Here is a 144,179-nt window from a genome sequence, read left to right on the forward strand (position 1 = left end):
TAGTTGCTGCTGCTGAACTGTTTCTCACCGGTGGAGTTAGCGACAGATTATCGTGGCGTTTATTGAAGGCATGTTTTTTTGTGGCTCAGCGGAGTAGTCCAGTACGAAAAGGGCCAACGGGCAATTGGAGGCCTTCTTGGAACACATTGCACATTCTTCCCGGTGAATGTGATTAGGATCACCACGGAGAGAGAAGTTTCCCGAGACCCCCCTCTTACCTGTTACCAACACGTCCGCGACGGGAGAAAATGCCGCGAAATTGAACGTTTGGTATGTGCTAACGAAAAATTGTTTAGTCGACTGCCCCTCGTGGAAATTTTTGCACACCATATCTACTTGGGCGATCTGAATCGTATTACCTTTAGGAGGTTCCCCGTACAGGAGTTACTCAAGGTCTGGCTGAATTCTCCGGAGCTGGTTTGTCAGCTGGCCTGGCACCCGAAGAACGCGTATCGGGAAGCTCTCGGGGGAGGAAAGTAACGCCGATGCCTCGTCACGATACTCAACCCTGCTAGTAGCGTGGACGCAATTGAAGGAGGTTCCTTATGTTTATGATTCTTCGATTGTCAGCTGAACTTGGGTTTTTTGGTCTGCAACGCCAAGTTCGTAGGGAGCAACCTTCGGCGGGAGACAAGTTGAGATAAGGAGACAAGCTGAGCTAATTAAGGAGACAATTAAGCTGAGCTGAGGTATGTTTTGAAAGTCGAGAATTGGACAGTGAGAACTGAACTAAACTGAACTGATAAATTGAAACGTCCGTTGAATTTTGGATATTTTTGGATTTTTGTCCTAGATTCTTTAAAGATATTTTAAGTAAATTGATAAAGAAAAGTGAAGTCCCAAGGCTACTGTTTTGTTAGCCAATACTCCTTGTGAGTGCATTTCGAACTCCTTAAGATAGGAAGGGAGTTGTTTAGGTCATATTGGAGGAAAAGTTTGGTATTTTAATTCTCGTTTGCGATTATAAAGACATTGATTATTCTGTGATAAAGTATAATTGTTTTAAAAATGTTTGCTAACATTCAAATTCATAGAGGCTGGGCGCTTCTTGGGATTATATGTATATATTAAAGATGATTTGTTTATCAATTTGCTAAGTTAGCTGCACCGTTGATTCAGTTCAACTAATTCTCCATTTGTTAAAAAGAAAGAAAAAAAGGGAAAACTATTTAAGCTTGAGTGGATTATTCTAACGAATGATTCATTTAATTTGCTCAAAGAAGTTGATTCAGGCACCAGTTATCCAGATTATTCAAATAATTTGGTTTTTTTAGTAATTGATACAATTCCCTAAAAGGTTTAGGGCCTTGCCTATCACAAGTAGGGGAGGATGGAAGGCCTCATCATTTAACATATGCTAATAGACAATTGCAAAATACAGAAAAAAAAACAGATTTGGGTTCATGTTAATGAGAGTTAAATAAGTGTTAAAATGGACAGTAATGGATAATTTAGAGATCACTTATTTGGAGCCCCGTTTGTTATATTTACTGATAACGATTCGTTAGCTTATTTATAAAATGCTTAACTAGGAGTTAGGATGAATTCAGGGTCGAATGTTTTGGAGAGGGGGTTATCCTCTGATATGATACGATCCTGTCTCATAATGTTGGTATATAGTGGGCATGATATCTGGGTATGATATTTTGCTGAATTCTGCATTATTTCAATGTATCAAAATTTACAAAATGCTAAACTAGCGGTTAGGGTGAATTGAGGGTTGATTGTTTTGGGGAATAGTGGGAATGATATCTGGGTATGATGTTTTGCTGAATTCTGCATTATTTCAATGTATCGAAATTTATTAATGCAAATATTTTGGTGCTTTAACTTGTTATAGGTTTCTTTACACGCATTTTATATTGTAAAGATGGAAGGTGACATCATACGGAGTACGTTGTGGAGGTCTGGGATATCCAGCTCCATTAGTTGTCCTGTATGATGTTTTTCCTGATATTATTCATATATTTGCGAGGTACAAAATTATTGTTATAACAGGTGATTTAATGTTTTTTTAAAGAAGCCATCCTGTACCAAGTTGGTACTTAATAATGTTTGTTTGGTAACTGTATATAAACAAAAAGATAAAATTAAACAGTTGGAGTCTACATTTAGTAGAAATTAACTAATACATATGTGACAAAATAGATTTGTCTGAGTTTTATAATGTTAGTTAGAAGTAGATTCCATGAGATAATTATAGACCGTTGGTTGTTGCTGAGACTGGGAATGTTGAGATTATTATGATACATAATTATACAGGTTTATGAGAAAGGGTGTTAATTGTATGTATATAATAAGGCATGTTTAGTCTTGCTTCCAGTGAGATGTTTGGTTCTCATGGTGAAGATGTTGATTGCTCAGTTGAAATTTTTCTCTTTCTCATGGGGGTTTTATAAGGAAAGAATGGAATTAAGGAATATATGCATGTAAGTTGTTTGTAATGTGGTTTATTTAACAGGTTGTGTATATTTATTATTACAATTACCAGTTGACTTTGCAGGATGTCATTGTGTTGTCATTTTAGTGGTTATACCCTTCCATGTTTGGGAGCAGTTAAAATCAAGGGATGATGTTTATGCCTGGCTTTGATTTGGGGGTCTAGGGTTATCCAGCTCCAAAGAAGAGGAAGGGCATGACGTCATCCTGACATTATATTCTGTTGGTTGGTTATACATGGTGGGCAGGACATTGCATTCGTGGGTCTTTCTGGTTAATTGGTTGTAAAATAAATAAATTTAGATATTGTTGTATAATGTGATTATGCATGGGTAATGAGTGTTTGACATTACCAGGTGAATGTTAACTGTAATTTGTTAAAGTGTTGGTTAATGAAGCCCAAATATGCTGTGTTGATAGTATATTGACAAAATTATGCTTTAAAGCAACAAAATTATGTATTGCTTGGTTAAATGATTCCCAGTTGGTAATCTAATATTTTATCTTAATTTTGTACGATCTCCAGGTGCAAGATCGTTTTAGTAGGGGAGATTTGTAGTAGTACGCTCATTTGGGCTAAAGGGGGCGCTAGAGCCATATAAGAGCCGAGCTGGGTTGATTAATTGTATTCACCTAAAAGTTAAAGAACATTAATTATGTTTCCAATAGTATGCCGGGAACGGGTAAACAACCCCTGGGTTTGAATTCTTGCATTAGATTAAAGTGTTCATTTCGAAAAACACGTTGGGAATGAATTCCTGCGTCAAGATGTACAGGTGTTCATTTCCAATAACAAGTTAGACAATAGACTGTTTTGCCGGGGACGCGACATTCTCGCGAAGAGATAGACTCCTCCCATTTTTGTCGGTGACTAGATCAGATAACACTCATCTATTATGCTTGTCATTGGTTATAATTAATTAAAGGTATAACTCCTCAATTAATTGGTCGGATGACCTAAAGGGTAATTGGATATATCCCGTTTTGCAATTGGTTGGCTTCGTAAGAGCCCTCCTGGTTGGCTGGCAATATCATGTATTATTACCCGTATCAGACATCTGAGCTGGTCATTTACAAAACCGTATTGCCCTAGTTTTCACTAGCAGTGGGAACGGAGGGGTATATTCTTTGTATTTTCCTTGGTCTCCCTGCGCGTATTGACTTTGCGTGTAGAGACGAGTGAAAATATACCTTGGTATTTTCAACGGTCTCGCATTTTCATTGCGCATCTATTAATATTATGCGTACGAGAACCTGCGCACTTTGCGCGCACTCTATTGTGACGTAATAATCACACCAAATACACACTGTTTGTAGTGTATTGAAAATTTTGTCAAGCACTGGATGCACAGTGTTGGTTTGACAAAGTTTGTTCAGTTCTTGAGATTGTCATGGTGGATGTCTGTATTTGCTCTAGATGTCTGATTTGGATAACAATAAAAATATTGACTGGCTTTACTTTCGGGGGATATCAGAAATATTGACCGCGCTAAGACCATATTGCCCTCGTCTTTCGACTCGGGGCAATATGATCTGAGCTTGGTCAATATTTCTGATATACCCCTCAAGGCCAGTCAATATTATATAAATATCTAAGCCTCATCGGGTGCCGCAGTATTTAAATGCGAGGTGCGGGATTTTGAAGGGAGTTTTTAGTTCATATTATTTGAGAGTAGATATTATTTGAGAGTTTTTATTTCATTCCTTTACCATGTTCAGTAGGATGTGCTGCTAATTTCAATCAATAGGGCCGCCCAGCCTCTGAGAGAAGCAGTTTATTTACCATGTTCAAATAATAATAATACTCGTCGTTTGCAACGATTGAAGCTTCGGCTGATATATATATTTAATAAAGTGGACTTCAACTGTAATTCCGAGCTTCTTGTGTTTCATTTATGTTTGAACTTGTCATCTTCAACTCATTTACTGGCCCACCACAATATTAATGAAAAATTCTTGTCCTTTTGGCCAAAGAAGAAAGCATATATGAACTCCATGCTATTATGGCTCGAATGCCAGTGAGTCTATCCCGAAATCGAGGACGAAGCAAATGACCACCTGCCGTGAGTTACATGGATAACTCTCTTTTATTCAAAAAAATGCTTATTATAAAATCTCACTTTTTTACACTGATTTTTTTCTTCCTTCGATCCACGGGGTCCACGCCCATTATGTGGACATACATTTTTTTGTAAATAATACGTGTATTTTCAGTTCTGTGCGTGTCTAGTCTTTGATTCAGTAAACCTGCAGTCCTCCTCTTCTCTTTCTACGTTAAAACTTTTTTCTTTTTAATTATAAGATATTTCTACTATTTCAGTCAGCCCTTGTCTTATATAGATTTTTATTAAATTTCATTATAGAACTTCTAAAACTGTACTCGTCATGTTGAATAATTCGTTCTCGATCTAAAATAAAGCTGTTTCTATTCGATTCTCGGGTCCCTTGGAAAAAGACTAGCTGACTTGACGGATGAAACAGAAAGAAAGCAATTATCTGTTTGTATTAGTACGAATTACCCATGAACAATGACGACACAGAGGAGTATAGTAAACCTTTCCAATTTCTTCATCTACAATCCAAATATAAAATGCAAAGAAGGGGAGGTAAGTACAGTCAATGCCCTTATCAAGACAAATTTAGGGGTCTAAATTCGAGTGATTTGTAGAACGTACCGGTATAATGTGGTCCCATTTATTGCAAATTGTGTACGGCTTACAAAATACAAGGCCTTTAAGAACCATTAATTCAGGCGCTTGTACACAACTGTGACCACTTGGATCCGTGACTCCGGCGTGGAGATACACAACTATAACACACCAAAAATCATCTATATCTTCCACAATTGTTCAAATAATGGTCATGATTTAAGTTGTTATCTTTCTTGCCTGTTTCGTGTCAATTTTCTGATCTTTTTGGAGTAGGCCTAGGCCTAGAGGAGTCTAGAATCTATTTTTCATAAAAACAAAGACATTAGGCCTATACATTTTTACACAGGTTTCACGGCAAACAGCTGCACAATACAAGTGCATACCGACAGTAGGCCAGGTTGGCGACCAAGTTAGCGACCGTAATGATCATCATCAATTCATAATGTGAATTACTTGCATGTATTTAAATTAATGAGGATCTGAGATTACAGTCGCTAACTTCACACATGCCTGCACGTTCAATTTCTCACCCACAAATATTTACAGGGTTTTCTGTATGCATGACATGGTAAGGAATGGATCAAGCTTTCTTGGCTGAATTTGTGTTTACAAGGAGATTCAACAACAGAAATCTAAAACGTTTACCTATTCAATTATTTAATAGAATTATAGATCTAGATATCATTTCGTCTGTTTATCATTACTTTCTTTAAATGTAGACAGTACATTGGTAAATATTTTATGGGATATTATGGACATGTATGCACATGTAACTTGTGCACCTTTGCCAGAACGCAGCCTCTTCTTTAAGACAACTATAGTGTTGATGGCTTGATACCCTTGTCAGAAAAAGTTTACCCTTACCCTTGGTATTTTAATTCTGAATAAGCACAAAGTATGCTCTGCACTGATGAGAACGCTGGCTATTACATTATTATTTCATGGCAGTGGGTGACCACTAACCCTGTAAGTTGGGGCTCTGATCGGATCGGAAGATCGGAGCGACACCCTTGAACCTTTGATCGGTATCGGATCGGAAGAGCGACAAAAAAAATTGGCTGATTTTTTTTTTTTTTTTTTGGATTTTTTTTTATGACGAAAATGTTCAAGTTTGGGCTATCAAATGCTCAAAAAAAATTCATGGCTGGGATTATTTTGTCATTTGGAGTTGTTGTAGACCATGTTTGTTGATATCTAGTGCCTTTAGTCACCGGAGTGTTGGCTCAGTCAGTAGAGCGTCCGCCTCACAACCGGGAGGTCGTGGGTTCGAACCCCGGCCGCGTCATACCAAAAGACGTTAAAAGATGGGAGTTGTTGCTACCTTGTTTGGCGTTCAACAATAAGGGATAGAGCAACATCGATCTGGCGCTGCTCAGTGGCTGCCGGGCTCACGATCAATTGGGCAAAAAGAATTTCCGTTTCGGTTTAATAAAATTTGGAGTGGACTATTAGGCTATTATTATTATTATTATTATTATTATTTTCATGACTTTGAAATTAATAATATTGGTCTAAGAGCAGAGGCAAAACATGCGGGCCGCCATCTTGGATTATAATGTAGATCTAGATCTAGGTATTTTTTTTTTTGTAATGACGAAAATGTTCAAGTTTTTGGCTATCAAATGCTCAAAAAAAATTCATGGCTGGGATTATTTTGTCATTTGGAGTTGTTGTAGACCATGTTTGTTGATATTTAGTGCCTTTTCATGACTCTGAAATTAATAATATTGGTCTAAGAGCAGAGGCAAAACATGCGGGCCGCCATCTTGGATTATAATGTAGGTATGCACTATAATCCAAGATGGCAGCCCGATCAGGGGTGATCGGATCGGTATCAGCGTCCGATCCGATGATCGTTTACAGGGTTAGTGACCCCTGATATAGTATCTAGTTTAATTGTACAGCATTTTACAAAATAAATCCATAAAGTTATGAGTGGCATTCCAATTTATTACTGAGTATATTAAACATGAAACCAATTAGGATTTTAGTAAGAATTATCCATACAAGTTTTACCATTGAAAAATTCTTGACAAGTTCATCTTAAATGTCATTTATCTTCAGCTGACATTCAAAGTTAAATGTAAATGATCAACTGAATGGTAATGAAATATATTGCTAATGACCACAACTGGTCATCACTATTCACTAGTATACAAGTAATACACAGCAGTGAGGGCATTAGTAAGAATTACCCACACATGGTACCTTCGGAACAGTCTAACACGCCCGAGGCGGTAACCGAGGGCGTTTGGACTGTTTTGAAGGTACCGAGTGTGAGAAATTTAATTTTACCAATTCCCGAACAAAATGATGTGTATTATTTGTTTTATAAGATTATGTTTTATTTGTTTTATAAAATGATGTTATTTAACATAATTTTTTTACTGATGACCGGTCATTATCCAAATTACGCGTTAGGCAAAATAAATGCCTGGTCACGTGTACGCTCTCAACCAATCATTTGATTTGGATAATACCTTCTAATGCCCAGTCAATAAAAGATGTTAATGAACTGTTCACATGCATGGTTGCTGCCCAGGTGGGGTACTCGAGACATACTGTACGGGGGTGTGCTGCTCTAATGGGTCACTTTATCTCAAAAAATCCCTAAACATGGGTCCCATTTTTAACAAAAATTTCCCTAAACATTATTCCATTAGAATCTACATGTATGTGGTCACTTTGTATATAGTTTATTAACAGTCTGTGTTATTCTCTTTTATGATTTCCAGGAGCAAAAGAAGATTATGTTTTATCACCCATCTAACATTCCTGTTGATATGCAAACAAGACATATAGGACTGTGTATGGGAGTCATCATGTTTACAGAGTAAGAAAATAAATTTCATTGTAAAAATTAATTTTGTTTTACCTGGTATTGCAATTCCTTATATTTTGTGTGTGTCTAAAGTCATCATTTAATAACATGCACAGATGGTATGGAGGTGCCAGAAAAACCTATGTAAAGTGGTTGATCTGCATTGCAGAAAATGAATTGGAATAAACATTACAAAAAGTAGCCCTTGAATATCTTAACTATTTAAAGGTAACACAACCTTTGTAATTAGTTTTATTTGTATGAAAGCAGAGAATTAAGGGAAGCGGTATGGTAAAATTTGAAATAAATGACACCAATAATAAGAAATTTATGAAATTTGAAATCACTAAATCTGCCTAAATCTCAAATTTGCAGTTTGGTCATGAATTTAGACCTGTACAACTTTCCTGTTTGTACAGTACAAAAATATCTTTAATTTCTGTGTTTCTCCCGAGCAAATTCTCCCTTAGGGTACTACTCAACATATATTATGGATAGCATATTATAGGTCATCTAGTAATACTGTTGCTTAAAGCACAAGATATGCCAATATGTTTTGGTTGGCTCAAAACCCTTTATACATGTAATAAATCTCTTTTATCGTTTTATTATAGGACCTTTGATCCAGATAAACCATGCCATTCCATGCACACGCAGAAAACCAGACAACTATACCTCCATCCTGAAGAAGACTTCTGGGTTATTTTGGTCAGTATCTATGACAATTAAAGACAATAGAGTACTAGTGGTAAGGTGTAAAATACTTGTATTTAATAGTTTGACTGGATATAATGCATGTTGATATGCCATCCCTAGGTCAATGTTCAAGTTAAAACATAATACAAGTATTGACAGTGATTTCAATGGACGCATAATGGTTTCAGAATAGATACGGTATATCTGTAAACTCTTGAATTGTTCTATTGGTGGTGATGTTTTCTGATGAGGAGGGAGTGTGTTTTAGAGTTTGGAAGCAGTGTAGGGGAAATATATTTCCATGAATTAAAGGTGGGATTTATTTTGTTTTTTAAGGTAAAATTTGAATTGTGGCAATGAAGGGAAATATAATTTCACACATTCAAATCATACTAGTTGTTCCAATGGCATGTCAAACATTGATACAAATAGTTTCAGTTGATGTGATTTCTAGAAGGTTTGTTAACATTTGGCTAATCCACATTTGAATGGGGTCGGACACCCCTTTCTTGATGAGGTAAAAAGCTATACTCTGTCTTCAGACAAAGATTAGTGAATGAACCCTAAGCGAATAAAATGACTTGAACTAATAAAGGCATTGGACAACCCATCTTTGCTAGTGTTATTTAAAGTCTTTCCTTTTTATATCTCCTGCAGACAGTAACCATACCCTTCACAGAGAAGACTAAAGATGGGAAGACATACCATGAATATCATGAAGATGATGTACAAGACAGTGTCTATCTGGCAGTGCTCAAACATGCTTATCAGTTATTCAAGGTAATTGAATGTTTGTGATCTAGAGTATTATGTAGCCATGTTGTATAGTGGCAATGGCTGGTGTGAGAGATCTGTGAGTGTGGGGGACGTGATTTTGTGTTGTTTCATTTTGATCTTATTAAAAATTTTGTACATGAATGTAATTTGCTGGTATGATTGTCATCAACAAAATTTGTCATGTGTTGTTCAAAAGGAATAATTATTGAACAACTGTTGATGAAAAACTGTCCCCTAGACTGTTACCCCCTGGACAGTGAACCAAAGCCACCCCCCCCCTCCCCCGTGACAAATACCCCCTAGGACAATAACCCAAGTGTCCCTGTGTAAGTAACCGACCCCCCCCCCCCCCCCTTGCTAGTTATTGTCTGTTCACCCTTTTTTTGGCAGGTATTGTGATCAAGGTGTAGTAATGGGGGGGGGGGGGGTTATCTTCAGGAATAAGTTATCCTAGGGGGTAGATGTCCTGATTGTAGTTGTCTGGATGTAAGTGTCCTTGAGGTAATTTTTCCAGTGCAATCGTCTGCAGGGTTGTTAAACCTAATACAAAGGACAGTGTAGTTAATAAAATACAAATGTTTTGTTTTTGACAAACACATACTGGTATTGTGTATGTCTCTGTTCCAATTCCACAGGCATTAAACAGCCATCTTTGATAACTCTGCAGTTTTCTTTTAATTTTGCATTAAACATCCAATTAATCCAAAAGAGTGTGTTGTCCCTTTTCATGAATATATTGGGAAGTTCTGGAAATAAAATATTGCGAAGCGTTATGAAATACTCTTTGATGTCAAAGAAAGAATGATTTCACTTCATCTTTTGTTTTCTTCCCATCTTAGTTGTTCATGGGTACCTTCACTGATAACATGAGACTACACGGTGTAGAGGATCTCAAACAGAGACTCAATCACTTCTTCTCAAGAGTAAGTCAAGGTCAAATTCTCTTCTTTATCTCTTATCTGTGTGGGCATACAGTATATGTGTCTTTGTCTGTCTCTGTTTTATATTTTTATTAGCTGTGTCAGCTTACACCTGTACCTGCTCCCCTTTCTTTGCATTCCTCTCTCTCTCTCTCTCTCTCTCTCTCTCTCTCTCTCTCAAACCCTCATTCTCTTTCTGGCTCCTCTTTCTTTGCATTTCTCTCCTCTCTCTCTCTGTCTCCCTCTCTCTCTCTCTGTCTCACTCCCTCACTCATTCTCTTTCTTTCTTGCCCTCTCTCTATTATTTCTTCTCCTGCCCATCTGTCCCTTGCGCTGTATGTCTTTTATGTTGCCCTATCACTATTAGAAGCAGTACCAGTAGAATGCTGTCTTGAGGGGAGGACTCTATTTTGACACTAAAACACTATTTCGTAAAGCCTTTAGCCTTGCCTAACTCTGTCGGTTTCTGGCAGCTAGGACCTATGCAATGCAGTTATGAAGTCTCACTGCTCTGATACTACAACTGACAAATTCCAAAATCAGTGTAGTTTTCAATTCAAAATTTGTGAAAATTGCTAACATTTAGTTAAGTTTAGCTTATTAAAACTGAAGATGATAAAGTACTAGGACTGTATTGCTTACTTTATATTTCTTTATGCTCAGTGTTTCTGTCCTAGGATTAATACCATAATAGTTTACAGCCTTTATATTTGTAGTATATTATTTTTAATAATAATGAAATTATGTAATTTTGCAGTATCTTTTTATATTAAACCTGAGACTATCAAGCGGTGACATCCTAGAGATTCAGAATCGGATTCAGTTTCTACCTGTGTACAACAGCCTGTACATGTATATGCATCCGGTGCTTTTTATTGTACATTGAGACTGTTAGTCTGCATAATTTCATATGTGGTAATTAAACTGAATTCAATTGATTTGATTTGATCTCTCAGTATCTTTCCAACCTGAGGTTATCAACCAGCGACATTCTAGAGGTTCACAACGGAATCCAATTCCTACCGTTAGACAAGAACACCTATCTACGCATCCAGTGCTTTATCAATCTAGTCGAAGCTTCCTTCACACCCATCAAATACACAGCATTCCTCTACAATAACCAATTAGTATGGTAAGCAACATATTCAGTGTTTAGGGATTAGTTCATGTCCACATATCATCTGCAGAACCTACATGTAGGTATTGTTTCATGGAGCGGTCATAAGTACAAGTTTGCCAACATCCCTGAGTGTTTTGAAATTAACATGCGTTTCAATGGGATGTTGGCAAACTTGTATTTATGGTGGTTTGGGGCAATAAAGCATTTTCGCAATGGAATCACATTCAACGCATAAATCTCTGTTGATTGCCATGTTACAAGTTATTTAATTCCCCTGTTACGAATCATTATATCTTCATAGTCAGAATGCGAATTGCCTACATTAATTGTTGCTAGGTAGAACAAATGTTATGGCTTGTCCTATCTAACAACACGTAGAAGCGATTTTATGCCATTTTAAAACAAGATGAAATTTGACTGTTTGAAGACATACTGCCAATTTCAAGATTTGATTTGAATTATATTCATTAAAATTGCCAACAAAATACAAATTTTCATTGAGGCCTACACTGAAGACTGTTGAAGAGAGACAAGTGGTATTTACTGGCAGGTATTAATACAAATGTCTATAAGAAACATTGTTCAATGGGGATTTTAAAATGTAATATTTATAGTTCGGTGGTCTTTGTATAAAGGTGGTTTCTAATTCAGGTTATAATCTCAACATTGCACTCTAATATGTGGTATGCAATGTGAGTCCTAATTCTCATTTTTGTTGTAATCCTTAATTCGTTTTAGGAGTGGTTTAGAGCAAGATGACATGAGAGTGCTTTATAAATACCTCACAAACGGTCACTTTCCGTCCTCCTTAGATACAGAGGTGAGTTATATCAGGCATAGACTATTGTGCCCAATATATTCAGTAGTTGTCACTAAAAGTCACCTAAAGGCAATACACTAGTTTTTGATGATAAAGAGTTAAAATCAACTCAAATGTATCCCAGGACCTTGCAAAGTTAAATTTTTTCTATGCTGAATTTTCCAATTCTCAATGTTCATTACTTTACAAAATGGAATGAGCGTCCTATACAAAGTGTATAAAGTGGGTTCAAGAATGTAGGAAATCTAATTAGTCAAATGATGTAATCATGTAAACATGCATCAGTTTCTCCTACCATGCTTACTGTACAAAGAAGTCCCCATCAAAAAGCGATAACCCACAGCTAAATGCATACATGCCAACTGTTCAGATTAAAGAGGAACATTCCTCTTTTTGGAGAAGATAATTATCATTTTAATGCAGGTGTTCCTCTTCCTTTACAAATTTGTCTGTAGTATTGAATAGGAGAGTTAGGATTGTTCCTCTTTTTTTTTTAAATAGCATAATTTGTACAGATTTCTGATTTTCAAATGTTGGCATGTATGTAAATGTGATGAAGAGATACACGTTGGTATTAAAGATATACTTGGTTTAGTCACAATGATCTGGATAATGAACTCGACAAATCTCATTCAATATCTGGTTGTGACTTAACCTGCAAACAGTGCATATTCACTAATGCACTTGCAAACATTTGCATACTAATTTTTACATTATTTTTTTTCTCTTAAAATTCCGACAGCTGAAGGAAACTCCAAAGTCATCCTCTGCTAATCACTATGGAAAGTAAGCATGCTTCACATTGAATCATTAAGAACCAGTCCCACCTCAATCATAATCATAATCATAATCTGTATCCATGTATCACACACCTATAACGATGACAATAAAAATGGTCCCATCTGAAGATTTTGCTTACTTAAAAATAATTGGTGTTTGGACACTGCTGTTGTGGCTTCTTCTGAACTGATGTTACATGTAAAGCTAAATTATTCATAGCCTTACCAAGTTTTGCATTTTTTTTAAATATGTAAACAATTTATTTGTCCCAATTTATTTTTGTTGAGAATGTGACGTAGTAAAGCTTACATCTAAAAAGTATTCAACAAAGGCCCTAATGCAATCAGTCCACATTTCATTCTTGAGTTACAAAAAAATAAAAAATAAACTTTAAATTTGGTAGGGGTATGAATAATTTAGTTGTTACATCAAAGGAGTGACATTTTTGGCTCACAGATATTATCATTGAGATCTGTCCCAATAAAATTGTTTTGGAGCCATCTCACTGAGAATATAAATCCATCAAATACCTGTAGGTTCATTTAAGGTGGGACCTATAACAACAATTTACAATTGGCTATATTTGTATTCAAATTTAATGCACAAATATTTGTTACATATTATTTCATTCACCTGTTACAAATAAATATATTTAATAGTCAGAATGCAAATTGCATACATACGTATTGTTAGGTGATACAAGCCATAATGTTTGTCCTACCTAGCAACAATGTATGTAAGCAATTTGCATTGTGACTATTGAAATATATTTATTTGTAACAGGTGAATGAAATAATTTGTAACAAATATTTGTGCATCAATTTGATTACATTACGAAAATGGTCCACCCGGTGTTCATGTTCCATGTAAACAGCAGATGAGGGATTTGGGAATGATTTATCATCATCATAGTTGAAGTGGAATGGCCCTTATGTCAATATTTGAATGTGATGATATTATTGGAACCAGGTATATATGGTCCATGACCTTCTGTTTTTAGACCAACTGCAAGGTACCCAAACTATTTAGATCTTTGTAATAATGATTGTTATAGTAAGTCATCATCTTCTGCAACCATTTTGGTACATCTGAAATTTGATTATGTTATAAATTTGCAAATGCTTATACCATTTTGAATAGGATTACAGGTATAAGACAAGCAGAGCAAAATATACATATATCTCTGTTTATACTTTCATGACACTTAGTCTAAAAATTGATCCTACACAATTTATTGCTTTTATAGCATTTGTAGAAAATATCACTCTATACACCTTGGTTTGTCTTTAAGCAATGATAACATCGTATCATGCGATATTTAAATGTATTTCCATGTACATACAAGCATAGAAAAAGTGTAGAATATAATGTGCTGTTTGTTTGCTTACGCCAGGTTTGTAATGGGTCCTCAGAATCTATCAGATCCAACGTCATCAGAGAGCAAGGTTCCTAAACTTCACATTACAAAAGATGACCATATAGAAGAGCTATTCCTTATTGTATATAGGGTAGGTACACCCCCCCCCCTCTCTCTCTCTCTCTCTCTCTCTCTCATGTTCATTCTTCATAGCTTTCAGTGACACTTGATACACTGCAAACAGTATCTCAAGACTAGTATATTGCATACAGTACATGTATGTCGAAAACAAATTGATTATCATAATGTATCAGTAGTAATATCCTTCCGGCATATAAAGATTTTTCTGATCTTGCTGAAGAATTTTCTCTTTATGCTGTCAGTGAAAATTAATGAATAAATGTATATATATATATATGTACATATGAATATGCATAAATACAGCTTAATTACACAACTTTATATTACAATATTATGTATAGTTATTACTTTGTCATCACCAGAACGGAATGTATCCCATGTTTTGTATCCTATTTCTGTTCCATGTAAACTAGATGTGCCTGAGCCTTTTCTTTTCACATGTGAGCGAAACACATATGAATGTTGAGCGTACATTGGACAGATAAATACATTGAATTGAATATGCTTTGTTTGATTTCTTTGTTCTCAGGCAATGAGTGCTACAATATGTCTGATGGTTGAAGGTGAGTACACCAACTGATGCTGTCAAACTTGAGCCTTCATGACATAAAACTTTCACATAATATTAACTCCCTCCTAGCTTTTGTTGACTAATGGAACAACACTCCACTGCCACAGTTGACTTTTGTCATACATACCGAGTATCTGGACAAAATTATTACAATTCTAACAATGTGCCAGTCTCAGGAATCAATCCATATCAAATAGAGAATTAAACATTTAGTGTTGTTTTAATCTTTTTAGGAAAGGAGTTTTTCTAAGGGCTTAATTGAATTTTTTTTTTAAATTCAAATTGGCAGGAAATATTCTTTTTCTCATTTATTGCTACAGTTTTGTAATAAACTAATGTCTCTGAAAAACAAATACATGGGGAGGAACTTAGTTGAAAGTTGAGAAAATGGGCAGTTTTTATCAACAAAATGATTTTGGACCTCTCAACATGTTGCCAATTTAACAGTTTTAATGCTTATTTTCCTCTTTGAAATTCCTAGCATCAAATGCGATACATGCATGCAACAAAAAAGGGTGAAGTCTATGCAGAAAAGTGAAATTTATGTTAACTTGATGGCACCATGAAAGTTAAGTATGAATATTTTGCTTTGTATTTACTGATTAATTCTTGTAGGTTCACAGCTTCCCAGTCATGAATGGTATCAGAATGTAGATAGCTTTCTAGGACCTCAACTCAGCAGTCTAGCATCGGATGTAGGAGAACAGTATGCAAATAGGAGAACAAGGTAATAGTTGTTATGGTGATAGTTTCCACAAGGATGACGATGAAGATGATGATTATGATGATGGTGATGAAGATGGAGATAGTGATAATGATTGCAGTGATGATGACAATGATGATGATGTTGACGTTGATGATGATGATAATTGATGATGATGATGATAATGGTAATTAAGCTGCTTATTATTTTACTTGCTATTAATACATTCCTTATTCTTAGTTATGTTAATGTAAATTACATTCTACTTTTAAAGATGAAGTTGAGTTCTGGTCATGCGATTGCTTTGTGAAAGAAACGGTGTGGAACCGACCAGAAAAGGTTGATCATCTAGCATATAAGAATTTGTGTGTATTGCAAGGTTCTGGAATCATCAAAATGATAAGAAATTTGGCCAAATCTTGGTAAAGTTACAAACACTTGCACAGAAAGATGTATATGGGACTACACGTACACGTGGCGTAAAAAGCCGGCCCCCGATTTTTATGATGTTACATGCATATTTAGAATATGAAGGCATTTGAAGAGCCATGCTTTTCAGGGAACATGTCTTAACTGATGTTCTTCCACACTTGCATAATAAGAATGAGTAATGCTCACAAATTATTTTTCACCTCTTCCCAGAACTCAACCTTCTCTTTAAGTGGAAATGTATTAATTCTCTTGAATGTTGAAATGAAGAAATTTGATTCGAAAAAGGAAGATAATGGTGACTTTTGCGATGTTTTTATATTACATAATTTATAATGAACCATATTTAAGGGTCTTTTCCCCATTCATCTCAAAGAAACCCTTTTTGTTTAATGCTTTCAGTTCCTCAGGTCAAGAGTTCAAATTCGTCTATTTCAATCAGATGAACCTAGCTCAGAAGACGACCGTCCATGATCGCAAGACGCTGGCATCCAACATCAACCCAGAGACTCTAAGGCTAATAGCAGACATCAATGCAGACTTTGAAAAGTAGGTTTAAACTTCTTCCTTATCCTCTCTCTCTTTCTCTCTCTTTCTCTCTTCCTCCTTTCTTACTCTCTCTCTCCCTCTCTCTCTCTCTCTCTCTCTCTCTCTCTCTGACTCTCTAAATACCATCTCTTTCTCTCTATATCCCTTCCCTCCCTTTATCTCTCTCTCTCTCTCTCCCTCTCTCTCTCCCTCTCTCTCTCTCTCTCTAAAGACCACATTCCTTGTTTCTTGATCACATTATTGATTGTAAATTCTAGTTGGCTGTGACAACAGAACCTAATTCATGCTGACCAAGCATGAGAAGGAATTACTTCTTGTTTTTTTGTAGGGTCGTCAGCTATTTGGAACATAGTTCTCAGAAAATTTGCTTACGTACATCATAATAATAAGAAAGGGTTTTTCCCAAATTGGAATGACCTTGTCAACATTGACACAATATGTGAAGTGAACTATGGAATATTGCTCACCACCATCCAATGTCATACATGGACATTGTACTGTACCATAATACATCCTGGTTAAAACAGTCTGAAATGAGAATATTGTTCTAAATTTCAGCATTGAGGATGTGTGAAGTGAACTATGAAGTATTATTATTTACCCACCACTGCCAAATATATCACACATGGACATTGTACTCTCACATATTACATCCTGGTTAGGAGAGTATGAAATCACAAATTCTTCCAAACTTCAAATGTACCAATATCATAAATTGAACTCATACATTCTCTGTTTGGAACCTGAAGGGTGTAAACTTTGAGTTAATATATATATATGAGATAACGCCCTTTTAGCTTCAAAGAGACAACGTTACATCCTGGTCAAAGATATTGTCAACATGAGAGCTGGATTTTTGGGAAACAACAAAATGTTGAAATGTGCTATTATTATAGGGTAACAAGAGATGAAAAATTGCACCTTTTTTGTCAAAATCTGTGTTTACTAAACCATAATGTAAATTATTCTTTAACTTCATCTTGATTTGGAAACTTGAGATGTAATTGGTCATTATAAGCTGATCTTGGTTTTTGGAAACTATTTTTATTCTGTTTCTATAGTACATTAAATATGGCTTGATTACTCTTCCATTCATCAAATTTGATGTGATGACCTGTGACCTATAGCCTTTAAACCAGATCTTGCAAGCAAAATGCTGAAAAGAAAATTCATAACAATTGTGAAGTTAGAATCCTTCTTACCATGTATTCCATTAACTTCCAAATACATGTGATGTTGGAAGCTAGATGTTCATGCAACAGTCATCAACTGCCATGATAATATTTTGACCTTAGACCTTTTGACCTGAGGTCATGATGCAGGCAATATGTATATACTGTATAGATGGAATTGCAAATGATATTGAGTCAGTACCCTTCTCAATATCTCCAATAAGGGACCAAACATTTGTAATAAATATCCATTTGTATCAAATAAGATATAATATGATATTATTTAAACTGATATTTGACCCTAGGTCAGATGATGCAGGTGAGACACTAATGAGGACAATGTCAGACTGTTGGGTTGTGGGTAAGAAGTCAGACCAGAGGGAGTTCTATGTAGTCATCAACCAGAAGAATTCTAACCTTATAGAAATCAATGGTAAGTAAATCTTTTGATGAGCAAAATTCACTAAAATTAATAGACCATTACATCTTAGGGGAAGAGTGTGTTTCCACAGGCTGATTTCATGCAAATGTATTACATGTACGTTATATGGATTAATGATTGTAGAGATTCAAATGATAGGAGGAAATAAGGATATTGACTTTACTTTTTGTCTGTGCATATATATACTCTATTCATTTACAAAATGATAATTATGGTATACTAAACTGCTTTCATTAGAACTTATGGACAGACATCAAGATTGTTTGGGCAAATCTGTTGAGGAATTTTCATTTCAGTTTTCTTTGTGCTAACAGGGCTCTGTTTTACAGTTCTATATTAAATGGATTTTTTTTTTAAAGCCAATTGTATGCACATAAGTTCAGTAGCTTAAAATCATTACATACACTGTGCACTGACAGGTTCCTGTTGACATTATGAATTCACCGAGGTGACAAGCATAGCACTGTCATTGAAGTCAGTGAAGATCCATAATTCACTGGTGCATCAAAATCAGTGCATGGTTTATTTGATTTATATCCCTCATCATAAAATGAAAAACTAAAACTGTAATCTATAAACTATAAAGAAGTGCATGTGCAAATAAATATCAGCTCACACTTTATTTTAACTTATTATGGATAACAGGCTGCATGACACAGGACTAAATGAATATTTTAACATAATTTTTAACGTTTAAATAATATTTGAACGTTCTTGTATAGCTCATAACACATAGGAAATGATGCACTGGTTTCATAGTTGTGAAATTTTACAAAGTGCTAAATAAGTACATTGAGTGATTTCAAGTTGGGTGTTAGTGTTAGTGTTTAGACCAGTCAAGAGCTCTTAAATCAAGCTAAAAATTTGCTGATGTAATTAAGAGCCTGATACCGATATCAATATCGATACCTTAACACTAACACCAAACTGGAAATCAACATTTGCTTATTCCCTAGGGGCTAGTGTTAGTGAATAGGACATTTGTACATAAAATATTAACACCAGCCACAAAGTATTCAGCAGACGACAATTTTGCATTTTTGCAAAATCGATAACACTAGTTACCCGAAGCTGACGATATTCAGAGGTCAAAGCCTTTACATCAGCTGATTTCCATTTCGGTGTTTAGAGCTGGTGTTAGTGTTTATTAAACACTAACACCAGCCCTAAACACCCAACTTGAAATCACTCAATATATGTTTTCACATGTTGATACGCCCTAATCATTTGGTCTTGTTTTGTTTTGCTCTACATTACAGAGGAGGTGAAGAGGTTATGCAGTAGTCATTTCTCAAATATCTTCTTCTTGGACTGAAGATTTCTAGACGACCGTATAAACAAGACAATTAGCTGGAGCTCTATAGGCATGTGTGCAATCACATTTTAAGCCACAGTCAACCTCAGCAATTTTGTTTTAAATGTATGAATGAATACCGATTGGGGAAATAGAAAAAAAGGGAGTTTCATGCAACAAGTGTTTAGAAGGATCCTCACTAATCTCTGTGTTTTAAGACATAGTGCATATTGTGCCCTATCAGTTTACTGCAGCATTATGTGAACAAGACTTTATACGATCATGGTAAGTTGGTTACTGCAAAACATTGACTGTATTTATTATCTACCAACTATGAAAGAATCATACGGAATGATGTACGAAAGGGCAAAGGATGATGATCTATACTGTAGCAGCAAGCTTTATTTTGTTGTGTTGCGCATGGTATACCCCACTTGTTTCCATCATTGAAATGAGGAAGTGCAACTATAAAGATCGTAAAGATCAAAGATCATGCGGAGGTGTTGTGGTCTAGTGGATAAGTCGCCTGACTGCAGATTTCAAGGTACGGGGTTTCGAGTCCCGCCGCGGCACTAATGTCCTATGGAAAGACATTCATCCACATTGGCTACTCTCCACCCAGGTGTTAAATGGGTACCCGGTAGGATGCGAAAGTTAATGAGGTTAGATGAGCAAGTGTGCGCTTGTAAAAATGATGTCTAGCTGGAATGCTCCCCAGGAAGTGGAGAATGTGCATACACTGTGTGCGGGTAAGCCTGAGTCCGAAGACCGGGGCAATAACATGTAAAGCGCACTGATACATTTTTATTGGAAGAGAGTATACAACTTGTAAACGAGCAATTTTCTCTGCAAAAGAAACTTTCACGCATTGCAAAACTGGTTGCAAAATTTGAATGTTTGATTCATGTGAAAGTTACAGTATGATACAAGTTATGTGAGAAATTGCTATGGTGACTGTGGTCTGTTGATATGCTGTGTGGTTAATCATTCAAACTAAGATGATTTAAGGTTTGGGGTTGAAGGTCAGGCAGGATTTTGATTGAAAGTGATATATATTGCCAATAAAAACAAAGCCTCAGCCATCTTACAATAAGAAAAATATACTAAAATAGACCTTGTATTGCACCTAAATATATTTCCTACAAAAGAAGCTGATAAAACCCCTTTTCGCAAATAAATTTTTCAATTTTTTTTTCTCCTTCAGATAAATTTTTCTCAAAACTTGAATTCTGTCACGCTAAATAGCGACACCTTAAAGTTTGGAACAACGATCCACTAATAACAATAGAGGTGTAATGTGGGACAAGAACGATGGTTATTTGAAGTTTTAAACTACAAGCTTGCCATAGTTTTAATGTTTGACTAAACTTTAAAATTTACATAAACCAAAATATGTCTGCACGTAAATGAAGCCTATAGAGTTTTATGTGATATGCAAAACAAGTTGTATGAGTTGGGCTCATTACAATACAAGCTCCAGCAACAATTGGTCCTTACTCAATATCCTACTCTTACCAGATTTTTTATTTCAACTCTAGACCAAGCACTATTCCTAACCCTAACCCTTAAATTAACCTAAAACCAAACTGCAACACTTTATTGCAGCCCAGAGAAGTTGTTACTGGAACATACTGACTCCATAAATGCATTGCAAATGACAGGGCCCATTTCACTGATTGCCATTTTGTGTTCACGCATCGTGCAAAATAGAGGGTTAATGAGCTCACCATCAAATAATTTGATTTTGGAAGAATTTGATTTCTGTCAAAGGAATTGGAGATGAAAAGAAATGATGTAAGATCATGGATACTAAAAGAAAGTCAAATACCTTAATAATGTACAGTGCTGTGAAATAGAATTATGCTGGAGTTAAGGGTCATTCATGTATGGTTCAGACGTTTTTTTAATTTAAAAAAAAAATATTTTTATTTTTATGTGTAAATGAATGGTAAGTGTGGATGGAGAAAAGTCACTGTGTACAACAAAGGTTCTACATAATACTCACTTATCTGTGTGTTGTAAGATAGAGAAAAGTTAAAGTTCACTTCACCTATTTTGCCTTGCCAGCATATATGAACAAGACTTTATGTTCTCTTGTAATACATGTAGGTGTAAGAAAACATAATCAAATCTAAATATTTCTATTGTTGAGGACCAAATTTGGTTTTACCATTCTCCCAATTTGCACAATTTCATTTTGGAGAGCAAAATATGCATATTGTTGATCATCATTGCAGAACGATTTCATTAAAGCATAGAGCTAGTAAATGCACCTACTACTCAGATTAGGCTACGGTACACCAAAATGTCATTCAAATGTGTCAAATTGCACTTTCTTAGTCAGTGATATCACCAATTATATTCCACATACTAAGAATCTTGCTCTACGACCGGTCAAAAGTAAATCGCGTGATGAAAGATAGTTCACCCATCATTGCCATCATTATGCTTGGCTTCGAAGTCCAGATGCATCTTAACATGCCACCCCACTACACTAAGCCCTAGCTCTAACCAGATGGTTCTCTCTCAAATGACTATTTTCCTAATGTAATCAAATTCAAAGCAAAAATCTTTGTTAAGTGCCATGTTACAAATAATTGTATTTCAATAGTCACAATGCAGATTGCATACACTAATTATTGCTAGTTAGGACGTACATTATGGCTTGTCCTACCTAACAACACAGAATATATGCAATTTGCATTCTGACTATTGAAATACAAACGGGTGAATGAAATAATTTGAAATGGAGGCACTTAAAGGTAATGGCTCGAATTCACAAAGGAGGTTTGTCGACAAACCTAGGTTAATGTGCATCATATGACGCGTTTTTACAAACTGGTTTGTAAAAACGTGTCAAAATGCATCATATGACGCACATAAACCTAGGTTTGTTGACAAACTTCCTTTGTGAATTTGGGCCACTATCTGTATGTCCAATTTGCAGGCCATTCGAAAGACAATACTAATTTAGAACTTCTCTCAAATCGAAAGGGCTGGGAAAATAACAACCATTAGTTGTCGAATCAACTTCAGTGATTGCAATCACCTAAGTAATAGTCTGATTTTCACGCCCTTTTACCCAACGATTGTTCGTTTTGTGCTGCACAAAAATTCAATCAGATTAATTTTGGCCATTACAAGTAATGAGTTATTGATGTAGACAAATGCTCATATACCTGTTGCAGCTCATTTTATGTATATATGTTATTACCAAAGAAAAAAAGATGTCGGTCAGTCACTTAATAGTGTCTGACATTGAAGGCTAGAAGGTATATAAACAGGTTTCCTTGCATAATTTGAATACTCTGACACTGCTAATGTTTGAATTTCACAGATAGGACAAATTCATAATTCCTGCAAAGTTCTACAGAATTTGATGCTGGCTGCAAAGGGACAAAGTATCTTTAACAAAGATTTCCGCATTCAATTTGATTTGGGGGGGGGGGATTTTTTTTATTTTTTAGGTCAATTTTTTAAAATAATTTCAACTCCTTTTGTTTCATCTTCAAATCAAATTTGTTGTTATTGTGAATTTAGTTTTAATTCATTTTATAAAAATGAATGTTCTAAATGTCTATGCTGTCTGGCCAATACTCATTTAGACCTTATGTTTATGTATATATAGAATAATGTCTATTATTATATATAGAAATATTGAATTATGTTTGTTTTACAAGATAATAATATGAAAAAGATAATTATTTTGTGTTTCTGTATTTCTTTTTGTTGTTATGTGTGTGTGTGTGCATATTAGTGTTGTTAAAGCTGTGAAATATAATATCCTTTTTTTTCTTTTTTCCTAAATTTTAATATTTTTCTTAAATTGATATTTGCTATTATTCATCATAAAGCCAATTTTTGTTATACTCTTAATTTTCTTCTTTTTTTTTTGCTCCAACTATCATTTTAATTTGTATTTCATGCTATTTGGGGAGGGTGGGGGTATTTCATTGCCGGCTCTGAATAAAATTGTTCTCTCTCTCACACTCTCTCTCTCTCTCTCTCTCTCTCTCTATCTTTCTCTCTCCTCTCTTTCTTAACCTTTATTTTGTCTGCAGTAACCTGTCTACATGTTACTTAAAGCTAATCCATATTAGAGGATGAAAAGGGTCCGTGTTCTTCTATTGAGAGGAAAAAATGGGAATGGAAATACATGAATTCCCCCCCCCCCCCCCCCCCCCCCCCCTCCCTTCAACAGAGAAAATATGGGAGAAGGAAATAAACTCCTGCAATTATATTCTGGAAAAGAATAAAATCATGTAGGAAAAAACTTAACTCCCTTCCCCTTTCTAAACAAGTTTTGCCATTGCACACAGTACCTTATTTATACTTTTCCTCATTTTAAGTGTGACATTATAATATTATTACCTTATGTCAAACTAAATCCAATCCAATCCCGGCCAGAGCTGAATTGCAACAAAAGCCAGAAATATCATTGCACTTACCTGTCACATAAAAGAGGTACAAGTCATAACATGTATGAAGACAAATTCAGCTACTAAAAGTCCGCAAATCTTGGAATGGTTCACGGAAGTTTCCAAAGAAAAAAGCAGTCGGAATTGATTGCGGTCCAAAACATGATGCAATACAAAATCAACTAGACATGGGTTTGTTGTGGTAAGAGGCTTTCAATGCGCACCCATGTCAACCATTGTGACGTCAAAATTGTTAACTTTCAACCAATCGCAGCGCACAGTGTAGTGCTATGAGTGCGCATCCATACTTTCCATTGTGACGTCACCAAGAAACTTGATTTGTCTATGGATGGCAGTTTGAATTTCGAAGTTTATTACAATTCAAGGACCCGCATGTATGGGAGTATAATACAAAACGCAACAGAGTAACACCCCCTCTCTTTCTTATCCCTCTCTTTCTCTCTCTTCTCTCCCTCTCTCTATTTCTCTCTCTCTCTCTCTCTCTCTCTCTCCCATCCCTCTCTTTCTTATCCTTCATTTTGTCTGCAGTAAACCTGTCAACATGTACATGTAATTTAACGCCAATCCACAATAGGGGATGGTAAGGGGCCGCAGTTCTTCTATCGAGGGGAAAATGGGAAAGGAAATACAAGAACCCCCCCCCCCCCCCTCTCCATTCGACAGAGAAAATCTGGGAGGAGAAAAGAAATTCCTGCAATCATATTCTGGAAAAGAATAAAATCATGTCGGAAAAGACCCCCTTCCCGTTTCTAAAAAATCCAGGTTTGCCATTGCACACAGTAACTCATTTATTTTTCCTCTGTTTGAGTGTGACATTAGTATTACCTAACCACACAAAAAACACTGTCAATGCAACGTTACAGCTTAAAAAATTAAACTCTGAATCAGAATGACAGATCAAAACTCCCATGGTGACTTGATAATTAACTAAACCCAGTACGGTACCAGAACTGAATTGATAGAAAAGCCAGGAATATCATTGCACTTACGTGTCAAATAAAAGAGGTAGAAGTCACTACATCGTACATGTATTCAGAATGGTTCACGGAAGTTTCCAAAGAAAATGCAGTTGGATTTGATTGCGTTCCAAAACATGATGAAATACAAAATCAACTACAAGTAGATTGGTCATGGGCTTGTTGTGGTAAGAGGCGTTCAATGCGCATCCATGACTGTTAACCATTGTGACGTCAAAATTGTTAACTTTCAACCAATCGCAGCGCACAGTGCAGTGCTATGGGTGCGCATTCATACTATCCATTGTGACGTCACCAAGAAACTTTGATTTGTCTATGGATGGCAGTTTGAAGTTCTTTATTACAATTCACCGACCTGCTTGGATTGGGAGTATAATATAAAACACTACAAATGTAAATTTATAAACACATGAAGAGATAAATAAAAAACAGTATCTCAAAATAAAACAAATAATGTAAAATGTAAACGTAAAATAATAAATGCAAAGAGTAACAGTAATCTGTATATCTAAAAGGAAAAGGGACGTTATTTTCCACAAAACTTCGAAAGATTTGGCACCGGATTTGACAGTGTCCTATTTTACAGGAATTAAACAAGTCATTGAATTTAGATGTTTTAATTCCAATATTACCTAATAGGAATTCTGAGGGATAATACAATGACTGTATATAAAAAAAAAAAACGTTCACCGACCTATATTTTCTCCTTTGGCTAGTCGCTACTCTCCCTTTTAATAAAAATTTGGACATAATGTTAAGCTCAGTATTATGCTAAGACTGTAGAAACCTGGGCCCCATTTCACAAAACTTGTCATCAGTGACAAAAGCCAGTTTATGTTATAAGCTACTGCAATACTTGCTTCTGATTGGTCATCAGCAGATTTGTCACTGATTTTTGTCATTTGTCATTGACAAAAGACTTTGTGAAACACCCCCTGGTCTACCAAAGGCACAAAAAGCAAGGGGTAGATGTTCCCCGCTATCAGGGGTGAGGGGGGAGGGGATCATTTCACCGTCCCCAAATAATATCTTTCAGCACAAAATGAGGAGGTAATTCATTCCTCCTCGCCCCCACCCTAGCAAAGGAAAAAACCTTGGGGACTTGGGGTATTACTCTAAAATTGCACATTGGAAAATTTTCTCGCTCGGTTGCGGGGATGTGTCCCTCGATCAAGCTCTTTGCAAGACCAAATTTAGCAAATTTTGGAGCAGGCTTGTAACGATCTGTAAAGACAAGAAGGTAAAAAAAAAGTAAAGAAGAGAAAAAAAGATGAGAAGTGAAAAGTAAATATATAAGATATAAGAAATGATATAAGGTCAAACGAAATGAAAGATTGATAATGCAGAAAAGAAAACTAAGAATAGAGACAGACAGACAGACAAGACAAAGAGAGAGAGAGAGAGAGAGAGAGAGAGAGAGATACGCACATTGCGCTATTGTAGAAAAAAGGGAACTCTCTCTCTCTCTCTCTCTCTCTCTCTCTCTTTCTCTCTCTATCTCCCCCCCCCCCCTCTCTCTCTCTCTCTCTCTCTCTCTCCCTCTCTCGCTAATGAATATAAGACTACCACAATAAGAGGCTTTAATATTCACGCTCCATTTATGCATGATGTAAGTTAAATGAAATACTACTCGGGAATTCCCCATTATACCCCCACGCTCGTTGTCATAACCAGACTCGGCTTGCATTGTTCACAACTGTGTTTTATCGTAAAATGACGAATACACAAAACAAAACAAACAAAACAAAGCCTCAATCATTTCCAAACAAAATTTCATTTCTTTGTTGTAGTTATTTTATTTATATAGCCTAGTTAGTTATGTTGTTGTTGTTGTTCCTGTTCTTGTTTCAAGTGTTAATTTCCTGTTTAATCACAGAGTCTACATCACATGCACGCCCCTATTTCTAAAAAATGCATGCATAAGGTTTCGACAATTTTTTTTCTTCCCCGCAAATGATCATTAAAAAATATTTATTTATTTCAGTCGGGGGCCCAGCTATAGCTGATCAAAATCTGATATGAGAGATGTTGTTCATTATAACGTTTATTACTGAATTGGGACAATATGACAAAGGCAAATTTTTGTGCCTGAGGTTTAGGTCATCCACATGACAACCACATAATATATTGTTCAAATTCAATAGAAGTCGAGCCCCATCATATCAACTGTGATTACGGAAAAACCCGGTTAGATTTTTGTGAAACGTTTATATTGTTTTTGAACAATAATACTAAATTTATAGGAATAAAATTAATTTAGACCTAATTGAAGGAGAAATATGAGGTTAAGTGATAGGATTTAGTTCTGTGATGAATATCAAGCAAAATGTTGTAATAAGAAATTAAGAAATATAAATAAAAACGTTCAGTCACGATGTTTCTTGATTAATAAGACTTATATTAGGAAAGTTTGCGGAAGTAGTACGGTACTACCAAAGAGCATAGATTACAAGACATTTCAGTGTCCGTACTTCCGTAGTACCCTCGCCGTGCGCGGATTACTGTGTGAAGAAAAAATGTATCGAACTAATTTTAAACATTGGAAAACAAGGCTCCTCAGAATGGTTATCATTCTCCTAGCCTACTTTTGAAATTGCTTAAAATGTGACTTACATATAATTTGAGGACGCCCCGCATAAATGTGTAAGAATATACCCCCTATTTCCCTTCCTAAGCGCTTTTTCGATTGGCTTTCTTGACAAAACACCGCATGGGCATTCCGTACACAACCATCTGATTTGGGTATGATTATAACATAATTATAGGCCTACACTTAAGATATAGTTTGTACGGTGTTTCTTTCTATTGTTCTCAATATTTCTTTCCTGTATATCATTCATTTCCTCTTTATATTGTATTTCTTGGTACCACCAACTCACTACTACTCACCCCACGCATAGATTTGCATGTAATATCTATATATGTTTTTGTATGTGTTATTGTTTAACCCTAATAGGGCCGGGCTGCGTTATTTTTTTATGCGGCACAGATTGGGGCACGGCGCGTATTAAACCTATGGGAAGTACGTTCTTTCCCTTCTGAATAGTGTCTGCACGTACGTGAGACTATTCATGTTCGCTAGCGCATTAGCGCTGCGAAGAAGTTTGTATATCCATCGCGAACTACGTGTTTAGATAACATTCTTTTTCGTTTAAGTTAGTTAAGTTTTATTGACTAATTATTGTGATGTTCTCCTTATTGACGTGCTGCCTCCTCTTCAGATTTCCAATTTGATTTTAATTGTTGATGTAATGATTTTCCATGCGGTAGTGGATTACATGTAACACTATTAAAAACAGACCTCTACTACTTATACTGTCTAGTACGCACACGACCAGTATTAGTCTGTAAATCAAGACCCCTTTTAAAAAAAAGCCCCAATCTGTGCCGCATAAAAAAATAACGCGGCCGGGCTATTTGAAGTCTTAGTAGGGCCGGGGGGGGGGGGCCATTATGGCCCCCCTTAAGATCTCGGCCGCGAAGCGGCCGATCGCCGCCAAAATTTGCACGCATGTCAAGTGAAGTGTAAAGAATAATATGATAATTTCAATTTTTTGAAAAATTCACACATTTGCATATTTATGGTAATTTATGCAAATAAAGTCATAAAAATCACATTTTTACCCATAAATCATATATTATTCATATTTAAGCATTCTTTTTCACTAGATATATTCATTAGACCATTCTGAATAATAATACGACAAAAAATTTGGAAGAGCCAGCTTATTTCTTATGTTATCCCTTGTTTTGATAATTTCTTATGTATTTCATTGTTTTTTTAACTTATGTATTTCATTGTTTTTGTTGTTTTATTTCATCTTTTACTACAATTCAACTATTTTGACTCCCAAAACAACCACCTAAACTTTAATCAAGACCCAATAACCCATGTTTGATCTGTTTTTAGGAAAAATGACTTTGCCATACGTTTTGTACACAAATCACGAAAATGAGCGATTTTCAGGCTGACATGCCAGGACAAAAGGTCACGTGACCTCGTAACCGTAGGTCCGATTTTCAAAAAAATTATTTTAAAAGTTGCGCAAGGCTTGAAAGAAAAAAGTCAGCGAGCGGCGGGGCGCCATCCATATGCGTTCCCGAGCAATCAGAAAAATTGTGGAGGGGGGGGGCCATAATGGCCCCCCCCCCGGCCTTATTAGGGTTAATTAAAAAAACTATTGTATTTATATATTGTAATTTTAAGCAGGGGATGATCCCCGATAAACCTCTGTGGTTTTTTATCACCCCCTCTGCAGGTTCATCTTTTGTTGTAATGCTTTTATATTTGATTGTAATTTACTCTGTCTTTTATGAATCTGTGGAAATAAATGAAATTGAAATTGACATTAAGTACACAAATAAAATGTGCCCCCGTTCGTCCTACATGGTAACAAGGGCACGAATGGAACATTAAAAATGTTTTGAGGATATAGGCACCCGGCTAAAAATATAATGACCCCCTTCTTTTTCGCCTGGTATTGTCCTTATAGGAGAGAGAGTGTGTGTTTGTATCGCTCAATTAAGACGGCTTTTATGATATTGAATGTTCTGAATTGCTTAAACTCGAGCGTTAATATTAATCACAACTTATTGCGATTGATATAAATCACAACTATGTACATATGAGATCTGGGACTGCAAACTTGCGATTGCTGAGACTAAGAAGCTTTTTTCAACCTGGGTCCCGCGAGAAAAAAATTAAGTATTGGCCTACATCACAAAATATTTAAAATAAGATTGATTGCGTGAAGCATCAAATTTTAGAAAACCGCTAGTGTATTTTATTTCATGAGGATATAGCATTCAATTTAATTTTAAATTCAATTTAATTCAATCTTATTTCTGTTTCCAACAAAACATTACAAATCAATTATAATCATTTACAGATAATACATATTGGAAACAGAGGGGCTCACTAAAAAGCAATGCGGTTGACCCCTCAAATGGTAGGAATAATGAATAATTAAATAACCAAATTCGTAACTACAAAAAGGAACTAGGAATAGGGGAAAGGGATGCTAACAAAGACGAGTGGAGACAAGAGAGTACTTTACATGACATAGGAGAACACGGTCACAATACAAAAAGAAGACAATGTCAAAATAGAAGTGAGAGATCGGAGGTACAGAAAATAATGCAAAACGATGAGCTGCTTGTGGGGTTGAGAAGAAGATGAGGAAGGAGAAATGTGCATTAGAGTGAAAGAGATGATTATGCATGAGAGGGCACAATATAATATATCAAATTCCATTTTGAGTCAGTGAGTAGAAAATGACCTTGTTTCAAAAAAAGTTTTAGAGGAAAAAAAGTTTTAAAAGAAAGAAAAAGAAAGAAAACAGTCATGGGGATGGAAAAAGATTATTATATCGCCCACTTGGGCGATATAATAATCAATAAGTTTCATGAGATTGTAATAAAAACTTTTTTCTTTTCTTTCTTGAATTATAAAAATTGTATTTCTTTCATTCGCTCGCGCTTTGCTCGCTTATATTAGGCTATTTACTGGATGATTTCAGGCACCGAATACCTTAATAAAGTATGGAAATGAGGTTCCCGATTATCATTCTATTCGATAGCGAGATGCCCGAATATCAAGATGAGATATTTAGGGGGCAAATGAGGTTTTTGAGACAGGAAACGTTGTAAAAGTCAGTTGGGTATCATCGAGTTAATGCAGTGCGCCCCCTGCACAATTTCTAGTTCGACTGCCTTGAAATAATACTCTTTTAAAAAAAATTGCTGTCATTATTTGCAGCAGCAAAGAAATTCCACCAAGAAATTGTGCAGGGAGGTGCACTAACACGTTGATACCGAGAAAACCTTTTACAACATCCCATGTCTCAAAACGGACCCCAAAGGGGTTTTCCCCCTAGACAAGACGGGAAGCACGAGAACACGTCTGAACAAAAAAAGTGACACACCCACATATTCCTACACGCGCACGTACCGGTACCGGTACGCGCGTACACCACCGGCACCTACAGGATATTTATGTGCTTTATTCCAGACTAACCACTCTTTGATAATAGAGCTGTTTGACTAAATCATATTCTTTCCACGCAAGTAGCAGCAGGAGTGTGGAAGTCTGCCTAGAATATACTTGGAAAAGTAAGATTTTTGTGAAATTTGGAGAGCTAGAGGAGAGCGTAACATATCAGCCATCATGAATGAAAAGAACAGGAAAAAGCTGCTGGAGATCATGAAACAACCAGGCAACGATGTCTGTGCGGACTGTAATGCTCCGTTGGGTAAGGAACATAAGACGACGCGAGGTAAGCGAGCTGGCCGGACGGCTCCCCGATCAAACCAGGGTTAGCTGGGCTAGTCGGCTGGTGGGTTCTACGCTGAACCTACCAGTTGTTTCTCCACGCTCCTCACGGCAAGCAAAGCCAAAGTCAAGCAAACTAGTGGCGCAGCACAATTTTCAGAAATATAAAGTTTGTAGTGACTATATGTGTTCCTTTTCCTGTTTCTTTATATCTTCTGCTTCACATTCATCGCAATAGATACTAGATAGTAACAGTTACACATGTCTAGACATATAATATAGTTAGTAGATTACCGGTAGTTTTTCAGGGTTGTTGCTACTTAACTTAGTAGTCTAATTACTCTAAATTTCTAACAATAACATGTCTAATTATTTAATATATTTCAGAGGCAAATCATCCTTGATTGCTCCTTTTTCCCTGACAGTAATTTCCAAGGATTACAATGTCAAAAACCCATTCACCTACATGTACCATCTCCACCCGAGAAGGAGGAGAAGAAGAAGGAAAAAGATGAAGCAAAAGAAGGAGAAGGGGGAGGAGAAAGACTCATGATAAGTGGCAAATGCAACTAAACCCCCCAAAATGTCATGTTCTTAGATTTGCTGCTTCTACATGTGTACATGTAGATCTCCTGTTATAACCATCTCCCATGATTTAAAGTGGGATACACATATTTCTAACATTTACGTCATCTGCAAATAAGGTATGGATTCATTAGTAGGAACCTCATATCATGTACTAAACAAACTAAATCTATAGCTTACACAACACTAGTCTGTCCTATCGTAGAATATAGTTCTAGTGTCTGGGACCCATATACAAAAAGAACAGCTACACGAGCCGCCAGACATACTTCAGGAAACTCCTTCATTCAATACTCCCCGCACCAACTGTTTTAAACACTCTTATAATCCATGTACCATCAAGGACAGGAACTCATTACCCCCAACATCCAAAGGACCTCAAACACTGACACCTTCAAACTACAAGCAACCAACTTTTTCCGCAACCAAGACTCGAGCAACAAGGACTACATAAGCAACAGTGCGCACCCCCTCATCCTCCTTATTTGGTTCCTAACGGGATGTTGAGGAGTATACCAAAGAAGAAGAAGAAGAAGGGGGGGGGGGGGGTCACTCGCTTTTGTCACAACAACAACAAATTTTGAGTTTCCATGCTTCTTTTTTCCAATGGGGGGGGGGGGGGCAACAGCCCCCTTGGCCCACTAGATAGTCTACACTCTACACATAAAAGTGCCACGTAAGTCTAATTAGACAGAACTAACCATCTGGTAATCTGGTATGTGGAATTCCAAAATAAAACTAACATTTGTCAACTTTCCCCATAGGCCCATACACTTAACTTTTCTGCTCCTACAACAGGGGGATCAACTACTGATTTTCTCCACAATCCGGCAAAAAAGTTTGTCAAGTTTGACAACATTTTTTTATGTAGAAAACAATCATTCTAAAAAAGGAGATAGATCTATTTTTAATGTACTATAAAAAATATAAACATCAATTAAAACATTGATATATAAGGACTTACTTTCAGCTAATCTTTCTGGTTTCATGAAGTGTCTGCTTTCGATGAGATTTGCGATGTTAGTTTATGCTATACAGCGTGTACAGGAAAAAAACTTCTTGCGTTGCCAATGTGATTATGAGATTAGTTTTAAAAGGTGCGTTTGCAGGGAGTTCAGCAAACTACATTCTTGTGCCTTAGTAATGGTATATATTAAAACAAATTGCTATTATCAAGTATATTTACACTTTATTATTATTATTATTATCAGAGTGAATTTTTTTTCTCAAATCCCTCTTTTTCAAAAATCCATAGCTGACTTAATTACCCTCTAAAAATGCTTGTAATTTATCCTGGTGGCATATCAAGGGCTCACATGAGCATGTCACATTCAATGTAGCCATTAGCCTACATGTAATGAACATATGGGCTTGGAAGTAAAGTGAATTAACCAATCCTAGACAGCAAATTTAAGCACCCAATCTTTGTTTTCAATGTGAGTTGTTATGGTACAGTACATGTATATGCCTTACATGAACAGCAAATGAATCACAAATCTGGTGTAACTGGATTATGACAGAAGAAAATGGAACTTAAGATTCACATCTTGCAGGAAATTTATTCTGTCATTTTTTGCATGAAATCAGACAGACATACATACATGTACATGTAAAGTCGTGTAGTACACAGAGTCATCTTGTTCACTGAAGCATTTCTAGTCCTTTGAACCAGAGTCATTCATTCATGTTCTATAGGGGGGAATTTATGTGAATTCAATACAGCATGCTCTGGAAGCTGCTTTTCAGATATTACACATTCTAAAGGCTCTGTTATAGATGGGACCTATGTTGAATGGTATTTACATGTAGACTAACAGGTACAAAATGTATGATGGTCAGATTTTATTAACACCCCCCTGTTATTTTCAAAGGGATAAGGGGGGGGGGGGGAGGTGCCCTTGAAAATGTTCTTCTATTAATGATAAAAATTACCTATTGAAAGAAGAAGTTATTGACATTGATTTCTGATAGAATTTCTTTATATACCATAACAAGATTTGCTTAAAAGTGGTTGAGATACAAAATGTATCTCATAATATTGGAGAGAGTAATTTTAGTAAAAGAGCATGAAATTGTCAACATCCACTGATGTTGCTGGCTTTCAGAATTATTCAGAATATAACATGGGCCAGTCAAAAGTATGTTTTCCTGTATAAGGCCTATATTACCTACAGTACATGTACATCATTCATGATTTTAGCAGGCCTACAGTACATGTATACTTGATAAGTCTTTGAAATTGACAGCCCTACGAGAGCATTGATCAGACAAACAAATAAGGAAATGACTCTTGCAATGTGGATTATTTACTTTTCTTTATGTTTGGTCTCTTGGTAACCTAATTTATAATGGACCGCAAACTATTAAATATATTGGAGTTGACCCTACATTGTAGTAGGCCAATACTGTAGTCATACTTCAGTGTGGGATCATGATCATACAGTAACTAACAATCAGTGCATGTAGGTATACTGTGGTGTTAGGGGATCGTGGGACTAATGAGTCATGCCCATAATTGAATGAGTCGCAGACTTGTAGGAAATGGTCCGTTTCGGATTTCCAGCAAGATATACTTGTTGTCCTACTTTCTGCAGGTCGTGTGGAAGTAGTGTTTCAATATATATCAAATAGAATCGCTCTACAAGCTTGTATGGTATGGAAGTAGTGAATGGAAATGTAGTGTTTCAATATATCAAATAGAATCGCTCTACAAGCTTGTATGGTATGGAAGTAGTGAATGGAAATGCAGTGTTTCAATATCAAATAGAATCACTGTTCAAGCTTTTATTGTGAAACAAAGTTTTTTAATATTGTACACGTTATTGTAGCTTTCCAGCTAATTAACTTTTCAGTGATTGTATGTCACTGCCTCATTTCAATGTGACTTTGTGTTGACTTAACAATGTACAATGAGGAATGGGGTTTTCTTTAATACACTGTTCAAGTGTGCATTTCCATTTTGTTTCAAGTATGTAAATCAACTAAAAGTAGAGTGATTAGAACTTTTAAACACTAACTTCCCATTTTTGTAATGAAACAAAACAATTAAGGAGCTGAGAACTACATGTAATTATCTCTACAAATTTTAGGTTAATGAATTTGCATCTCTAGTGCAGAATTAGGGCTGTTGTGTTGATATTTATTAATTTTTTATTCACTTTTTTGTAACTTAAAAGAACAATATGAACATATCATGACCTGAAACCAAAAGCAGAATCAGTTATTTGAAATTTTTTAAAGAAAAAAGGGTTGACTAATGTGAAGTAAAACAATACTACACACAGTATAGGCATAGAGTATGTACATTGAACATATAAAAAGTTATGTTCATGTACTGTACATGTTTATGTACACTGTACAGTAAGACTTTTGTGCTGTACATGTATTTAGCATTTATTGCCACATACGATTTGTGCCTTTGTAGGAATTAACCTTCCTTGTGATTTTTTAAGGCAGTCATTTTATTGACATTCTTATGAAGGAGGCTTGATTACAAACAGTGAAAAAATACAAGGGGGCTCGGGCGAATTAGCCCCCAAAATGCTAAAAAGAGCCCCCAAAAGTCATAAAAGAGCCCAAAAAAATTTGCATAGCGTTCAATGCAAAACAAGTAAAAGAGTGTTATTTTCATGTAAACAAGCTTGAAAAGTAGCCCTCGAAATTTTTAAAGTATTTTTTTCCTATAGGCTGTTTATATTGATCAGCTTTAAAGAAAGAGATATTGATATTGCAAGTAAATAAGGTAAAAGCGGATTATGAGTACCGGTACTAGACTACAGGTATGACACCCCTGTAAACTATTTGGGCCTTAAAAGTGTGATTGATTTTTCTCTCCTACACTGTAGATCTATACCCATTGATCATTTGAATATTTGTAGGGGATAATGCACAAATTATAATCCCTTGTGATTTTGCCCTTTTAACGTTTATTCTCCTTTAGCACCTAAATTGGCCAGTAAAGGTCATGTGATTCTGTCACTTTGTGCCAGAACTTTTCTGGATATTACAATATATGCCAGGATCAAGAGCATGCAATTGGAACTTTTTTTTAAAAATTTATATGGAGCATGCAAGTGGAACTTCATGCCCCAGTAGCAATGCTAATGAATTGTAAATTTGTACCATACTCGGAACAATGATCACTGCTACTTTGATAAATATTGCGAGTCCGTTGACTATTCATTGTATACTTTGGTTGTGTGGGAGGTGCAAGTCCATTGTCAAATGTCCTTGTCAAGTTGAAATTGAAGGTTTCTGTAAAAGAATGCAATTGAGTGCTAGAAATAGAATACAATGACTAACTATTGTACAGTATACTTTAGGCTATGTACATGTAGTAATAATAATATATTTCGACAACTAGTCAGGTTTGATAGATATATGGGCCCAAGGTTTATCTTACAGCACTAGCTACATGTACATGTACAAGCTAAATGGAAAGATATAAAGTTTGTATATACTTTGTATGATTATTCAAGTAAAGCTAGCTCATACGTGGACATCGTACTGTACTACTGTACTTGTATTTATTGATGTTCCTGAGAGGTCATCTTAGATTTATGATGTATGTAAACTTCTGTATTCCAATGAAGCAAAGCCTCAATTTTTATTTTCACTTTTGTGAGAAATGTCCAGGGTGGTGATTCATAAAGCTGTTCGTAAAGTTACGCATGTCTTTACGAACGACTTGAATATGAAGTGCCAGAGAGGATGCCCAAAGTTTTTCCTGATGTTTTAACAAAGTGTGGCTATATTTCCAATAACCTCAATTAAATTATGGCAAAAAATTTACTTTGCATTAAAAATGATTGTTATGATAAGAATGTTAATCTACATCTGCACAGTTCAACTTAAGTTGATGCAGTTGAAAATGATTGAGCATCCCATTTGGCTTTTCATATTCAAGTCGTTCATAAAGTCATGCGTAACGTTACAAACAGCTTTATGAAACACCCCCTTGGTACTGTATAAGTCTTTTCTGGCAGGTTATACTTGTAGTTAATCGTAGCCTAATCATACAGCCCTATTTAGATATGGACACAAGGTGGAAGACTTTAAAATCAAAACAAACAATTTTTTTCTTAATATTTAAAGCGTAGTTCTTATACATTTCTGTTCTTCCTACTATTCTTAACAATCATTCACTGGAAATTACATAACTTCTAAACTCTTTAATTTTTTATCTAGTCTGTTACATGCACATACAAATCTAGAAAAAGTGTCCATGGATTCCATATTCTAACATGGACATTGCAAGTGTATGAAATTAGATTAATCCATATTGTTATTATTGGGGAGGGGGAACACAAACAAATATATATTTTTAAATATATTAAGTAAGCTTTATTTACCAAGTATACATGTATTAGGCACAGGGTCGGGCGGTAATTACCGGCGGTAATTACCGGCGGTAAATACCGTCCGGTAAATAAGATGCGCGTCCGGTAAATATGTAAAAAATGGGAAATATGATTTTAATTCTCTATTTATTAATAATTTTACTTGTTTTTAGCCTCATAACTGAAAATATTGTTCTGAAATAATTAGCAGCACAATACTCATAGTAGGAACACACAAACAGATTTATAAAATCCTCACTGCATACAAAATTGTACACACCCAAACAAATGGCATTTTGTTCATATGCTAATTAGTAGGTATTCATGAATATAGTAATTAGCAACTGGGAACCAAAACCTTCATACAAGTTACTTTTATTGTAAAGTTTAAGATATTTGAATAAAATCAGTGAAAATTTGAACAAAACCGGGCAAGGAATAAGGAAGTTAAAGCTTTTTGAAATGACTAGTCACTAGAGGGCGATATTCAATTTGATGACATCATTTGTGGACAACTCTCCATGCCTTTCGTACATCAAATTTCATGTTTTCCTTCTTTCTTGTGATTGAGATAATAGAATGCAAAATGATATTCTACTTCACATGTTATGAAATCCGATCAAGAACACAAATAAATAGGAAAAAAACGAAAGACTTGTGAAATTTGATGTTCAATTTTTGTTCAATTTTTCACTGATTTTATTCAAATATCTTAAACTTTACAAAAAAGTAACTTAGTATGAAGGTTTTGGTTCCCTTTAATGAAGAACATCATATCTAGATTAGGTGTATATTTGGTATCTTTTTCCCGTATTTTTTTCCAGCATTACATAATTACAGACATAGACAAACACACGAACAAACACACACACACACACACACACACACACACACAAATAGTACACACAAGAGCAACCATACTCACCACCATTGTTATTATGTTTAAAATTGGACAATCCGAAGCGGGAAACTTGTGTACATAAAGTACCGTACAGTTGGAGGAAGGATATCCTCCTTTTTGTAGTTTCGGCCAACTTCCTGACTGTTTCCCCTCATCAAGTCATTACCACGTTATCTTTCCGTGTATCTAACTAGCGATGGTGATTGCAAGGTCACGCTATATTGAACTGCAGTTTTACAACTGAATAAAATATTTAGTCATGCTTATGAAGAATTTCACCAGGATGCTTGTAATACTTGTTTGAAAATTCTTAAATCACATTCAAAAGTCCAAATTACATGTAGCAGTTTCTAGAGTTCAGACACCTTAATTCCTCAGACGTGAATTGGCAGACTGAAGTACTGTACAATGTAAGGCGCCAATTTTTCTGATCGCCAGTAGTTGTTGTTTTGGCGATTACTGTGTTGTTCAGTGTATATGTCAGACAGCTGAAAAAGAAAGTTTAGACCTATTGTAAAAAAACTTGCAATAAAATGAAGTCTTACATGTGTATAGTTATTAAATTCTCTTTCCAAAAATATGTGTTTCCAAAAATCCCCACAAAATTTCCCAAACAGCCGTTTTTAACCACTTGACAGTGGACTCATCGCCATAGAAGTTTCTGAAGGTTTATTTTGAAATGTACATGTATGAAGGCAAGGCAGTGAAGGCACATCCTATGCCATACATTGTATGATTTGCAGATAAAGAAATTCATTTTGTACTTTTGTTAAATCAAAACCAAATCTAAGTCTGCAGTCAAATAACAGAAGAAAAAATGTCAAGGTAACTATTGTGTTCATTAATTTGGAGTAGACTATAATAACAACTCCAATGAAAGTTTTAAAACTAAGATCAAGAATTACATGTACATGTTTAATGCAAATAAACCTATTCACAATCACAAGAAATTGTAGTGAGCTTTGCAGACAGATCAGTTACCCAGTAGTAGGCAGAGGGGCCATGTTGCAAGTATACGTATGACCAATCCATTACACGCAAAGTTTTGCTGCACATTGCTGTTTAGGGGGCAGTTTACTGCTACATACATAAGAATGGGCCTTAAAACTTTGTTTTAACATCTGTGTGATATAAAACCTTGCTAACATTTAATTCTCACCTGCATTGCGAAAAATTGACAATCATGCTAAAGCTAATAGTGAATTATTAATCCATGCATGCACAATACATTTAGATCTACTTCACATTAACAGATAGTTTGCCTAATCCTGCTTTTAGTTTTATAGACATTTCTAAGATGCCACATACACTGTTCATGTAAAAGCACCAAAGCTAAAGAAGTTTGCTGTGAATTGTACATTAATTACATGTACATCTTTAGAGGTTCATTGAAATAATTGGCTCTGTATTCATTGAAGGATGATTAAAACTTTGTTATGAATGATTTAAAATGATAATGACCAAAAATCATTTAGGAATGACCAATGATTAATATTTAAACTGCAATTAATAATATAGTTTTTGAATTACAGTTGAAGAATAATTAATTGTCAGTAATGAAATGTGAAAATCAGTATTAAACAATGCTGATATGTCATCTTTTCACCCGATAGGACAATACAGTGTTTCAGATATTTCTAATCTTATTAATAATACTAAACTTATTTGTATCAGAGATTCATAATTCAACCAGTCATGTGATTAATAAAATGCATGTCTCCACAGCATGTATTTGCCATTCTCAACTTTCTCTTTCAATTTAACATTAACACAAGTACTATTCTTTTTACATTTACATGGAACGTATTACCAACCCTTATAAAATCGTCTGTTTGGAGCCAGAGGGGAGATAACTCCTATCATTTTACAAAGCATAAATGCCCCTTGATCTGGCTTTAAGCAGACAATATCTTACAATACCCACGTTATGTCCTACCATCCCTTTGTAATTTCTTACCTCTCCCATTCATGTCTATTCTTTTTATATATTTTTATGTCAATACTTTTAATGTTTTGATGATTCCTTTACTTGCTTGCATCTGTTAGAGGATTCGGACTGGGGAGCTTACAACCTAGGTGTCTTCTTGTGTGTTCACTGTGCCACCGTCCATCGTATGCTGGGCGTCCAGATCAGTAGGACCAAGAGTATTCCGCTTGACCAGTGGACCGACGAACAGGTCGCGGTAAGTACTTGTTTCTTATGTTCGTTCATGAGGAAATTGATATGAAACACATGTGAAAAGAAACGTATAAAGAATCATCATAGAGTGAAAGGGGTATGCTGACTGGTTATTAACAAGTTAAAAAGAATGTTGTATATTAAAAGAAACTAGTGTTAAAGTGGTCAGTTCACACGGCAGCTGGACAGTCATCAGTGTGTGACAGCTATTACCCTTCCCTGTGATACGATTTTCATACTACCGGTATTTAAGCATGACGTCCAAACCAGAATGGTAATCTGACTCTCTTTATTGATTTTTGTTGCGAAAAGATGCATACAAAATATATGCATTACTCTCTACAACGTTTTGTTTTACAATGTTAAGACCGGAAAGAAAGATAATTGCATATTGTGTACATGTATATGATTCTTGTACACAATGCTATACAATAAATTCTGGTAGTCTGAAAGGAGGGTTAAACATGCCTGCATGGGTCTGACCTTCCGCTCACCCTGCCATTGAAAGTCAAGTGAAGATGCACATTGCCTTTAAAATAATAGTACTCGGTGTAGGAACAGTTTCCAGAAGCCATATATTATCCCCTATTCATGGTAAATTTATTTGAACCAAGTCTGGTGTTTGTAGAACGTTCCTTCTTCATCCCCCTCCTTACTTCGCATCTGGCCAGCTGCGATATGCTCCATTGCGTAGTACCGGACTTTTTTCGTTTCTGTTCTCATTCATTTGCTTGGCACCGCAATCGCGGAGTTAGCAGGAGTGCGCACCATAATTGCGGGGTTAGCCCTGCTATTTTGCAGGGCCAGCTAGCCCACTTTGGTAAATATGAAACTGAACAGAAAGTGGAATAAGCTTAACCCCGGACTAAAGGTGGGGCTAAGACCCCCCCCCCCCTTAATCCCACCTATAGTACAGGGTTAAGCAAAATTTTGCCAGTGTGAAAACAGTATAAGAGTCCTCAAAATTGTCTAATTTTGACAATTTTTGGAGATTTAAAAAAAAGTGCAACAGATTTCCCTGCCGATCTAATACAGATATCGGAAGCCACACCAACAATTTGATCATCTGATCATAGCTCTAAACTTACAGAGTTGCATTAAAACCATGTGGATATGAACAACGTCCATTTAAATACATTTACATGTTTTTCTGCTTCAATGACCTTCAGTTTGTGTTAGTACATGTGCACTGTAGGTGCATGTATTTTTCCATTCACACCAGCAACACAATGAACCGACATCCAGGGTGCTAAACTTTTTGAGAGAGTGCTTTCACACTGTATGAATCTTAGACAACTTCCCTTTTTCATGTTGCTCTATGAACCGTATGAACTGTACAGGTCTACAGTGTGTGATGGTTTTATGAAACAAAACCCTTATGTCCAAATCACATTTCAAAATTTTCAATAGGCCATTTTTTGTAACGTTACCAAAATTATGCATATGCCTGTGTGAAGCATATGCATAAACTTGAATTATTATATAAGTAAGGTGAATGAATCATTTCATTCATCTGTTACAAATAAATGTATCTCAATAGTCAGAATTCAAATTGAGACATTAGTTGTTGCTAGGTAGGATAAATTTAGGCTTGCCCTACCTAACAACACACAGTTTGCATTCTGAATACCGGTATTGAAATGCAATTATTTGTTACAAGTGAATGAAATAATTTGTATTGAGGCACTTGTACATGGAAGTATGTATTTTACGAAGATGGCCTATTCCAAGGCCTATTTCAGAAAGATAGTGATCTGAATTTTCACAAGTCTGCATTCTCCTGTCTCTCTTATATGTACATGTATGTTCAGAGTTGCAACTGATATCAATCTTCAGACGAGTTGCAATAAATTTGGATTAATTGCAACGCTTACCGTAATGAGACAGGGCCTGGGTCAGATTTATATGTAATCCTTCTCATGGATGATAATACATGACGACATTAAAGTATGCACACTTTCACTTTTCAATTAATGTACATATCTTTAGCAAGAAATGTATTAAATTCTTGGAAACAGTCTGTTACTGTACTTGAAATGGTTTTCTTCTTAACATGATTAGATTTCTACCATTAAAATGATACACAGAGTTGTCTGTCAAGTAGCAATTATTTTCAGTTTTCACTCTCATACTAGTATTTGATGAGTTCCTTTCTCAGATCTATTTTTCTTGTTTGCATTTGTCTAGATATCAGGATGGACTTTCTCTTTGAATACAATAAATAAAGCTTGTCTTTTTAATTAAAATGGTGGATTTTTTTATAACGTACAGTTTTCTTTTACAAGTATGACTTAGTAGTGACAACCAAGTTTTTAAAATTCAAAATATACAAAGTAAAGCAACAAAACAAACTGGCACAATAGGCATATAAAGAAATTTACTGGAATTCAGCAGTGGTGTGAAAACCCTCTAATAGTTCTGAATTTGCAATATTTTACTCTTTCCTTGTGGGATTGGGAAAACAACAAGTGACGAGGTCTGTGCCTTGCACAGGAAGTCAAGCTAGGAGAGACTTCTGGGATCAATGAGATAAAGTTTGGTTTCAAGCCTGCATGAGATCCACTGCCAAAGAAACATCATGTGCTAACAAAAAATGAAATGAAGAGGAAATATGTGTCATGCTTTTACTGTGGCTTTAAATGTATACAAATTGATGTTATGGAAATAGGGATTAGACATTGTACTTTGCTAGTATGCTAGTACTATAATGTATAGTGGTAATTGCCTCTATGTACTTGAATTGCTTTTCAAAGTCTTTAACTCCTAATAATTTCATTCATGTATATCAAAAACATCTTCAATGAATGTACATTAAAAATGAAGGCTCTTCAATTTGTCAACTTTGTTATGTATGTGCTCACTCTTTTTGTTTCATAATGAAGGTAGACATCCTCTTTAAAGGAAAATCCAACCATGCATGATGGCCAATGACTCTAATAGAAGAAGAAAACTCAGGGAATTAGCAGCTTTGTGAAAATTTTAACAAAATCGGACATGAAATAAGAAACTCATGAAGTTTTTGAGAATTGTAATGATTATACATAGGGAGATTTTTTCAAATTGACTGAATCAGTAATATTAATGTAACAGTGTGCTAGACAGCGTTCCCATTCGTTCCAACGCACACAATGAGTGATTTCAAGTTGGGTGTTAGTGTTAGTGTTTAGAGCAGTCAAGAGTTCTTAAATCGAGCTAAAAATTTGCTGGTGAAATTAAGAGCCCGATACCAATATCAATATCGATAGCTTAACACTAACACCAAACTGGAATTCAACATTTGCTTAGTCCCTAGGGGCAAGTGTTAGTGAATAGGAAATTTATACATAAAATATTAACACCAGCCACAAAGGTCGGTTCAGCAGACGACAATTTTGCAAAATCTATAACACTAGCTACGGGAAGTTAACAATATTGAAAGGTCAAGGCCTTAACACCAGCTGATTTCCATTTCGTGGTTTAGGACTGGTGTTACAGTGTTTATTAAACACTAACACCAGCCCTAAACACCCAACTTGAAATCACTCAATGACTACAATGTTAAATAGTTTTTCAAAAATGTATGGCTCCGGAGGGCCTTTTTCTTGTTTAGAAGCTTTGATATAATATGCTATAAATATATTTTGAGTAATGCCCTAAGGGAGAATGTGTTTAGAACAAAAAAAGAAAATAATGTTAATTTTTGTATAAGACAAATATGAGATTTGTCCTTGCATAATTCATAACTCACAACCCACTGACCAAATTGCCAATTTAAATTTGCATAGATTTATTGATCTGATATTTATTAAACACGCATGACTCTCTATTATTAGTCCAATTCATTTTTCTTCTCTTCTGGAGTAAGTAAAGCTGACCTGGGGAGTGTTTCACAAAGATCCTAAGTAGAACTTAACACTAAGTTGGACTTAAAAAGTATGGACAGCCATTGGAGCCTTAGAATGACATATATTCAAAAGCAAAAATTTGGAGTATTTTAGACTTTTCATCAATTCCACATCAAGAACATGAAATCTCCCATGATAATAGAAAATATGAATGATTTGAATCAACATTTTATGCCTTCTAAAAAAAAAATTACAAAATATTTTCAAGGATGCTAATGGCTTCCCATAAATTTTAAGTCCAACTTAGAGATAAGTTCAACTTAGGATCTTTGTGAAACACCCCCCTGGCCTTTATCTTGAATATTTGCTCAAAGACTGATCAACCCAGTTTTGTTGACTTGTTTACCAAGGTCAAAAATTGTCCTTGTTCATGAACAATGCAAGGATAGTCATAGAAATGTACTTTCTCCTGATATGACCCAATTAAGTATTACAGGTGTATGTTTGCTTTACATCCTCCTTATATGACCCAAGTACGTGTATGTTTGCTTTGTAGAGCAAAGGCCTTCTGGTAATAGTAATTTTATTAATCTGATTTATGTATTATACATGTACATGTATATGGTAGTCTGTTTGAAGCCAGAAGGTCGTTAACTCATATGCTTTAACACAGAGTGAACTCCCTTCTGGCTCTCAACAGAGTTTAGAATTATCAAGTTAAAAGGAAAAAATGCTTCTGTAGGTACATGTACAGTAGTGCAGTCCTCATCTCTAATTAATAATAAACACGTTCATGTACATGTATATGTACACTACCTGTATTGAGGATACACTTTTTTGAATGCATGAAGCTTTTCACCAAGGTCTAAATTGTTTTTCAAGTTGATTCAAGTTTGTTTACAATCCAAATCTTCTAGTAAAGTTGAAGTGCAGATAGTCTTTATACTTGTCTTTCTTCAAAACGTGACCACTTCAGTAACTCTCGATATTGCAAGTAACCTGGGAATACATCATCCAGGAACTGCTATCAAGCTACTCATCTACATGTACATGTATGTACTACGGTACTCAGTTAAATACATTGTGGGCCTACGTTGAGATTTATGTACTGAACTCATCATCATTTGTTGTATACATGTAGAGCAAGAACTTGTACATACTGTATCGTGTTTGTTCTCATCTGTTTATGAGGTAAGGACAATCGTACATGTACATTCAGCTAGCCCCATGCACCTATTGAAAAGGTGGGGAATAGGTGGGCCTGTACATGTATATTTAATGGCCCTCCCCCCCCCCTTTGTTTTTTTTTGGGGGGGAGGAGGGGTCCTTACCTGTGCCTACTCTGTGTTTTACCTAATAATTGTAATGCTATTACTACTACTACTAATAATAATAATAGTACAACTACTTACTGCTTTCCTACTAATGCTACTTATTCTTCTTTCTTTTTTCTTCTTCTCTCCTCCTTCTTCTTCTTCTTTTTCTTTTTCTTTTTCTTCTTCTTCTTCTTCTTACTACTACTACAATGATGACAAAGACTAGTACTTCTACTGGTACTACAAATACTACTGCTGCTACTACTTCTACTACTACTTCTTTTTCTTCTATTTCTGATTACTACTACTTATCTATTACTACTACTACTATTACTACTGCTACTACTACATGTACTTCTAAAACAATGACAACAGCAACAACTACTAGTAGAAGCAGTAGTAGTAGTCATTGTAGTAGTACCGTAACTCCTACATCTGCTGCTGTTCCTACTACCTCTACTACTTCTTCATTATGTTTATATATAAAGCAATTTCATGCATTAGAACTCATTGACAGAAATGGTAGTTGATAGTTGCTCGTTTTAATTCATAATGGGATTATTGAAAAGTTTTTCACTGGTATTAATCTTTGGTTTCCATTCAAACGTTCCATGCACACAAATCATTTCACTACCTTAGTTACACATCCTGAATAAGATTTGTCTTTCAGTTCTTAGGCAAGGAGTGGCTGGCCTGGGGATTTATAGTAATCACATGCTTGCACAATGCAGGAAGCATACATTCAATTCGTCCTTGTTTTCACGAAGTGACGGTAGTGAGGAAAATCGTCACGCAAAGTGAATGCAATTTTTTTTCACTACCGTCACTTCGTGAAAACAGCGACGAATTGTTTCATTTCTTTGATCATTCATTTTGCATGAGGTATAAGAAAATGAAAATAAAAGGAATACGAAAGGGCCTTTGATAGGCAAATGAAAGGGATCTTTTCCCCACAAAAATGTCTATTTAATTAAACACCGTCATGTGCATGGAACTGTTCATGAATTTTATAACAAGTTTAGATTCATTCATGTACATGCTTCATGCTACAAGTTGATAGTTACAACAATGCCTCAATACTTTGCAACTTTGGGAGAGTTTGTTGCTGTGAAAAAAGGCCCTTGGAAAAAATGTCATGACATGAACATTTCAGGATTTATAATGTCATAATAAAATGTATACCTAATGATCATAAATCCTGAAATAAAATTTACAGCTAATACCATATTAGTTATTCATTCTCCTTGTGCATTTGATGATTCAGGGGCTTTTTGTAACCCAAGAATGAAAGGTGGACTGGTTGAATTAGGGTCTTTCTTGAATACCCTTACATGTAGATGTATGCTTTGATAGGTCACAATCTTAAGAAACATACATCAAGACAAATCAATGTTTAACATACTTAAAGGTAAAGACCAGTTATGGCCATGCGATTGCATTGTGAAAGAAACGTTGTGGAATCGATCAGAAAAGGTTGATCATCTAGCATCTAGCATCTACAAGGTTCTGGAATCATCAAAATGATAAGAAATTTGGCCCATTCTTAGTAAAGTTACAAGCACTATACACAGAAAGATGTATATGGGACTACCCTATATCTCTGACAGACCATGAGAGAAACAAATTTACCAAATATATGAATTAGTAGGCGATTTCCTGGCAAATTTTGTATCATCATGTATTAGTTAAAACATATTCTTTCACATGATTGGTAATGAGAGCTTCCATTTCATTTTTTGAAATTGGGGCGTTTCCAATACTGGTCTTTACCTTTAACAAATTTCAAAATTTGTAAGGGTATGAATAATGTAGTTCTTACCTGTATGTGTACCGGGTACTCGATATTCAGACAAGTCTGCACATGTGTACCTGTAGATTATTGCCAGATAAATAAGTGTTTGTTTTATCTTAGTTACGATATCTCTAAGATGGAATGATGTTTGCTGATTGTAAGGGGGGAATATTAGATTTAAAGGGGAAGTTCACCTGAAATTAAGTTGGTTTTCATAGAATCAGAAAAATGAGAGAAAAGGATTAGTGAAAGTTTGAGCAGAATCTGATGAAAAATAAGAAAGTTTTGAACTTTTGATGTTGCTATAAATCAAACAGTTTTTGTTTAAACTTTCACTGACCTGTTCCTTTTTCTGCTTCTATTCAAACCAACTTAATATCGGGTGGACTTCCCCTTTAAATGGCAGAATTGCATTTTGGGTCAAACCTGACTTGGTCATTGTGCTTGTGAAAATCTCCATGTGTTATAATCTAATTTATCAAATATATGTAAAACAAATTTGAAAGAAAAAATATTATTTGATAAATCTATCTTCATATAACTACTGTATGACAGATTTAAAACCAATTTTCCACTACACACGCTCTGATGGACAATACACACACTGTAACATTTTCAAGTGCAGCAGTATCTATAGACATCCATTTGCAAAAGAAAAAAGGAGGAATGATAAAACAATCTTAATCTTGTCTTAATCATTTCTGATGGGTCTATTTCCGCCAAATAGATCAGTGATATTGTTGATATTGTTTATTCACTAGGATCAAACTTCCTTTGAAGGCAAAAACATGTAGTTATCCAAACATACATCCAGCCAATTCAAACAAAGTATACTTGAATAAATACCTACAATTTTTGTAGGTAATGTTACACTTTGTATCAAATTTTTGTATGTTGTATGAAGCAAAAGTAGCATGGATATGACAGTGCTAAAACTATTGAGAGTACCTTATACAGATAACTCGAGACGAGAAATGTTTAGTTCAAGATGAAATATGTTTATTACAAAGAGATGGTGATGTATCATATAAAATGCAGGTTTTGGCAGTCACCTCTCTATTGTCCGCCTCCACTAGGCAGGGCTGTCACTGTTGAATCCACACCTGAAGGTGGTGAGGGAGGGGGGGGGGGGGGGGGGGTGGTGGACGGGGGGTGTCGCTCAAGCCTCGAAACCCCTGTCCATTTTTAAGGGTCATTTTGGCTGATTTTTCTCAAAAATATAGGTCCATTTTTCACAGTTTGGGAGTGTTTATGTTTACCATGCAAAAACACAAAAAAAAATTATAATTTTTGGTAAAACTGACCCATGTTTAGTGATGTTTTTGTAAAAAAAAGGGGGATTTTTTGGTGAAAAAGTGACCCATTAGAGCAGCACACCCCTGTATGTCTTAAGCTGTGAGTACCCCCTCCCTGGATGTGGACCAGAAAAGAACTAAGATTCCTTATTTCGGCAACTACTTAAACTATTTATAGAGTAAAGTTTGGGGTATTTTGCAAAATGAAATGCTCAGTATCATCACATATCGCACACACGCATCACATTCCAAAGTCACACACGAACAGCAGAAGCAATGAAAAAGTATCAATAAATTTTAATTTTGAAAATGCGCATCTTGTTAGTGTTTCCGTAAAGCGACATACCGGTAGTTCAAAAGACTGGGCTGTCTTCAAGAATTTTTTTTGTTTTAGATTAGGATTTTTCGTGAATCACATGCTTAAAAGTGCATTAATTGCAGTCACCAATAGTCCATGTGTGAAACACACACTCGCGAAGGATCCGTATGTATTTTCATGTGTCTGAGTGGTAGGTCAAGTGTTATAATGCAAGTTGTCTGTATGTTTGTGTTCTGAATGAATCACTGATATACACATAATCTAGATTTGTCAACAACTCAACTTATAAAAAACATGCAAACTTATTATGTCATTAAGAGTCCTGTATATAGTATGTACATGTATATTTGTATATTTGTATAAAGAAGTGTCATACAATAGAGAGAGAGAGAGAGAGAGAGAGAGAGAGAGAGAGAGAATAAATTTATTTGTATGTTACGCTTAATAATTATATCGTGTTGTGCTGCTTGTGCGCTATTGGTCCTTTTTTTCTAGGTTTTGTTTTACTATGGTTGACCACATGTTGACAGATAATGCATTAGATCCTGCTTGTCTTCCTTCCTGTTTAGAGTAACACTGCATGCAATTTTTTTTTTTTTTTGGGGGGGGGGGGGGGCAGGATATAAGAATGAAATGAAAATAATGAGACAAGTGCAGATTTGGGAAGGATATAAGGTCAGAGAAGGAATGAGAGAAAAGGAGTGTACATGTAGACTTTTAAAGAGAAATACACAATGAGAGAGAGGAATATATATTTACTCTTTGTATACAATACATACATGTATATGTATATATAGTTTGATAAATCTTCATTGTGGAGAGAGAAAAAACAGTGTACTCATACATATAGACCTAAAACATGCATGAAACTTTCACAAATTGTATTTAAATGGCCCACATTGGCAAAAGTTTCATGCCATAGAAAAAAATTATTGAATTCCACTACAAATTAGTGTCCAACAGACAATATATTATTGTATCACAGTATTGATATCATGTACAGATCCATATTGTATTTTGAAACTAGTGACAAATGGTTATTTCCTGGTACATTTACAAACATGCAACAATGATTTGAACTCCCCCCTAAATCTCTCTCTCTCTCTCTCTCTCTCTCTCTCTCTCTCTCTCTCTCTCTTTCTTTAGGAACCAAAGTTCACTAACAAATGTCCATTCATGAATCATACAATTGTTTTTGCCACCTCAAAGTTTTGGCAATGATTCTGATTTTTGTTAAAAGTATTTGATGTTTTGTACATGTATGTATGTCATATAGTGCATGCTATTGGCTTTTGACAATCCTTTTGTTAAAGGCTGCTGCGTATCTGTGGCAGCAGAATCATTAGGCAGAATATTATTTATTTACTTATCAAAATAATATTTCAAGGTCACACATGTTAAAACTGTTAGATGGAAAATACCAAAGTTGAGTATACTTTTTAAGAATAAATATGTGCTCTGTATGTACATTAATTCAAATACATGTACAGTGTATGTACTTAAATGAGAGTTTTATTTGATATTTCTTCATGTACTATTAACATTATCTTGGAATAGTTTAATATTTAATCTTTTTTATTTGTTCTTTTCCCAGCATCAATGTGACTCTCTTCCAACATTACTATTGTGTTGTTTGCATTGTCTTATTTTTTTTTTTTTGTCTTTGCCCCTAACGAAATCGAAGGAAAAATCCTTTCAAGAGATGGGATTGATTTGACTTCCATTGTCTTCTTGTTTTTTCTTGTTCTTTTTCTTTGCCAGCAAATGACTATTACATAAACACACTTTGGATAGATTAGATTGAATTCACTTTCACTATTATGGCACAGTGTAGCAGATGAACCCACAAAGGGTGCGTTTAATCAACACTTTTTCACCCTAGAATCACTATTTTCAAAGACGTTTAGTTTAAAACGCAATTCGTTCAAGCAATTTTTTTGTCGGTCGTAAGAATAAACGTGTTTGAAAACACAAACATAAAACGCTGAAAAAGATGCGTTTTGTATCATGATTCTGCAAAATCATGGTCGCTAAAATTTGATTGAACGAACGTAGTCTCAATCATGATTCCATGTGGCCTGTTCCGGTTTGGGCAAAAGCCGCGTGCCTGCTTTTCATGCAATTTGCGTTCACTATACCATGCGCTTTATCGTGGCCTGTTCCGTTATGTTATTCTTTGTTTCTTCCTTCTATTCTTATGTTTTTCTTTGTTTTTTCCTTCTATCACCTTCTCTTATGTTATTCTTTGTTTTTATAATTCTAACACTTTCTCTTTTGTTATTCTTTGTTTCTTCCTTCTATTCTTATGTTATTCTTTGTTTTTTCCTTCTATCACTTTCTCTTATGTTATTCTTTGTTTTAATCATTCTATCACTTTCTCTTATGTTATTCTTTGTTTTGATCATTCTATCATTTTCTCTTTCTGTCTTTCCTTATGTTATTCTTTGTTTCTTTCTTCTATTCTTATGTTATTCTTTGTTTTTTCCTTCTATCACCTTTTCTTATGTAATTCTTTGTTTTAAGCATTCTATCACTTTCTCTTATGTTATTCTTTGTTTCCTCCTTCTATCACTTTCTCTTATGTTATTCTTTGTTTTAATCATTCTAACACTTTCTCTTATGTTCTTCTTTGTTTTAATCATTCTATCATTTTCTCTTTCTGTTTTTCCTTTTGTTATTCTTTGTTTCTTCCTTCTATTCTTATGTTATTCTTTGTTTTTTCCTTCTATCACTTTCTCTTATGTTATTCTTTGTTTTAATCATTCTATCACTTTCTCTTATGTTATTCTTTGTTTCTTCCTTCTATTCTTATGTTATTCTTTGTTTCTTCCTTCTATCACTTTCTCTTATGTTATTCTTTGTTTCTTCCTTCTATCACCTTCTCTTATGTTTTTCTTTGTTTTAATCATTCTATCACCTTCTCCTATGTTATTCTTTGTTTTAATCATTCTATCGACTTTCTCTTTCTGTCTTTCCTTATGTTATTCTTTGTTTCTTCCTTCTATCACCTTCTCATTCTTTGTTTTATTATTGCGATCTATGCTCAAAACAGAAGGCGACAGTCGGCCGTAAACAATTCCAGAAAGCGTGCGCCAAGGTTGAACTATACTTCCTGGGTCAAACTTGCGCAGTGGCTGGGCTCGAAATGAGCTAGAATCAGCGTTGATGAAAAATCGCCTGAACGCAAACCGCAGTGACCTTGTTTTTTGTAACAGCGTTTTGATTTGTGATTCATGTTTGTGATTCTAGCTTTGAAAAATCGATTGAACGCACCCACACTGTCCTGTAGTTCTAATGCTTATTTCAAAATGCGCTTGATTTGATATTTGATGCTCATGCTGTGGTGGCAAGTTGTTATTCTTTCAATTTTGGTCTTTATGTTTGTTGTTTTGTCGTGGGTTTTTTTTTAAAATTAATTAATTGAAAGATTGTGTGACACAATCTCTAGGAAGAATTACTCTGCAGACAATGCCCCTCTATTTGAATTTGCTAACTTCAACCCTGAACCCAATACTCAACCCAATTAACCCTAAGCTAAACTAAACCCCATTATAATATAACCCTAATCTTTAAGTAACCTAAAACCAAATTATAACCTCAACCCTACGTGTATATCTGTCACAAAATAAATATGAGAGGAAATGTTGATGAATTGTCAGATCACCAATAAAACTACTTTTCTTTTATAGGAATGTATAATAATCTATATATAACTTCAAAGCAAAGTTAGTAATCACTATGTCATGTATTTGTTTTAGTGGTAGGATATATATTTTTGGTTTGCATATCCTGGTCGTAAAGCTAATTTTAGCTTCAATAAAATCAATTAGAATGATTTGGAGCCTATATAAATATGTTTTAAAAGCATCATTAAGAATCAAACATATCCCTCAAAACCGAATCATATGTACAAGAGGGGAACTTTATATAGAATCTTATAGATATATTCAAATACCTGTATACATGTCTGTTGTACATGTTAGATGCATTTAGTTTAGTTGTGTAGTGATCGAAGTTCAGCTTCGAGTAGGATCTTGTAATTTGTCTGCCAATGTAAGGAAAAACCTTTGAAGAATAATGACTGAAATGTATTGAAAAAGAAGACAATTTAACTAGATAAGAATTCTACAGCAGTTTTACAGAATTACAATAAATAAAATAGTAAAATAAAAGATAAATATAATAAATCGTAAATATCGTCATAATTGGAAGACTTAAATCTTAAAGGAACTGCAGCTCAATCCACTTCCCCAATCCACTTCCCCAATCCACATTTACAACTACATGTATTTAGAGCTGGAGGGTTTTTTACTTTGTATTTAGGGATACAAGTTAATCTCCTTGTGGCTACAAACAGTCTAGTTCACATAACATTTGAACTGATTAATTGTTCTTGTACATAATGTACACATGTCTATGTCCATGTAGGTACATGTATGTACATGTTGTTTAAGTGCAATGCATACTGTGTGCTAGTATGAGAAACTCCCTTTTGTTTAGAAAACAGAAATGGCTGTTCATTCAGATGAGCACATCAATTGGCTTCATTTCAAGGTTGAATATTCTTTTGTGCCAAGTTAAGAAGTCATGAATTTGTCTTTTATTGTCAATTTTTGTCAATTTTTCTCTTTTTCCCACAGTTCATGGAAGCACATGGCAACCTGAAGGCCAAAGAAAAGTATGAGCAATATGTTCCAAAGTTCTACAGAAGACCAACAGAGAAAGATTGCCAGTAAGTCAAATGCTCCTCAAGCAATTTTTAGGTGGTCTGTCATCATCAACAGATCACCTTTGTTCAGAATATTCTTTCTTTATTTTTTTTCTTTTTTTTTTTCTTTTTTTCTTTTTTTCTTTTTTTCTTTTTGTCTTTTTGTCTTTTTGTCTTTTTTTCTATCTTTATAAATTATTTAAAGTCACTTTCTATTCAGTTCTGATTCTAATTTATCATTGTCATAGTCAATGTCATTCCACCCAAGGTCTTTTCAAATAAAAGTGCGCTAATGCCAACGTCCGTGAATCTGTGCCCGCAAAAATTAAAAAATACTCAGAATGAATGATCATCTCAAATTCATATTGCACAAATTTCTGGTCGTTTTAAACATTTAGAGAGCTTAGGCCTTATTTTGTCTTAAAATCTGTAACTGTTTTGTTTTAATAAACGCAAAATTTAAATACGACTAATTTCTATTTACCTAGACTTTAGTAGTATTGATACTTATTGAATTTTGTAGACATTTAGTACTGGTAATCAATGTACACAAAAATGAAAAAGAAGCTGACGATGCTGTATTTAGGTCTGATATTCTTTAATGCAATCTGTACCCCTTCAAGTACAAAGTAAATTACAAAAAGTGTTTTAAGGGAAACATGCTTATATTCTTGTATAGTCTTTCTAGCATAACCTGGGAGAGAAAGATCAAGGGGGCGGTATCCTGACTTAAATGTAAAATTGATGCCTTTAATAATGTTGTATCCCCACGAGCTGAAACTCTTCATATCACCATGGTTACTCTTCTGATGCAGGGTTCTACGAGAGCAGTGGATACGTGCAAAGTATGAGCGCCATGAGTTCATGGACCTGGACAAGCAGACGTATCGGTCGGGCAAGAAGACGGGCTATCTGTGGAAGAAAGGCAGGGATGATAACAGGTTCCAGCATAGACTCTTTGTCCTGTCAGAAGATGATAACACACTCAAGTATTATAACAAAGAAAATGTAAGCTGCTAGACATATTCCTCAATTATTTGATTTTAATTGGCTTAAAGGGGTTGTAAACTGACTAGACTTCCCGTGATCTGACTCGGGCCCAATCGGGTATAATAGGACTACGGACAACAAGACCGCAGCAAGAACGCTGACCATGTAGAGATTTAATCGCTGACTACCGTTAATCAAGTCAATTCGTTTACGTGCAGTTGTCCAAAAGGAGACGTAGATGGCGTTCCCCTGTATTCTTCAGTTTTCACCCCCTTTAATAACTGGCTGCTGCTTGAATAGCACCCATGGAACAGTACAGCTTCGGGCCGGGTAGAGACATAAGAGGACTTGCTTGCATTATTGTTCAATTATTTTCCTGCTTGAAAATCAGTTTGACATGTTTGGACTGTATAAGAAATGTATGAAAATTAGTAGAGAAAGCTAACACAAACCTCAAATGCAGTATTGCTTTCTTTAAAATATATATTTTTCAAATCATGGGTAATTGTGGCATGGATTTCTACAATTACCTTTTAGTGGTCTCAAAATTTCTCTTTTCAAATCAACCATCTTCCTAATTGAAACTTCCCGGCGTGACAGTGTTTTAGATGTTATGATTGTCATGATTGAATATATTTTGCAATTTTAATCTGTAAAAGATTGAGCAATTCTGCCTTTGGTCACGATGACATTTTATTTAATAAACCATTTCAATTTTTAATTCAAACATATAACTACTTGAGAAATTCCTCCCATAAGATTAATTTTGACTTTGATTTTAGAGAGAATTATGATCTTATAAATGCCTCTTTTATTGTTTTACTGAGACAGGAATAGAAAATGGATAGCTATTCATTTTTTAAACACCCCAAAACCACTTAATCTTCACAGGTGCATTTTATTGAATATATTCATTTATTTGTAAAGTTTGAAAAAAGAGTTTGAAAACACCTTGATTTTCCAATGTGGTCTTTGACTTATCCTCCAGGCAAAAGAGCCCAAGGCAACAATACTATTGTCTGAGTTGAATGCTGTATTCACCCCAGAGAAGATCGGCAATCCTAACGGCCTCCAGTTGAGCTATATCAAGGAGAATATGACTAGGAATATCTACCTCTATACCAATGATGGAAAAGTAAGTAATGATAATACTTACTTCTTTAGTAACAAACATGTTGTCAGCACATGGTACTGTAGTTGCGACAGCTCAGTTGGTAGAGCAGTGGTCTCGTAATCTGGAAACCAGGTTCCAAACCAAGTCGATGCGCTTGTGTACTTTGGTGAGGCATTAATCCTCATTACCAGGTCCCTCAGAGAGGACCTAAATCCGTCAGTCCTCTGGCTGCTTACTAACAAGCACTTATGCTTTCTTAGCAGTCAGGTGAAAAAACCACTACTACTAGTCACATTGCCATATCGACTGGAAAACTATTCCAAAAGGACTGATTGTGGGCCATTCGTTCAAATTATTATTATTTTTTTATTTTTTTATTTATTTATTTATTTATTTATTTATTTTATTTTTTTTTGGGGGGGGGGGGGGGGGGGGAGGGGGGTCGCAATTGTTAGTGATCTAGTGGTGGACCCCATAAGACAAATCTTAGCAATTGATTGTATAATAACATCATGAACTTCTCTGTGTGTGGCATAGCTACCATTTTGATGAGCATGGCAATGCTTTGTGATGGGTTGTTATACTTCAGTACATTGATCTTTGCATAAATTTCATGAGGCATATTTACCTGATTCCATATTTCTCTCCTTTTTCTTCCTTCTCAATGTTCCTTTGCAGGATATAGTAGACTGGTACATGGCAATCCGTCATGCAAAGTTCAACAGACTCAAAGTGGCATACCCAGGGGCAAGTGATGAAGATGTAAGATTCCATTTTGTTTAAAAAAATGTACCCAATCTTATACGGATTACACACCTTTGTTTCCTCCTTTTTGAGATTATCTCCATCTATCTTTGAAATGTTCATACAAACATTTTGCTCTAGATTGATTCTTGTCTTATTAGTAGTTCATTAGGTCCATGATATCCCTTTTTTTATCATAAAAAGATGTTTCAAAGAGGCCCTTGAGGGTATGACAATTGCTCTGGCATTAATGGCTCTGCAGTCATTATTTTACACTAATCAATTTCATAACTTGAGTCTCCAAAAGCATTGTACTTTACTCCAACTATAGCCTTCAACCTAATTTTAATGCCATCTGCAACCCTAACATGATTCCTGCAATAAAAATCAAGCCCCAGAGCCAACCTCCCCCCCCCCCCCCCTTTCAGGCATACTGTTTGCATCTGGTGTTGAAATCCTGCATGTCACTGCCTCACCAATCAGAAGATTCTATAGATTCAGTATTTGTTCAAGTATTCATTTTTTGTATACGGTATGTGTAAATGAATGGCAGGAGGGATTTTTGCACACACAAAAAAGACAAAAATAAAATGGGAAGATGCATGCTGCAGTGGCCCTTAAAGATGAAGTTGAGTTCTGGTCATGCGATTGCATTGTGAAAGAAACGGTGTGAAATCGACCAGAAAAGGTTGATCATCTAGCATATAAGAATTTGTGTGTATTGCAAGGTTCTGGAATCATCAAAATGATAAGAAATTTGGCCAAGTCTTGGTAAAGTTACAAACACTGTACACAGAAAGATGTATATGGGACTACACGAACACGTGGCGTAAAAATCCTACCCCCCGAGTTTTACGATGAACATGACATATTTAGAATATGAAGGCATTTGAAGAGCCATGCTTTTCAAGGAACATGTCTTACCTGATGTTCTTCCACACTTGCATAATAAGAATGATAACGCTCACAAATATTTTTCACCTCTTCCCAGAACTCAACCTTCTCTTTAAGTACACTCAGTGACTTGTGTGGTACATTACCATTTGGTCCAATCATGATAGTCAAATACCCATATAGTATATCATCCTTTGGTCTGACATCAGTTTATCTATCAATATTTTATCCAATCACCATTTGATTTGGCCAAGTGGCATTGGACCAAATAGCAATAAACCACTTGTGTCTTGCAGATAGGGATATTCAATCTGCACTATCTTTCTTTACGCTTCATTTTGATTTTGCCATTCATATTTCTATTTGGCTGTTTACTAACTCAGTTCAATGTTTTTTTAAATACTTCTATAATATTGGATGGCTTTGAGTGTGATACATGAATATATTGCTTGAGCTATGACAATATTGGACAAGTCGAAGACGAGTCTAATATTGTCTTTAATAGCGAGAGCAATATATTCTTGCATCACACGAAATCAAAGCCGTACAATTTTAATATTATTATTATCTATATTAGTCTGACTAGCGAATTAAAAATAACAAAATTTGACTTAGCTAGGTAAATATGGCTTTGTTTTCGTTTTATATTGCCATGATATCGATATCGATAGTTGAATTTCCTGGATGACTGAGCAATACGAAAACAACATTGGTTAGTCATCCAAGTATTGTGCTAAAAATATTGAATACACTGATTTATTGTACCACTAGGAAGCCTTATATAGATAATGATGTTGAATATTTTGTGCCCTCCCAGCTGGCCCTACAATTAACACGAGACTTCTTGAAGGAGGGATGGTTGGCCAAGACTGGGCCCAAGGGAAACGAGGCCTACAGGCGACGCTGGTTCTCACTCGATGGCCGCTTATTAAGTTATTACTCAGATCCACTCGTAAGTTATCCTACTCCTCTTTCGTTTGGAGATGTGAGATGTGAGTTGGTCATGCAGTAATGTCCATGCTGCAAACAGCTCTTTGTCTTTGCCTGCAAACTGACTATGATCGATTATATCAGACACAATATTGAATATCACGTCCATGCCTGATCATGTCCGATCAATACACATCAATTGGACGAATACCAAATTTACTATTCAAATATTTGGGGAAAGAGGTATTCGATAGTTCCAATATTTGGAATACAAAGTTTCAAAGTCAATCCTGCCAATGCAATGTCCGGTGCAGTGGCACCATTTTCTAGACCTATAAACACTACCTTAAAATACAATATTCTGATGTAGCAATTCTGTAAAAAAATCGTTTAGAACAACAGTGATGTGCATTTTCATACTTATCAAAAAAGGCTATTAAAGAAACATCAGAAAAATAGAAGTCAACTTCATTTTTGACTTAAGGTAGAGTCTATAAAACTAGTCCAAAATGCCTGGTATGTAAGTAGCAAAAGATAAGTTTGGGGGCGCAATTTTGTTGTTTGGCCCAGGCACAATTATACCTAAATTTGGCAATGCAAAATTAGGACATAATTTGTGCTCTATTTTTTTTTGTCATGTTTTATTGTCAGTTTTTCCATCATGCTTTTCTATGGTGGGTTTGAAAACTTTCTAAAAGCCAAAGTGGGCCTCGACTTAAAAAAGGCTGAGAAGCGCTGTTCTAGATGATGTGGTTTTATGATGTAAGCTCATTCGTCATCCTGTGGAAATCATACGTTTGACCCGTTTCTTGTGCTTTCATGCAGGATTACTTCACTGATAAACAATTTATCTGCATGTGTCTTTTACAACTTATCCCCCTTCCTTTTCCTTTTCTTCCCCCCCCCCCTCTATTTATATCCTCTTCTCTCCTTTCCCTCCTCCACCGTGTCCACCTTTCCTTCCTTTCTTTCTCCCTCTCACCCTCTCTCTTTCTCTCTCTTTTTCTCTCTATCTCTCTCCCCCTCACTCTCTCTCTCTCTTTCTCTCCCCCTCTCTCTCTTCTTATTATTTCGCTCTTCAATCTAGTCTCCTTTCGACCTCTTTCTCTCTTCTCAATCTTTAAATGTCGACTCCTTTCTTAGGTTTTCCCTATTATTACGTAATTTATATTTATGCTTTTTTTTAATGTCATGACTCTTGAGTGAATTTATGTATATTATGTGTTGTATACACCCAAGTGTTAATCAATTATTTTGAAACTACATTGTATTTTGTTTATGTGCTGCCAGTGGAGGCCAATTTTCTATGTTTTGAATATGGATCAATAAAAGAATCTATTTATCTATCTATCTAGGATGCCTTCCCCAAGGGAGAGGTGGTGCTCGGGACGAGATCAGATGGCTTCACAGTGAGGGAGGGTGTACCCCCAGGCCGTCTGGACCAGCTGTACAGCTTCACCCAGGTGACACCAACGCGCCAGTACTACCTGAGCGCAGACCTACAGGAGGAGAGGAGGCAGTGGATGGAGGTCCTCATGAAGGTCATCGACACGCCCCAGTCCAGGCAGGATAAGATGCTCATGAGCTTGGTCAACAAGGAGAAGTAGGAGGATGAAGGATGGGGAGGAGTGGGAGATTGGTGGAAGGAGAGAGGGGTATGGGTCGAAGGTGATTGTGGGACAAGTGGAAGAGGGGCATACGATTGATAGAAGTGGAGAGGGATTAGTAGAAGAGGAGAGGGATTGATAGAATAAGTGAGGGGAGTTGGTGGAAGAAGAGAGGGGTATGGGTGGAAGAGGGGCATGAGAAAGATATAAGAGGAGAGGGATTAGTAGGAGAGGAGAGGGATTAGTAGGAGAGGAGAGGGATTAGTAGAAGAGGAGAGGGGGATTAGTAGAAGAGAATAGGGGAGTTGGTGGAAGAGAAGCAGGGGATTGGTGGAAGAGGAAAAGGGGAATTCTGAAAGCGAAGAAAAGAAAGAGTTAAGCTAGATAAGCCCTGTATCAGGGGGTTGAAGATACATGTAAAGATGATAGGGGTGATACAGATGAATGAGGGGCAAATTATTGTGATTGTAAAAAGAGAAAATTAATTGAAAATGGAATAAGAACATAAAATGGGGTGAAGGTGAGGTGCTTGAAACCTTTGAATTAGAAAGCCCTATTGGTTGGTAGAATTTACATGTATATTATATAACGTATGTACATACAGCAGTGCCAATGAAATATGATGTAACCATTATAAATTTTCACAAGGAAATGTTGACATTCAGATCTGAAGGAAAAAAATCAAATATTCAAAATCTATAAAGGACTATTTAAATCTTCTCTGTCTTGTGTTTATGATTATATATTTTACAGATGAATTTGTTATATTTTTGTTTTCAAACAGCATAGAGAATATAGATTATATATTTATATAGTTGAACTCGAGTGTTGTTCCTGGTAAAAGAAAGGCCACTATATTTTTTACATAGCGCTCATCCCGCATCCAGCTAAAGAAATTATCACAATTGTCATTTCTCTACTAAATTGGTTGGGAAATTAGAAAGAAGAACCATTTCTTGAAAATTTTGAATAAATATGCTTTAATTATCTGAATAATGGTTGAAGTCAAATATCAAAATCAAAATCAAGTAGAAGTTTTGTGCATAAAGACAATTTGATTTTGTGAGTTCTTTGAAAGAGAAGATAACTACCGGTTTTACATTTGAAGAGTTTAAATTTGAGTGCCAAAGTAATACCACCAAATTGAATAAAATTTGCATAAATTATTCATGATGGGTTTCATTCCAGCCTAAACTTAATGCTTTTGATTATGACCTGCATGCAAACAAATTGCACTTTTGTAAATTCTGTACCCAAAGTGTTGTTAACAGACCTGACTAATGTGAGAGCTAGAAACAGAGTAAACATGCACAGTACATGCCATTATGGGCCGCTTACAGAAGAGAACCTCCTGTTTAGATGTAATTTTATAAGCATGGCATTGCATCACTTCACACTCACTATCATAGTTAAGAATTTTTATCCTATGTGTAGTTATAGGCATTGAATCTTTCCTGAAATTATGTTTCTTCTACTGCAAGTCATGTAATGTTGTAAATTGTGTCTAGAATATCTGGAAAATGGTGTATATGTATTTGACTTATGTGCCATTAAGAATCATGGCATGTCTTTGTACAAGTAAATGTGTGTTTTATCTTTTTTGTCAGGGGAAAAGATTGTTAAAATGATTTATTTGTTTACTTTTTCCCCTTTTTTTTCAGTGAGACCCTAGCGCCATAGATTTACAAATTTATCGCTATAAATTTCCATGTAATCATGTGAGTCAGTGAACAAGAGGAAATTGATGATGTGCATGTATATTTTAATATCTCTTAAAATTGTATGCATTTATGTCTTTCATTAATCAGTTTATTCTTGATTGCATTTTCTTTCAATCATTTTCTTTCATGTGCTATTGCTGTGTTTTGATGTTTGTTAGTTTCATGTAATTATAGATGCTTTAAACCCTTACTTAAGACTCGTTAATGTCGTTAAAGATGTCATCTGAACTTTGATCAAACATTTCCAGGAGCTTCCAAATTTCATATTATATTCTAGAATAGATTTAAAATCATTCCATAATTTTAATCTTTCTTTCGAAGGAAAAGAGCGGACTCAAATTTATAGTCTTTCAATGAATTTTTCAAATTAATATTTGTCTACTTTGAGAATAACAAATTCATTGATATATAACGCATATTTTGTTGATTTTAATCGTGCTCATTTTATATACATTCCTGGCTTGTTATCTTCCAAAAAATCAGAGTATGCAATCTGACATTTTTGTTAACATGTACTTGTGCCTTAAGAAAATAAGCCTACATTTTATACCTTACAAAGCCTAGGGCATTTGAATTGTAGATCAATTTGGCTAAATAATCTCTCTGACAAATCTACAACTGCCAAGTAGACTTCATAGGCAAGATGTTGATATGTAGATAACGTTTTGTTTTGTTTTTGTAGTTTTTTACTTTTCAATGAAAAAAAAAAGCTCTATTTTATAGAAAAGGCAGAATCATGATGAATATATTTGGATTATGTCTGTCTAGTACACTTCAGACTGGGAAGATATAATTTTATACATATAACTTTATATTTTTGTAAACTATCAATATTTTTTTATTTCCATTTTCAAATGACTTTGTCTTGGAGGATACTCAGAATCACTCTCGCCCAATATGATTATATCATCGCTCCATTTATACAAAAATAGAAAATTACTACTGATAATGAAGTGCTGAATTTTCTTTAAGTGCAGATGATTATGAACATAAGTCTTGGGGCAAAAATGTACTTAATTCTGTCGATTTATGTAAACAAAAAAATAGTGTTAGAACAAAAAATGCAATAACATATTTTGTGTGAAATTTGGTGCATTTGATAAAGTTTTGTATGCATACATAACAAAGGCTGGTGAAAAATACTGCTTTTTTTCCTCTTTGGATTGGCAAGCTGAATTAAAAGAATTCATTGTATTTGATAGAAGACAACAGTGAAATATAACTTATGTAGAATGTAATTAGGATATGCTGGGTTAATCAGTGTAAAAATTCTTATATTGTGTGTGTGTGTTTGTGTGTGTGAGTGTGTGTGTGTAGGTGGAGAGCATTTTGTTTAAGACCAGGGTCATATATGTTTTTCAGTCTTTTTACACAACTCTTGTAAATTTAATGTTCAGTAGAAAACCAGATGAAAGGAGTTTACTTTTATATAGGTGCATGATAAATTAAGAAGGTTTATGAATGCTACTTCCAATTAGAATTGAACAAATCCAACTCATTTTGTCTCAAGGCTTGATCAATATTTCTATTATTATAAACTATGAATCAGCACCAAATACACTGTAACAAGTACATTGTGATATATGTGTGTTATGCATACGCTGATGTACTTAAGTATTAATATCTACTTAATAAGTTAAACCATCTATTTTTCACATCTCTTTTTCAAATCAACTTGTAATTATCCGTGACATAATTCAGTTGTGCATCGTGTATAAATATTTTATTTTTTTTCGGCTTCAAAAAAATAAATGTCAAGGATATTCAAAATATATATAATCATGATTATCATTATTTTGTTACATTTAGGCACAGTTCATGCACAGTATTGATATCATATTCTGAAATAGATTTAAGTATCACAAAAATATGCATGGGGATAATAAATCAGGTTTTTTTCTTCATAGAAATGAATACATTTCTTTTAGAAGTTTGCATGTATTATGCCATATGTACATAGTGATCTTTGTACAGAGTGACATGCATAATGCTGAATTGTGAGGTTAAGACAACTTTTGACAAATGTAAATTAAGTAATACCATTTCCAAGTTCCAAGCTGCTATATATGATTATGTAGATTAGAAAATAAATGAGATGTTAAATGAACAGTTTAAATTTTGACAACATCAGAACTTGTGTTTCTTGTATTTAGTTCATTAAAGTAATAGCATTGTCAGTTTTGCTACAATACCAGAGGGGTTTTGTTATTATAATATTTCTGTACAGAAAGCCTAAAAAATACAATTAGGGCAAAAAGAGCTTCATTAATCCAGGGCCTATTCATAAAATCGTCATGGTGATTTGACATTTGCTCTGCGAACAATCGCTTCCAGTTGAACCACTGAACTTGACCCTGTAGCTAAGAACAACATAAGGAAAGACAAAGAGAGAAGGGTAAAGAGAATGAATGGCAAAGGGAAATATAGAAGAGAAAATTATATAAGGAAAGCCAGAGAGAGACTGCGATAAAAGAATAGCATAAGTAAAGACAGAAAGAGAAAACGATAGAAGGAAAAACTTAGAATAACATAAGCAAAGATAGAAGAGATCATAGAAAGGTAAAGATAATGAAAAGCAAAAGGAAAGGTAGAATTGAAAAGAAGATGATAGAAGGAAAAGCATATAATAAGAAACAGAAAGGTAGAAAGAAAGCATTTTGATAAGTGCCCCTTTCCCTTTTAATACGCTCCCCTTCCCTTTCTCATTAATGCCCCCTAAGTGCCATATTAAATTTGCAACGTGCTCCTTTTCCATTCTATTAAGTATTCATTTACCTTCTGATAAGTGCCCCTTTTTCTTTTATGATTGTAAGAGCCCTTCCCCTTTTCATTATTGCCATTTCCCCTCTGCCGATCAATACCCCTATTTAACATCTGATAGGTACCCCTTCTATGTTGACACGTGCCCCTCCCTTTCTTATAAATGCCCCTTTTCCTTATGATAAGTGCCCATTTTCCTTTTTTTGTTTGTTTACAAGAGCCCCATCTCTTTTTATAAATATCCCTTTTCACCTTTAATAAATGCCTCTGTTAAAATCTGATTGGTGCCCCTTTTTCTTCGACAAATTCCCCTTTTCCAATCTTATAAGCACCTTTTTTCATTTCTAAAGGGTGCCCATTTTTCAGATGTGAGAAGTGCCCCAGTTTCACCTCTGATAATTTCCGTTTTTATTTTGATATGTGCTCTTTTTCTTTTCTAATAAGTGTCCTTTTCCCTTTAGATAAGCGCCCCCTTTTTCTTTCTCCATAACATATGTGCCCCTAATTTATAGCGACTAAGAGCAAAATTTTCGTTAATTTTCCCAAAACTTGTTTGCCTTCATAGTTGATATAATGTGTTACTTATTAAAGGTCTTTCAGTCTTTTGATGATTAAATTTGACTTAAAATTCCATCAGGATTGTTTCTCCCCCCCCCCCCTCCCTCTTTAAAAGATGAAATTTTTCACACAGCGACCTCACAAGTCTTGCTCGTAAATGAATATTCAGACCATCATCCCCAACTGCAAAGTATGATGCCTTATAAGCAGTATCTTGGACCTTGTAAAGAGAGAAACAAATATTGAAATCACCCCTGATAAAGTAATCACAATAATGTAGGGGTAATGTAATACATCACCAATTTCCAAAATTTGTATATTTTCACTTTGAGGTTTTCCTTTGTATGTGACATTTCCCCCAGAAAATGCCCCTTTTTGTTGATGCTCCCCCTCCCAACTTTAAACGACGCCCCGCCGCCCCTACAGATATGATTAGTTGTGTTATCAATGGGCACATTCCACGGAGTACTTTAACATAAAACGAGGGGTTAGACAATGGGGTTCATTCTTTATTTGCCATTTTTTATTTGCCAGCGCCAACGCTGGCAAATAAAAAAAGATTCCATCAAGGGAGTTCAAATTGGAAAAAATTTAACAAATATTGTTTGCCGGACATATTTCTTTTTCTGTGAAAGCTACAAATTGTATAAGTACGCTACAATATCTTTTTAAAGTCAATAAATAAATCAAACTTTTTGTGGATGGGCAAGGATAATGATGTGCCCTGGTTTGGAAACATAGTTCAGCAAGTTAAAATGCAATGTATTAGGCCTATGTGTTCATTTTTCTTTAAGTGTTGAAACAAATGAAGAGGTGAATTTCAAAGAGATAAATGTACTTAGTATTTTTTTTTTTTTAAATTAGGATAGGGGGCGGATCACTTATGGGTAAAATGCACTTGTTAAAATCATCATGTAATAGGCATAGAATGCATTGTCAAAGTTCAACTATGTCTCATCACTTATAATTATTAGTCCCTCAATCATTGGCAGCTTCATATAGCTTTTTTCCTGCTATTTTTTGTTCAGAAGGAAAAAAAAGGGGGCGTGCTTCCCCAAGCCCCCCCCCCCTGGATCCCCCCTGATTTTATTTAGAAATGCTGAAGGCTTGGCAGGATATAGGAAAATTTCGAATCTCTGAAAGTGTTGTGAATCCAGTGATATTTAATAATAATAATATGTGTATAAAGGTTCAAATTGTTTTTGATGGAGATTTATTTGCTACAGGGATGTAATTTTTGATAATTATGGTTATGCATGTGAAGCCTAAGGCTTACTTTCAAATTCTTGGGATTAATGCGAATCGTGTTTATTATTACTTCAGATAATTGATATTACTAATGCTATACCAAATAATTAGACAAATGCTTCTCCCTTTTTCAAATTGCAGCAAGTTGATTTTCAAAATTTTAATATAAACTTAAATCTTTCTGTGCAGAAAACAATATTTCATACCTTATAAAATCAAGACTGTTTTGTCAAATATTTAAGCGAACTTTTTGTCAAGAGCAAGGAGCACCAGTGGCGGAACCAGCCAGTGGCAAGAGGGGGGGGGGGGGGATTTGTGATAATATTTAGCAGCGATTCATCCAGCCTGTCAATAAGCCGGGGGGAGAAGAAACACTTTTTTTTCAAGCGAATCTTTTTTTTTTTCTTTTTTTTTTGCCAGAGGGGAGCCGGACCCGTCGCCCCCCCCCCCCCCCCCCCCTCGTGGATCAGCGCCTGAGGAGCACAACACTTATCAGGAAACACTTTCATATTATACATAACAACAGAGATTTTCACATTTTCTTTAGGATAATTGGTGAGGAAAGAAAATGCAAGAAAGGAAAGAAGACTAGATAAAAGATGGGATCCAATCGCTTCGCAAAACGAACAATTAAAAAAAAATCTTATATCACCAGCCCCGGCCGTTTAACTGGCCGGTCCTAAAATTTCATGTGAGTCCCGTTTTATATAATTTCTAATAAGTCCTATGGGAATTATAATCAATTTTGAAATACCTCGCATATTTCACTGTTAACGTATGGCGCCTCCAAGGCAAACAAAAACACATGCAGATTCCCAGGGGGTTATGGGGGCCGGAGGGGGGGGGGGGGGGTGGTCTTTCAACAATTTCATCCTTCATTAATCTTTCTCATAGTCTTAATTTTAATGTAAGTTGCCTTTTACATTAGGTTAACTTTAAGGAAGTATGCCTACAAGCAGGCGCGTACGCAGGATTTTTTCAAGGGGGGGGTTTTAACATTTATAAATCGGTCCGAAAATTTCGCAACGACTCAGCCAGCCGCTGAATAAGCGGGGGGGGGGGGGGGGGGGGGGGGGGGGGTAAGAGGACACATTTTTTTTTTTTTGGTCCCAAAAAAAATCGCAACGACTCAGCCGACCGCTGAATAAGCGGGGGGGGGGTAAGAGGACACTTTTTTTTTTTTTTTTGGTCTCGAAATTTGGAAATTTGACATTTTGCTCCGTTGGGGGGGGGTAAGGTCACCTTTTTTAGGTCGGCCATGGGAATAATTTTTTTTTTTTTTTTTTTTTTTAATAATTAAAAAAAAAAAAAAAAAAAAAAAAAAAAAATCCAAAAGGGGGGGGGGGGGGGTTTTAGGTTTTTTTTAGGGGGGTTTACACACAAAAAATTTCCAAAGGGGGGGGTTTAACCCCCCAAACCCCCCCCCCCCCCTGCGTACGCGCCTGCCTACAAGGGGGGGGGGGGATTATAAACACTTTTGAAATCCTAATTTGCACGTAATTAAATGGCAGTCAACTTTTTTTTTGGGGGGGGGGCATCCCGGGAGGCATCCCCTGTGATTTATGCGGAGTCTTTTAAACTTTCGGAGCATTTATTGATCTTTTCCACAACCTCAAATAGTATGTAAGTCGCTTTTTTAATTATTTCAAGGAACTATTCATCAGAATTTGATAAGATGTATTAAATATCCTGGAAAAGGAGATGCATGCTGTAAAATAACTTTTCAAACCTGTTATCTTCACACCGCTTGCCGAGTGTACTACGGAAGTAAGCTAGAGTAAATTGTCTTGATAAGGTCTATCTCTGTATAGTACGGCGAGGCAAGTGCTATGCCGCTCCGGCCCGGTCCGGGCCGCGCCGGTCGGGCCGGGTGGTACGGTACAGCCGATATGCTCATTCTCATTCATCTAGCACATAATTCTCGAACTTTTGCTGCTCCAGCTCCCTGGATTATCGCTCTGATCTAGGCCTCGAGCTCCGAACTAAACTGAGATTTACGTCAAGCCAAGGCGACAGTTTATTGTCTAGCCAAAAAACGGTCGTATTCGAGATGAGTGGCCTCAGCATAGTATTTAAAAAAGTTGAAGGAGTAGGCCTACCACAGTTGTTAAAGTTAATACTGCGGCCTCACGTTGTTCGGGCCCCCACGATCATGGCGAGGAGAGTGATAACGTTACGAAGCTGCTTCTCCAGCTCTGCCTCTGCCCCTGGCATTGGAATTCGTCGTGATTATGTAAGTTAGAATACAGATGGTCATGATTTGATCTAGTCTACAGGTTACTACAGACAGTTACGGTACTGATATTATATCTAAACCGATTTATAGCTTCATTCTCTTAATTCTTATAATTATAATCAAAAAGACAACCCGGTACCTGCCCCCCCCCCTCCACTCAGTGCTTAATATTTAGGGTGGACCTACACGTATATGCATGTCCCCCCTTTTGAAAACACCCCCATAAGGCCCTAAGTCCGGTGTAATGTCAATGCGGGCTGGATTTTTGTTTACTACGAGCCGGACTTACCCCTCTACGATCTACCGGACTTTTTGGGAACACGCATGCGCTCCCTTCGACCCTGGAGTGGGGGGAAGACAACACTACAGTTCTGCTGCTGCTGAATCTAAGTCTTATTAGGCCTAGATCTAGACCGAAGTTTTTAGTTCGTTAGCCTCTGATTTGCCTAAATCAGAGGCTAACAAACGAAAGAGACAGAAACTTCGGTCTAGTCTAGGCCTAGACAGAAATAACCATCTGGTATGGTCATTTCTTTAATTAACTGACATTTTTTGACATTCAGGAGCCAGATGCAATGTCAGCAGCTAGCAGAGCAACCGTTGATATCAGACACTGAAGTTTTCGGTCTATTCTAGGCCTAGACAGAAGTAACTGTCTGATCATATGGGCAATTAAATTATCAAACTGATATGTACTATGAGAAATCATTGAATAAAGGCGGTCATGGAGCCAGGTCAATTGTGGCCAGCCGACCAGTCTCAGCGGAACAACCATTGAGATATCAGAGACTGAAGCTTTACTTTAGTTATGGCCTTGGTGTATGCTGACTGCTGAGACTAGGTATCATTTCAAAGAGGAATAAACACTTTCTAATGGTAATCAATCAATGCAATGATTATGCCATGATAAAAAATAAGAGAGCTGTATCAATCCAACTTTTTTTTTGGAGGGGTTATTTACTTCTTGTCTTATTTCCTTAGACCTTGTTTATTTTCCCCCATTTGCTGTGACAATACCTTAATGTTAAGTATTTGGCGACAACAAGTCTTGAAAAAAAAGACTAGCCTGTAATATCTGAGCTGAGACATATATGAATTAAAATGCCCCCCCCCCCCCCCCCAAGAGACCAAATGCATCAAAACATTTGTGTAGCTTTCCTTTCTATCTTCTTTCATCTTTATCATTTGTAAACAACTCCATGAGGAATATATTGTAATGAAATTGAAAATATTGTACATGTACATGTATGTTGATGTGATTTTCTTGATTTTTTTTCCATACACAGTTGACATCTTCTGACAATTTGCAGGAAAACCTTCAGTATAGCAAACTAGTTTATCCTGGAACTAGGAGTAGAAGGAAGATATCAACCAGCTTCAATCCACTCAAGGTAGAACTCAAGGAAGAGCAGAATGGAGAAAGGCTCATATACAACGGACCCCTCACCAAAATGGTCTGCCTTGTCAAATTTTTCTCCTTGTCAACGAGCATCGTCAGTACTGGATTGATTACTACACTTGTCCTTTCTAATGAGGTTGGTGCGATGACCTATATAGCAGGTGGTATTTCGTCATTAATGATCTTCACACCCATCATCCTGCATTGGTTCACCAAAGGATACGTAGCTAAGATGTACCACAACCACACATCCCAGACTTACACTGCGTGCACATTCAATTTCTTTCTGAGAGACGTGAAGACGGAGTTCCAACAGAGTGATGTAAGCCTACCCGCAGTCACGAACGCGATCTCATCCTTCTCCATCCGTGACAAAGCAGTGTTGGTTGATCCTCGTGGTTTCATCAACCCAAACCATTACTCTCATTTGATGGGATATACAGACACTGATGGCAATGTCAACTTTGAAAAGCAATCAAACTCGGAAGAATTAAGATGAAAACTATCACTGCATATAGACTTGCATGACAAGAGATGTAATTTTTATTTCGCATGAATATTGGGAATGCGATACTGTAGGAAGTGCTTTTCCCAATAGCACTATCATCAACCTTGAAGGGTATGCCTGACCCATTTGCAAGTTGAATCAAATGAATAGAGAAAAATTAAACAAACAAAACGATGAAAGTTTCATACTTTCATCAAAATCAAACAAAAGATAAGAATGTTATGACAATTTTTTGTTTTGTTTGTTTAATTTTTCTGTATTTGTTCAAATGGGCTGGACCTGCCCTTTAATAAATAAATTCAATTACATATATAACTTGATCACAAGGGTTATTGATCATCAAAGATCCTGTGAGTGGAGTGAAGAGTGCCCTGACCACAAGTCAGCTTCAATAAATGTAGAAAAGCAGGAATAATAATAATAATATCAGGAAAAAATCATATCATATCGATGTAGAGATGTTGTGGTCTATAAGGATACGTCATCGGAATGTAGATCATGTGGTTCGCAGTTCGAGTCCCACTATGGTACTAATGTCCTTTGGCAAGAAACTTATCTAAATTTGCCACTCTCAACCCAGGTGTTGAATGGGTAACCGGTAGAATCCGAAAGTTAATGTGGTTAGATCTGCATTTACGTGCTTGTTAAATGGTGCCTGGCTGAATAATCCCCAGGGAGTGGAGGGTGTGCTCTATCATGTGCGGATTAGCGATTGGATCCAATGACTTAGGCAATTACTAATTGTAAAGCACTTAGAAACGTAGTACAGTATGTGTATGAAAGAAAACATCCCAAGAAATATCTCAAGTTGTTCTAAGAGATTTATTATATTCTTGCCCATTAATCTGCAAGATTCCCCACCAAAGTGTATAACAGAGGTACATGTATTAAGCAAAATACTCTAAGCATACTGTACAGTTAGTTTATCAGCACGACATGGTCAACCCATTTTCTTGATAACATGATGTACTTTGCCAAGTCAAGTAAATGTAATCAACTTTATGAGTGCTCTCTTCCCACGTGTGTGTGGGTGATGAAATATTTCGTTCACATGCTATTATATTTTGTTAGGTACAACAATTGTCTAAACGCGAATTGAATGAATAAATGTACGTGTTGCCCTTCCGGGTGAACGTTTTTGCATAAATGCAATAGGTTTGTCAACTGCTTTATTTCAGCATTTTCAACTATGATTTTGCCTCATTTAAAAGTAAAGGTTTGGTTATTGAAGTACTTCCCCCCCCCCCAGTCTAATCTTACATGGCTTAATTATGATGGGGGTTGTCTGTCCTGAAACTTCTGATTGTTTGAGAAAGTCGGGTTATTCTCCATTTGTTGACATGATCCCAACCATAGCTGCACTGCGTAAGCCAGGGTAATTACCAATATACTGCATTATTTATACAGACTTCTGATAAAGTAAGTGTTAGGCGCTATTATTTTTCCAAATCTCAGAATATCTTTCTGACAACAAGTTCATGTATATTTTAAAAGGTTAGAACTAAATCCAAGATGGGATTGTTTTAGAATAACTTACTATATTTGTTTTGCATCAGAACGTTGTTTGGGTCCCAGAAAACAACACATTGGACTGTAGTGTAGATGATACCAAAAAATAGGCATCAAAGGACATTTATATTTTGGCTTTTACTAAACTGTCGGGTTGCGCCGCTGCCTGAAATTAGCAAACTTTTTTGTTTTGTGTTAGGTGTGTTTCCAAATGGTTTGGATCGAGGGAAAAAAGATGAAAGTGCCTCCATCAATTTCTGTTTTCCTTGATTTCAGGCTTTCAGATACTATTTGATACATGTACAGTATATGGAGTCAAAGAGAATAATAACTTGATTTCTAAAATTGTGTTGGAGATGTTTAAACTAAGGTATTTTCAATTTTTTTCAACTTTTAGACTTCATTCTTTCATTACTATGCTTTAAATATTTGATGGAGCATAGGAAAGCTGGAAACCAGGAAAATTATCTTGAGAGGGACACTTGTTTCCACTTGAAGACACCATACACAAATATTGGCAAATTTTGCCAGCGCTCCACAACCCAACTGTTTTACATTAGCCCATTTATTTGTGCTAGTTTATGAAAAATATTTGTATGAGTGTGGCAAATTAACCCTGTTCATTCACGTACCAACTGAAAATAAAACAAACTCTGTTCAAGGTAATGTATAAAATTTATTGGTTTTACATCAATCTTTCATTCATCAAGAGAAGACATAAAATATACTGGAAGTATACAAAACAAATATATTTATATATGAAATAGCTCTGTTAGTTGAATATATTCTGGCTAATAAAGAACCTTTAGAATTACAATAATATCTTTTCAAGGCTTAAAGCTTTCCCACATGCGTTAAAAATCACAACATAATACTTTAAACAACCAAAAATTACAAGGATTACATGCCCACTTTATGAATGAAACAAACAGAAAAACAGATTAATAGGGAAGTCCTGTCCCAGAATGACTTGCTTCAAAAGAAGCAAACAAATCGAAGAGATGAAATATAAAAGGATGTGGAAATTCAAAGAACTAATAAAAGCTATCAATGCTCTAATGAATTGAAAAACAATGGAAAACTGAATAAATACTACACAAATGAGTGACTTTGTCTAGAGTTTCTGGTGTCATTCCCTTACAATACTACTTGTGTATATGTCTTGTGAAAGTCAATAAATAAATAAATAACCCCGGTAATACATTTTCCATGTTTTCTACAAATGCAAGAGTGGGCCAACAACAAAAAGGTGTGTAACCACCACAGTGGCACAATCTTATTTGTGTAGCATGCTCACATGGCTGAGCTGTCCACTGACCCAGAATCCATTGTTTTCTTGTGTACAATAACAATAGAAATACCCTGTTTCATATTGATACAGTTGTAGTTAACATAACATATTGCCATCAATCAATCTTAAACTTGGATAGAGAAATGAGTTTGTCAGTTTCTTGAAAAAGAAGTGGATATTTGTATGACACAACAATATGCATGAACAAAACAAAGTGTAATTTCATATTATACAAGCCTATGACATGACTTCATGATGGGTTACGAGTAGTCTGCAAGCACAGACCCTAATTTGACACTTTATCAACAAATCATTGTGCCTTGAGAGAAGCCTAGCCCAGCTACCTACTGGTTGTGTCAATATAGGGAGCAGCTACAGTACATGGCCTATGGTAGTCTTATAGTGCAGACTCACTTTTACGACTGACCAGGGTTTGTGCTTGCAGACTCACTTTTACGACTGACCAGGGTTTGTGCTTGCAGACTAGGTTACGAGCTTGCAGCTTGTCTTGATACTGGGTATGGATTTGGAAGGAAAATTCCAATTCCCAGCACATGCTGAGACATTGAGTCACCATATTAAACTTATGCCCTAGCTTAAAAGTTAGTTTTGAGGAGTGTTAACAATTGCTTATGACTTGCTATGTCTGGTCTGGTCTATAGTATGGAGCAGAAACAGACACATTAACAAAGAATATGGAAAGGAAAATCCCTTTACTTGAAAATTGAGGGTACAGGAGAATGATGAGAATAATCATGGAAAGATATGAAAACTAACGGGAAATACTGCACATGGCAGGGCTTAAAGGCCAAGTCCACTCCAAAAATAACTTACTTTCAATAGAAGCAGAAAAATCAGACAAACCAATCAAAAAAAAATTGAGCAAAATCAGATAACTAATGAGAAAGTTATGAATTTTTGAAAAAGTATGTAAAACTATAGAACAATTGAAATCCCTACACAAATTGCCAATTTGGTTATTAGTTTGTGATGACATGTCCTCACTATTTATGAATTGCTTTATATACTTTATTCCCATTAATTTCTCTTTTTATCCCCCAAAATTTGATTTCCCCATGCCTTTGCCCAGGTTATATGATTTGTATCATATTGCATGCATGACATTGAAAGTGAGTTATTTTTGGAGTGGACTTGCCCTGATAGGAATAGTTCAAGAAAGAAAGGCATAATACTACGGCCTTATAAAAAGACATACTGTATCTTGTAATATCTAGAAAAGTTGAAGGTACCAGACCAAGAGCAAAACATTAAGACAGGGAGTGGAAGGACACTGCCAGAGTGTACTAGAATGGCAGATAACAGGATGTGTGGAAAAATGCACCCCTTATAAAAAAGAACCATGGTAACCATGGTATTTTTGTCCAAATTACCATCCACCATGGTAACCGTGGTATCAAACAATGATTGCAATCAACCTCCAAGCTGGGAGAAGATACCTTTATTGATGTTAAATAGAACAACAACTACATGTGAGGGATATTGTAACTACATTTACCCTTTTCCTAGACAAAAACATGCTTTATATAATAGTCTTACAAATGTTCTTTATAGAGATTAGTCACCTGGCTTAGTATTATCTTATCAATTTTTGAATTCTCCTGCTATAATTTTGTAACAACTATTTTCCTGACATAGAGTTCTTGTTCATCACTGCTATCATCATTTATAAGGCTTTCCATGTCATCCTTGACATCATGTGAAGGGTTTTCTGAAGAACCTGCAATTAAAGTATATAGAGAATGAAACTGATGGGTGCATCAAATAGTATCATCAAAGGTTAGACATTTAAAAAAAAAAAAACGTAATATAGATTGCCTTCCTAAATTTATCAAATACATTTCTTCAGAGTTTTATTGAAAGGCATTTAGAAGTAATCAAAATTCATCAGAACCTACATAACTCTGGATCATTTGCTTTGCTCCATTGAATTTTTCCTTAGGGTAAATCGCATTACAAAGAAGTTTTGAGGGTGAAAATGAAGAAGTCAAAAGCTACCACCTGGTCACTTTGCTTCTTCTTTTAACTTGGCCACTAATTCTGAGATAAAGTGAATCAAAGCTAACAATTTTTTCATCTTTACCAGAATGTTCATTAATTCATTTAATTATCTTTCCTTTCAAGAGGTGGAATACCTCAACAGCCAAAGGTGATTTACATAGGGGTCCACTATCAATATTATTTTATAGGGCTTTTACTTCCAAATTTAAAATATTCCACATAGACAGACACTCATCCCGTTGAAATTCAAAGCTGATATCTCAACATTTAGAGATTAATCTTCTTTTATTTTCTAAGATATTCAATGTAACAAGTAAATATCATTAACTACAATACTACATGTATGAGGGTATATAATTTTAAACGTTTGACAGAAAACTTTTGTTTTCTGAGGCAATTATTCTATTTAAAGAGTATAAATTATGTTTTGTTTCCAATTCTTTTGATTCAATGTGTAAAGATGATAACTTACGTTTAGTTTCTAGTGCTTTAAGTCCAACATGTAAGGATATTCCACAAAGACAGACGACCATCCCAATGAAATTCAGAGCTGACATTTCATCTCCTTTTTGTGATGCAATGTATAACGTACAGATTTCCTGAATAAACACAGAGAGAGAGAGAAACAAGAATATGGAGGAAGATAAGTACATCTCTCTTATGATCATCTATGCAAAGATAGATCCATTCAGTTACATTAACCAGGATTTATTACAAGAACAAGTAATATCTACACTGTATGGGTATGAACTTTTGCAAAAAGTTTCAAAAGTTGCAGATTTGGTTGAGAATAATGATTTTGAACCTCTCAACACGTTTTCAATTTAAGGGCACTTTTTGGAAGTAGAAATGGCACTCAGTAAGAAAACCAGTGCACTTACAAGACAGGGAAAGGGGTACTTACGGTATCTGTGGTGAAAACCAAAGAGGGGTCGTTTTATTTTAAGTGTCATCTAGTGTTTCTAAAGAGATTAGCTGCCATGATCAATGCGCTTATGCATTCAAGATACTATATCTTACCAGGTACATATAATACCTGGGGAAAATAAAAACGCAGAACCCTAAAACAAAGGGTCAATATGACCAGACTATAAGCTGTATAAATGTTATCACATACTACTTCTAATACTACATGTACTGATAATAATGATAATAATAATAATGATAATTATAATACTAGTAATAATAATAATAATAATAATTATCTTCTTTCAATGGTTACCTCGCCAACTACTCTATCAGGTAAAACACATAGTCCACTCACATTAGTTTAACTACTATAACACCAGTACCTTCTACTACGTACCTTGAATATCCCTGATATTGAGAGAGTTAGTGTTGATGTGCGTGATAGAAGTAAGTACTCTGACATGGCTAACATAAAAGCCAAACAAGCACCAAATAGAAGCTTCGTACATGTCAATGTAAATGTATGGATATCAGTAAAACCCAAGAAGTCCTCTGTTGAACAAATCCTTACTCCTGAAATATCAGAGGGGAAGGTAGATAATTGAGAATTTGATTTAAAAAAATTACTTGTTACATCATGTGTAGACATGTGGATAATAGACTATTTTCATAATGTAATCAAATTTAATACAAATTATTAATTTCTTGTTACTATTTAGTACAAATTATTTCATTCACCTGTTAGGAATAATTATACACTGTAGAGTGGTAGTAAAATATGCATGCTCATGAGGGGGGGGGGGGGGGGGGGGGGGGGGGGGGGGGCGGTGCACAGCTAACTTGATACATGTAGTAGCTGTGAGTTACATTTTTAACATGTAGAAAAACATTTGCCTTACACTTGATTCCATATACGAGATTACTCAAGAGTAAAATAAAATTATGAGAACTCTCAAGAGACTTTCCCAAAGCAAGAAGGTTCTTCTTAATGTTGTCTTAATAAAATACATTGCCTCCTTTTCAACCTCAGGCTAATAAGTAATAGCTTGCATCTTCTTCTTTTTTCTAAACACAGCATTAACAGTTTGGAAAGACTTTTAATGTTCTGAAGGGTGCTCTAAAAGGAAAAACAACAAAGAACAAAACAAATCACTACTTTGAGCAAACATTGTCTTTCATTTTTTTTTTTTTAATACCTGTTTTTATTTACCTTCTACTGCGATGGCAAGTGGAAGTAAACCAAGTATCATGACAGGCTGCAGGTGGTAGATTATATCAATTGGATTGCGTAAACCTGAAAAATAAATTCATTCAATATCATTTGTAAACTTGGTAGTATGAAGATGTATGAGACTGATAATAAGCCTCACAAAGTATGCATGTATGCTTCAAACAATTTACAAAAGAAACGAAACATACAAAGATTACAGAATGAGGACAAGATAAAATTGAGGATCAGAGAGATGTGCAAGGACTCATCGATACTGATTCCCTTCAACTAAATCTTTCATCACTTAAATACAAACAAATTTGATTAAAAAGTGCATTAAACGACATAAGTCCTATGGCTAATGGCAGAGATTTAACCACTCGTATTGCTTATAATAACTGTTTATTTTCCATTTTCATTTTTGGGGGGGATACACAAAGAAAAGCAAAAAACAGGGGAAACGAATTAAACAAATACAGAAAATAATAATAAAAATAATAATAATAATAATAATAATAATAAAATAGTTCAATCATACAGTATATTCAGATGGGTCTCAAATGATTCTGAAATATGGTAGAGGTAGATTTCAAAAGGATCATAATTTGTGATGCATGAAAACTGCAGAAAAGAAGAAGAAGAAGAAGTAGAGGAAGAAGAAGAGGAAGAAGAAGAGAAGAAGAAGAAGAAGAAGAAGAAGAAGGAGGAGGAGGAGGAGGAGGAGGAGGAGGAGGAGGAGGAGGAGGAGACAGAGAAGAAGAAGAAGAAGAAGAGGAGAAGGGGGAAGACAAAGAAGAGGAGGAGGAAGAAGAAGGGGAGGATGAGGAGGAAGGGGACAAAGAGAAGAAAAGGAGCAGCAGCAGATGAGGAATGCAAACAATGTAAAAAAAAAAAGTAATCAGGGTGAAAAAGATGAGAGCTACTGACCTGTTTCTTCTTTTTGAGTTAATATTTGAGCTAAAGACCATCTGAGACCACTGAGAAATGATGCTGCAAGGACTAAGACGAATCCTTCAAGGTTGAATTGAGTTGATTCATATGTAAACATGAAGAGACCTACAGCTATAAGCACCACAATGATAACCTGCATCCAGTGCTGAAATAAATCACCAAAATAAAAGAATAAAGAAAACTATTGAAAAACTATTGTGTAGGTGAACCACCTTATAAACTAGAAATATCACAATCTGTATTGCTGCGCAGTGCGAATGTATCCCCCGGCAGTGGCAGGGATTTTTGTGTCATTCTCATGTTCGAAGGAGGGACAAAGATCCCCTCTCCCCTCCCTGAAACAAAGGATGATGTAGAGATCCCCACTAGTGGCTATTTATTGTCAAGACTAGGAGCAATGTCCCCAATGTGTGTAGATTAGAATATACTGCATCTCTGTAGAAAATTTGAAAGAAATCTGTCGAGAAATGTGGCAGTTAAAGCGCTCAAAATACAGCCACCAAAACATGACCTTTGACCCTAAAATAGATGTCGACATTTTTGTTATCCTTTTGTTTACATTGTAACCTTTTCTACAGCACATCTGCAGCAACAGTAAGGTTATTTTCTTGTGGAAATATTCAGATCTTTACAATAATGTATTGTCTAGGGTTTATGATTGTAACAAATAACAACTAGATGGAATTTTGACTGCGCGCAGTCGAAAATGATGCCTCCGCGATAGAGCAATTTAAACAAGTTTGGAGTTTAAATCTCCAGTGGTTCTTGAGATATCGCGATAACGATCTCAATGTATGGAATTTCATAAGTTGACCTCTGTGACCCTTGACCTTTGACCTACGTGCTCCAAAATCTAATCAGATTGTCTTCCTATGGTGATACACACTATCATTAAGTTTGAAGTTTAAATCTCCAGTGGTTCTTGAGATATTATGATAACAATCTCAATGTATGGAATTTCATAAGTTGACCTCTGTGACCCTTGACCTTTGACCTACGTGCTCCAAAATCTGATCAGATCGTCTTCCTATGGTGATACATACTATCCTTAAGTTTGAAGTTTTTACATCTCCAGTGGTTCTTGATATCATGAAAACAATCTCAATGTATGGAATTTCATAAGTTGACCTCTATGACCCTTGACCTTTGACCTACGTGCTCCAAAATGTAATCAGATTGTTTTCCTATAGTGATACACACTATCACTAAGTTTGAAGTTTAAATCTCCAGTGGTTCTTGAGATATCATGATAACAATCTCAATGTATGGAATTTCATAAGTTGACCTCTGTGACCCTTGACCTTTGACATACGTGCTCCAAAATCTAATCAGATCGTCTTCCTATGGTGATAAATACTATTCCCGAGTCTTAAGTTTAAATCTTAAATGGTTCTTGAGATATTGTGATAACGGTCAAACGGGACGGACGTACGGACGTACGGACGGACAACCCGAAAACATGATGCCTCCGGCACCACCTTCGGTGGCGGAGGCATAAAAATAATCACCAAAACTTTAGGCCAATAATTGAACATGTTTTGGTGTATTTGTATATAAATGTTACATCATATGTTATCTAATAGTCACACTTACTTTTCAATAAGACAGTAAAGGAGAGTATGGCTTTAATTTGTTACTAAAATTGTAGTCCTATGTCAGGTTTTTACCATAATATTAACATAATCCTGAATTTGATATTTCCATTGATTTTGTACAGGCAGCGCTGTTTTTGAACTGAAAAAAGGAAAACAAATAACCAAAAAGTGAAACAGCCCCACCCTTTCTGGGGGCAAGCTGGTGACAAATGACCATTATCGGACATGTTTTTGTTACACCCCGCCATAAGAGAGATCTGCCCCTTCCTAACTCTAAAGGAGAGAGATTTTATTTTATGATTCTTAGAAGAAGAAAAAAACAAAAAAAAGTGAACTGCTCTTTTCAACGAAATTCACAGAGTTGCCAATTCATGTTTGATATGTTACAAGTTTAAAATTCATTACATCTTCATACTATTAAATTCCCTTAAAATACTGATCTGTTCTTCTTTTTTCCTGCCTTTCTGTTCCTTTTTTTCTCATTTTCTTGTACTAAAGCAAACTTGCTACCAAAGAGGACATGAAAGAGCCTAATGGTACAATTTAGTACGTGAATATAAAGTACAGCGATGTTTTACAAATATGACTCACTGGTTTTTGAAGACCGAATGCTATTGCAAAGACAAGGATGAAAATGATTGCAGATGACTTGCACATTGTATAGAGAGAGATGGTAATGAAGACCAGACTCCAGTTGGAAAAACCAATGTCCAATGCACTTGTTATACCTGAATGGTTATATAAGACATATATACAGGTATATATAACATCATGGTGATAAATGAAACATCACAAGTATAACCACAATCAGAAAATTTTCATTAAAGCATAACAATTTAATTTATAGTGTCTGTAATGCTAACATTCACAAACAAAGTGGCTATTAATTTCCCATTTTCAAAATTGAATTTCTAAATTCTAGTCCATGTTGCCTTGGTAATAATGAAATACTCATTGTTATGCACTCATCTTAAAATGCTATAATTTCTATTTAAAAAAAATAATGATGAATCGTTTTGCATTTTTGTATTTTAGAGTTACTAATAGCCAAACCCAGGCTGACCTGATTTGCAGAAAGAGGTCCTTTGATGCCTCAGTCACACCTTTGTGTATTTTGCTTGCGTATTGCTGCATATTTATGGCAAGCCGTCTTAACATTTATTCATATTTCTAGATATCAAGAATTGAATTCTTGATCTCAAGAAATGAATTCTTGATATTAAGAAATCGTCTTCTTGATATCAAGAACTGCCATTGCTTTACAACAAAAAATAATTTCTTGATATCAAGAAATATGAATAAATGTAACTTGCCATAAATACGCAGCAATACGCAAGCCAAATACGCAAAAGTGTGACTTATGCATAAAACAACACATCTACCACATGCGAACCATCCACAGTTAAAGTAGCATCCTTACCCTACTCTAGGTCCTTCATATGGAAGTCATATGTATAAAAGAAGTTGTATCGTTTGCTATTTTGCTTCTGCTTAACAATATCCCACTCTCTGGATATGTTTGTAAAGCACGTATAGTACATATACGTACATGCCAACATTTGAAAATCAGAAATCTGTACAAATTATGCTATTTTCAAAAAAAAGAGGAACAATCCTAACTCTCCTATTCAATACTACAGACAAATTTGTACAGGAAGAGGAACACCTGCATTAAAATGATAATTATCTTCTCCCAAAAAGAGGAATGTTCCTCTTTAATCTGAACAGTTGGCATGTATGTAGTACTGTGTGCAGCCTGCAACAGGAATGCCTCATCTTCTTCTTGAGCCAGAAATGTAGCTCATTGGCTATTGAATGTGGTATCATCTTGTAGGAAATTCAATTTTCTTTCATATGACACTTCACATATGGTAAAATGAGGTTCTGCTTAAAAGAAATCTTCAAAAATGTCTAACATTAGTTTGAATTGGCGGGCATTTTGATTTTATATGGGGCGCCATTTTTTTTTGGCAGCATATTTTCAAGGTAGTCCACCTAGAAATGTATAGGGAGGTGAACACGTTGATACCGGACAACCTTTTAAGACATCCCATGTCTCAAAAACCTGTTTTGCCCTTTGTGGTGAGACCCTCCCAATTACATTCAGGTTGCCTTTGCGTCAGACGAGTGCAGCTAAGAAAATTCAAACAATGAGTATGCGTTACATTTACCATGCTAAAAAAGATTGTTCATGGTATGTTGCACGCTTGATCGTGCACATGTTACAAAATGTTGAGTGTCACATGACTGCTTTCCAGCCAATAGGATACTTTCCAACAAATATGCTATTTTACATGAAAAACAATCAAGTATTACAAGAATAGCCCTACGGCCAATAGGATAGTCTCTATAAGTGCCCTCCAAAACAATGTTATATCTGGAAGATAAAAGATAATAGCAAATAAGTGAAGAGTAACGATAGCTTACCTGTTGGTGTGACTATCTTAGCATAGGTTAGCCAGCTAAGAGAGACTGGTTTAATTGAGGTACAAGCTTGAATCAGACTTCTCAGAATAAGGGCTATTACAAACTTTACTGCAAGGTGAATGATGGTGATCGTAAGAGGAAATTTGAAGTCCTAAAGAGAAAAGTGAAAGATAAAAGGTATTATATTTCTGTTATGGATATGGAAAGACTCCCAGAGCTCTTCTATGAAAGGGTTGTGGTTATTAACCAGGTGGTCTTCGGGAACCCTTCATGGGCTCCGTACCTTAACCTGTGTGACTCTTTCACCTGGGGTCACATGGGGTCACATGGAGTCACATGGAGGCAATTGTATGTCATTCCAACACAAAACACCAATGACATCCCTCGCTTGCACATCGTCAGAGTGTTTGATACTTTACGCCAGCAGAGTGACATATCAGCTGTGTGATGACAGGCATGGTGACTCTGGCACAAATAGAATCATATCTCAATGAAAGGTTGCATAAATGTTGATAGATGTGTAAAGAAACAATATAAAATACCATTTATCTTTAGGGCAATTCAATGCATGTCATTCAGACATTTATCAAAGAAAGCCTTTTTTTGCATGCTGACAATATGCTGGAATACCCATATTGTACAATGTAAAGCAGATGGGTAAGTAACTTACATGGAATAGCCATTTATTGTACAATGTAAAGCAGATGGGTAAGTAACTTACGTGGAATAGCCATTTATTGTAGAACGTAAGGCTGATGGAAAATGTATAGTAGAATAGTACAAGTGCAATGACTTTTATCCCCATTAGAAAGACCTCCATCCATCTGGATTTCACAAGCTTTGGTGGGGATATCTGAAAGTAGTAATGCATTATATAGTCTCAGGTTAAAGGTAAAGGCCAGTTATGGTCATGCGATTGCATTGTGAAAGAAACGTTGTGGAATCGATCAGAAAAGGTTGGTCATCTAGCACATAAGTATTGGTGTGTACTGCAAGGTTCTGGAAACATCAAAATGATAAGAAATTTGGCCCAGTCTGCGTAAAGTTACAAGCACTGTACACAGAAAGATGTATATGGGACTACGCACACGTGCGCGACACGTGCGTTTATCTCTCACACACCAATAGATAAACTTATTTACCAAATATATCAATTAGTAGGTGGTTTCCCGGCAAATTTTTTTATCATCATATGTATTAGTCAAAACATACTCTTTCACATGATGATTGGTAATAAGAGCTTCCATTTCATTTTTTTGAAATCGGGGTGTTTCCAATACTGGTCTTGGTACCTTTAACAGTGTGAAAATTATTTTTTAGAAGTGATTATATCACCCAATCAAAATGATAAGAAGCCATATACGATACATGCATATTTGCTCACTACACAATACACATACATCTGAAAGTAGTAATGCATAACATAGTCTTAGGTTAACAATGTGAAATCCATTTTTTTAAGAAGTGATTATATTGCCCAATCAAAGTGATTAGAAACCGGAGAATAGCATTGAAGAGAGCCATAACTTAAGCTTTTTGACTTGCACTCATCAGAGTAAAACGCAAGAATGAAACAGAAAGCCAAAATCGAACAATATAAACGGAAACTGAAAGGAAACAAGGCGCGAATATAACTTAGGCTTATGCCAGCCATTTATACCGGGAAATCGCTAGAATAACACGAGAGTCCGAACAAACTCTTTCTGTCTGCATTAGAAGTGGGTCCGTCAGCTGAATGTATGTTGCTTCGAGCATGCGCAGATGAGTAAAGTTTCTCACTTGATTAGAAACCGCATATGTTCGCTCACTACACAACAAATGGGCATTTCATGGGTGCAGACATTCTTGAACAATTTTACCCATTAATATGGAGATCCCAAGCGTTATTATAGTGATGTGGTGAGGGCGCAAACAGTTATTGATACCTTTTTAAAGAAACTTGTTTCCATTTCATTCTAAAACAATTTAGAACTCTATTGTATTGTATGTATGTATTTTATTTGATGTATCTCCCTATGTTTTGCATTTTTGGAGAAATAAATTAAACTTGAACTTGAACTTTAAAACCTGGACTAAGCATCAATATGGTGGCTGATACCACCAACAGTTTTTCCCCTTTTAAGTACTAACAATTTCAAGTCTAAACATAGTTTTCATCTTGCAATTGTTCCCAATATCTAGCCTAAAAATATGTCTTTGTCTTGTTTCCTTTTTTTCTTCATAACAAAATAGAAGAAAAATAGCCTAGTTTTCTATTAAATACCGTTACAATGTACCGGTAGATAAAATAGCAAAAAAAATGATACTCTTTGCATGTAAAAATCAACCATGGAATACATTTTACAACGAAACATTCTAACATTTGTGTTTTCTTTGACAATCTATTCACACAACACCATTAAAGACATGTCGGGCTTAAAAACAGAAAATTATGATGGTTGACAATTCTAAGGTACAGGTATACATGTACTGGTACCATCACCTTTCTTGATGTTGTAGGTAGCCATGCATCTGACAAATCATTCCTATTTGTTCAGGGTTACCTAACAATGACCCAACTAAACGTTTACCATGGTCCAGCAAAACAAAAACAAAATAAAAGTACCAAACTAGAAAAATATGGGTAAAGCTACAAAGCTAATTGGTGTTTGGTGGACAAAGGACATCAAGGATAATGAGTTCTCAGTGTCAAGTTAAATCAATGCGATATAAGAAGACTGTTAACATATACATACAAATAATCAGAATGACCTTCAGCCCAGTTTCGGGCTCTAGGTTACAAATAGTGCTGTAGTCAAACGTTTAACCGTCCGGTATCCGACCGCCCATGGCGATTCCGTTTTCAATTGGACGGTTTCGTTTTCCCGTTTTTTTTTTTTCAAGTTTCGATTTATGCCCCTCCACCTGGCACTATGCCTGGCAATGTCTCCCAGCTCAGTAATCCGTGTGTTGACTCACCACTCCAATTTGTCTGTCATCTTGCTTTGAAAGTAATCTTTGTAATAGATCTCAATATGTAGTTTATAATAATAATTCATCCAACTTTCACACTCGGCGTACCACAAGGTTCTATCCTAGGTCCTCTACTGTTTTTAATTTACATTAATGATCTTACACATTCTTCAAAAAACGACATTGTTACTATTATTTGTGACAAGTTCACTAGCACAAATCGGCGGCTTCAAAAGCACCTCGCAGTTAAATGAAAGTCCTTCCCGCTCGGTCAAAAAAAAAATTAAAAAAAATTCTTTAAATTGTTAACCGGTTTTGACTGGAGGTTAAACGGAATACACCAGTTTACGGTTGTATCAGTGCACATGCGCAGACAGTTGACCTCGGGTCATTGGCCCTGAAACAAAGCCAATGACCTGAGGTCAGTGGTATTTATGCGTAAATTAAGATTGCGCCCATGCAAATGATGATGTGCGCGCACAATGCAGCGCGTAGGCAGTGATATCATCATAATTTGCATGGGCGCAATCTCAATTTACGCATAAATACATGACCTCTAGGTCATTGGCTTTGTTTAAAATGGCGCACACAACCATAAACTGGTGTATTGGAGATATCCGTGATGTTACAGCACTAGTTACAAACTACATTGCACCTCGAATGATAAATACTTGAACTCACTTTGTAAAGTGTTTTGTTGACCCTCCTCTCCAACATATTTGGGGGCTTTCTTCCAACTGCCATCATGGATACGAAGGTGACTGACCAGTCCACTCAAATTTGCACGTTTCCTTTAGAAATGGAGAGAAACAAAAAGGGATGAAAAAATCCTCTCTGTAATTGTCACATATTACAGTGTAGTAATGCACAAAGAACTTGCGCATTGAGCGCTGTACAGTGAGTGAGCTGTCAGCTTCAAATTTAAGTGAGAGAGGGCCTACTTAACTAAAGCGTAACTCAAGTTCAATACGTAATATTACGTCACACCACAGAGATTTTGACATGTCATGCTTTAAACAGGTGACTTACTTCAGTTTACACATAACTGACGCACACCGCCGCACACACGATATCTCTGTTTAATTCAGATTCCAATTTCCGATCACCGCAGAACTAGTTTTCGGCATGGCGAGCTCCGGCGTGGGATACCTGCTCCGCCCGCTGGTGCTATAGATCAGCGCGGAAACGCACAGCGTGCGTGCTCGCTTCCTATTGACTTTGTACGTGCGACTGAAAACTGGTTCGCTATGCCGATAACTGCCTCCGAAACAGTGAAAATTGAAATGAATATTATCATGGCAATTCGTGATTTTTTTTCTGGGATTCTTTTTTTGTTTAGATCTAGGATCTAGACCCTAAATAATAATATTTGCTCTATGATTCGAACAAGAAATGATAATAAATAGGAAGTAAAGATTTCAAAAAATAGGATTTTGTCTTAAGTGGCCGAAAACCCCCTCCTTTACTTTTAGATCTAGACTCTAAGAGTCAGTTTTAGAGACACAAATTTAGTGAAAATCTAAAATCTTGTGAAATGTAGCCACAGTGCCGGTGCCGTGCCATGATGAAAAATGCAATTTTAACATGTCGGCAGATAGGAAATGTCTTAAACGTGAACCCGTTGATATAGCTAGTTAATGTGCTGGTGGACAGTGTTGCCCATTTTAGTACACAGCCAGGATAGTGATGCTCCTATCAAACTATGTCTGTGTGATTCCAACTCACATTCTTGTGTACGTTGGCAAGTGCGAACACTTGTCAAAAATACTAACGGATGGGACTAGGTCTACGTTAAAGAGTTCGTTGGCGCGTTTGATGACCGACTGACATAAATTGGTGGGGTATTCTGAATTTAAGCCCAACATACAAAAAAAGATACCTACTGTATTGCGTCCCTGCTACGCCCAATACTACGTATGTTCTTCAAAGCCGTGATTTCTCCGTCATTTTCCTCCTCTTAGTTTTTCTACAGCGACAGGTTCGGTCGTCATTGTTTGCTGAAGTCGGCGATCCGACCGGTAGCCTCTAATCGGGCACATCTACAAGGAGGTCAATGAATATGCATATCAGTGACGTCATGTCAATTTATGAATATTGATGTTCTTGACTGCGCGCGTACGATCGTACGTACGTGCAGAATTGGGGTCATGACTGTACAATGAAGGTAATACGTGCAACACAGTGGTTCAGCCAAATCAGGGCAAAATCTTACCATTATACAGTTGTATTGTCCGTGATTATGAGGTAGAAGTGTTTGAGTGTTAAGTAAATTTATTTAGTGTGGATTTTGATACATTTTTGATACAGTTTATACAAAATTGGCGATTCTTTTGGTCGTTTTTTAACTCCAAAAAACAAGTGACCAACTCGGTCGTCGGCTAAACCACCTCCCTGTAGATGTGCCCGTCTACCTCTACATGTGCCCGATCAAGATAGGGATCGAGTTAGTGTAATAAAATAGTATTCTATATTCAATATCCGAGAGTTCACGGATGTAACATTAAAGCTCCCTTATATAGAAGTTTCACAAATATCAATTTATCTTCTTTTCATGGATTTTCTTTGGATTCTACGTGTTTTACGTTGTCAAACAACCACCTCCCTGTAGATGTGCCCGCCTCCCGCTACATGTGCCCGAGATAAAGGATATGTAGTAAGGCATACAACTTAGTTGTAGCCTATATTGAATTTCCGACATGTCATGAATATAATAAAGCTTCCTAAGATACAAATGAGTTTCATAAATATCAATTTATCTTCTTTTCATGGATTTTCTTTGGATTCTACGTGTTTTACGTTGTCAAATAACCACCTCCCTGTAGATGTGCCCGCCTCCCGCTACATGTGCCCGAGATAGGGGATATGTAGTAAAGCATACAACTTAGTGTTGTAGCCTATATTGAATTTCCGACATGTCATGAATATAATAAAGCTTCCTAAGATACAAATGAGTTTCATAAATATCAATTTATCTTCTTTTCATTGATTTTCGTTGGATTTTACGTGTTTTAAGTTATCAAAACATGCACCTCCCTGTAGATGTGCCCGCCTCCCGCTACATGTGCCCGAGATAGGGGAAATGTAGTGAGGCATACAACCAGTGTTGTATATTGAATTTCCGACATGTCATGAATATAATAAAGCTCCTAAGATACAAATGAGTTTCCTAAATATCAATTTATCTTCTTTTCATGGATTTTCTTTGGATTTTACGTGTTTTAAGTTATCAAAACATGCACCTCCCTGTAGATGTGCCCGCCTCCCGCTACATGTGCCCGAGATAGGGGAAATGTAGTGAGGCATACAAATAGTGTTGTATATTGAATTTCCGTCATGTCATGGATATAATAAAGCTTCCTAAGATACAATTGAGTTTCACAAATATCAATTTATCTTCTTTTCATGGATTTTCTTTGGATTCTACGTGTTTTAAGTTATCAAAACATGCACCTCCCTGTAGATGTGCCCGCCTCCCGCTACATGTGCCCGAGATAAAGGATATGTAGTGAGGCATACAACTAGTGTTGTATATTGAATTTCCGTCATGTCATGGATATAATAAAGCTTCCTAAGATACAAATGAGTTTCATAAATATCAATTTATCTTCTTTTCATGGATTTTCTTTGGATTCTACGTGTTTTACGGTGTCTAACAATCACCTCCCTGTAGATGTGCCCGCCTCCCGCTACATGTGCCCGAGATAATGGTGTAGCCAGACATTATATTATATTATATATTATCTATATGCGTATCTTTCTTGCTCCCTCGACGTGGCGACTCCACCAAACATACCCCCTCTTTCTTACTCACCCCCCCCCCTCTCTCTCTCTCTCTCTCTTTCATCCCCTGTTTCTTTTGTTTTCTTTTTCTCTTTTTTCTTCTTCTTTTGCTCCTTTTCTTCCTTTTCTTTCTTTTCCTTTCTTTCCTATCCTTCCTCTTTATCTCTTCTTCTTTCTTTTCCTTTCTTTCCTATCCTTCCTCTTTTTCTCTTTCTTCCTCCTTTTCCGGACAATATCCTGACAGGCGGGGGTGTCGCACCCCCACACCCCATTTGGGGACGCCCCTGGTTGTAGGGAGTTAGATAATATTCAAACTTTTCGTAAATATACAATATTGCACGATTTTTTTTCCTCCTCATAATAATGTAAGGAAGTAATATTTTCAAGATTTTAAGTCAAATAAGATACGATTTTGCGATCGTAAGGCATTAAGCAAACGGTAGTGTCCCCTATTTTATGTCTTTTTAAAAGTAGGCCTTTATTTTCTTTAAGCTTTGATAATTATATAAAAACATCCCCATAATCTAGCTAATATATTTCCCCCGCTCCAGTGGTGACAAAAAAGGGAAACATAACACACACGTAATCCTATCGTAATTTGTCCCCCTTGTGTGAAATATCCCCCCCTCAACTGATTGGCTAATCTTTGGTGACAAGACGATATATTTTACAAGGAAACCACCTCGACCGAAAAAAAAGACAGATTTAGAACGTGACAGTAAGACAATATATATATGCTTTATGATTACCAACCTCTCCTACGAGATGACCCCGACAATAAGACACTATTTCAAACTCGTGGGAGACAGTGAGCATATAGGATGACAATATATAATGCTTTTTCACAAAAACAAAACAAAAAACACAACAATATATTCCTGTTCTCAATGTGTATGATGAATTGACAGGTGATATGTATATAATGATGTGTTTGTTCTATAATTATCTATCTTGTTTCATGACAACTTACATCAGCCTTAATTTTCGTTCTATGTGTTCCCTTTGTTGTATTTTCTTTCTTTTTATTATGGTTTGGTTATTGAAATTAATTGATTATCTATATTTCGTGTGTGAACCTTTAAGCATGTATATATCGACTCGAATAACTATTACATTTATTTTCTGTGTTTGCTTTGAATTTACCATGTCTCGAATGAATTAATCAATGATTATTTTTTATTGAACCTGCATTCAAATTTATGTTTACATTCCGTATTTTTCATGTGTTTGTTCTGTGTTTATCATTATATCAGGCTCCCTTGTTGCTACGAGGGCTAGATATCCCACCCCAAAATAAAAACGAAGACAAATTTCTCACGGCATTTTTTACTTTAATTGTGTTGCACTAAAAAGACCTTATCAGACCTCCTTACCCATCACCATCACCCTCACCCCAACAAAAAAGACAATAAATGTTTGATTCATATTTGGATTGCATTATCTCTTTGTACGATACATGACGCGAAAACCGTCAAGGTCCGAAAGTGTTCAAGCCCCCTATCCCCCAAAGTCTCAAACAAATCACAATTCCGAAGTGCCCCCCCCCCCCTATACCTCTCACCCCTCTCCGGACAGTAAGTAGGCTCGTGTTCCGGCCCAACCCCGCGTGTCTTTCTTGCTCCCTCGACGAGACAACTCCACCCAACAACCCCCTCTCTCGTTTACTCCCACCCCTCCTCTATCAGGCTCTTAACTCCACTTGTTTCCTTTTTCTCTTTTTGTTTTCTTCTTCCTTTTTCCTTTTTTTCTTTTCTTTCTTTTCCTTTCTTTCCTCTCCTCCCTCTTTTTCTCTCTCCTTTCTTTTCCCTTTTTTCCTTTCTTTTCCTTTCTTTCCTTTCTTTTCCTTTTCCTATTTTCTTTTCTTTTCTTTCCCTCTCTTTCTTCCCCTCCCCCTTATCTCTTTTTTCCCGACGGCAGCGCAATTTTACCGACAATATCCTGACAGGTGGGGGGGGGGGTTGTCGCACCCCCACACTCCCCTCTTTGGAGACGCCCCTGCTCGTATGCACTATTTCGTTCTTGAAACACTGTTATATTATATTTACACAAATTACCTTACAGAAAACATTAACATACCCAAAGAAAGTAGTCCGTCAAATGAATCGTTATCAAACAAATAAATTACTCAAAAGTATACTGAGTAATAATCAACAATCATATTAAAGGATACTGATTTTAAATACAGGCCTCTACACTGTTAAACAAAGTTAAAAGGTAGGTGTTACCAAGCGCGGATCAAGGGAGGGCCGAGCCCCCCAGCCAAAAAAAAAAAAAAAAAGGAGAGAGCGAGAAGGGAAAGGGAAAGAGAGAAAGGGAAAAAAGAAGAGGAAGAAGAAAAGAAAAGAGGGAAGAAGGAGATCGGGGGGGGGGACTTGCCTTCCAGGCTGTTACCCCCCCCCCCCCCAATCAAAAAATAAAAGAGAAGGAAGGAAAGAGAAAGAAAAAAGGAAAAGAGGAGATAAAGGGAAGGAAAAAAGAGGAAGAAGAAAAGAAAAGAAGGGGGATATCAGTTGCAATTTTCCCGCCAACAAGTTGTGGATAGGGAGGAAGGCCTTTGCCCCCCCACCCCCCCCCCCCCGTCCCTGCTAACAAAAAGAGAAAAGGAATGAAAAGGAAAAGAGGAGAGCTAAAAGGGAACAAAAAAAAAGGAAGAAGAAAAGAAAAGGGAGAAAAGAAGGGGAGATCAGTTGCGGTTAATCCCGCCAACAATGTGTGGAGCGGGTGGGGGTCAAAATGACTTTGCCCCCACCCCCAGCAAATCTAAAAGAGAGAGAGGGAAGGAAGGGAAGGGAAAGGGAAAGAGGAGAGAAAGAAAAAGAAGAAAAAAAGAGAATGAAGATAGGTAAGGGATATCAGTTGCAATTCCAACAAGGTGTAGATCGGGGGGGGGGGGGCTTTGGGGAAATAAAATTCAAACGTGGTTTATTTCTAATTCCATAACGGTTGTTTACAAATAATGGTGAAATGACATCCTTTACATTCATGTCGGAAATTCAATTTACAACAGTAGTTGTATGCCTATTTTCTACACTCCCCCTATCTCGGGCACATGTAGCGGGAGGCGGGCACATCTACAGGGAGGTGGTTATTTGACAACGTAAAACACGTAGAATCCAAAGAAAATCCATGAAAAGAAGATAAATTGATATTTGTGAAACTCAATTGTATCTTAGGAAGCTTTATTATATCCATGACACGACGGAAATTCAATATACAACACTATTTGTATGCCTCACTACATTTCCCCTATCTCGGGCACATGTAGCGGGAGGCGGGCACATCTACAGGGAGGTGCATGTTTTGATAACTTAAAACACGTAAAATCCAACGAAAATCAATGAAAAGAAGATAAATTGATATTTATGAAACTCATTTGTATCTTAGGAAGCTTTATTATATTCATGACATGTCGGAAATTCAATATAGGCTACAACACTAAGTTGTATGCTTTACTACATATCCCCTATCTCGGGCACATGTAGCGGGAGGCGGGCACATCTACAGGGAGGTGGTTATTTGACAACGTAAAACACGTAGAATCCAAAGAAAATCCATGAAAAGAAGATAAATTGATATTTGTGAAACTCAATTGTATCTTAGGAAGCTTTATTATATCCATGACATGACGGAAATTCAATATACAACACTGGTTGTATGCCTCACTACATTTCCCCTATCTCGGGCACATCATGTAGCGGGAGGCGGGCACATCTACAAGGAGGTGATGTATTGACAACGTTAAACACGTATACCTCAAAGAAAATCAATGCAAAGATGTTGAATTGATAGTTGTAAACTCATATATAAGGGAGCTTTAATGTTACATCCGTTAACTCTCGGATATTGAATATAGAATACTATTTTATTACACAACTCGATCCCTATCTCGATCGGGCACTTGTAGAGGTAGGCGGGCACATCTATAGGGAGGTGGTTAAGCCGACGACCGAGTTGGTCACGTGTTTTATGGAGTTAAACAACGACCAAAAGAATCGCCATTTTTGTATAAACTGTATCAAAAATGTATCAAAATCCACACTAAATAAATTTACTTAACACTCAAACACTTCTACCTCATAATCACGGACAATACAACTGTATAATGGTAAGATTTTGCCCTGATTTGGCTGAACCGCTGTGTTGCACGTATTACCTTCATTGTACAGTCATGACCCCAATTCTGCACGCACGTACGTACGATCGTACGCGCGCAGTCAAGAACATCAATATTCATAAATTGACACGACGTCACTGATATGCATATTCATTGCCTCCTTGTAGATGTGCCCGATTAGAGGCTACCGATCCGACCTATGATGAGTATGATGTTGTTGTTGTGTTTTGAGTTATTGGCGATTAGTCAGTGATTTGACTATTGTCGCCAAAATACTTTACGGCACGTGTTATATCTCTCAATTTTGGATTTTTTTAAAAATATATTTATTTCGTTTATATTTATCTATCTTTTAAGATAGTATCGTAAAATAATATCGTAAGCAAAACATTCATGGGCTTTGTTGGTGTTTCTTAACAGTACGTGCAGATTATTTGTTATATCACATACACACCATACATAAATATGTATATCATAATTATCATAATTATATTTTGATATAAGATAGCACCTACACAAGCTTCTATATTCAGTAATCTTATCATACCTTTTATCATTGTTGTTACTTTTTCTTATTTTATTTTCTTAATACATTATGTTATTATATTTTTAATATACTGAGTGTAATTTAACATATTTATAATATTGTATTATGTTTTACTGTTCTTATTTTATTTTCTTATTACATTATGTTATTATATTTTTAATGTACTGAGTGTAATTTAGCATATTATAATATTGTTTAATGTTTTACTATTCTTAATTTATTTTCTTATTACATTATGTTATTATATTTTTAATGTACTGAGTGTAATTTAACATATTTATAATATTGTATTATATGTTTTACTGTTCTTATTTTATTTTCTTATTACATTATGTTATTATATTTTTAATGTACTGAGTGTAATTTAGCATATTTATAATATTGTATTATATTTTACTGTTCAAGGGAGGTATTACTTCCTGATAGGGAACCGTTTCGTTCTGAGAAAGAACCGTACAATAGCTTTTTGTATACTGGACTCACTCTTTTTTAAGTATTCCATAATTTTTTCCGGTTGGGATTCGTTAATTTCTGTTAAAAACATAGCCCTTTCAATAATATAGTTAGGGCAATGTACTAAAAGATGGTTTACAGTCTCTATTTCACTGGGGCATCTATTACAGAAACCAGTAGCATGAATTCCCAATCTGAGGAGATCCTGGTTAAGTCCAAGGACTCCAAAGCGGAGTCGATGAATGACGGTACGGTAGCTCTCAATCACAAACGTACACAAGGTAATACTCTCATCTTTCTGTACACAAACAGTATTGGTCTGTCAAGCCCTGTCAAGGGCCTTATATAACATATAACCTTAGATCTATATAACAAGACAAATCTATGTATTGTACAATACGGCGTCAGGGGAGAACTTGAAGGTCCTTTTAATCAGGCCAAGTACTTTGTTTGATTTGGCAGCTACTATGAACATGCTGAGAAAATCGAGGTTTGGATAGAATTAAACTCCAAGATCCTTTTCTCATCAATATTATTGACTAGTACTAATTATAGCCTCAAGTTGATACCATCATTTAGATGCATTTGGTGACAACGACCATGGTGCATAACGTGACATTTCCCATGATTGGATTTAAGCTACCATATCCTTGGCCAAGCTTGTAGTTTGTGGATGGTTCCTATTACAAGAACCATCCTCAGGATGTCTTATCGATTGCCAACACTTGGCATCATCATATTATACATGCCAAGTCTGGTTCTTATTGATTCAGATTGAGAGCTCAAACACGCTATATTGGAAGGCTTATACCAACACAGAAATGGACAAAATTCGATTTTAAGTTAGAACGCTTTTAGAACTATATCGTTTGCGTTTTACAAAAATCAGATAAAGGTAAATAATTTCTCTTTATTATTATGTCAAATACCAAAAATTCATGTCTGAGCATAGATCTCCATGGTCTGAGTCTCTTCATAGGGCTCCAATCGGCATATCAAAGAGTTTATCCGCATAGTAAATGCATTATGCAACATTCGTTTTTAATTTGACGGCTTTTAAAACTATACCGTATGACATTTTAACTAGATAATGGCGTATATCAGTGGCGGATCCAGGGGGGGGGGGCGGGCCGGCCCCCCCCCCCTGGGAAAAAAACGTGTAAAACTGAACACGAGATTATTACCTTTTTGGGGAGATGGACCTCCCCCCCCCCCCCCCTGGCGCTCAAGGGGGGGGGGGTGCAAATTTTCGAGGGCCAAAAAAAATGTGCTCACTACCCCCATTAATATGTGACTTTAAACACATTCGTTTTGAAAATCCTTGCAGAAATGTGCCTTAAATGACATTCTCTTTCACATTTTCAAGTGAAATTTTGCCATCAAATTGCTTTTTACGGTATTAAGACGTGAACAGGGTCCTTTACCATAATTATCGACTTATGAACAATCAAGTAGGGGGTTCAATTGCATTTAAATTTCGCTATAAACGCATTTTGTGCTGTTTTATATGTTTTATTAACAAAATAGAAAGGAAAAAGAAGGCAGCAATGATTGCAGTGTAAACCTCAAAAGCATCACTCTATATTTCCCACCTACACCATCATAAATACGAGTTTCAATAACTCTATGAACTGCCTAAATACTTTGACAGGTCTGACTACAGGCTACAGCCAATCAAAAGCAATTTTTCCAGTAGCTTCAATCAATTATGGCAACTTTTTATTGATCAAAGCTCAAAGGGTTCATTATGAAAAAGGGCCCGGATTTACGAATATCAGTAACAGCATGAAAAGTATACCTTAAAATTGGTTTGCTAGATTGATGGCGCAATATTAGTTTGTTGTAAAATTATTCATAAATCAACACCTGTGTTTTCAACTAATCAACATCAAAACAACAACAACGACGACCAAAGATGATGATGATTACAAATGTTTATTTTATCACTGTGCTTGCTACCATATCTTTTCAAACAGAATAATACATTGAAACCAGAAAAATACACATTATGTCGTGAGAAAAAACTTTCCTTATTTTATTGTATTTTATGTTAATAATTATACAGTCACGATCAATCTATACAAATCAAGTAAAACCACATCTGCCTGATAAATCCATAAATCTCCGTCTATAGACCATTTCAAAAATATATTCAAATGTATGCACGGTTACCTTTATATATCATTGTATCTCAATAATCCGATTGCAAATAAAATGATAGGTTGGGCAAACATGGCTTGCCTTAAAGGGCCCATGACATCGAAATACAAGTGTATTCATGTTGGTGTGCAGTCCTGCATACATCTCATATTTTGATATGTAAACTTCTGAATTGTTTCATAGATTTTGAAATATTTGTTTTTCGAACTTGCTAAGCTCCACCCCCAAAACCTCCAGATCTCATTCCCCTTGTGACATCATCTGTCAGTCATCAATGAGCTAACTTGAGAAAGTGGCATGTAACTTTGCCAAAGTTGACCACCTGTTACAATACCACAAACAATAACAACATATAAGTTGCTATGTCAGACATGTCAGACAAAACTAATATTCTAAAATAGATGTAATTTCCCCAGCTTAGCACACGTTCATAATAGAATTGCATGCTTCCATACATAATTATGTACAATACATCATCATTGCCTTTGTCTTCCTTGTGATGCTACAGCATGTCTGACATAGCAACGTGTATGTTGCTATTGTATTACGTATTGTAACAGGTGGTCGACTTCGGCAAAGATACATATCACTTTCTCAATTTAGCTCCCGGTTAGCTCATTGATGACTGACAGATGATTTCACAAAGGGAACGAGATCTGGAGGTTTTGGGGGTGGAGCTTAGCAAGTTTGAAAAAAACAAATATTTAAAAAAATATTTAAAAATCTATGAAACAAATTCAGAAGTTAATATATCAAAATATGAGATGTATGCAGGACTGCACAACAACAGGAATACACTTGTATTTCGATGTCATGGGCCCTTTAACTAACAACGCGTGATGTATGCAATACGCGTTCTCGTGAAGTGTAATTATTCGTAACAGGTGAATGAAATAATATAACGAGGCACAAGACGGATGCATTGAATTAGGAAACTGGCCTGTGCAGCGCTATACTTTACCGTTATATGGCTACAGGTAAATAAATACCTTTGTTATCGGTATGAGATGAAGTGAAAGACAGTTTTAGTCAGATTTTTAAAGATAAACATTTTCTGCTCTTTAATTAGGAATGTGTATATTTGAATTTACAGATGAAAATACATTGCACTGTCAAACTTGAACATAGGAAGATTAATACTTCCGATATTAGCATAACGATGAGAATATTAGCGCTTTGTATCTTATGGAATAGGCGCTATTTGTATAATTCAAAAACTAGTATTGTTTGTTTGTTTGATTTTATTTCTGCATTTTCAAATCAAAAATATAAATCAATAAAAAAAAAAAAAACCTTAGAAGAAGAAAAATGTTTCAAAATTGAAAGATGCATAAGACCGTCATCTATATATACATATATATATATATATATATATATATATATATATATATATATATATTGTTATGATCATTATTTAGAGATGGGAATGCAAATTCACATCATCATAAATGTAAGAATACATCTGTATCGGAATATAGTTATCCATATATCAACGTATAGATTTGAATTCATTGTCATTATCATGTGAATACATTAAGTTACAGACGTGAATACATTAACCACACGGTGAAGTCAGTTAAAAAGGAAATACAGTTTAATACTCAAAGCCATTTATATTTTTACTTGTCATGGCGTTCCCATACCAGCGGGTATTCCCCTGCATTTTTTAAATGTTACTGTCACACACATCGTATAATTTTTTTAAAGATAGAAATGCATACAAATATATGTACAAAATGTCGGTTGAAAACAAGGTATGAAAGGTATTAAATTATCTAAATTATTTTTCTCTAAAAATAGATTTAGCATAGCGTGTGCTACTTCGCTTTCACTACCAACATTGGTTATGTCTGGATTACATTTGCCCCGGGCGCCGTACGATAAATTAGTCAACGATTTTTCGTGCGATTTTAGAGGGCATCGTAGGAGGCTACGGGCTACGATGTTTGTGTTTACATTATCTACGAGCATCGCGCCATTTCTTATATTGGCCCTCCGGGGCAGTCCGGGACGAATCCGTACAGAGGCTGCTCGGAGACTGTACGCAAAACGTGCAATTTCAATGCAGTAGCCTTGCAGTCTCCGCAGCCTCCGCACGGAAATCGTACGGAGCCCGTGCAGCTTCCGTGCAAAGGTTGCGCGGAGAAGGCGCGATGACTGTGCAGCCGCCGTGCCGTTTTAAAGCGTTTGTTTCCTCCATGTTCACCTAAAAATCGTGCGTTCAAGTGCTGCACGATCAGCGTGAGTCCTCCGCGCGATGCCCATGCGGGGATTGTGCACTGACACCTACGACATGTCTACGGACTACGGGCTTACGATTTTTCAAATTTGTATAACTTTCTGCGAAACAAAATCGTAGAGGCCGCGGAGCCCGTGAATCCGTACGGAAATCTCACGGCCGCCTCCTGCCTCCGTTCAGAGGCCGCACGGAAAAGGAGGATACGGGCAGGATACGGACTCCGTAGACCTAATCGTAGGCCAAATGTAATCCAGGCATTAATCACACACGCCTTATCTCGTCACCGTCCTATTGACCCTTACAGGGTTAACAGCCAAGTTCGCAAACAAGTGCATGTATACAAAGAAAGACAATTTTGTGGGGCACGTTTTCAACCATTAGGCTTTTTCTAAACTTTTTTTTCTTCTCCCCTTTTTGTTATTTCTTTTGGCAAATCTGGCCCATGATATCATGACCCGGCCAACTCAAAACGATGACAGAATTGGGAACTGAATATAAAGGCTTGAGCCTGCGTTCAGAAGCTTCCATAATTATGTAAGTAGTATGAAACCATTTTGAATCAATTTCATGAAAAGGTCAAAGTGCTCTTGGTAACCATTTACCTCACCTGGGTGGAGTGTGGCAAATGTAGATTAACGTCTTCCCAAAGGACGCTATAGTGTTGTGGCAGTAAGTATATTGTTGAGTGGTTGCAAGGACTTGCATGACCTCATAATATATACCGGTAGCCACCGTGGGTATCTCCTGACCATTTTGAGGTACGGATGAGTCTGCACGTGGTTTTTGTTCACCTTGTGGCTTTATTGTGCCATAAATGGTTCCTATTCAAATGTTGCACCTCTGGTTTCTTTGCCAGCCACCTCATTTAGCTCACTGTCCTCTTTCACTGTGGGCTTGTAGAAACACATGGCCAGGAGATACATGCAGCACGCCGCTGCTTTGAGAGACACGGCTATGACGGTCAACCTCCAGGCCAGGTTGGCGTTGTCGTAGATCCAGCAAGAGCCCCGTGTGCCACAGACGTCCTGCCAGAGGAGGCAGGCCTGGTCTATCACGGCACCGAGCAGGATAGGACCTGGTACTGCTCCTGGAGAGAGGGAGGGATTGAGGGAGGGAGCGAGAAAGTGGGAGAGCGATGGGGGAGGGAGGGAGGGAGGGAGGAAGATCGAGGGAGAGAGAGGGAGAAAGAGAGAGACAGGGAGAGATAGAGAGAGACAGGGAGAGATAGAGAGAGAGACAGGGAGAGATAGAGGGAGATAGAGAAAGAGAGAGAGATTGTGGAGACAAAGACAGACAGATAGAGAGAGAGACGGAGAGACACAGAGAGAGGAAGAGAGACAGACATAGAAAGAGGACATACCATGGGTACATGGTATACAGAAAAAAGCCACAGATATATCATTTTTGTGTTAGATGGAGGGGGGAGAAGAAAGAGAGAAAGGAAAAGAGAAAGAGAGTGGCGGGGCGAGGTTTCGAGAAATAAAGAGTAGGGTTAAACTTTTTAACGATTGCGGCGCCGACGTTAAATTACTAGGTTACATGGTACGAATTGTTATAGAGGTCATCGAACCCAATGCCATTGACTTTCATCTGCCCATAACTAGATATTGATGACGTTTTCTCATAGGTGACGTCTACTCATAGGTGACGCCAACATTGTCTGCACTGATGTCATTCACGCATTGGACAACACTTCGGACATCATCTCTTATAGGTCAGCGCATATGCTATCTACCCCACATTCGGCTCTGAGGTTTTGTTTTATCCCGACAGTGGAATGATTATGATAACAATATCCTGTGGGAAACTTGACCTGCCTTTTAGAGATCTAAAATAATTATGCATCCCCTCCTCTTTCCCGCCTCCCCTGTCCCTGAATTCGCGCCTGATTTATTCGGGTAAACGAGTTTAAAGTATAGGCCTTACCAAGTCCGCGTGACAACATTGAGTCGACTCCAAGAGCCATTGACCGTTGAGAATCGGGCACACACCTGTCAACAAAATATTGGAGAAATTATAAAACGTAGTAAAGTGGTTTGATCCTGAGATGATAATCCACCAAATAATTTATTAATGCCATTGATTGTTTCGTTAAATGTTCTAATGAACTTGATAACGTTCCTCGCATTATTCTCCGAGAAATCCATGTCGCAGCACTTTACGTCTTTTGGCAGGACGTGAATCTACATTTGCCACTCTCTATCCAGGTGTAAATTATAGGTATATGGCAACTGCTGGGGTAACGATAATTGCAGGGCCCTCAGAAAGAACCATATTGGTGCTGATGAGGCTTCCCTGGGTAAACAAGACATATTATTATATTAATTTTTTAAGATATTATTATTATGATTACTATTATTATCATTATCATCAATGTGGTATTAGTTTTCTAAAATCATTATACGCACCTGAGGATGACATTGAGGTCGGGAATCCGGGCGAAGAAGGTGAAGAAGACGTACAGGGCAGCGACCACTGCGAAGACATATGGTTGATAGCTGCACGACGTCCGGCACAATCCCGAATCGACAGTCTGTATCGATCCTGGCTGCAGACATGCACAGTTTGAGTAGGTCTGCATGTCGTCAATGTACGAAAGCGTGGCAAAATAAGTATGATGGCGAATAGAAGGTTATAGGGAAATTGAGAAATACATCACAGGGGCGGATCCAGTTTTCTTTAAAGAGCGGTAGGGTCAAAAAGTTGTCACATTTTATGATGTCATGTGCGTATACGACTTCAGAGGGGTACAAACGTGTTTCCACTAGGCAAGGACCTATGCAACATTATCATTATAAACAGGACTCTGTGTGGCTGTGTTCATTACATTAACCCTCAACTGATTTACTAAGAGATTGAGGAATTTGACCAAAATAAGAACGAGACGAAAGAAAATATAAGAAGATAAAATCATGAAAAGTAGCAGCATCGTTTTAAGAAGACGAACTAACTTACCCCATTGCCATGGTCTGTCTCGCAGCCTGCATGGCAAGGTGTGAAATAGTTTTTATCCCCTGCACACACTGGCAGAAACTGCTCGACAGCGCAGGAGCAGTTGGAATTACAAGTTGATGTCAAGTTTGTGTTTGTGCCCGTTCCTAGACTGTAATAATTGTGAGGAATGGGTGCATTAAAAATTGGGAGGAAAATCAATTATCGGAATGTTTAAAGACATAGGTTGATATTCTAATAACACAGTATGCGTATACGATAACTATCATAGCTTGATTAGCAATGCAAAAGAAACCCATACCTATCATTTGCAATGGGTTCTATTTACTCCTCCCCCTCCCCCCCCCCCCCCCTTCTCTCTCTCTCTCTCTCTCTCCCTCTCTCTATCACACCCCTCTCTCGCTCTCTCTTTCGATTTCGCAACGCCCTTTTCATTATAGAAGTTTCAACGTTGGAACACAGTGGTATATGGTAGAAGACTGATCTGTAAGGAAAAAATCTTTTCCCCACAGATTACTGAAGGATTCGTGGGACGCCATCTTCGGCTTGCAGCAGGTAGGGAAAATGTAATGTAATGTAATGTAATAACACCAACCAGATTCTGGAGTTGCCCCCCCCCCCCCCCTGAAGAGCAGTATTAACACTCATGATGAGACTATCCCGTGTAAATACCATTCCTACTACTCCTGCTACAATACTTCTACTAAAAACACATTTCTAACGCGCGCCTAATACTACGTTTTAGGCTACATACTGTTGCTAAAGCATACACGGAGCATACACGGAGCATTATCTTTATTACTCAATCTCCGAAGGACTGCTTTAATTCTTACTTTGTCGTGTCGACGTAGGACACTGTAACACCGGCTAGTTGTTGCTGAGGACAATGCCAGAGGAAGATGAGTAATATAACTCCCGTTAGGAAGTTAGCAGCTGCAATCAACTTGAGCAAACCTCGGATATCCAGTTTGAGACGCTTCAAAACGAACCCAGCGGTCAGGGAACCGAAAACACCGCCAAAGATAGCCAGTATACCTACGAGCAGAACATGGCACAAGATTTGGATTTTTAAAGGGATCCTCTGCACTGCAACAAAATCTGTAATTTCAATAACAGTTTTAAAAGAGATATAGTGTGGTCTTCATTACAGAAATAATTGTGTGTAATACTGTGCAGTGCGTCCTAGAAAAAACGAAACCGAGAATTATCAATGTTTTATCATAACTTAGTCACATTTATAATTACTAAATGACACATATTTGGATAATTTGGATAATTATGAAAGGGCAGAAACTCAACTTTCTAGAAATGTGATTTTCTCCTTGAAATTCAGATACCGTCCGCCAAATGACTTTTTGGTTTCCTCTCTTCAAATTCATTTTAATCACTCATGCGTGAAATATGTATTATATGAGTTGCATCAAATGAAAGAGGAGGATCTAAGCTTTCCAAATATGTGTCATTTATCAATTATAAATGTGATTAAATTATGATAAAACATCGATAATTCTCGGTTTCGTTTTTTCTGGGACGCACTGTATAATCATGTAAGAATATCAGTTAAATTCTGACAGTTGTACGGCAGATGCCTTATGTTTTTATTTATGTAATTCAAAATAAGGAATGACTCGATATAGTAGACTGGTAGTACACGATTGCAAAGGCTCTCGAAAAATTTACCTGTAAGCAATTTCAAAAGCCTTGCCCATCACCTATAAGGGAGTTTACAGATAGCACATGGTACAAATGATCCCAAATATCCACAGATCTTTTACACATGGAGAAGTTCCACTTAGAATAATAAATGCCAAAGTCCTAGATGTGCTTCATGAATACCTTTTGTTTGCCCTCTTGAAAAGAATACTTCCACCTGCGTATCATAGAATGTACCGTTGGTGCATAAATGAATAATGTTACATAACTTTCATGAGCGCATATCCAGTATTCATCTCTGTGGGTTTTACCTTTTTGGTACAAATGACCTTTATCTGCCCATGCGCAGATTGTATCTGAAAACTCTCTTATTGAAATGAGCGAACGTTGCAATGCTGTATTGCGATTATATTTGCGAGCATTATTATATCGACCAGAACAATTTTTACAAAAAAATCTCCAGTAGTCCCTAGGGTAGAAAAAAAAAACATGTTAAAATCCCTCTCGCTTTGTCTCTCTGTCTGTCTCTCTCTCTCCCCCGTTAACTCTCTCTCTCTCTATCTCTCTCCGTCTCTCTTATTCTCAAGCGGAATAAATAAATTGCCCATGATGTCTCATAAAATGTACTAAATGAGTACAGACCTGTTAGAATGGTCGAGAAACCAGCCGATAAAGAAAACTGATTCTCGAAGACCTTTGGCAAGAAAGCGTTGAAGCTATTGACAAGGAGCGCATCGGTCACGCCCCCTAAACACGTGAATACAAAAGTAGGGTTGGTGAACAGGTAGCGAAGCGCCCTCCATAGGTCAGATGGACGTTCTCCAAATCCAGCTCTCGTTGTTTCCTCCGTGCCCGAGTTGGCGTGAGCTTGATTAGCTTTCTCTGCGCGGATTTTAGCTGTAGCTGTGTGGAATTATGATTAATATGAATATGTAAGTACAACAATAACTCTTCTCTGTCATGATTAGTACAAATAAAATTGTACCATGACTTATTTTCACAAGTAATGTTTAAATGTTCGTGATATCACATGATTTTCAACGAAATGCTATAGTTTCTCCATTATTTCTTGCAAACTGACCCATTCCCAAATAGCCAGGAAGAGCATATGTTTTTTTATAGTCACTAGGGCCTTATAGTGGCCACTAACAGTAACACTAATTCCTTTCCAGAAGCTACTGTACAAAGCACTGTCGGGAGATAACATGCTACCCACCACTCGGGCTGAGCATTCACAGATTTACGAACGAGCGTTCCATACTTACATCATGTAACACTGCACATATATCGTTAAGGGGCCCAGTGGGGGAATTGAATTCAGACAAGATTAAGAGTAGAGAACAGTACAACGAATCGTCTTCTTTCTCTAATAAATGAAACGGCAAAGCTTCCGCACTTCGCGCGGGAGGGGGTGGGGGAAACTAATTTCAGACTAGGATTAAGAGTCGAGAACGGTACAACGAATCGTCTTAATCTTTCTCAACTACTTCAACTACTAAGTAAATCATATTGAAATTTAAAAAAAAAAAAATACGAAATACAAACAAACATGATCACAACACATTTGTGTAGCATATACACCATTAAGAACTCAAGTCATAACGATAAACAACAATGAAAAGTTGTGTGTTATGTATCGTCTTAGAATGTAATTAGGCATTTACTTGGAAACTCTCTTGGGAAGAGACTGAGTGGTATGATCATGAGGAGGATGATGCTACCAACGATCAGGAATCCTAACCACCAAGCTCCTACCCAGCCGGGATCGGACGTTGATAACGTCACTCTAAAAAATGAAGAGAGAGAGAGAGAGGAGGTTGAGAGGGTGAAGGGGGAAGGGAGAGGGGGATGGAGAGGGGGATGGAGAGGGGGATGGAGAGGGGGATGGAGAGGGAGAGGGGGAGGGGGAATAGAGGAAGAGAGAGAGAGAGAGGGGGCGGGGGAGGAAGAGAGAGAGGAGGAAGAGAAAGCATGGGGGAGAGAGAAAGAGGGGGAGAACGAGAGGAAGAGAGAGAGAGAGATGGGGAGGGGAGAAAGAGCGGAAGAGAGAGGGAGGGAGAGAGAGAGAATTAGTCATTGCACACACTAACGTATTTGAAATAGGGATACGGGGACAACTTCTGCCCCTCCCTTCTGACATTTTTTTGACAAAAATTGTATCCACTTTGTTTATGGTAGTATAGTTAGCAGATAATAAACTCATTGAAAGTCAGTAAAGGAAACGCAAGAAATATCTTGTCCACACTTTCAATGATGGCATGCCCCCTACTCCTCACTCTCGTACACAAGTGCTACCCACCCGTGTCCATCAACCTCTGAAATGGACCCTAATGGCGTATCGCACCTTTTCTGAAATGACCATTTTTTACAGAAAACGTCGAAACCTGTGAACCTGAAAAGGTACCCTTATATTTGTTTTTGTGCAATTAGTGCTTGAAAAACGCCCCTATTTAAGGAAAACCTCGACGACGCCGAACCTCTGAAAAAGACACTTTTACTGGACGCGGGTCCGAAGCCAGCCATGTTGAGAGTGACCTCCTTGTGCCCTACCCCCACCCCTGTAGCTAAGCCACACTTTATAATCAGAGAACATACCCTTCAGGTATGCTGATCTCTGTGAAGATGTTAAGAAATGAACCCGATAAGATTAATCCAAATCCAGGCCCAAGAATGACACATGCGAAAAACGTACCTGCAAGAACAAACGGATAAAAACAAGTTAGTTGTAAGGGTAATTCTCTTCTCCTTTTCGAATTTTCATTGCTTTCTTTCCAATTTCTCTCCTTGCCCCATGACTTTTTCTTTCTTTTGTTACATACAGTATATTTCGATTCCGTTGGTAACATTATGTATAATTATATTAATCATATTCATTAACTTAAAGACAAGTTACGCGTTCACACTTTCATATTTTTTTCTTTTCATTCTGTTGACAATCTATAATCCGACGTTATAATTCGTGCATACTGTATACATCTGCCCTCTTTCTGGAATCGCATTGATATAACTTCAAGTTTTCTGTTTGTTTGCTGTCCACTGAACATATATTATATTATTATTTATCTTGGTCTCATCTCATTTAAGTCTCTCCCCCCCCCCCCCCCTCTCTCTCTCTCTCTTTCTCTCTCTCCCGGTTTCTCTGTCTTATCGTCTCCCGCTCTTTCACTGCCTCACCTCCACAACCCATTAATCTTTGTCTTTACAGTCTCCGCAAGATTTTTTTTTTTTTTTTTTTTTTTGGAGGGGGGGGGGGGGGTGATACCTTTCCCTTTCTCCCCAACATATCGCAATAAATTGATCCATGCATGGTTGTATCTCTCTCTCTCTCTCTCTCTCTCTCTCTCTCTCTCTCTCTCTCTTTCTCCTTCTCTCTCTCTCTCTCTCTCTCCACTCTGCATTTACCAAAATAAGGTCCATATGACTTGTTCGACACGGACTCGTCCATTGCTGTGAGACCTAACGTATACAAAGGCAGGGAACCAATCCCAGCTACCACTTGTGCTGCGCAGAGCAAGTAGATATAGTTTGACAGGCCCGAAGTCGAAGCCCCGCCCGGCGAATCACAGGTGTCACCCACTCTGGTTCCATTGCGATCACACGCCCCGCTGGAGGAGCTGTTACCCCCACCGGTCGCGTCCACATAGGAGTAAGGCGGGCTGGTGAAGTGGGGCAGGGCGTAGAGAATGCCGGATAGACCAATCAGAACGCAGCCCACGCCCACCCATCGGATCTTGTGACCACGCCCACCGACGTACACGGTGAAGAGCACAAAGATGATATTGGTGAAGTCGAAGACGCTGACAAGTATACCAGTGCTCTGGCTGGAGAGCCTGAAGCGACGCTCTATGGATGTGATGGAACCGGGGGTGAAACCGTTTACTATCATACCCTGTGAATGGCACAAAATAGGTGGAAGGAGAAAAAGGGGGAAGAGGGATGAGAGTGTGTGGGTGAGAGAGTGATAGAGTGAGAGAGAGAGCGAGAGAGCGAGAGAGAGAGAGAGAGAGAGAAGGAAATTGAAGGGGGAAAAGGAAAATGAGTCAGAAAGAGGGATAAATAAGGACAGGGTTAGTGTGAAGTTTGAACAGAAATGAAAGTGGTGACAAAAGCAGTAAACGAGACAAAACGAGGTACGGGGAATATTATAAAATATATTTAATAATTAATACGATACAAAATATTAATTAAAAACCTCGCAGCTCCAACATAAGACGACCCTCTGTCCTAGGATTAATAATTTAAAAATTATTGGGGCTGCAGCCCCTAAGCACCCCGCATTATTTAATAAGCGTCGCCAGAGTATTTTGAAGGGAAGGTTTGAGGGATGATGTATTAATAATAAACTACAAACTCGCTAGCAGAAACATGGCCTGGGAAGCGGGGGTGCTGCAGCACCCCCGGAAATTTTTCAGGGGGTGCACAGCACCCCTGCAATTTTTGTTGTATGATATATTTAATGTAGACTATATCATTATGCTTCGTTTACGAAATTGTCACAAAGCCGACAGCCACAAATTATGCTTTTTATTATTATTATTTTTTTAAATTTTCTTTCACAAATTCCATAATCGCTACACACGTGCGTGGTGAGAGCTAATAGTAGGGTGATCACACTGCCTGTGCAAACAGTCTGCCCCGCGAACACACACACACAATAGTAGTCAGTTGGTAGAAATAGCAATTTTTATAAATGTATTTAAAAAAACTGAACAATATTTTTGAATTTTTATTTCACATATATTTCAAGCATACCTTTAACTACAATTCTGTGTAGTTTCATTGTTATAGGCATGTGGGAAATATGTTCATTATTGAATTAGAATATTGTCTTTTCAGCCATGTGTGACATGGCCCGCTGATCGCCCATTGACTCGCGCTGCTATTCTGCGTGGTGAAAAAATGCACCTCAATGTATAAAACTCCCCTACAAAAATGCTATATCCTCACGTGTTTCACTCATTGAATCAATTTGTTGTTTACACTCAAGGTAGCCACAACTGTACTGGGATCACTTAAGTTTCTGCCACTCTGAAATTCAGTCCCTGTGGAATGTTATGGCCTGTTGAATGGTATCTCGGAAAATGGTCATAAATCCTCAAATCTGACATCTTTGAAAAAGGCAGATAATGTGATGTAGCTGAAAGTCTACAAATTCTTATCATAATATGATCGGTTTTTCTGAATGTCGAATTATGCCATTTTTGACAATTTGACCATTTCTGGCAGGTTTTTCGGTAATTTTGCTCTATATCAAAAAAATTATATAAAATCACAACGCATTGACCGATTTCGATTCAATTCTGTTTTTTGAAGCTTTCATAAAGCTTGATCATTTGCAACCACTGGCGTACTGGTGGGGGGGGGGGGGGGCTTGGGGGGCGCCAGCCCAGCCCCCCCCCCCCCCTAAAATTGTACTATGACTTATTTGCACAAGTAATGTTTAAATGTCGTGATATCACATGATTTTCAACAAAATGCTATAGTTTCTCCATTATTTCTTGCAAACTGACCCATTCCCAAATAGCCAGGAAGAGCATATGTTTTTTATAGTCACTAAGGGCCTTATAGTGGCCACTAACAGTAACACTAATTCCTTTCCAGAAGCTACTGTACAAAGCACTGTCGGGAGATAACATGCTACCCACCACTCGGGCTGAGCATTCACAGATTTACGAACGAGCGTTCCATACTTACATCATGTAACACTGCACATATAACGTTAAGGGGCCCAGTGGGGGGAATTGAATTCAGACAAGATTAAGAGTAGAGAACAGTACAACGAATCGTCTTCTTTCTCTAATAATTTAATGAAACGGCAAAGCTTTCGCGCTTCGCGCGGGAGGGGGGTGGGGGAAACTAATTTCAGACTAGGATTAAGAGTCGAGAACGGTACAACGAATCGTTTTAATCTTTCTCTAATAATTAATGAAACGCGAAAATGATTTTAGACAAGGATTAAGAGTAATAATTAAATGAAACGACAAAGCTTCCGCGCTTCGCGTGGGAGGGGGGAACTGAATTCAGACAAAGACACAATAAAACGATTCGTCTTCTTTCTCTAATAATTTAATGAAACTTGAAAGCTTCCGCGTTTCGCGCGGGATGGGCGAAAATTAATTCAGACAAGGACTAATAGTATTAATTTATTGAAACGTCAAAGCTTCCGCGCTTTGCGCGAAAGGGGGGGGGGACGGAATTCAGACAAGGATAAAGAGTCGAGAACGGTTCAACGGTACAATGAAAATGAATGAATCGTCTTCTTTCTCTATAAATTTAATGAAACGTGAAAGCTTCCGTGCTTCGCGTGGAAGGAGGGAACTGAATTCAGACAAAGACACAATAAAACGATTCGTCTTCTTTCTCTAATAATTTAATGAAACTTGAAAGCTTCCGCGTTTCGCGCGGGATGGGCGAAAATGAATTCAGACAAGGATTAATAGTATTTAATTTATTGAAACGTCAAAGCGAGTCGAGAACCGTTCAACGGGACAATGAAAATGAATGATTCGTCTTCTTTCTCTAATAATTTAATGAAACTTGAAAACTTCCGCGTTTCGCGCGGGATGGGCGAACGTGAATTCAGACAAGGGTTAAGAGTCGAGACCGGTTCAATGAATCGTCTTCTTTCTCTAATAATTAAATGAAACGTCATAGCTTCCGTGCTTCGCGCGGGAGGGGCGAAACAAGAATTAAGAATCGAGAACGGTACAACGGATCGTCTTCTTTCTCTAATAGTTTAATGAAGTGTCAAGGCTTCCGCGCTTCGCGCGGGAGGGGGAAAACTGAATTCAGACAAGGACACGATACAACGAACCGTCTTCTTTCTCTAATAATTTAATGAAACGTGAAAGCTTCAGCGCTTCGCGCGGGATGAGCGAAATGAATTCAGACGAGGATTAAGAGTAAAAATGTATTGAAACGTCAAAGCTTCCGCGCTTAGCGCGGGAGGGGGGGGGACTTAATTCAGACAAGGGTGAAGAGTCGGGACCGGTACAATGAATCGTCTTCTCTCTCTAATAATTAAATTAAACGTCATAGCTTCCGCGCTTTGCGCGGGAGTGGTGAAACAAGCTTCGAGAGTCGAGAACAGTACAACGGATCGTCTTCTTTCTCTAATCATTTAATTAAGTGTCAAAGCTTTCGCGCTTCGCGCGAGAGGGGAAAACTGAAAAATAACTTAGTTCCTGGCCCCGGGTTTAAAGGGTTAAATTTGTAGACATTTAGACATTGGCATTTTTATATTTGTCGTTAATAATATTGGTGGCTCGTTTTGTCGGTAATCGGCGGCCTCTACACCCCCCCCCCCCCCTCCCCCACTGAAAAAGATCTAGCGACGCCCCTGATAACGACACAGTTTCTACACTCGAGATCATTTTTGCAAGTACTACTGGTGAAGTACCGGAGCACCGTCTTTGTGCATTGTGCGGCATCAAAGCATAATTTATACGACGTCTCACGACGTGACAGATCACTTTTCTCTAAGTTCTAACCAATCAGAGGGCCTCTTTTTTTCCATGAAGTGCCGGTGGACATTAATGCGCCAAATGTGGTTCTCAAATTGCAAAAGATCCCTACTCTTGGAAGGGGTAGGAGAAAGCAATTTTACGTCATATTACTCCAGGAAGTGTCTGAAAATGCGTCTAATTTGGTTCTAAAATTGCAAATGCTTCTTAATCTGGGAGGGGGACAGTACCCCCTCCCAGACCCACCCCTGCTTGGTCGCTCCGCTCCCTCGCCGTTAAAAGCCTCGTTCTGTTGCTTCATCGTTTTACATATATTTTACCCCATGCCATTTTGTGCCCCCCCCCCCCGGTAAGAAATTCCTGGATCCGCCACTGATGCCCATACCCCTTGAGCTTCGGGGGCTTTGCCCCTAGACGCCACTTTGAGAAACGTAATTCAGCGGGGCCTGCATGTTAGAGTGGGGTGATTAGGATTTTTTTTGTCAGCCCCCCCCCCCCCCAACCTTTTTTGCTCATTACGCCACTGTTTGCAACCATCAAATAACATGTGTTTGTTGTAATTATTTTTGGTGTGCTATACTTACTAATAGTACATGGGTCTGGTGCCATGCAAAGCTTGCAGTATGCCAATCTATGTGTACAGTGACGATTGCAATTTTTTTTGTGTTGACAATGGAAACCAGATTGCTGAAAACTGAATTCAGACAAGGACACGATACAACGGATCGTCTTCTTTCTCTAATAAGTTAATGAAATGTGAAAGCTTCCGCGCTTCGCGCGGTAGGGGGGAAACTGAAAATTCAGACAAGAATTAAGAGTCAAAAACAGTTCAAAGAATCGTGTTCTTTCTCTAATAATTTAACGAAACGCCGAAGCTTCCGTGCTTCGCGCGGGAAGGGGGGGGGGAAGCTGCATTCGGATTAAGATTAGAGAACGATGCAACGAATCGTCTTCTTTCTCTAATAATTTAATGAAACGTGAAAGCTTCGCGCGGGATAGGCGAAATGATTTCAGACAAGGATTCAGAGTAGAAAACGGTGCTACAACGAAATTATTTATGAAATGTGAAAGCTTTCGTGCTTCGCGCCGGAGGGGGCTCAGGGGGGAGACTGAATTTAGACTAGGAATAAGAGTAGAGAACGATACCACGAATCATCTTCTTTCTCTAATTATTTAATGAAACGTGAAAGCTTCCGCGCTTCGCGCGGGAGGGGGGCAACTGAATTCAGACGAGGATATAGAGTCAAGAACGGTACAACGAAATTATGTATGAAACTTGAAAGCTTCCGCGCTTCGCGCGGGAGGGGAGAGACTGAACTCAGACAAGGAATAAGAGCCAAAAACAGTACAAAGAATCGTCTTCTTTCTCTAATAATTCAATGAAACGTCATAACTTCTGCGCTTTGCACGGGAGGGGCGAAACAAGAATTAAGAGTCGGGAACGGTACAACGAATCGTCTTCTTTCTCTAATAATTTAATGAAGTGTCAAAGCTTCCGGTGCTACGCGCGGGTGACCGAAAACTGAAAAATAACTTAGTTCCTGGCCCCGGGTTAATAGTGTTAAATTTGTAGACATTGGGACATTGGAATTAATATACTTGTCGGTAATTGGTGGCTCGTTTTGTTGGTAATCGGTGGCCTCCACACCCCCCCCCCCCCCCCCTCATGAAAAAGGTATAGCGATCGACGCCTCTGATAACAACACAGTTTATACACTCGAAATAATTTTTGCAAGTACTACTGGTGAAGTACCAGACCCAGGGGCGGATCCAGCCGGCGGCAGGGGAGGGGCCCAATTCGTGAGAAAATATTTAGCGGCGAAACAGCCGGCCGATAATTCGCATAGTGGGGGAGGGGGGGGGTGGGGTAGTGAGCACTAGTTTATTTATTTTTTTGCTCGCGCAAATTGAAAATCGTGCCGGCCGATAATTCGCTCAGCCCCCCCCCCCCCCCCCCCTCCTGGATCCACCACTGGTGTCCAACAATTTTCCACAAAATAACTAACATTTCTATTTTGCAAAATGTATGACTCCGGAGAGTCTTTGCATTTTAGAGTTCCTAGATAATTATGCTTTCCATAAGACTCTCAATGGACTTGAATTTCTCTGTGCATTAACCTGTACAACTGTAATTACTTTTACCTCATTTATCTCTAATCTTTTTTTTGAAGAGCACCTAAAAAAATTGTACAATAGGTGTTTTTAGTAATATGATAATCATGAAGTTTGTATCGTTATGCACATAATCAAGAAACTAAGGTTACCTGTTTACGATTCAATTCCATATGGTGTTTTAATTATTATAATAATCAGAAATGTTTGATTGTCATGCACAATGTTATAATCAAGAACCCAAGGTTACCTGTTTACGATTCTATTCCATATGGTGTTTTAATTATTATAATAATCAGAAATGTTTGATTGTCATGCACAATGTTATAATCAAGAACCCAAGGTTAACTGTTTACGATTCTATTCCATATGGTGTTTTAATTATTATGATAATCAGAAAGGTTTGATTGTCGTGCACTAATCAAGAACCTAAGGTTACCTGCTCACAATTCTACTATTCCAAACGGTGTGTTTATTGTAGGTTGTTTTATATGCTAAGGAGTATAATCAATCCATCGGAGTGAAAAAAATGATTGGAATTAGTAAATACAATCCATGATTGTGTAAATCGATATCTGGGGCAGGCAACGTTCGGTCAGATTTTAGCTTTATATTCAAACAACAAAAAAACAAACCTATAGACGCCCTGTATATATTTGAAATGTTGGTTTATTTTGCTGAGAGAATATAAACAAATTGTTGCTGAGACATGTTGAAGAAAAATGGTCTAATGGAAAAAGGAATAGATTACACTTTTCTGCTTCATTAGAAGCAGAACTAGAAGCAGAAGCAGAAGCAGAATTTGGGTTTTATGTTGTACGCAGAATTTGTTTGTATTCTTTCATCACTATTCGACTTTAAACGCATTTGTTTTGAAAACCCTCGCAGAAATATGTCTTAAATTAGATCCTCTTTCACTTTATGATACAATTTATTTGAGTCAAATTTTACCATCAAACTTTGGGGCTCCCAACGCTTGAGAGGCTCTACACCAGGCGCGGATCCAGGATTTCTTAGGGGGCCCAAATTTGAAATTATGCGACCCAAATACCGGTACGTAATGGTGACCTGCATTGACGTAGTGGGGGGGGGGGGTGCAGGGAGGGGCGATTTCCCCTCCCTCCTCCGCAAAGCGCCGAAGCTTTGACGTTTCATTAAATTATTAGACAAAGAAGACGATTCGTTGTACCGTTCTCGAAAATAATCCTCGTCTGAATTCAGTTTACCCCTCCCCCTCCCGCGCGAAGCGCTCAAGCTTTTACGTTTCATTAAATCATTAGAGAAAGAAACCGATTTGTGGTACCGTTCTCGACTCTTAATTCTTGCCTGAATTTGTTCCTTCCCCCCCCCCTTCCTGCGCTAAGCGCGGAAGCTTTTACGTTTCATTAAATCATTAGAGAAAGAAGACGATTCGTATTACCATTCTTGACTATTAATTCTTGTATGAATTCAGTCCCACTCCCCCCTCCCTCCTGCGCGAAGCGCGGAAGCTTTGACGGTTTATTAAATTATTAGAGAAAGAAGACGATTCGTATCACCATTCTCGACTCTTAATCCTTATCTGAATTTAGCCCCCCCCCCCCCCTCCTGCGCGAAGCGCGGAAGTTTTGACGTTTCATTAAAATTGTTAAAGAAAGAAGACGATTCGTTGTACCGTTCTCGACTCTTAATCCTTGTCTGAATTTCAAAAATGTTTTTTTTTGTCTGCTCATTTTTCTTCCTACGTCCTCTTCTTTTTCTCCCCTCTCTTTTTTGACCGGTTTTTTTTTTTCGGGGGGAGGGGGGGGGGGACGCGTCTGTGGTCAGATGAACATATTTTGATACCTTGTACGCTCCCTGAAACTCAGGGGATTAAGGCAATAAATTACGGTCAGACAAGCATTCAGGGGCCCGCCTAAGGGGCCCTGGTGGGGTCGAGGGTGCGGAAACCCCGGAATCTCAGGGGTTTTAGTCATTTGATTACGGTCAGATGAACATATTTTTATACCTTATTTATGACACTGGCAGGACACTGATTGGCGTGAGGTCCAGCGGGCGGAGCCCCCAGAAGCTCAGGGGTTTTTAGCATTAAATTACCGTCATATTAGAATCCAGGGGTCCACCTTTATAGTGCCTAGGCGAGGTCCAGGGGGCAGATCCCTCGGAAGCTCAGGGGTTTTAGGCGTTTAATTACGGTCAGATGAACATAGTTTTATACCTTATTTGTGCCACTGGCAGGACACTGATTGGCGTGGGGTCCAGCGGGCGGAGCCCCCAGAAGCTCAAGGATTTAGGGCACTAAATTACGGACAGATGAGTATCAGGGGGCCCGCCTTAGCGCCGTTGGTTGAGTCCAGGAGGAAGAGCCCTCGGAAGCTCGGGAGTTTTAGGCGTTTAATTACCGTCAGATGAACATATTTTTTTATACCTTATTATTTTGTGCCACTGGCAGGACACTGATTGGCGTGAGGTCCAGCGGGCCGAGCCCCCAGAAGCTCAGGGGTTTTAGGCATTAAATTACTGTCATATTAGAATCCAGGGGTCCGCCTTAGGGCCCTAGGCGGGGTTCAGGGGGCAGATCCCCCGGAAGCTCAGGGGTTTAAGCATTGATTACGGTCAGATGAACATATTTATCATACTTTATTTTTGACACTGGCAGGACACTGATTGGCGTGGGGTCCAGCGGGCGGAGCCCCCAGAAGCTCAGGGTTTTAGTCACTAAATTACGGTCAGATGAGTATCAGGGGGCCCGCCTGAGGGCCGTTGGTTGAGTCCAGGGGGCAGAGCCCCTGGAAGCTCAGGGGTTTTAGGCGTTTAATTACGGTCAGATGAGCATTTTTTGATACCTTATTTTGTTGTGACACTGGCAGTTAACTATTCTTTCTTTCTTGCTCTTTTTCTTTCTATTTCTCTTTAATATACCTTGTCAAAAAGGTGTGAAGGGGGGGGGGGAGCTGGAAGTTCCCGATCCCCGCCGTTCCGCGGGCCCTGACATGTAGGCACCTCAAGAAGCATATTTCTTGCCTGGCTGTAAATTATGGAATTGGTCATTTTATAAAAACCGCATAAAAATGTATAATTTACTAAAAAATGAGGAAAAATCTCAGAATATTATGTCATTTCAGCATTATGTGTAAACCACCGTAACGGTTATGGAATCAGAAATAAACCCCCTTCCCGATCAAGACGCCAATGCCCCGCCCCCCTCCCCGATCTACACTTTGTTGGCGGAAAAATCGCAACTGATCTCCCCTACCTTTCTTCTTTCTTTTTTTTTTTCTTTCCCTAATTTCTCTCCACATTTTTTTTTTTGGCCCCGGAAATTGGAGAAATTACGTCGTCAGATATTTCGTTCAGTGGCTTGGGGGAAGTAACACTTCCCCCCTTTTTTTTTCCTTGTTTTATTTATTTATTTATTTTTTCCTTCTGTTCCTTCTGGGGGGCCGGGCCCCCCGCCCCCTGGATCTGCCACTGACCAGACCACCGTCTTTGTGAAATGTACAGCAACGAAGCATATGCAACGTCTCGAGACGTGAGAGATCACTTTTCTCTAACCTCTAACTAATCAGAAGGTCTCGTTTTTTCTCTCCAGGAAGTGCAGCTGGACAGTAATGCGCCAAATGTGGTTTTTTAAATTGCAAAAGATCCCTACTCTTAGAGGGGGTATGAGAAACCAATTTTACGTCATATTACTCAAGGAAGTACGGAGCCCCTAAGGCACGGGTGGCCAACCTGCGGCCCGCGGGCCACATGCGGCCCGCGAGCTCTTCTTGTGCGGCCCGCGGAGCATTGAAAAAGTAATTATAAAAATAGTTAATGAATGAAATGCGGCCCGCATAACAGCGATGAAATAGAGTAAAACATTTACACACAGCTATCTCTATTTCCATAATTTGTTTTCATCATTCACAACATATTGATTCATTACGTGGCTTATACAAAACTCCTCAAATTCCCTCTCATTACATTACATTAACGACATTAACATCACTCGACGTGTTAATTTCAGTTTGTTATTTCCACATGCAGTAACCTTTGTAAATATACAAATAATAACAATAATAATAATCTTTTAAAATCCACTCCAAATTGTATTAAGTTAAACCGAAAATGGAAATTCTTTTTGCCCAATCGATCGTGAATCATATTATGTTTGAAATGCCATACTTGTCTTAAAACTTACAACCCTTTTCTCCCGCCGTTTAATTTTTTCATTAATCTTAATCGTGGATAGTCCCCTCATATTCTTTCTGCTGTGTCATTGATTTTGTTTGAAATAACAACCAACATGGCATCGATTTCGAGACGTGCGAAGAAAAGGAAAGTTTCTGATGAAAACAGAAACTTTTAATCGGATTGATCTCTGAAGTATTTCTTCATAGAAGAGAAAGGTTAACAACTTTGCCTCATATTTTGTCAGCCAGAAATCACACTAAAAAAGTATGCCTGATTTTGTTCGACTGATTTTGTTGTTTGCAAAATTGCAGGTGTGTACATGAGTGTGTGTGTGTGTGTGTGGGGGGGGGATTTCAGATTTGGTTTTGACGGGGTGTGCCGCTGAAGCCTCGTAACCTCTACCCATTTTTAAGGGTTGTTTTGGCAGATTTTTGTTGAAAGTAAAGCCCATTTTATAAAAATTTCGGGTGTTTGCATGGCTAAAACCCTGAATTTTTTTTAAATAAATTTTTTGAAAACACGGACCCATATTTAGGATATTTCTGTTAAAAATGGGACCCAAGTTTAGGGATTCTTTTTGTAAAAAAGGTTACCCATTAGAGCGGCACACCCCGTATGTCTCAATATGTGATTAACCCCCCCCCCCCCCCCCCCCCCCCCCCCCCGCCTTGCCTACGGCCCGCCAAGTTATGACAATCGTTAGATGTGGCCCGCGAGCTTTAAAAGGTTGGCCACCTGTGCACTAAGGTGACATGACAAAAAAAAATCATAAGTCGTGCGCACGACTTAGCTAACTCGTTACCACGACTTATAGGTGACATGTCATTTTTTTTTAATAAGTCGTTTCCACGACTTACTAACTCGTGCCCACGACTTAGCTAACTCGTTACATGTCAATTTGTTTTTTCATAATTTTTTTTTTCATAATTTTTTTTGTCTCATAATTTTTTGTTGTTGTAAAGCTAACTTGTATGGCACGCCATTTGACCAATAACCCAGATAAACCCTGTTTATCGACGAAAAACAATGTTTCTCTCTTCCAAACTTTCTAGGTTTTCGCCTTCTGTTATCTCTCTCACTCTCTATCTCTCCCTCACTCTCCCCCTTTCTTTCTCTCACTCTCTCTTTCTCCTACCCTCTCAATATAACCCTTCTGTCTCTCCCTCTCTTCTTATTCTCTCTTTCCCTTTCTCTTTCCTTTTTCTTTCTCTCTCTTTCAAGTTCTCTTTCTTTCTCTGCACTCCCTCTCTGGCTCTTCCCCTTTGTTCTATTTCCCCCGGTATGAGAAATAGGGTAGAGATAGATGGATGGAGAGAGAGCAGAGATAAATGAGAGATAGAGGAGAGATAGAGCAGGGGAAAAGGAGAGATAGAGCTGGGATAGATGGATGGATATAGATGGAGAGAGAGAGAGGAGAGATATTTTAAAGATAGATGGATGAAGATAGAGGAGAGATAGAGGAGAGATAGAGCGCGGATAAATCCTTTATCTATCCTCTCTCTCTCTCCATCCATCTATACATCTCTACCCTATCTCTCCTCTAATTCGTCTCTCTGTCTCTGTCTCTCTCTCCATCTATATCCATCCATCTATCCCCGCTCTATCTCTCCTCTATCCCTGCTCTATCTCTCCTCTATCTTCATCCATCTATATTTAAAATATCTCTCCTCTCTCTCTCTCTCCATCTATATCCATCCACCTATCCCCGCTCTAGTGAGAGAGATAAGAGAAGGGGAAAACCTAGAAAGTTTGAAAGAGAGAGAGAGAGAGCTAGAGAGAGATATATAAACATAAAATTCCAAAAATTGGGAAAAAAGCCTGGAATTAAGAATACTTCGCCATACCTCCACTCAGAAAATGTCGATCGTGGTCATGAGCGCAAGCAAGTGTTACGGTGTTGGTATATTCTACGGTGTAAGGCGCACGTGCTCTGAGCTGGGTGCAACTTTAAAAAGCGCCCACTCCTGACGAAATACGAGTAACTGTGTTTTTTGATAAACCTTGTTTATCGAGCGAAAAACACTGCTTATCGTTGTTAAAGAGAAGGTTTAGTTCTGGGAAGAGGTGCAAAATAATTTGTGAGCATTACTCATTCTTATTATACAAGTGTGGAAGAACATCAGTTAAGACATGTTCCCTGAAAAGCATGGCTCTTCAAATGCCTTCATATTCTAAATATGCATGTAACATCGTAAAAATCGGGGGCCGGCTTTTTACGCCACGTGTTCGTGTAGTCCCATATACATCTTTCTGTGCAAGTGTTTGTAACTTTACCAAGACTTGGCCAAATTTCTTATCATTTTGATGATTCCAGAACCTTGCAATACACACAAATTCTTATATGTTAGATGATCAACCTTTTCTGGTCGGTTCCACACCGTTTCTTTCACAATGCAATCGCTAGCCTATAATCTAGGCGGAGTGCCGAGCTTTTTTCTTTGCTGCTAGACTAACCCTGAGCAGAACGTCTGATACGGCGAGACTACGAACCGTGAGTCGCGAAGCGGCTCACCGCCTAAAATCACTGGTCTAGCTAATCTAGCTAGCTAAAATCACTGGTCTAGCTATCAAAAAGATAGATGGCGCCCTTGAAGTAAGAACGTAAATTTTGCACCTCTCTAAAAGCTCAGAGAATTATCGTCAATTTTGGACACCAATTGTAAGAATCCGACGTGTTTGCATCAACAATATTACAAAGAGTTATCTGTGAACTATTTGTGAACCTAACATCGACCAAATGGAACCTCAAAAGCAGAAATTAAGGTCGATCGACTTCGAGGTCTGCAATTTCGAAGCACAGTGCACAGGTCCACGTACACGGTACACGCCAACATGCAGGGCTTTCAAAAAGCCCGCCAAATACTACCCCACGGAGCCCGCCACGGAGCCCCGCCAGCGCAACCGGCACCCTGCCGAAGGTCCCAGAGGCAGCCGTCGTTTCACCTGCTGACCATGAAGAAGTAGTTACTCCAGCCTCACCATCCCCAGATGCAGGGCTTCAACAGACGGAAGAAACAGATATTCGTCTCCGACGAGAAGACGTGGCGGAGTACTTCAGAAAAGCAACGCAGAACTTCGAAGCGATGATCCGTTCGACGATGGATACATTCCTGTCCAAGCTGCATGATGTTGAAGCCAACATGGCCGCCTCCATTGAGTTCGAACGCGAACGTATCAACGATCTCCAAGATAATCAGGATCGCATGGAGAAGAAAATTCACGACATGGAGAATGAGATAACCCATCTGAAGTCGGAGGTAGAAATCCACACCATTGCAGCAAATAGAAATGAAAGGTTCTCACGTAGAAATAACGTGAGATTGATTGGAATCCCCGAACCACAGGAAGGCCAGCGTGAGGATTGCATCCAGATCACCGAAGACATCCTCAAAACCAAGTTTGGAATCCAGAGCAAAGTTGAAAGAGCCCACCGAGATGGAAGAAAGAAAGATCAAGGTAAATCACGTCACATCCTTATCAAATTCCTCTCGTACAGAGATAAGGTCGAAGTGATGCGCAACACCAGAAATATTCTCACAGGTGAACGTTATTTCATCACTGATGATCTAACACCACTTGACCTGAAAGAAAAACAGAAATGGGTAAAGCAAGCTCAAGAGCTGTACCAATCTGGGGTCAAGCTCAGATTTTATGCTGGAAAATGGCGACAGCTCGGTGGTACTCTATACAAATTTGACTGAGTTAATTTAGAGTAGAAATTTATGATAATCTTTGTCCTGACAACCGGTTAATGCATGATAAACAAACAGAAAAACACAAACACGATATAGTAACTTTTCGATTGTTTAATATGTTTATCTTGCATAAGGCCAAACTATTCACCACAACATTCATGGTTCAATGTTTGATTGATTATGAACTTTTTTCGGTATACTCCTGTGGGCCAAACTTTACATAATTACATTTATTGTATTTTATATGACAAATATTAACTACATCCGAAACAACATTTACTTTATTAGCACATAATTATTATGAATGTATGTATGTGCATTAGAAATCTTTTGTTTTATTACTCTCTATACGTGCAACAATGAAATATGATATTTGAAAAGTCTACTGGTAGCCATTTTGGTAACCATGTGAGCATTTGTTTGAAATAATGACACCATGTGTTCATATTTTATTTTGGTACTGTATTTGAATTAAATAGATGCTCGACACAAGTCCTCATATAGTTATGATAAAAAATAAATTATAACAAGTGTTGATTTGTAATATGGACCTATCAATGATATGCTCTATATGTATATGTGTCGCAATGTCACTATGGTGTGAATATAATTAGTAATTATATAATTACATACAAAGTTAATGACAATTTGAAATGAAAGTGTATTTAATGACACATTATACATGTGGTGCCACCATGGAACTGGTCGATAAAATTGGTCGACTATTGATATCATATTTATAAAATGATGGATTAGCCGTGATAACGATTAGCTTTATATATCACTATTTGTCACGTTACTGAATATATTATTGGTTTGCATTTGTATTTGCACACTGATTATAATGTACCGGTGTGTTTGATTTTAAACACATAAATGTTTATATTATATTATATAATTTACCATTTTATGCGTATGGTAGCCTATACACTCATTATGTTCATACCCATATACTTGTTGAGTGTATAAGTCTGATTGTTAATAAACATGATTGTTAATAAACATGATTTTTTTAGTATTCATGAAATATTAGATGAATCGAACTACACACTCTGTAATATAAATATTATTTTACACTTGTAGGGTTATAGGAATCACTGAAAATGCACATAAATGGGATTGTTGACGTAATTTTGTGTATAATTATACGCGTGGTAGTGCACATGACCAATTTCGTGTAATTTTGTTTGAACTTAGACACACGACCTTACATGTTAATGAATTCAACTAGCTTTATTGTTGAAACACGGCTCACTGGGCATTTCTTCTTGTCCATGTCTGTTAAGTTATTTTTTGTTTGTTGTTGTTGTTGTTTTTTTTTTTTTGTCCCAGACACGGACGTACGGACTGCAAGCATGAAGACGATTTAACTGTAGAATTGCATTATATTACACTGCAACAGCTGTTGGTATTGATGAACCCTCACTGTTAGAGACTGCATGGGTAGACACAATGGGGTTCGTCTTCGTGCTTGCAAAACCGTGCACATACATTCTACCTCTTTATTTTTACGCTACCTTGATTATATGCCTTTTACTCTGCTTTCATAAAACTCGTTAATACGTTACGTGTAATATCACTCCATGATGTATTAATTCAAATTCAAATTATATGACTTGTGCTTGAACAACTGTACACATTTATATTATTCATCTTGTTATAATTTGTATTCCGCTTGAACTCAGTTACTGGCGTTCATGTACTTACTTACGAACTATGATAACATAATTTGTGTGGGTGGGTACATGAATGCTTGTTATTGTCAACACGGTTCACTGATTTTGTTTGTGTTTTATACCTACACTGTACACATTATGTATGCATGCATGCATGGAAGGCACACGTTGGGTTGCACACATGATATAACCGTTCAAGTCCGTTATATTTCAAGACCGTTGCTCCATTACCTCTTTGGAGACCTGGTAGGAACGATCTTGAGGATCTTTATGTGTGCAACCCGACGCGTTTAGAGTTTTTGTTTGTTTTTTTTTACTTTTTTTTTCTTTTATTGTTGCTGTTATTTCAATATTTCGATGCTACTCTTTACATTTAATTTTGATAATGCTTTTGAAAAAGTAACAATAAGTTTAAATGTAATTACTATCTTAGTATTATTATAATATATATATAAATATATATATACTTGGTTATTGCAAAAAAACAATATTATGATTATGTAAATTGCGTAAATCACGTGAATTTATTGTTTATATAGACTTGAAAAAAAAAGAAAATATATATCTTCTTAGTAACACGCATTTTGTTTTTAAATAATTGTAGTGAGGTTCAAACCCGCTCATTGACTCGCTCACTCATGTAAAATCACTTTATGATGTAAAATTATAAACCTTATGCTCGTATTGTTCAGTTAATATAATATTTTGTCCTTAATTGTTTACTTTTGGATAAAATGCAAGAGACTTGCAAGATTTGTTTTGTTTATGTTGGCGCTAAATATGTTGAAGAATTTATTCTTTCCTTTTTCTCTTCCCCTTCACTATTCTTCTTTATATTGCACTCCACTAACTTGCACTCCGCGCAAAAGCCTCTCTCTCTCAAACATTATATTAGGTTCACATTTAAATGAATAATCATGATTTGTTATGTGACCAGTCTCTAATTGAACACGATAGTGACTATTTTACAATTGATGAATTTATTGCGAAAATTAAGATTACACTAAACCAATTTAATCATGAATTGAATAAAGGTAGTAATAATGATATTGATAATTTCAGTTTAATTCACTTTAATGCTCGTAGTTTGAATAGAAGTTATGATGATTTAAACACACTTTTTTCTGTAATTCCTGGGTTTAATTTTTCTGTAATAGGTGTCACTGAAACGTGGCTTAACGCAAACTCCCCTCCTGTATTCAATCTTGATAATTATACTATGGTCCGTGCTGACCGCAAAGAAGGTAGAGGTGGCGGTGTAGCTATTTATTTACTTAATCAGTTAAATATTCGAATACGACATGATATTCATATTGAAGGTGCAGAGGACATTTTTGTTGAAGTTATAAATGATTTTGGTAAAAATATTTTAATAGGCGTAGTTTATAGACCTCCTAATAATCAGATAGAGACATTTTTAGACAATTTAGATGAATCTCTTCATGCAATTATTGGTGAAAATAAAGATGTTTATTTAATGGGAGATTATAACATAAACATTTTACCTCCTCTTCAAAATAATAGTTTGAAATTAAACAACATTCTATTATCTTACTCGTTGCATCCTCATATTAATAAACCCACACGGATTTCGAAAACATCATCAACCTTAATTGATAATATATTCTCAAATAATGTTAATAAGAAATGTTTAAATGGTATTTTGTATTATGATATATCTGACCACTTGCCTATTTTTAGTATTATTAAGCAGACAATTAATGTTCATAGATTATTGAACAATACACTAAAAATGCATAGAAAAGAAAATTCTTCTAATATTGATTCTTTAAATATTGATTTATGTCAAGAGCAATGGCTCGATGTATTTGAGGAAAATGATGTTGATAAGGCTTACGAAAAATTTAATCATAAGCTACAAAAGTATTATGATAAAAATATTCCACTTGTTCGAACAAAATATAAGAAAGTTAAAAATCCATGGATCACTAAAGGAATTTTAAAGTCGATAAAAACTAGAAATAAACTTTATAAGAAAAGTCTTAAAAAGATGAGTGATGAGAATTGTAGCAAGTATAAAATTTATAGAAATAAATTAACTTCAATAATTCGACTTTCACGTAAATTACATTATTCAAATAAAATAGACATGAATAAGACAAATAATGCTTCAATATGGCAAATTGTTAAAGATATGATTGGTTCTAAAAATAATACTCCTACATGTAAATCATTTTTTAAAGATGGTCAGGAAATAAATAATCCAGTAGAAATTGCAAATATGTTTAATTCATATTTTAATGATATAGGTCCAAATTTAGCATCAGAATTTAATATTGATCAAAATAGTTATAAACAATATTTGGATGAACCATTTTATAAATCTTTATTTTTACGACCAACATCCTCTCACGAAACTATTAAAGTTGTACAGTCTTTAAAATCCACTAAATCTACTGGTTATGATGGGATAAGTGTGAATCTTTTGAAAAAAAATTATTTATAATATTGTCTCTCCAATAACATATATTTTTAATTTATCGATCACACTTGGTGTATTGAAAATTTCTAAAATAATCCCAATATATAAAAAAGATGATTCTTCATTAGTAAATAATTATCGTCCTATTTCCCTTTTACCGGCTATCTCAAAAATTCTTGAAAAAATTATTTATGAACGACTTTATGATTTTTTAAATAGTAATGATTTACTTGTTCCTAATCAGTTTGGTTTTAGAAAGCATCATTCGACAGATCATGCAATTATTCAACTTTATGATAAAATTATTACATCATTGGCTAATAAGGAACACAGTATAGGCATTTTTATGGACCTGAGTAAGGCCTTTGATACTATTGATCATAAAATATTGTTTGATAAATTACACTTTTATGGAGTAAGGGGTATTGCTTTATCATGGTTTAAAAATTATTTGTTAAATAGAGAACAGTATGTATACTTTCAATCTAAAGAGTCGAGTAGATTACCTATAACTTGTGGCGTCCCTCAGGGATCGATTCTAGGTCCTTTATTATTTTTGTTATACGTTAATGATATTGTAAAATCATCTAAACTTTTAACATTTATATTGTATGCAGACGACACTAATGTATTTTATTCTCATACAAATTTAGACACACTTACGTCAATCTTAAATGTTGAATTATCTAAAATATATGTTTGGTTTAAGTCTAATAAGTTATCTTTAAATTTTACTAAAACAAATTTTATATACTTTAGAAATGTTCATTCACCAAAAGTAAATTGTAGATTATATATTAATGATATTTTGCTTTTAGAAAAAAATTCTGTCAAATTTTTGGGGATAACCATTGATTCTAATTTAACTTGGTCCGATCATATACATAATATATTGAACACTGTTTCTAGGAACATTGGAATATTATATAAATTGAAATTATTACTAACTCCCAAATCTCTTTTTATGATTTATAATGCTTTTGTACTTTCGCATATTAATTATTGTAATATCGTATGGGGAAACTGTTGTAAAACTAAAATTAATTCACTTGAACTTTTACAAAAGAAAGCCTTACGAATTTGTACACAATCTGATTATTTAGCACACACTACACCTATTTTTAAAACATTGAAAACTCTCAAAGTAACTGATATGCACATTTTTCAAACAGCTATTTTTATGTATAAATATGTCTCCAACTTACTTCCTAAGTCCTTTCATGATTTTTATATTCATAATGTTAATGTACATTCGTACCCCACGAGGCACTCTATGGATTTTCATTTAACTAACCCTAAAATTGTTTTGGCACAAAAATCAATAAGACACAATGGACCCGATGTGTGGAACTCCTTGCTTATAACATTAAAATTATGTACAACAATTGTTTCCTTTAAAGTGAAGATGAAAGAATATTTATTGATAAGGTATGAAAATTAGATTCTGGTCATAATATACTACATGTACTTTGTTTTAATATAAATATTCATTGTTTATTTGTATATAAAAAGGAAATTATTTGATAGATTGAGGAGCTCGCGCAGTGCACCCTTCACTTTGCACAGCACTCACTTCACCCGCTCTTTCTTCCTGTCTCCTCTTCTCCTTTTGTAAGGCCGGTATCATTTCAAGCTCTGCTTACGATATCGGTCTTCTGCATTCTCCCCCTTTTCTTTCTTTTCAAATACGATTAATTGTACTATTGATTATTTATATTTATTTATTTGTGAATTACTACTTGTATTACTTATCATTATATTGCTAAAATGTATTCATTGTTATTTTTGTTATTGTTTATGGAAAATGCAGAAATAAAACTTGAAACTGAACTAAAATATTCATATATATTCAAAATGGCGGATCTATGAATTATTCAACAGCCCTACCAAATAGGTACACCTATGTTACGTTCGACCAATCAGACATAAGAAACCATGATCATAGAATCCGTGGTCGCATAGAAAATCACAGCACAAGGGGATTGCTTGGTATATTGCACTCTTTCCAAAACCAGTAGGTAATGCAACAAAAATATCCCTGCCGGCTTCAATAACGCTACGAACAGCGGATTCCTGCAGTTCTCTGAATTTTCCATTAGGAATGCCTAGTTTGTTGGCCGCATATGATAAACTTTCTCGCAGAAGATCGTCGTCGCATGAACTACCCGCCATCTTGGATGAAGAAAATGACGTAATGTCACGTGATTTATAATATGCATATGCATAGACTCTTCTCCATACGTGTTTCTGATTGGTTGAGTTCATTTCGTATTCATGAGGTTTTTTAGTACGAAAAACTGCCACGGATTCATGGTCGATAATAAAAAAAACAACGACTAAAGCTAGACCAATGATTATAGGCGGTGAGCCGCTTTGCGGCTCACGGTTCGTAGTCTCGCCGTATCAGACGTTCTGCTTAAGGTTAGTCTAGCAGCAAAGAAAAAAGCTCGGCACTCCGCCTAGATTATAGGCTATGCAATCGCATGACCAGAACTTAACTTCATCTTTCTTTGTTTATCTTTGTTTATCTGAATTATTTAGCAAATGGGGAGCGATAAGCTATGTTTATCAGTCGATAAACATAGTTTCTTTCGATAAACAATGTTTGTCGCCGAAAAACATTGTTTATCGTCGATAAACAGTGTTTATTGAGATAAACTGTGTTTATCAGTTGATATACAGATTTTCTCACGATAAACAATGCTTATCGCTCGATAAACATTGTTTTTTCGCTCGATAAACATTGTTTTTCGTCGATAAACAGGGTTTATCTGGGTTATTGATCAAATGGCTAAGCTAAGTCGTGCGCACGAGTTAGCTAAGTCGTGGGCACGAGTTAGTAAGTCGTGGGAACGACTTATGAAACAAAAAATTGACATGTCACCTATAAGTCGTGGTAACGAGTTAGTAAGTCGTGGGCACGAGTTAGTAAGTCGTGGGCACGAGTTAGCTAAGTCGTGCGCACGACTTATGATTTTTTTTTGTCATGTCACCTTAGGGGCTCCGTAAGGAAGTGTGTGAAAACGCGACTAATTTGTGGTTCTTAAGTTGCAAATGCTTCCTACTCTGGATATATACGTGTGTATATATATATATATCTCAGCACCCCCGGTGAAAAAATCGTTCCAAGGGCCATGAGAAGCTCAAGGGTTTTAGGCACTAAATTACGGTCAGATGAGTATCAGGGGGCCCGCCTCAGGCCCCCTGGATCCGCCACTGACCAGACCACCGTCTTTGTGCAATGTGCAGCAACGAAGCATATGCAACGTCTTGAAACGTGACAGATCATTTTCTCTAACCTCTTACTAATCAGCAGGTCTCGTTTTTTTTCTCTCCAAGAATTGCAGGTGGACAGTAATGCGCCAAATGTGGTTCTCAAATTGCAAAAGATCCCTACTCTTAGAGGGGGTAGGAGAAACCAATTTTACGTCATATTACTCAAGGAAGTGTGTAAAAATGCGACTAATTTGTGGTTCTGAAGTTGCAAATGCTTCCTACTCTGGATAATACGTGTATATATATATATATATATATATATCTCAGCACCCCCGGTGAATAAATCGTTCCCAGGGCCCTGAGAAGCTCAAGGGTTTTAGGCACTAAATTACGGTCAGATGAGTATCAAGGGGCCCGCCTCAGGCCCCCTGGATCCGCCACTGACCAGACCACCGTCTTTGTGCAATGTGCAGCAACGAATCATATGCAACGTCTTGAAACGTGACAGATCATTTTTCTCTAACCTCTTACTAATCAGCAGGTCTCGTTTTTTTTCTCTCCAAGAATTGCAGGTGGACAGTAATGCGCCAAATGTGGTTCTCAAATTGCAAAAGATCCCTACTCTTAGAGGGGGTAGGAGAAACCAATTTTACGTCATATTACTCAAGGAAGTGTGTAAAAATGCGACTAATTTGTGGTTCTGAAGTTGCAAATGCTTCCTACTCTGGATAATACGTGTATATATATATATATATATATATATATCTCAGCACCCCCGGTGAAAAAATCGTTCCCAGGGCCCTGAGCAGAAACCACATAATAAGCCCCTCCCCCCCACAAAGAGGATATTTTAAATATTTTTAAATTAATTTTTTTAAATGATATGTTTTTTTAATTTATTAAAAAAATAAAATGCTTATTCTTTGTAGTTTTTTAAGTTGTCTAGCGTACCTGGAGAATGGTTGCGAAGCAAAGGGAAAGTAGCAGGAATTGCGGCTTCTTAAGTCTATGTAACCACCGTGGTCGACATCCAAACCATCCACAATCAAGATTCGATGCACTGTCATCGTCAACCACGACTCCGTTCACGCCATCGTATCCATCGCTCGGTGTAGCACTGTCAGCGGTAGACCGTAAGGATGTCGAGGAGGTGTGCGACGTCGCCGAGGGCGGGGATGTGTCGGTTGAAACGCCTTGTTCTTTGGCGAGTTCACCCCGTTTAGTAAATGCTTTCTGCGATGTCGAGGTGCTGTCTTGGTAAAATGCTTTTCCCGACATCGTTGAAGTCGTTCAGTGAACGCGATGGGTTGAATGCTCACTGTATCCACTGTCCCACATGAGATAGAATTGATTCAATTCCAATTAAAACATTTATACATATAAGTTATTCCTTTACAATCTGGTAAACAGATAAACAGAGCAGATGCAAATACACACCCGGTGCGTAAATCCGTACCGAGGAGTGGGGTGATGATCGGCGATAGAAATCACATACTAGCACGAGCACACGCCCACACTAATTTACGCAAGCGCGCGCGATCGCGCACGCACAAACACTTTTTTTTCGTTTCTTTTTTAATAGTTTTTTTTTTATTGATTCCAAACAATACAAATTTATTTTTAGAAATAAGGTACATTTTTTTTCCTTGACATAATTCAAAACATTACCATTACATACATTGTACAATTGATGAAAACAAAAAAGAAATCAGTTGTATCATAACACAAATAACCCCATCCAACCAAACACACTACTACTACTACCCCCCCCCCCCTCCCCATCATGCGACACACACTCCACCCGACCACACTTCCACCACACACTGTTCCTAGCCCCCTCAGAATACCCCAAATTGGAGCGACAGACAAAACCGAAACAATCTATTTAAAACATTTAAAACAAAATCATTTAAACGAGGCTACAATAGTCCAGTGTAAAAAAGTTCATGAAAACTTTACTTGTTCCCACTTCTGTAAATGTAAGGCCAATTTACCTGCCCTCCCTGCAATATTCTTTTCTTCTTCCCTTAATTCTTACAGTTCTTTTTGAAACTCCCCCAAAGACAATATTACGGACTTTCCCCTGCATCTATATATCCAATATTTCAATGCAAAAATAATTGTATTAAACATTTTATTCGTGGGGAGTTACCAGACAACCCTAAATGAATGTTTATCCAGTCGATAGACCTTAATTCCCTTAGCTCAAACTTAGCTATTACATTTAGCCATAATATCTGAACATGTACACACACCCAGAACAAGTGTAAATATGTTTCTATCTTGCGCTACAAAATGAGCACAAGTTATCTACAACAAAGCCGAATCTGAATAAATGTTCTCTCGTATATATTGCTCCATGAAGCAGTTTATACTGAATTTCTCTTAGTCTGCTAACACACAACACACACACATACTCAAACACATGTACATAAATTTATACATGCATACATACATGCACGCACATGCCAAATTTGACAACCATAAAGTAAAAGAATTGGACATATATTTCGAAATACTGACAGCTGCAAACTGTAGTGTTTTATTATAATGAACTCCGAAATAAGACGACACACTTTCAAGTAGTAACATAAAGATTGAGTATTTCGTCCGGAAGATGTGAACTCTTTATTTTGAGTCCCATCACTTAGAAAATGATGTATAATGGTAAGGGGCGTCGCTAGACCTTTTTTTTAGAGGGGGGGGGGGGGGTGTAGAGGCCAACGATTACCGACAAAACTAGCCCCCAATTACCGACAAATTTAAATGTCCCTATATACCCGGGGCCGAAGGCTAAATTGTTTTTCCTACGGACTATCTATAGTACTTGCGTATGCGCAAATGGTCATTTTTCTCGACGACATAAATATAGGAATTATTTCGTCAATTTAGTCAGCATCATAGCTATATATTTTAATGCAGGCGCGGAGCTAGGATCTCATTTTAGGGAGGGGCGGTAGTGAGAAGGCGAATCACTCAAAGAGTGCACGAAGCGCGCTCATTAGGAGGTGTGGGTGATAGGCCTACCGCGCAAAGCGCGGAAGCTTAGACGTTTCCTTAAATTATTAGGAAAAGAAGACGATTTATTGTACCGTTCTCGACTGTTAACCCTAATCTGTATGAATTCTCCCGCCCCTCCCGTGCAAAGCGCGAAAGCTTTGGCGTTTCATTAAATTATAATAAAAAGAAGACGATTTGCTGTACCGTTCTCGACTGTAAATCCTTGTCTGAATTCAGTTCCCCCCCAACCCCCCCCCCCCCTCCCGCGCGGAAGTTTTGGCGTTTCATTGAATTATTAGAGAAAGTAGACAATTCGTTGAACCGTGCTCGACTCTTAATCCTTGTATGAATTCAGTTTCTCCCTCTCTCTCTCTCTCCCGCGCGAAGCGCGGAAGCTTTGACATGTCATTAAATTATTAGAGAAAGTAGACGATTTGTTAAACCATGCTCGACTCTTAATCTTTGTCTGAATTCGGTTTACCCCTCCCGCGCAAAGCGCGAAAGTTTTGACGTTTCATTAAATTATTAGAGAGAGCAGACTACACGTTGTACCGTTTTCGACTCTTAATAAGCCCTAAAAAAAAAGAGAGAGAGAGAGAGAGAGAAGGAAAAGAAGAGAAAGGGAAAGAGGAGAGAAAGGGAAAAAAAGAAAAGGATGAAGAAAAGAAAAGAGGGAAGAAAGAGATCGGGGGGTGAAAGGACTTGCCTCCCAGGCTATTGCCCCCCCCCCCCCAACAAACAAAAAATAAAAGAGAAGGAAGGAAAGGGAAAGAAAAAAGGAACAGAAGAGATAATGGGAAGGAAAAAATAAGGGGGATATCAGTTGCAATTTTCCCGCCAACAAGTTGTGGATCGGGGGGCAAAAGGCCCTTGCCTCTCCCCCCCCCCCCCCTCCCGCTAAACAAAAGAGAGAAGGAAGGAAAAGGAAAAGAGGAGAGCTAAAAGGGAACAAAAAAGAGGAAGAAGAAAAGGAAAAGTGAGAAAACGAGGGGAGATCAGTTGCGGTTAATCCCGCTAACAATGTGTGGAGCGGGGTGGGGGCCAAAATGACCTTGCCCCCCCCCCCCCCCCCCCCTAAAAGAGAGAGAAGGAAGGGAAGGGAACGGGAAAGAGGAGAGAAAGGGAAAGAAAAAATAGAGAAAGGTAAGGGATATCAGTTGCAATTTTCCCGCCAACAAGGTGAAGATCGGGCATGGTGGCTCAGTCGTTAGAGCGCCCGCCTCATGAACGGGAGGTCGTGGGTTCGAACCCCGGCCGAGTCATACCAAAGACTTATAACAATGGGACCTTCTGCCTTCTAGCTAGGCGCTCAGCATATTAGATTGGAGAAGGGTAGTAATAACATATTATGTTATGCAGGGCCCGCTGGAAGAACAGTTTCATAACTGAAGTGGCTACCCTGGGTAAATAAAAGTTATTATTATTATTATTATTATTATTATTATTATCGGGGGGGGGCCACTGGCGTACTCATAGGGGAGGGGGGGGCTTTGAGGGAAAAAAAATCAAACGTGGTTTATTTTTAATTACATAACGGTGGTTTACAAATAATGCTGAAATGACATAATTTTCCGAGTTTTTTCCTTACTTTTAAGTAAATTATACTTTTGTATGCGTTTGTTGGAAAATGACAATTTCCTAAATTTACAGCCAGGCAAGAAAATGCTTCTTGAGATGCCTACATGTCAGGGCCCGCGGAACGGCGGGGATCGGGATCCTCGAGCCCCCCCCCCCCCCCCCCCTCCCTCCCCCACTTTTTTGAAAAAGTATATTTAAAAGAAATAGAAAGAAAGAGAGCAAGAAAGAAAATATAGTTAACTGCCAGTGTCACTTTATAATGAGGTATCAAAATATGCTCATCTGACCATGATTAAATGCCTAAAACCCCGAGGGCCTGGATTTTATCTAGGGCCCTAAGGCGGGCCCTTAGATGCTAATCTGACGGTAATTTAATGCCTTAAACCCCTGAACCCCACGCCAAATAGTGTCCTGCCAGTGTCACAAAATAATCTGGTATCAACAAATGCTCATCTGACCATAATTGAACGCTTATAACACCTGAACTTCTGGGGGCTCTGCCTCCTGGACCCAAACAAGAGCCCTAAGGCGGGCCCCTTGATACTCATCTGACCGTAATTGAGTGCTTAAAACCCCACGCCAATTAGTGACCTGCCAGTGTCACAATTAGGTATCAAAATAATGCTCATCTGACCGTAATTAAATGCCTAAAACCCCCGAACTTCCGGGGCTCTGCCCCCTGGACCGTAGGGCCTCAAGGCGGACCCCTGAATGCTAATCAGATCGTAAATTATTTCCTTAAACCCCTGATTCAGACAAGGATTAAGAGTCGAGAACGGTACAACGAATCGTCTTTTTTCTCTAATAATTTAACAAAACGTCAAAGCTTCCGCGCTTCGCGCAGGAGGGGGGTGGAACTGAATTCAGACAAGGATTAAGAGTCGAGAATGGTAATAAGAATCGTCTTTTTTCTCTAATAAATTAATGAAATGTCAAGGGGGGAGCGGATTGTGTGATCACTTACTAAAAAAGTATATATATATACATATTTATTTTTTTTAATATTAAAAAAACAAGCAACAACAACAGCCAGGGAGGGGGGCAGGCCCGTCGCCCCCCCCCCCCCTCCCCGTGGATCAACAACAACAACAGCCAGGGAGGGGGGCAGGCCCGTCGCCCCCCCCCCCCCCCCCCCGTGGATCCGCGCCTGGCTATGAATATTTTTCTACCACAATACAGAGAAGAAGGGGGGGGGGGTAGTGAGCATAATTTGTTTTCTTCGTAATTAACGCCGAAAATGAGAAAGTCGCGCCGAACAATATTTCGCTCTGTGGGGGGGGGGGGGGGGGGAGTGAGTGGATTGTGTGATCACTTACTAAAAAAGAATATATATACATATTTAGTTTTTTTAATACTAAAAAAAAACACAACAACGGCCAGGGGGGGCAGGCCCGTCGCCCCCCCCCCCCCCCCCCCCGTGGATCCGCGCCTGCCTATAAATATTTGTCTACCACAATACAGAGAGAAAAAAAGTTAGATTACTTTCCGGGGACACAAACAACAGTGGATGAGTGATTGATTTTGTTCCCCTCATTCCCGGTAGCTGATATAATAATGGTCATAATTATTGTGAGATTTCTTGCTCCTTTTTGACAAACTTTCTAGTGTGCATTACGTTTGTGCTACAGTGTGTACATCAGGCGAATATACAGACTTTCAAAATGTACCCCAAGCAAGTATTTTATAGAAGCCCAAATCACACCCTGAATAAGCGTCTCTGGGAGGTTTTCCTGCCCTAAACAAGTATGTCATTTATCAACAATTAAAAGAAAAAATCTATACTCCTAAACGAGTATTTCTATTTCTGCAGTATTCTGCACACGATTGTGGCATTTTTCCAGATTAACAATTAAACAGTGTAATCGGCGTGCTGTTTTAACACTCAAATAGTGATTTTTTAAATTTTATTCGCGTAATCATGTGTGTATAATTAATGAATTATGTACCCTTTTAACGTAAGTGATGTGTGATTCAAACACCTTCTTTCCTTTAAAAATGTGGTTGTTTTTGTATACCCTAAATTAACTACGCACGTTCTGCCTCCAACGACAATACCCTTGTCCTTGTATTGGTGTTGTGTACGCACATGATCTACAAGCTGGAATATAAGTTATCCCCGGGAAACAATCGCATTTGTTATTTTTAGGAAAGAATGCGTGGTTCATTATGACTACTCGGTTCATTTTATTCATAGATATCATTATTTCAGAACAAGAGGCACTTAAAATGGCACGCATGGCTTTATTACGATCGTACCATATTAGTTGTGTGTTTTGTAGATACCTTGATGACAAAATCGAGTGTTATCAATCGTATTCCTGTGTATTTATTTTTTCCCGAATTTGATATCGGAGGTCCAAAATTATGATGGTCAACTTATTTCTTTGTTTAAATATCTTTTACAAGATAAAGACATTGATAAGTAAGTTCATAGAAATAGTCACTTAAAATAACTTTTAGCACAGGCCCTCATGACTATGATTACCGGGTAAAGAATAAAAGGCATTTCCTTTTTTTGAAAGGTTACTTTGTTATAACTACTGTGCATCCAATAGTTTGACTAACTTGAAGCTGATGGAAAATATTCCAAAACGTTTGAAAATATCGTCTATTTCACGTATACTAAGCCCTTTATTTGACAGTGACTAATTTAAGGTATACTTAGTTTTAGATATGTTGTGATGTAACTTAAGTTACTTTGAAGGCCTCTGTCATTCATGCTTGCATTGATGTCGATAATAATAAAGCCTGTCATTCCTTGGAGTATAGCTGCATAATAATCAGTAATAATCATAATGATGTAATTTAGTGACGTAATATTTTTTTTTTTTTTATTTTTTTATTTCGTTTATTTCCATTTCCAACAAAATAAATAAAGTACATGGGATTGCATTGTACATAGTAAAACAATGAAACTTAACAATATATTTGTAATTGGTCCACAGTGTACAACAGGCATATAACACAGAACACTGAAACACTGAAAAGCTGGGCTTGTAGATTGCAGCCCCCTATAACAAAAATAGTACATCAATAATAAAAGAACGCACAAATACATAAACCAAATAGACATAACATAGAAGGAGTGAAAGGGACAGGGAAAGAAGGGAGACAAGGAACGAGGGAGGGCAGGGCTCTTACCTATAACACACACAACACAACACGGACCGACTGGAATACGGATGGCCAGTACAAAATGAATCAAAATATACAAATGTATTTTATTGAGTTAAATAAATTTAAAGAGGGAGAGCTAACGCTTGATAATTACGCAAAAAAGATTTTTTTATTTTGAATTTAAAAGAATTTAAATATTTAGAAGCGTAGCCGGGGTGGGGGGGGGGGTGCCCCGGGCGCCATTTTTTAGAGGGGCGTCAAATTAATAGTGACAAAGGAAAAAATCACTAATAATTGGAGTTGGTTAAACCGATACAGTTTTTGTCATCAATACGAAATTCAACTTTCAAAAAGGTTTCTAAAACTGTTTCTATATCGAACATTGATAACTTGAGTGACAAATGCGCCCCCTGGGCACCGCCAATTTTTCACCATCAGTCAATAGAGGCCTATGGAAAAAGGCTAGGCTAGACCGGCTATCGAAAAAAACATCAAAGTTGGTAGGGTATAATTCGTATCAGGACAATTACCCCCTGGAAAATCACCACCGGAAAATTACCACCGGAAACTACCCCAAGGACAATACCACCCCCCTCCTCCCATGGACAATTACCCCACACCCCTGAATATTACTCTTAGGACAACTAGTAGCCCCTCTCCCCAAACCTGGAAAATAACCCCCTAGGACAATTTCCTCCCCCCTGTTCATTAAAGGGGAAGTCTACCCTGATAATAAGATGGTTTTAATAAAAGCAACACAAAAAATCGAGGGTAATATTGTCCTCGAGGGGGAGGGGGTGATTGTCAGAGGATGAATTTTCCTAGGGCATCTTTTCCCGGGGGGAGGGGGGCGTCATTGAGAAGTGTAATAATTTGTATACGCTTCACATTTCTGTACCTTACAACATAGAGCTCAGTGAAAACTAGCGGCAAGTCCTTTATTGGGTTCATTTACACTTAAAAAACAACTGCGGCGGCATTCCTATTTGAACAAACCTTAAAGATAAACTTGAGTACTGGTAATGCGATTGAATTGTGAAAGAAAAGGTGTGGAATGGATCAGAAAAGTTGATCATATAGTATGTAAGTAATGGTGTGTAATGCAAGGTTCTAGAGTCATCAAAATCACCATAAATTTGGCAGAGTCTTGGTAAAGTAACAATCACTTACACAGATAGATGTATATGGTGTCGGGGCTAGTACTACCCTGATTTCCTTATCTTTCTATGCTCATTACTCAGCCAGTATACATTTTCTTCCAAAATTGTTTAGCACATGACATTTATTTGTAATCTTGAACATTCAGTGTAAGTTTCGTTAGATTCTGTGAGAATTCATTTTCTTTTATTACCAGAACTCAAGTTTATCTTTAATACTGTACCGATCAGCATTCAAACAATCACAATAATTCCCAGACTACAACATATATTACCCTTTCCATCATTATTTTGATATCACCAAATTTCATTTAACACGATCGCAACTACTTTCCAAAAATCAAACTAATGCATTTTCAGTTAACCTTTTGCGTCACCTATTGAAATGCGCCAACATGATTTTTATGAAATGTACCAGGCACGTACGCAGGATTTTTTCAAGGGGGGGGGGGGGGGGTTAAATTTGAAAAATTCGCACTGTAGCACAAACGTGATGCACATTTGAAGAAAAAAAAAATTCCTCCAAAACATACACATACAGAAGTTCAAGGGGGAGGTTTAACCCCCCCCCCCCCCCCCCCCCCCCCTGTGTACGCGCCTGGAATGTACAATGGGATATTGAAATTGCCCTCCAGTATATTTTTTGAATAAAGTTGAGATCGTGTTATTCATGCAACTCCTTAAATCACTTTCACAACTGGTAGACCTACAAACCTCAATCGCCGTGATCATTATATTGCCATCATCATTATCCTCCCTCTCATCATTATTATCGTCATCATCATTATCAGTGTCATCATGATCCCACAACCTCACAAAAGAAAGACAAGGACTCCGGCCATGTTTTCCCTTCTCTATGAGGGTAATTTTCTTCCAGTCAAATCACCTTGGCCCGAATTCACAAAGGAGGTTTGTCGACAAACCTAGGTAAGTGCGTCATATGACGCGTTTCGACGCGTTTTTAGGTTTGTGGACAAACCTCCTTTGTGAATTCGGGCCCTTATGTTTATAACCAGTTACAATAAATGGGTTATTCAGCATGGCGTTCAAGTTCAAGTTTATTTTATTCAAAACCACACAAAACATGATGTAAAGAGGAAGCCAAAGGTGCACCCTGATATATCACTTACAAAATTCTGGATCTGCGTCATTTTGGGCACGTACAAGTCATAATTGCAACTAAAGGGGTTATCCCATCCCCGTTGGAAAATGCATGAAAACAAAATCATTAAACTTAGACTGCATGGGTCTTCTGCACTCGGAGTTAGGGAGGGAATCTCGTTCCTATTTCATAAAATTACTTGATATACCACTCCTAACTCCTGATATGATTGTTCGAGTTTCATCCTAAAAAATGATTATATCATGGCGACGTAACCCGTATAATGGGTGGACAGATTCTTCCTCCAGCAATATCAATGAAATGTGGCTCGTCAAAAACATTTATCCATTACTAAAACAAAAGGATGAACCAGTATCAGGGATTTTATATATTCTGTCAGAATCGCAGAAACAGGTCGTAAATATTGAAATGAAGTTTTAAGACGTTTTAATTAGATTTAAACAAGACAGTGGTGAACAACAGGAAGATACATTTCGACACGTGGCAAAAATGGCGAAACGAAATTAAATAAGAAAAAAAGATACTATAATTCCCCAACAACAAACATTCCGGATCAGTTTGTTTGCTCCCCTGCAGTGATTTCATCGAGGCATCGAGCCCCCCCCCCCCTAACCATCGAGGTTGCCAACGCCCTCCCCAATGACTTTACAAATTAAAGCTACGTCATCAACTACAAGTTTGACCATGCCCTTCAGGCTTGTCCAGGTTGCAAGGCCATCTTCCGATCCATTCCAATCCGGTAATTCGTAGAGCGCCAAGCGCAGATGAGACGATTCACATGGGGAAGACTGGGGTAAATAATAGGGACTTTTAGAATGAGTGGACGAGAACACGACGAACGCCAACTGACCATGCGTGTCAACGTACTCAACTGCCCATGTTGACTACAATTAGAAATCTTTTAGATTGCACTCAACGATATACATGCATGTAGGAGGTAACACTATATGAACACGACAGACAAAGAAAGAGGACAAAATATACAGTTCCTCATTTTACTCTCAACAATAGGCCATTTTCGTAATGTAACCAAGTCTTTGTGAAATGCCTAAATACAAATTATTTAATTCACCTGATAGGAATAATAGTATTTCAATAGTCAGAATGCAACTGAATATATTAAGTGTTGCTAGGTAGGTCAAGCCATAATGTTTGTCCAACCTAGCTGGCAACAACTATAATGTATGCAGTTAGGATTCTGTCTATTGAAATTCTATTATTCCTATCAGGTGAATGAAATAGTTTGTATTGAGGCACTTCACAAAGACCTGTGCATTAAATTTGGTTACATTACGAAAATGGCCTATTGCTACGTGGTAGAACATCCCTTCACTGCTATTATGTAAAAATGTGTAGAACAGGTGAACATGCATGTGACACCTGTTCAACACATTTTTACATAATAGCAGGGAAGGGATGTTCCTTTGTCTACCTGAGGAACTGTGTATTTTATGCGCACGCGGCATATACTAGTACCGTACTAGATTTAGGAAAATCACGGTTGACGCATTCTCGATCGCCGACTGAGACGACGTGACGCATGCGCAGTGCCTTAAAATGACGTCACACGTTGCAGTCAAGATTGTCAACGTGCAATTCTAAAAGTCCCTAATAACTCCGGGAAGCTCCGACGCCGATGCGGCTGATGGGGCTTCCCGGAGTTAGGGTAAATAGTGGTGGCTAATTTTGTTTTTATTGTTTCACATTTCACAAAATAATAGTATTACATATTATTAAAGTCAGGAAGATAAAGCATAATAACAAAAAACAACTAGACTTTAATTCGTCACTTTTACGAATTAGGTGATACGTATGCTAATGATTTACATAATGAAGAATGCATTTTTACGATTTCATATTGTTATATAAAATGCTTCTCCCATTATGTTCTATCTATATGTCAAGTTTCTACTGTTTTGCCTTGATCATTATGGATGTATGTAAGATATATTGAGACAATTTGACCATTGACCCTAATTAACATAATGAGGCCTACACATACACATTACATATTCCGTGGTAAGAATGAAGTAAGCGAGGGAAAATGAAGGCAATGACAAACGAGAGCGAGAGAGAGAGAGAGACAGAATATGGCCGGGTTCAAATTAAGTTTTCTTTAAATCATTAGACCCAGTACTGAGGATCTTTTTATCTGCCATGTTTTTGTTATTCGATGGCTTTTGAAGCTACATAGAAATGCCGTCTTTTGTCACCAAATATTGTTCAAATAGCATTGTAGAGACGCTGAACAACTACTAACGCAAAGTCGTTAGCCATGAGAATGTCAATTTCTATCTCGTTCTGCTAAATAATCCGAACAATAGAATCAACTGTTAAATGAATTTATCATGAGTTTTGAAATTTCAATTTGTTACTGCACGCCATAATAGTATTAAAGAGCAGCAATGGCGAACGATTGTCGCTAAAATTCAGAAATTGTTGCTTAGATTGATTAAATTACCATGAGACATCAAGCTACATAAAACTATGATCGACAAACATGATATTGTTTTGAAACCAGTCTGAAAACATTGGAGGTAGAATGAACAAGAGATAATGTGGTCATGTAAACAAGTGCATTATGTCCATGTTATTCCCCTAGTTCCAAATCATGATTGTGTTCTCTATTTATTTCTCCTATATAATTTATTTCAATTTAAAATAGAAATTCTGATGTTCCTTCTTTTGGCTTGATAATATTGCAGCAACGAATTGACAGTTTTGGTAGACATATTGGATGTATCGTAGCAATAAATTCTTGGCACATGACGTATTGTGTATACGATAATAATGATGAGAAGAAGAAGCATACAAATAACTATAAGAATAATAACAATAACACATAATTACTATAGTAATGATTATAATTACGATATTTACTATAATAATTAATAGAACAATGATAATAATAATGATTATTATGATACTGCTGCTATTACTACTACAACTACAACTACTATAAAGAGGTAAATGAAGAAGAAGAAGGGGTAGGAGAAGAATCATTTCAGCGATATTAGTGAGTATATTCTCAATGATTGAGGCATACACATACATATTACATATTCCGTGGTAAGAATGAAGTAAGCGAGGGAAAATGAAGGCAATGACAAACGAGAGCGAGAGAGAGAGAAAGACAAAATATGGCCGGCTTCAAATTAAGTTTTCTTTAAATTATTAGACCCAGTACTGAGGATCTTTTTATCTGCCATGTTTTTGTTATTCGATGGCTTTTGAAGCTACATAGAAATGCCGTCTTTTGTCACCAAATATTGTTCAAATAGCATTGTAGAGACGATGAACAACTACTAACGCAAAGTCGTTAGCCATGAGAATGTCAATTTCTATCTCGTTCTGCTAAATAATCCGAACAATAGAATCAACTGTTAAATGAATTTATCATGAGTTCTGAAATTTCAATTTGTTACTGCACGCCATAATACTATTAAGGAGCAGCAATGACGAACGATTGTCGCTAAAATTCAGAAATTGTTGCTTAGATTGATTAAATTACCGTGAGACATGAAGCTACATAGAACTATGATCGACAAACATGATATTGTTTTGTAACCAGTCTGAAAGCATTGGAGGTAGAATGAACAAGAGATAATGTGGTCATGTAAACAAGTGCATTATGTCCATGTTATTCCCCTAGTTCCAAATCATGATTGTGTTCTCTATTTATTTCTCCTATATAATTTATTTCAATTTAAAATAGAAATTCTGATGTTCCTTCTTTTGGCTTGATAATATTGCAGCAACGAATTGACAGTTTTGGTAGACATATTGGATGTATCGTAGCAATAAATTCTTGGCACATGACGTATTGTGTATACGATAATAATGATGAGAAGAAGAAGCATACAAATAACTATAAGAATAATAACAATAACACATAATTACTATACTAATGATTATAATTACGATATTTACTATAATAATTAATAGAACAATGATAATAATAATGATTATTATGATACTGCTGCTATTACTACTACAACTACAACTACTATAAAGAGGTAAATGAAGAAGAAGAAGGGGTAGGAGAAGAATCATTTCAGCGATATTAGTGAGTATATTCTCAATGATTGAGGCATACACATACATATTACATATTCCGTGGTAAGAATGAAGTAAGCGAGGGAAAATGAAGGCAATGACAAACGAGAGCGAGAGAGAGAGAAAGACAAAATATGGCCGGCTTCAAATTAAGTTTTCTTTAATTATTAGACCCAGTACTGAGGATCTTTTTATCTGCCATGTTTTTGTTATTCGATGGCTTTTGAAGCTACATAGAAATGCCGTCTTTTGTCACCAAATATTGTTCAAATAGCATTGTAGAGACGATGAACAACTACTAACGCAAAGTCGTTAGCCATGAGAATGTCAATTTCTATCTCGTTCTGCTAAATAATCCGAACAATAGAATCAACTGTTAAATGAATTTATCATGAGTTCTGAAATTTCAATTTGTTACTGCACGCCATAATACTATTAAGGAGCAGCAATGACGAACGATTGTCGCTAAAATTCAGAAATTGTTGCTTAGATTGATTAAATTACCGTGAGACATGAAGCTACATAGAACTATGATCGACAAACATGATATTGTTTTGAAACCAGTCTGAAAACATTGGAGGTAGAATGAACAAGAGATAATGTGGTCATGTAAACAAGTGCATTATGTCCATGTTATTCCCCTAGTTCCAAATCATGATTGTGTTCTCTATTTATTTCTCCTATATAATTTATTTCAATTTAAAATAGAAATTCTGATGTTCCTTCTTTTGGCTTGATAATATTGCAGCAACGAATTGACAGTTTTGGTAGACATATTGGATGTATCGTAGCAATAAATTCTTGGCACATGACGTATTGTGTATACGATAATAATGATGAGAAGAAGAAGCATACAAATAACTATAAGAATAATAACAATAACACATAATTACTATACTAATGATTATAATTACGATATTTACTATAATAATTAATAGAACAATGATAATAATAATGATTATTATGATACTGCTGCTATTACTACTACAACTACAACTACTATAAAGAGGTAAATGAAGAAGAAGAAGGGGTAGGAGAAGAATCATTTCAGCGATATTAGTGAGTATATTCTCAATGATTGAGGCATACACATACATATTACATATTCCGTGGTAAGAATGAAGTAAGCGAGGGGAAATGAAGGCAATGAAGAACGAGAGCGAGGGAGAGAGACAGAATATGGCCGGCTTCAAATTAAGTTTTCTTTAAATTATTAAACCCAGTACTGAGGATCTTTTTATCTGCCATGTTTTTGTTATTCGATGGCTTTTGAAGCTACATAGAAATGCCGTCTTTTGTCACCAAATATTGTTCAAATAGCATTGTAGAGACGATGAACAACTACTAAGGCAAAGTCGTTAGCCATGAGAATGTCAATTTCTATCTCGTTCTGCTAAATAATCCGAACAATAGAATCAACTGTTAAATGAATTTATCATGAGTTCTGAAATTTCAATTTGTTACTGCACGTCATAATAGTATTAAAGAGCAGCAATAGCGAACGATTGTCGCTAAAATTCAGAAATTGTTGCTTAGATTAATTAAATTACCATGAGACATCAAGCTACATAAAACTATGATCGACAAACATGATATTGTTTAGAAAACAGTCTGAAAACATTGGAGGTAGAATGAACAAGAGATAATGTGGTCATGTAAACAAGTGCATTATGTCCATGTTAATCCCCTAGTTCCAAAATCATGATTGTACTCTCTATTCATTTCTCCTATATAATTTATTTCAATTTAAAATAGAAATTCTAATGTTTCTTCTTTTGGCTTGATTATTTCAGCAACGAATTGACAGCTTTGGTAGACATCTTGGATGTATCATAGCAATAAATTGTTGGCACATGACGTATTGTGTATATGATAATTATGATCAGAAGAAGCAGCATACAAATAACTATAAGAATGATAAAAAAAAAAGCTTTATAATAATGATTATAATTACGATATTTACTATAATTATAATAATTATAAATATAACAATGATTATTATGATACTGCTGTTATTACTACTCCAACTACTACTACTAGGAAGTAGAAGATGAAGAAGAAGGGGAAGGAGGAGAATGTTTCAGCGAAATTAGTGGTTATATTCTCTATATATGATTGAGGCATACACTCAAATTTAAATCATAATCAAACAGGCATCTGAAGTTTTCAGATGCTTATTATTTGCTTCATGTTGTTGGCAATCGCCCCCGGCTGGATCACACCCTGCTTCCCTGCATCAACGAACAAACTTTGAGAAAAGATTTTTGTCTCCTTTTAATTCAAAGTCGTTT

General features: G+C 36.9%; 5 protein-coding genes across 7 annotated transcripts; 3 read left to right on the forward strand and 2 right to left on the reverse strand.

The window, feature by feature from the left end:
- Positions 1-4,883: 4,883 nt before the first annotated feature.
- LOC587599 (vacuolar fusion protein CCZ1 homolog) lies at positions 4,884-20,781 on the forward strand. Its single transcript, XM_030984479.1, has 14 exons — positions 4,884-5,045; positions 7,826-7,923; positions 8,526-8,619; positions 9,265-9,387; positions 10,224-10,307; positions 11,261-11,436; positions 12,163-12,244; positions 12,987-13,030; positions 14,418-14,532; positions 15,052-15,085; positions 15,709-15,820; positions 16,628-16,774; positions 18,252-18,379; positions 19,648-20,781. The coding sequence occupies exons 1-14, from the start codon at positions 4,968-4,970 to the stop codon at positions 19,701-19,703; spliced, it is 1,371 nt and encodes a 456-aa protein (XP_030840339.1). The 5' UTR covers positions 4,884-4,967; the 3' UTR covers positions 19,704-20,781.
- Positions 20,782-31,095: 10,314 nt separating this feature from the next.
- On the forward strand, positions 31,096-63,760 carry LOC578237 (arf-GAP with dual PH domain-containing protein 1). Of its 2 annotated transcripts, none has more exons than XM_030984480.1 (8): positions 31,096-31,373; positions 40,241-40,377; positions 53,560-53,651; positions 54,443-54,635; positions 55,606-55,752; positions 56,410-56,493; positions 58,187-58,321; positions 59,655-63,760. In XM_030984480.1, the coding sequence occupies exons 1-8, from the start codon at positions 31,265-31,267 to the stop codon at positions 59,904-59,906; spliced, it is 1,149 nt and encodes a 382-aa protein (XP_030840340.1). In that variant the 5' UTR covers positions 31,096-31,264; the 3' UTR covers positions 59,907-63,760. The 2 variants fall into 2 exon arrangements, with proteins under 2 accessions (XP_030840340.1, XP_030840341.1); XM_030984481.1 differs by having other exon boundaries at positions 31,097-31,349.
- A 4,299-nt stretch (positions 63,761-68,059) lies between these two features.
- Positions 68,060-71,488, forward strand: LOC100891061 (transmembrane protein 70, mitochondrial). The gene is made up of 2 exons (XM_003726984.3): positions 68,060-68,426; positions 69,716-71,488. Exons 1-2 carry the CDS (start codon positions 68,244-68,246, stop codon positions 70,325-70,327), a joined length of 795 nt encoding a protein of 264 aa, XP_003727032.2. The 5' UTR covers positions 68,060-68,243; the 3' UTR covers positions 70,328-71,488.
- A 2,566-nt stretch (positions 71,489-74,054) lies between these two features.
- Positions 74,055-87,211, reverse strand: LOC763619 (solute carrier family 35 member C2). 2 transcript variants are annotated; one of them, XM_030984483.1, is made up of 10 exons: positions 87,083-87,211; positions 85,881-85,990; positions 82,969-83,100; positions 82,248-82,398; positions 80,412-80,548; positions 78,202-78,370; positions 77,275-77,358; positions 76,462-76,637; positions 75,628-75,754; positions 74,055-74,874 (listed from the first exon to the last, which is right to left on the reverse strand). In XM_030984483.1, exons 2-10 carry the CDS (start codon positions 85,944-85,946, stop codon positions 74,759-74,761), a joined length of 1,158 nt encoding a protein of 385 aa, XP_030840343.1. In that variant the 5' UTR covers positions 85,947-85,990; positions 87,083-87,211; the 3' UTR covers positions 74,055-74,758. The 2 variants fall into 2 exon arrangements, with proteins under 2 accessions (XP_030840343.1, XP_030840344.1); XM_030984484.1 differs by having other exon boundaries at positions 87,079-87,211.
- Positions 87,212-98,875: 11,664 nt separating this feature from the next.
- Positions 98,876-107,047, reverse strand: LOC756824 (solute carrier organic anion transporter family member 4A1-like). Its single transcript, XM_001196664.4, has 9 exons — positions 106,500-107,047; positions 105,693-105,789; positions 104,762-104,883; positions 103,740-104,000; positions 102,278-102,479; positions 101,448-101,595; positions 100,901-101,067; positions 100,419-100,483; positions 98,876-99,579 (listed from the first exon to the last, which is right to left on the reverse strand). Exons 1-9 carry the CDS (start codon positions 106,981-106,983, stop codon positions 99,314-99,316), a joined length of 1,812 nt encoding a protein of 603 aa, XP_001196664.3. The 5' UTR covers positions 106,984-107,047; the 3' UTR covers positions 98,876-99,313.
- Between the last annotated feature and the right edge of the window lie 37,132 nt (positions 107,048-144,179).

Source organism: Strongylocentrotus purpuratus, unplaced genomic scaffold (genome assembly GCF_000002235.5).
Source record: "Strongylocentrotus purpuratus isolate Spur 01 unplaced genomic scaffold, Spur_5.0 spur5_scaffold_14, whole genome shotgun sequence".
Classification (NCBI taxonomy): domain Eukaryota; kingdom Metazoa; phylum Echinodermata; class Echinoidea; order Camarodonta; family Strongylocentrotidae; genus Strongylocentrotus; species Strongylocentrotus purpuratus.

Coding starts and splice junctions, on each gene's coding strand:
- LOC587599 (XM_030984479.1), top strand. CDS start 4,968: ATGACGACACAGAGGAGTATAGTAAACCTTTCCAATTTCTTCATCTAC. Junction 9,388..10,223: donor ATGCTTATCAGTTATTCAAG/GTAATTGAATGT, acceptor TTCCCATCTTAG/TTGTTCATGGGTACCTTCAC. Junction 11,437..12,162: donor TACAATAACCAATTAGTATG/GTAAGCAACATA, acceptor AATTCGTTTTAG/GAGTGGTTTAGAGCAAGATG.
- LOC578237 (XM_030984480.1), top strand. CDS start 31,265: ATGAATGAAAAGAACAGGAAAAAGCTGCTGGAGATCATGAAACAACCA. Junction 53,652..54,442: donor CCAACAGAGAAAGATTGCCA/GTAAGTCAAATG, acceptor CTTCTGATGCAG/GGTTCTACGAGAGCAGTGGA. Junction 58,322..59,654: donor GTTATTACTCAGATCCACTC/GTAAGTTATCCT, acceptor CTATCTATCTAG/GATGCCTTCCCCAAGGGAGA.
- LOC100891061 (XM_003726984.3), top strand. CDS start 68,244: ATGAGTGGCCTCAGCATAGTATTTAAAAAAGTTGAAGGAGTAGGCCTA. Junction 68,427..69,715: donor TTGGAATTCGTCGTGATTAT/GTAAGTTAGAAT, acceptor TTCCATACACAG/TTGACATCTTCTGACAATTT.
- LOC763619 (XM_030984483.1), bottom strand. CDS start 85,946: ATGATGGCAGTTGGAAGAAAGCCCCCAAATATGTTGGAGAGGAGGGTC. Junction 83,101..85,880: donor TCAACAAAACACTTTACAAA/GTGAGTTCAAGT, acceptor TACTACTTTCAG/ATATCCCCACCAAAGCTTGT. Junction 77,359..78,201: donor AACTCAAAAAGAAGAAACAG/GTCAGTAGCTCT, acceptor TTTATTTTTCAG/GTTTACGCAATCCAATTGAT.
- LOC756824 (XM_001196664.4), bottom strand. CDS start 106,983: ATGATAGTAAACGGTTTCACCCCCGGTTCCATCACATCCATAGAGCGT. Junction 105,790..106,499: donor GTCATATGGACCTTATTTTG/GTAAATGCAGAG, acceptor TTGTTCTTGCAG/GTACGTTTTTCGCATGTGTC. Junction 101,068..101,447: donor AGACAGACCATGGCAATGGG/GTAAGTTAGTTC, acceptor GACGACATGCAG/ACCTACTCAAACTGTGCATG.